Raw genomic sequence first — 104083 nt, 5'->3', positions numbered from 1 at the left:
AGCTGTCTTTTGTATGTATGGTTGTCTTGAGAGAAAGAAATTATTTTGATCCTTGGATCCTGCCTAGACTTGAGAACTTTTTAGTTTCCAAACTCTTTTCCCACTAAGCTAGTTGTGGTTAGCCCTTCTGGTACTCATGCTTTAATGCAAGTATTACCTAGTGTCCTAAAGATTTGACTTGCCACAATGGTGCTGTATCCATTCAACAGCTGCCCCTTAGTGTATTTTTATCTTGTCTGCTTATAATGGGAGAAATGGGTGACACCAAGGCATTCTCTGGCTGCTCTATGCAGCATCTCTTCAGCTGAGAGAGCGTGTTGATGTTACTTGGTCATTTCTCACAGCCAGGCTGTTGGTAACAGCAGCGGGGCCGGTCCCTGGGGCGCTGGGGCTGGTGCCCGGGCAGGAGGGGCGGTCGGACTGTGCCTCTGGTGGCCCCAGATGGACTTGGGTATTAAAATGCATTAATCGAATACACGCCATTTTCCAAATTAAACTGTGTCCCTGCCTCGGGTTCCCGGGCAGAAGCCGGGCCCTTTCTGCGGTCTGCAGCGCCTCGGGGCGATGCCGGGAGGGGGGCCGGGGCGATGCTGGGAGGGAGGCCGGGGCGATGCTGTGTCCCGCCGCAGGGCCCGGGCTCCGCGGAGGCCCCGGCTCGCGCCTGACGCCGCGCGCGCCACCAGCGTCCCCTCGGCGGGGCGCGGCGCGAGGCCCGTCCCGCCAGCGGCCGGCGCGGTGTCCGGTTGCGGGGAGGCGGCGGCGGCGGCGTTCGGCAGCGGAGCGGGCGAGCCGCGGCGGCCAGCAGGTACCGGGGGCTGCGATGGGCGGTTCGGTTCGGTGTCGCTGTGCTGCGGGGGGCGGGCGGCAGCGCGGAGCGGCCGTGAGGCGCTTTGGCGGGCTCGTCCTCTCGCGAGAGGCAGCGCGAGCGGGGCCGCGGGCAGCGCGGGGCGGGCGCCGGGCCCCCCTGCCCCGGGAAGGGGCTGCGGGCTCTGCCCGGCGCGGTAGCAGGGGTGGAGTCAAATACCAATCGGTCGTTGTAGAAACTGCATCCCTGGAGGTGTTGAGAGAGTGTCTGGAGGCGGCTTTGAGCAACCCGAGGGAGTTGGTGACTTCCTCAGGTCCTTTCCGGCCTAACTTCTGTGGGTTTGTGTGTCGTACGGTAAATGATGACCAAGCACTTGTAGATGATGGGAACTTTTTGTAGGATCCTTTAAAGGTCTGCTAGATGGGTGCATTCTAAGGGAGATCTGAGACTTTCCAGATACTAAATGTCATTCCTAAAATGTTTTTGTGGGATAGCCATGTTTGCATTGCTACTGACTTCGGCAGAGAAACAAAAAAGTTGAAAAAACAGTATTTTAACACTGCTATTGAAGGAGAATTGCATTCATTTTATGAACCAACTACGGGTACTATTGTTAAAAACACGGAGTTTAAATGACGGTGGCAGTGTGTTTCTGACAGGACCTTCTGCAAACAAAGAGGCATTATTTCGAATACTAAGTCCAAAATGCCATGTAATGTCTAGCTATAAATACAGTAGCAGAGGAGACATATGAAGGTTACCCCTTCTCTGAACACAGTCATCCCTGATGACAGAGGGGCACAGGACACAGGTGTTTCAATGGAATGATGATGATACTTTCCTACAAAGTGCTGCTTTGTTGGGCATGTGAAAAGGGATTTCCTCAGAGTCCATTTTTTGATAAATTACTTTTATTTTTCAAAATTGTTTCAATTTAAAGTCACTTTTCCTTGTTTTAACTAGTCACAACAATGACATTTTAAAATTAAATAGTTTTCTTAATAATCGTTTCGGAAGGCAAATATTTAATACTCAACTTATAATTTATCTTTTATCTACTTAAACCCCTATTTTTACAGTAAAGTAAGTGAAACTTGGCAATGTAGGGAAAAATGCAAAGGTATGTTATAATGCATATTGTATGAAATCAGTTTGATTGTTGGACATGTAAACACTGACTATTAAAAGATAAGACTTTGCTACAATGCAGAGAAAATAAAATCCTAATAATTCTCTAGAAATACATGTAATAAAGTTACTTATTTGGACAAGATACTGTGCAAGTTCGGCAAAACCTAATATGGTAATTAATGCAAACATGTTACTTATGGTACTCCAAAAATGTATGTATAAACCAGAAATCTCTAATCACATACTGGAAAGATGAACAGTTGTTTTTTTTTTTAACAGTAAAGCATCTTGATCCTTCATTCACATTTTCATTCACATTTGGACTTTGAAACAGTGCTTTTCTTGGCATTAAAATACCAAATATATTCTTTAAATACGTGCAAACAGAAGTTTTACTTCTACAAATACAGTACTGAGACCACACCACACTGCTCATCATATAAAAATAACTCCATAAACAGTCACACAGAGAGGAAAAATGATTGTAAACTGCTGCCAGAGGAAAAATGTGCCTTCCTGGAGGTACTGGGAGAGGCTTTTCCAAAACTTCCCAAGGACAGGATTTCAAATAATAATTTCACATCACAGTCCAATTAAGATAAGACAGGGAAAAAAAGCTGCTTTTGAGAATAAAAAGTTGTTTCTTGTTAAGAAGAGGTGAATCAATCACTTATGAAAAACAAAGAGCAAAGCTTCATTCTGAACCCATGTTAGTCCATATTGGCAAACTCCACTGGTACCAGTTAAGTTGTTCTGCATTCCTACCACTGTGAAGTCAGAATCTTAAATAAGACCTCCTCTTGTCTTTTCAACTACAAAAGCACCATGTGCCATGATCTGGAACACAGCCTAACTCCTCACGTGTCTGGTGCCTTCCAGACTCATTAGGTAGGCATCTGTGTATCTCAATTATCATGGTTCCAGTCAAGATGAAGACAAAACATGATTTACCATTATTTGGGCTGATAATTTAGGATGAGACTTTGTCACGTAGTCAGACTGAGTAGGGTCGTGCTCTCTCCATAGTCTTGCTGCAACCAGTGGTTCCACTTCTTAATTAAAATACTGCTCATTGTGAGCAAAGATAGCAAAAATTGGCCCTTACTGGTAACTGCATCCTAAGCTGAGTTGTATAGAATTTAATTTTACTGATGGGAGCAAAAATAGCACGACCCAAGCTGTATGCTTCTGTAAGCAGGACTGACATGAGCAGAGTTACGTGCCTGTATAAATGCTTGTACAATCAGGACCAGTTATGTTGCCTGGAATTCATTTAAATTGATACGACATTTTAATCTCTGCTCAAATATGAATCTGAAGAATAGTGTGCGAGGTGTATGAATACAAACTAATATTTGTAAAAAAAGAAGGAAACATAGTGGTCATCTGCAAATACATTCACATTCATATGTAGCAGCTGTGGTAAAGGGTCAAAAATACATGGTAGCTAAAAAGCTTGCCTGCTTTGTCGAAACTATTAGCTCTATCAAGTCACATTTTACACATGATGAAGTAGAAGAGGTCAGTATTTAAAATACCCCATTGCAAATTCAGTGAAATATATTAATAGCACAAAAGGGTCATGTTTTTCCCTCCAGGCAAGAGATATTTAGTTTCTTTTTAAATTATACTGACTACTGCTTGTTTGCAACTTGTGATGGTGACAACTTAACAATTAACAGCATGTCTGTCCAATTCTTGATTTTCACTGACCATCAGAGGGGTTTTAGAGTGTTCTGTTTTCCCTTTACTCTCCTCATCTTCCAAATCCTTTGATACTGCAGGATTTTCATCAGAATTGTCATGCACAGTGACCCTAGATGCTGCAGTTGCATTTCCTCTGACTGTAACGTGCTCCCATCCACCCTGTAAAAGATTGATAAAGAACTATACAAGCAGAAATGTCATCCTGCAAGTACAGTATCAGATGTGATGCTTTACGGGCACTACTAGTTTTATAGTATTTATTAATAAGGAAAGTAATTCTGCTCTGGGCTGAATCAGGAAAATGGCTACTTGTAAAACAAAGCACAACACAACATACCTCCCTGACAGTGAGGTATGTAGGTAGTAACCTTGAGAATTATTTTTATTACAGGGAATTGAGATTAGTAGGGTCATGCATTCATAACAGAGCCACTACAGGTTCTCCATCAACTTAAAAGGGGTCAAAACCTTGTAACTGCCTTTCTCAGAACATTGAGGGTAATACAGGGAACAAAAATGATGAACAATCACGTGCAGACTTAGGAGGAATAATTTTTTTTAAATGGTACTTTACTAATTTTTCCATTATAACTTTAAAATTAACTATTTTAAATGAGTACTAATCAAATGAAAATAAATTCTTTTCCAACTTTAATTGCATAACCCATTCTATTAACCTGAAAAAGGAATTTAAAACTGGAGAAAAAATGTCCGTTTCCTGCAGGTATATGCAAGCTTTAGAAAGCTGACCAGCTGGAGCAGGATTTTACTCTCCTTTCTGAGTGTGCCTATGGGTATTTGGATATAGAGCTCTTAGGAAGTATTATGCCCTCAGCACTTACCCCAATACCATAATCCCATGAGAGGCCTTTAGGTTCCATTGGCTGAACACCAGTTCGATGGCAGACTGTTCCACAGCTCAAACTATGACTTCCTTGCACTTTGTCAGCTATCACCCAGACCTCAAGAAAGCAAAGAGGCAATAAAATGTGCTCTTCATTCTGCTCTTCCCAGACATGAAAATTTCAAGGCTGTTTGACCACTCTGAGAAATTTGTCTTGATTTTGAATAGGCCAAAACTGCTCTAGTTTAGTCAGAGAGACACCCAAACCAATAACTAGATACCAGTGTTATAATTAAACCAGTGCCAGATAGTAAGACTTGGCAGGAAAGAGATTAAATATATAAAATAGCCTTGTTTAAAAAAAGAAAAATAATTCATAAGGCTTTTCTATGGCAAAGGGATAGCTGTATTATTGGCATGATTTTTGTTATCAGGATTTCAGCATTTAGGCTGTCCCCTTGTGGAATAAATAAAAGCGAAACAAAAATAATTCTGAAGAACATTGAATTAATTTACGAAATTATATAAAATTTAATTATTAATAAACTGATGAAAAACAAGGAAGCTTAATACACACCTGGTCCAGGGGCCCTACAGACATTTTACGGATATTATTTGAAACATGATCCCAAGTAGATCCTTGAGGGTAGCTTGGTGTGATGCCTTGTCGGTACCAAAGATTGCCTGTAAAATCAACAGTCCTGGTTACAGCTCAGGACGTCTGCTTTCTATAAAGTGCTGCTAAACAACATAACAAATCAGTCCTTCATACTTTCTGTGTTCTGTAGAATTGCATTATGGTTTGGACTAATGTGTTCCATTGAAGGACAATGAAGTTCCTACTTTGGAATTTGTGTTTCTATAGTTATTCTTTATAACTTTTCTGGAAACCAGCAAATACTTTGTTCTGTAAAATTTCTTGGGAAAAAATATTAATATGAAGAACTATGCACTAGAGAAGTAAAGAAAGGAGATTAAGATCTCTGAAGGAGACAGGTGTTAAAGGCTTGTTTCTTTTACAAAAGAATGCCTCATTATTTGACTGGCAATGACATGGAACAAGAAGGTGTTCTCCTTCTGTTTGCATGTTCTAGGGTTTCAGACAAATCATTCCATTCAATTCTCTGAGATTCATCCATCTCTTCCCTCCATCTCAAAGTAACAGCATTGCTGGATTGTTGCTGTCTAGTGTACTATCAGATGTAACAAAAACCAAGCCTTCAAAACCAGTAAATTAGTGGGCTGCCTACTCCATCTCTTTGAATATGAAATATTACTCTTATTGGAGCAACAGTATCTGTCTGCAGAAGCTCTGACTTAGCCTCTCCTTTTTAAATCAATCTGATGTAAACTGATTTATTTTTTGCAACATTGATAAATAATTTTTAAAAATCCTTACCATTTTTATCCAACACAAACACAGATGTTCGTCCTACTGAGACTTGTTTTAGTTTTTGTTTTTGGGGTGAAGGAATATGGTACCAACAGTCACCTAAAAATCAGAAATACTTGAGTAAAACATTGAGAAAACAAAACTGTGTATGAGAAGTCTTGGAAATACTGCAGTTTAAATACTGTGCAAGAAAGCTGTGAATGATATTGCACTCGATAGATTTTTACTTGCTTGTTTTTAGAAACAAAAACTTTAAGTCATGCAAGTGAAGAGCAAATTAACTGCTATAATTATCATGAGTATTATTCATATGCACCGTTTTGCACAGCTATTGGAAAGGACTCTGCTGAAGAGATTTCTTGTTTTCAGACATGGCAGTGTAGTAGAGCTTATACAATGTGTAAGATGAAGACTGTACTAAAAAAGTACAAGTACTCACCTGCAGGTTTCTTTGGAGACACTGAACCCCGGTAGAAGGCAGAACCATCTCTAGCAATAGCCCACACTTGGTAAAATGCTCCAATTGAGATGGAAATGAAGGGTTGATCTGTTCCCACGTGCAGCCAGGATGTTCCCTAAGAAATCATGGAAGATGAGTTGTGAAGCAATGGGTAAAAATTTCACAACAAAATATAGTTGATTATTGCCCAATGGGAAGAAAACTAGATAGTGAAAAAGCCTCTGAAGAATAATTCTTACATAACTTTACTACGGAACTGAAAAAAGATATCTGATCTTCTAAAATATTTGGAGATAAAACTCTTTGAAAATAGCTGTGTTGGACTGTAACAGGGCCTTTACTTTTGAAATCACTGGAATTTAGGCACCTACATGTCTCTGAATAGTTAGGCTAGAGCCTTTTTAAAAATTAATAATCCCTTGGTTTTGATTACACAGAACAATAGTCTCACAAAAATCAACTGACATGGGGCTTCAGATCCCAGAAAACAGTAAGTATTGCAGTCCTTGCTGCTGCAGTGCCTTACAGATCTGTGCTATTATAATTTATTCAATAGGAAGAAAAAAAACCTACAAATTTTCAACTTCTTGCCATTTTTGTCCAAATTCCACTGCAGTATCTGTTAGATTGTTTTCCCTGTTGTAAATATGGCTTAAAATGAGTGCCTATTGACCCTAATGTGGTGTTTCAGCATATGTCTAATAGTAAGAAATAAATATTCCTATTGAAGTTATCGGGACTCTTTGTTCCTTTCTGCACACTCTACTGGACATATGTTTATTATTTCTGTCCTAGTCCATTAAAAAAAGTTAAATCTGTAGGTTAGTCCAGGCCAACCTGTCTTACATAAGCAGAATCACTTCTGGGCCCAGAAAAGCCAGTGGACAAACTCCTGCTGACACCCATGAGCACTAGACTGGGACCATACTTTAGAGAAATTCTGTCCCTCAGCAGTTCATTTAAATGGGATACACACATTATCAACAGTTGAAAAAAAATCAAGAGGAACTAAGCTATTAGTGCAGAAAGTGGAAGTAAAGTGCTTCACAAGAAGACATGCAGGGGGTGAGAAGACATTCAGGGGCTGAGAAAGGCTCCTGCAAGTGACATGGCACAAGCTAAGGTACGTTATGCAAGTTGAATGCTATCGTAAGAAATGTGAGCAGCAAACTGTGTTACACTTCATGGTCAAGGACTTTCAAATCTGGGTACATAAAAGGAAAAAAAGTAACAAGGTGCTTTGAGGGCACTGCATGACTGTGTGTATGTACTTGCATCATTACATGAAATGCATCAACAAGGCAGTAAAAGTGAACAGGGAGCCTTACAGCTGGATTTTGCTGTGTCACTCCAAGCCTGCAGAGCACATCTCCTTTGTCACTGATTGCCCACAGTGCTACTGCTTCTTCATCATCTGTATCTGAACTGGGAATTATGGAGATGTCCCATAGGGTAACAGGAGACACTTCCAGCCATGGCCCATTGGTGACTATTTTACATTTTCTGGAGAAAAAAAAACCCAAACTCATCAGAAGTATGTACTTTGTAGAACTGAATTTGTTTCCTGGTTCATTGTTGACTTCAGTGCAAACAATTCTAAAGTTTTTTTCATTAAGTACAATAAGGGTTACTATTTTAAATTTGAAAGAGCTTTACAACAATCAACCAAGGTTTGTATCAGGTTTTGAATTTTGACTTTTACTGGTTCCTCAAAGGTTCTGTTTTTTAAAAAAATTACTTTATGAAACAAAAGTCACCCAAGAAGTCTGCAGCCTAGTTTTTAAAACTCACTGGGCAACAGCTGGATAAAGAATATTTATTAGCATAGCTGTTAAATACTCTAGAACAGAAAGCATAGAAAAGCTGGAAATACAGTGAATGCACAGACCTTCCCTGCTTAATAGAATAGACTAGAGTATAGTGGCAGTTTGCTGTTTTCCAGGTTCCACCTGTGACTTAAATGGAGTGGGGATTATCTAATATGCAGTATGCAGAATTCATATGTTTAAACTATTAATATAAAAGACATTACCAGTTGTTACAAGTGACCTTGTATGTAGTAATATACCTAGACTCTACTATTCTTCATAATTTACTGTAAGAAAAATCAGATACAGAGAATAACTAGCTGGCTTTTACCTACGTATCCCACTAAATCAAATAGGGTATGTACCTGTAAAGGTTTAAAACTAAAGCCATAATGCTAAAGATGATCAGCTTCTCTACTGGAGATGGGTTATTTATTGCAAGTTTATTTGCTATTGCTTTTGTTGGTTGGGTGATAATACTCTTCCCCTCATAACTAAAGGAGACTTTAAAGGAACAGTTAGCATTCAAGTTAAAAACATTTATTTCTGTCTTAGTTCCTCACCTTGCCCAGCGCCTCCGTCGCACAAAGTCTTTCATTGTCTTGTGACCATGGTAGGACCTACCAAAACAGGTTGAAATAGGTGTTCATGAGGCTGTCACAGCATCTCCAATGTCAGTGCCAGCCTGAAAGCACTGTCTATGTATCTGCCCACCAGACATGCCTGCTGACTTTAAAATGCTTGCAACTATAAGCTCACCTTGCTGCCCGACCTCCCCAGCAAATGTCACTTAGTATGCCCATATAAAGAGGGAAATCAAGGCACACTTGTTTCTGTTAAAGCACAGTTAATGTGCTAAAAAGCAAAGAGGAATAATTGAAGACCTAAGCATGGCATTTGCCTGCTAGGATTTTAGGTAGAAGAAGGTATCTCCTTACGCTGGGAAGTCTGCTGCGTACTGCCAGCCTTCCCGATCCGTTCCGCCGGAAGTATTAAAATCAATATACCAATCAGATACCTGTTGTCAAAAGGAAACAACAACAAGCACAATCATCACCTAATGTTTATAAAAAAATAACCTCTTCTGCTATTTCCTTCCACCTTCTGGAGTGCAATGACCATCTAATACTTGCAATATAAATTCATACAGAGGTTCCCAAGTCTTTCCAATTCAGTTGAAGAGAGAAAGATTGGAACAGAAGTCAAAGTCCCACTAAATAAAAAATCCCACTCAAAGGTTAACATTCTTTTGACTATGAAAGGTTATTGCTGTTGTATAAATGGGGAAACCAAGGTTTAATATCACAACAAATCCACAAAGAGAATCCGATCCCAAGTCTTGCCTTGGACTTGCTAAACCTTGCCTTCTTAGTAAAAAGACTTTTAAGACAAAATTTACCCAAGACCACTGAGGAGAAGGAGGCTTGGTATTGATTTTTGTACATTCCTGCAGGCCAGATGCATCACTCCACATGTATCTGTCCGTGGGCAGACCTCTGTGGTGAAACAGTGTATGAGAGGAATGCAAGGTCATTTACAACAGAAAATTTAAAAGACCAGGGAAGAAAAGCCTATTTGTAGCACTTCCTACTCTCATACTCCAAACAGTCTTCTATCATAAATCCCTCTATTTAGAAATACCACGTGAGCGATGAGGATAGCATGAAATAATGTGCAATTGCTTCCAGATACACCAAACTTGAGGACCATGTGAACTTTTCTTTGTAGAGTGATATTGCTCACTACTATTTAAAACTGCAAGGAGAATCCCGAGTTTCTCTGGCACAGACACCCATATATGTGAAAGCGTTTTCAATATAATATTCGGGGACCCAATGTGTTTAGCACAGTATGTATATGACTATATAGGTCCTGATAAGAACTTTGCTACATGGCCCTAACAATGAAAGATGCTGCAAGTAGACACACTTTGTGCACTCATCAAGCACAGATCTGTAATGTTTTGCTACAAATGCATTTAGAATGGGTAATTACAAATCTAGAAAATTGAGAAACACTGCTCTTTTAATCTCAGGTTAACTAATGGATGTTGGAGGAGAGTGAAAATGGAATAACTACTAACTATGCTGAAAAGCTAGAACAAACTCCTTGTTTCATTTGACAGTAATTAAAAGTTACAGTAAGTAAATACAAAAAATTAAGTAAATAACCTGCTGCTATATCCAGTGACTGGGTTCCACCGTTGGTTCTCATAGATGTAAACACATTTAACATCTGATTGTGTATAAATGTTATCAGCACTACTGGCCAGTCCTGTGAGAAATAAATAATTTGGATTATAGTAAAGCTAAAAGTAAAGACACAACATTTAAAATTATAATAGCTACAATAATATTGCTGATTATCCTACTTCTCACTCTTAAGCTGAAAATATTAATATATAACTGCAATACCAATTCCTTCCAAATGCATGGCCTGTTCACTGGATAACCCTGCATGTTAGTTAAGCTAAAGGAAGAACAGCTGACCCAGTCAGGAAAATAAGTAAGAAACATGCATTAGACCAGTTGTCCCTACCTTGAATGAAGCCACCTCCATATCCACCAGTATAAACCCAGGCTGTGTGATCATATCCTATGCCCCACACTACGCCTCGGTTATTGCACTCTATCAGCCGAAGATGACCTCCAACTTGACGCCAAAACCTGCCAGAAATAGGACAATATTTTATCTACACCACGTCCATCAGGAATGGACACTTTCTGCTCACACAGTGCTGCAATCTGAAGGACACACGACTTGTCTGTTCAACCTTTGTCAAATCTGTAAGGTAAGGCAGTTGCCAGTTGAAAGCATTTCCCTCTGAACAACTACTGAAAAGTTAGCTGGAAGGAACCTGTCTGCATCCACTTGGCTTTGAAATATTTCACTATCCTTTTATTTTATGGCTTGTATTTTATATAGATATATACTTAAATGCTAGTTAGGATTATCTTGCCAGAATCTTTAAGTCTCAGTGGCCATCAGTTGCCCCAGCTTTAACTTCATCCTAATTTTTAAAAAATCTGGGAATTGCCTTTATCTAACAAGAAAACAAATTATCCACATATTTGCTATGGAGCTTGGTAAAACAAGAGCTTCCTATTCTCCTAATCTTTGCAGATTAATCCTCTTCTGGGATTTTGCACAACCAGTTGGCCGTGGTATTCTTCTGGGGAAGAATGAGGAAAATAAAGAGATTGCAGAGTAGTATTTTAGTTATCAGAACAGCAGGAGATCATCTAGGTCACAGATCTCCCAAACTAAGATGGGAGAGTACATCAGCTTTGTGATTTGCCAGATGTTGAAGGTTCTCTACCCTGAAGGAAAGAGACTAAAGGATTTCTCAGTTATTATTCAAAGGCACTTTGTGCAAGTAACTTGAAACTTTTATAAATTGAAGGTATTTTTTAAATTGAAGGTTGGCCTTTAACCCACCAGTTCTGAGGATGGTATTTGTTTTTCGCTTGAAGAGTTTGTAATAGAATCTGTAAAGGAGCTGCTCCTGGACTGGAGTGACTGTGGAGGACTGAGAATTTCAGATTTCCTGACAGATAAAACTAAAACCTCAAATTACATTGCAATTACAGTGATTAGGTTTACTTTCAGTCTAGGCCATCTCTTAATTTAAATAATTATGGCATTCAAGATGCAATCACAAAAAAAAGGGATCTCAGTGAGAAAGGCTTTTGAAATCACATGAATAGCTCAAACATCTGAAGAATTAAAATATGATTTGGTGAAATTCTTCAGATGTACTTATGAATAAGAAGGCAGCCATTAAACTATACACTCCAATGGCCCATCAAAGCCACTGACTTGATGTGAAAGACAATATTTGCTGGATGGCATCCCATGCAGAAAGAACAGCTTCTGAAACCTCTTACATTTGATCACATGGCATCAGCTGTGGTCCAGCTTCCAGTTCAGGACTTGGCTCACTAACAAAAACGTCTCCTTTACAAGTAACTGACCAAATGGCATGGTGAGAAGGAGGGCCTTGAATCCGTCTGCTTTCACAACAGGACATGTTCAGCAATGACAGCTATAAAACAAGAAGCAGAGAACCAAAAGCTTCTGTTTACACTGAGAACAAAAGTTTCCCTAGATGCTTCAGTATTACAAAACCAAGTTTTGACCTTTGCAGGTTCCTGCACATCAGCAAAGTGAATTAGCAGCTTTTTCTCAAAGGCACTGGAATTCAGTGTTTTAGAAATTAACATAAATCACTGGAACCAATGTGATTTGCAGTATGAAGTATCTTTCAGGTTTCCATTGCTTCAGTGTATATATGCCTGCCTATACATGAGACTTGCTCCAACAGTGAACACACAGAACAGTTCTTCTACCAATGGAGAAGAACAGAATAACTGAATTAACTCCTAACTAATTTGCAGCCAAATCTATATCTGGAGAGAGGAAGAGGAGGAAAAAGATACTGGTTTTACTGTGGATAACTGCAGCATCAGAAAGTGCATGAACTCTAGAGGAGATAGGAGGCCTCAGGTGCCTCTAAATATGCTTGAACAGACTTTTCAAATACCTAAATTATAAACTAGATAAGTAGCCTAGATACTGTAAATATAATGCTGAGATTTCAGAGACCAGCTTTTATGTTATATTTCAGACACTGCCAGCTTGAAATGAAAAATTCACAACATTACCCAGTCATGCATTTCTTGCTCTGTTGTGGCTGCCAGGCGGATTGGCCATCGCTGCTTCGTCCTTTCAGGTGTATATAGTGCAAAGGAATGTTTGGCTTCATTCAGAACTTCAACTATAATAGTGACTTCGTTCAGGAACACGTGGATATACTAAGACAAGAGAAAAAAAAAGTGACTAAGGCAAACTCAGATATACTTTCCTCAGTGCCAGCATTTTTGCACTTCAGGACTATGAATGAGGCATTCCTGCCAAGGATAGCAAAGAATCAGTTCTTGGTGCAGAAGGAATGGGGCTCAGTTTCCAGTCCTGCACTGCATCTGATTCCTACTGCTTATATGCATTAATCCTATTTATGAAGAGTCTGGCCCGCTGAGCTTGGCTCTTCCTTCACAATCAAGAACACTGTGAACTTCCAAATGAATTCATAATTGCTAATGGTTTAAGCAATGTGGATGGTTGCTGACTGGGTATTTGTGACATAACATCAACAAAGCTACGGCTTAGAAAAGCTTGCAATGTGTCAGTGCACTGGGTTACATTTGAATTGCTTCCCAACACTTAGAACAATAGCATACCATAATTTGCCTGTTTAAGGAAACCTTTTTCCCTTCAAAGCTCTTCCTTTGCCAAATGCAATGCTCTCAGGAGCCTCAAGCTGCACACACCTTTTTCTCCTCATAGTACATGTAATAGATGAAGAGGATGCTGTCACGCATGCCATCGCTCCCGGTGAACTGCTCTAGAGCAACTCGCACATCCATCCATTTATGAGGCTTCCAATTCCTCCACCACTGCAAGGTCCCAGTTTTAACCCAAACTGACTGCAAAACAAACACAAATTACAGGAGTGGGGAAACTACATGGATACTGTCTGTATCGTATCAGTTAATTCTGACACAGAATATACCAGGGTGTTCGTGAAGCTGAAGACAAAATTAAAAGAGACAAAAGTGGATGGAAAGGCACCAATTCTAATATGTTCCTTGATATAACACAGTTTCTGTTTGGACTTCAAAGGCTTCTGATCTTGTAAAACTTGATTAAACCCCTAGAGTCCAAATGTTTTTAATCAAATTAAATAATTTGGCAATTAGCAATGAAAGGACCAAAAATATGAATGAATCTGAAAAAAGCCAAGGAGTCATAACAAAAGGAACATCAAACAGAAGTGCTGCTATTTAAGTGCTGCTATTGATGTTTGCATCATTGCTTTATTGATACAAGTTGCATTGATGCCTCAAGGGTCACAGAGAGAGTAAGTTCACCTCCTTGAGTCACTGTTTCAATTAAGAAACCTCATCCTCTGGTGGAATAATTCAGATAATGTTCCATTTTTGCAAACATTTCTCTGTGGATTTGAGGTTTCAGTATATTCAAAGAATGCTCACCAACGCTTCATTTGCTCCTACAAAACTACCAGCAAACTTTTAGGTAAAGACTGCTCCGTGTTTGATAAGCTGCTAGTTTTCCACACAGAGCTCAGAAAGTGATAATCCAGGAAAGCTGTCACAGACAGAAGTAAGGACAAGAATACAAAGCTGACAGTAAGTTCAGATCAGTACATCAGAGATGTATTATTGATGTCCAGTATCAAGAGAGATGTTTAGCAGATAAGTGTCCTCATTGCTTACCTGCTCAACAGCCTGTTCATAGTGCCTAAAATTCTCCAGTTCCCGTTTTGTCCTTTCACTGAGCTGCTGAAAAATCTGCTTTCTCCAGGCTGCTGTCTGAGCTGGAGTGATGGACAGAGCCAGAGACTGCACGGAGGATGACAAACCTAGAACAGAACCCAAACCAATAAACTCTGGTGAGCTTTGAATACAGTTCTGTCAAAGGTAAAACACAATGCTGCTTTGAACACTGGACTGAATCAACCCAACCTAACATGATTTTTCTAATTATTATACTTTGGAATAAATGTATTACAGCCAAAGTTCATAAGTGATGCATAAAAATGGGACCACTAGATGATTACATAGAATATTTCAAAGGTGTAACCTTTGTTGGCAGCTTTGTCACTGTACTGCAAGATAATTAGGTAATACAATGCTTTAAGAGTTACACTGTTATTAAATACTGGGATGCCACAGTTCATGGTTTGTTTTGAAAATACTGTTATATTCTGTCTTTCAAGAATTTAAATTCCAACCCCATGCAGTTGTCAGCTGGGCTCCCATTCACAATGCCTCTGAGGAATTCCTCTATCTTACCCTTGTCTCAGTAGGAATGAGACACACTATTTGTGGCAGTGAGGCAGTTATTTGTGGCATCTGCATCTCTCAAGAGAGCCTTTTCACTGCTCTCAGTTACTGTTCACTGATATTATGGGTTTTGTCTGAAACTGCATTTTCAGTGCAATTTAGAAGAGATGCAGATCCAGCACACATGATTTCACAAAATTCTTGCAAAAACTCAGAGAAAATACTGCCTTTACATTTCTGTATCTCAATCCCCAAGTGCCCTGCAGCTAAATACATGCAGCACTGTCCTCAGACATGAAGTGTGTTAACAAACTGCAATGAAAATAAATGGATTATCAGAAGTTTTGTGCCATGGTTTTGTTAAAAAAAAACACATTATTCTTGAAGAGCATATTGAACTGTGACTGGGAATTAGGATCTGTTGAGGTGACTGGTCAGTACCTGATGAAACAGTGAACCACTTCAACGGGCTGTGTAAATCCACAAGACAGCCTCCCCCAGACACCCAGGCCCACACTGGGTGCTCATCAGCTCCGTACTGTTCTTCAGCTCCCACCGAGAACACGCCAAGGGAAGACAGGCTGGATGTTTCTGCAAAGGTGCTGACAGAGAGGACTGGATGCTTTTGGGCCTCCTTCAAGTCAATGTTTGTCCACCGCAGTTCTGCAGAAGGATTTGGGTTTGTGGAAGATTCATGCATTTCAACACTAGCTTTCTTATTGGTAGTTGAAGCAACACTGGCTTCTCCTTGATCAGAGTCCAGTGGATCCACAGTCAGATTTGCACGTATTTCTGCCATCTGGTTGCCTGTGCTGTTACCACTTCTGCTGGCTGCAGCTCCCATCGGGGGAGTGTTGGCAAGGTTCATGGGTACACTTGGAAGCTCTGTATCAGAGGAAGTATCTGCATCACCCTGAATGACCGCATTTGTTTGGTTCTGAATATCATCAGTAAAGAAACAGCCAGCACTGAAGGAACAATAGATAATTATATTAACTAGCATTCAAAGCATTCTAGATTAGCACAGACCATAGACCACAGACATACAGAAATCAACCTAGCATTTCACCTTTAGGAGGGAAAGAGCAGAATTATTTTTTAAAGATCAAACTATAATCAGGGAAAACAGTCTAACACAAATGTGGCAGACCAGTCTATTAAATCTGAAATACAGGAAGATACTTCATTGGTCTTTTCCATCAATTGGTGGTGTTGGCTGCCTGCAACTCTCAGGAAAACACTGAAGCAACATCATATTTTCTCGACATGAAATAACAAATAGGATGTTTTAAAGCCCATTATTAACTTTATGATTGTCTTTGCTAGAGGGCTTCTACTCAGCACACTCTGCCTCAGACACGTAGCTTCTGCAGCACTCCCAGCTTCATTGGCATGTCTTGCACAGCCAAAGGCCAGGAGTCAGTGGGGAATTACCTATTTAATCTCTCTAGGAAAGGCAACATAGAGTGACACTCAGGAGAAGGATAATTCCTCAGCAGAGTTCAGATTCTTTCATGACATTTCCCAGGTAACATTTTCTCTTAGAGGCTGGCTTCAGATAGTGATAGTAAAGCCCAGAGAAACATGCTTTCCTGGAAGCATGCACTGAATTCCAAAGTGGGAGTTTCTGTTTCTACTTTGAGTGCAACAAATGCTGCTCGTTGTTACTTTTAATGGCAAAACATGCAAATACTTTTTGGCATACATAATGGGTAGAGATACCTTCCCAACTTCTCTGACACTGTCCTATTTGAATGTAAAGAAGTATCTCCTAGCATTGAAACTCTTGGTGTACAAAGTCTTGAGCAGATATTTTACTAAGTACCTGAGCAGACTTGTTGAGCTCCCGGTCTGAGATCTGTCACTCTCTCGCCCAGACACAATTGCCTTCCACGTCTTCCCACTGAGCTCACTTGGTGTCACACCCTGACGAAAATAAACTGCTCTGTCATCACTGCCAATTCCCCAGACCTAGGGAAGGAAAAGGCTTGGTGAAGGAAATGGCATGGAATCCAGGTAGATACTAGCTACAAAAAAGGTGCAGTGGATAAAAATTCAGCATAAAAATCTGCTGGACATATAATTTTCCTTTTGTTTTCTGCCTTAATGCTGACACTTTAGATTCAGTTTAAAATTCTGTACCATCCAGAGAGAACTGTTTGCACCTGAATATGCCATACAAGAGACATGCTGACTGTTATCTTCTGGTGAAGAATTCAGCCACACATTCCTTCCTAGCAGTGGAAGCACATGGACCTCTTGTTCAGCTGTCCATACTAGCACTGCTGACAGTGCTCACCATGTGTGAATACTGCCTGTACTAACTGGAAAATCAGTATCCTCACAACTGGTATACAGCTGTCTTACCTGGTTATTTAAGCCTACAGTTACCATCATCATCTCTCCAACCATTTCAATCCAGCTTGTCCCACAAGGATTATGTGAGTTCACTCCTCTTCTAAACCACACCTACAACAACAACAGCAGCAGAAAGTCTAAATTTTGCTCCTTCTGCATCAGCAGACAGACAGCTGGAATTTAGTTTCTTGAATGCATTATTCTTAATCTCTAATGTTTTGCCACACTGCCTTAGAAGTCACTTATCTCCCTGGTTCTTTATCAGGTAAAGATAAAATAATTATTTTAATAGTAGCTAGACTGTGTGTCCTTGTGACCACCTACAGCCAGAACATGCTACAAGGAGACTTCTTGTTATGACTTTCTGTGACATGGTTTGTTTCTTCACCACTGGAAAAGTATTTCTATTACACATCAACTGTAGGCTATTTTTGGTGATTCTGAGTGGCCTTCTAAATAGTGTTCCTGTGTTCAAGCCCTAGGAGCAGGGTTGATGGAAGGAACTGTTTTCAGTGGTACAGCTCTTTAAATTGTCTCCTTTTAGATTAGTTTCTACCAATCAGGATGTGTGGTCTGAACCTGGAAAAATTTCCATCTGTATTTAGCATTTAGTAATGGCAAGCAGCTACTTTGGGAGTTGTTGGCTGAATCATGCAATAGACAGTGTTCTTGACCATCCTGTAGCAGATCTGAAGAAAAACATGCTAGCTTATCTACATTCATGATAGTGGTTTTGTTTGGCAGATGGAGCAGGCAGGACACTGTGTGTTACTTTGAGTAACTGACAAGTTAATCATTAAGCCAATTAAACAATTATTTAAACTGCTACACATACACATAATTCATCAATGTTCTTGAATTCAGGATGAAGGGGTTTGATTGCTACCAGCACAAGAGCACTCTAGTACATTCTTCAACACTTTAAGGGTCCCTGCAACTCGATCCTTGAGTCCCTTCCAACTTTAGATATTCTGTGATTCTAAGTTAAAACCCCAGAAAGGAAGTTATCACACATGCAGATAACAGATATGTCACTTCACAGATATGGAAAAAAACCTATATTAAAAGGCAACCAAGAGAGAACACTTGCAGTAGGAAGATTAAAAAATCAGATCATACAGAGAAGCGTAGATGAAAATAGTCCCTCTGCTGCTTTTGATGTAGCCCTCAGGCCATGAGGCAACAAGCCTGCACAGCTGGAGTCCCTTCCATTTCAATGTTTAACACTCCTTAGAAGTAGGTCTCTTTCTACGTCTCCCACCTCTGCACCACATCTGTCTGACCTGGGTTTAGAAAATTTCTTCCAAGAGAAAAGCAGGAAATCTCTCTTAAATTAAAACTACATATATCACAAACTGCAGAGTATTCCCATAGCAGCAAGGAGCACCTGAATTCCCCAAACCATGGGAATAGGGAGTCCAAATCACCAACGTTTCCTATGAAAGTTACATGCCTGTTTGAGAAAAGCAGATACAAAAGGGAAGGAAAAAAACAGAACCAGAGCATGACACCTCTTACTTTTCTATCTTTTGTAACACACCACACCACATCAACACCCACAGAGACATGCATAATCCCATTTTCAGAGCTTGGAGACTCCACAATACTCCAGGAAATTCCTGCAAGAAACAAAACCCAGAAGGTATCGTAGGTTAGTTTCTTATTCAACACTATATAAATCAAAGGGACTTCCGGCTAAATTTAACAAACTTTACCTTGAGGGTTATTCCTATCAATTCCTTCTCTCACAATAGCTTGCCCTTCCCAAAGAGTTGCCCAAAGGAGGTCATATGGTCCACAGCTGATCTGTACAACTTCACCAGGAGTGGTGATTAAGGACCATGTGGAACCTTCTGGATTGTGATGGCAGACATTTTCTCTGTACCATACCTAGACAAGTTTAAAAATAAACCAAATAAAAGTTAGAAAAATATCTCTACAACAATGAAACCATTGAGACAAACTGGAAAGAACAGTTCTCATTTAACAAGATTTTTTTAATGCAGTGTATACACTTTGACCTTTAAAGGTATTTTTTGATGTTGATTATTGATAGTTGAAGACTATTTCCTTATGTACTAAGGGAGGAGGCTTTTCTACAGACTAGCTTTTATCATGGAAGCAAATCTGGATTGGGTACAATAACCCATTGCTACAAGTTCTGTGTATATTTAAACATTTAAAAAACACTTCAGTGTATTTCAGGTCATGTTATATAAACCAAGGAAGAACAAATATATAACACAAAAATGTTACTGTTAGATGATAGCCTGACCTCACTTTCACTGAACAGAGCTTGCTACAATATGGGTAAAAAATTCCACTCTCTGTGCAGCCTTCAGTGACATCCAGTCTGTATGCTAGTCTTAGTCCTATTGTCTGTGCACTTTATAGATAGACCACAGTCAAAATAGGAAGGTCAAACATAGAAAGCGTCCTGTGGTAGCTGTATGAGTGCTCCAAAACATGACTGCTGAGTGCTGTTTATTTCTCTGGGCATTTTACTTGGGAAATAAAAGCATTTTACATGTCAGGCAAGTATGCCTGTAGAGTGAAAGCCCTCTAGCTTTCACCTCCTCTGCCAGCTGCACAAACAGTGTATTTCCTTACCAACATAAGACAAAAGCAAACTTGCCTCATTTTAAAAGCATTTAACTCCTTTTCAGTAGCAATTTCTATTAGAAAATGTAGGGGACATGCACATACCTTTCCCTGTAAAGAAACTGCCCATACTGACAAGCGGCCAAGAGGCTCATCGGTGATTTCCCATCCTCCAATGGAGATGTCATTGAAAGGGTCTGGCAGCTGATCTGGATCATCATGTGATACAATCTGAAGAAAAGAGAGGGAAGATTGGGAAAAGAAGAGACACTGCACACAGATAAGTGATTTAGCTGGTGGCCTAACTTGTTTCTTGCAGATTGGTTTATGTATGGCTTAATCAAGTGGCTAAGCATGGAGATTCTTCCTCTTGTTCAAGGTTGCTATATGCAGAGAGAGGGGAAATGCTGCTGAGGCAGCACAGAAGTCTGTGTTTCATCCTGTAGATAAAGGCAATTTTCACTCACGGAACAGTGCATACAGACAGTCTTTGAATTAGAAAGCTGGAACATCACAAATTACATTTTTTGTACATTCTTAGAGTGGAAAAACAATTATTGAAGAACAGTTACTCAAACAGATAATGGACACAGCTGGTGACTGATGGAAGACAGGTGCCACCTTCAGAGAGAGTGTTTTGTTAAACAACCAAAGGAAGTTAAAAAGTTGGTTTGAAATTTGAAAGGAGCTTAGCATCTATCACCAACTGCATTACCATGAGATTTGGCACCTTAGTACCACAGGTTGCTATGAAAAATCCCAGCCTTCCATTTATACTTGCAAGAATTACAAGTTGGAAGTCAAGGAATCCAGGTCCAGCCTATACAGCACTGAGAAAAAATAGACTTCCCTGCACTTATGATTTGCTGTTGCAGAAAATCAGTTTATTTAATATTGAAAAGATATCCAGAACCTTTGCCCAAATGTCCCGTGATTTGTATCTCCTGTATCTGATCCACCTCCTGCGTCTGACACAAGAATTCCATTTCTTATCCTTTGTGTAGGTGCTGGGGAAGTCTATGGCATAAGTCCAGCCCTGCAAACAGAGGTTTTCTTTCATGAAAATCAGGACCAAGGGAAATCCTGAAAACATAACTCAGAGCAATTCTGCCCAAGAGTCACTCCTACTAATACAAATTACTGTTCATGTCTCAACAGCCCTGATTAACAGATCATCTAATTCCATGAATGATTTATGAGTTGTGTCCCAATTCCTTTGCATGATATAGACAGAACAAACAAGACATAGCAAAGCATTTTACTTTTTTTATAGTAAAGATCTTAAGAAACAATGAAGAAAAAAGCTTCTGTAGAAGGTTCTATAGACTCAAAGGTCTCCAAGCAAGATCCTTCCTTATGCTATATTACAGTTGAGCTATTTCCCAGAAAGAAGTAAAGGGAAGTTAATTGCCTGTTATTTTTACAGACATTATACACTTTTATAAAAGTGTATTGTATTTTATTTTACAGACTAAGGATTCCCAGAAGAGATCTCTTTTTGGTATTGTTCACCTACCCCTTTCTCTGTTGGTTCCCCTCCAATATTTTCATCCACATACCAGTCAGACTCCCACTCCCAGTGTGGTGAGGGCAGTGTGAAACTATCAAGCTGCTGGTGTTTTAGCCCGCTCACATCACTCCACTGCCAGCGGTCACTGGGCAGTAATTTCTCACAAAAGCCACCAACTGGATTCCAGCGCTGCCAGAGATAATAAACAAAATATTTTATTTGAGAGCACATTATCTTGTTGTACATCTGCAGAGTCCTCAATTATATATTTATTTTTTTCCATGGCAAAACAGGAGTAAAATCCTGGGGTGAATGAGAAAGTGCTCACACTGTAAGCCCCTAGCTAACCTCATCTTTAGAGGAAGCTTTTTTAGGTATCAAAGAAGGGCTGACTTTAGAGGTAGTCCTGACCAAGGCATTTTCAGCTACATAAACAGGAACATTTGATGACACATTTTACTACAAACAGTGCTTTTTTCTTTGGTGATGTGTGGCACCATGATATTGCAGCATTAGGATAAGGCTGCAGAGATGGCCCTGGGATCTCTAATCTAATCCCTGTGAGAACGATGACTTGCATCTTGCCTGCACCAGAAAAATAGCACAGCTTCTGTGCCAGATACTCTGTCAAGATAACTGCATCAGTAAATCTTCCTTGTATCTTATGTTGTACCAAGAGTTGTTGTTTTTTTTCCAAATTTGGCTTTAATCCACTACAGAACAAGTAACTTGCTGGGGTTTTCACCAAAGCAGCTGTGATTTACCCCCCTCCCCCCCGACTCTTACCGACTATAGAAATATTGGCAAAATCTGTCATGTAATTCTGTATTACATTTTAGGGCACATGGAAAACCAGTGCTTAAAAATCCTCCTATAATTTTTATGGAAAATATTATTTACTTCTACTAGGAATCTGGCTAAATTGCTTTGCACGTTATCTGTAACTTATTTGAGTTTAATTTTGTCATTGTTTGCTCTTGCAGAATATTTCCTTTTGTGCTTTCTAGTATTTTGGTTTCCATTTTTTCATAACCTAGAACAAACAAAACAGAAGTTTTAAAATAACAAATAAAATACATTTTAAAGTTTTCCATTTTTAAGGAACATGTTTACCTAACAAAAGTAACATTCTTAAATGGCTGGAAAAGTTGTATAAATGTTAAACAATATATACAATTAGTTTGTTTTATTTTTACCCATGTAGATAAGTTAATGTCTTTTCTCAAAATTTGCTCCATTACCCATTAGAAAGCTCAAGAAAATCCTTTGGTTTTCTCTATCAAATAACTTCAAGTTCACTTAAAAACAAAAGAGATAAATTTCCCTTAAAATACTATTTGAAAGACATTATTTTGAAGTGCATCACATAGAAAAGATCATATTTCCTATGCAAAAAAGCTAGAAAAATTGCACTTTAATGGAGAGTTACGCCTGTATTAGAGAAGTCTTTGAAACACTAAAAAGTAGCATTTTCTTAAGACTAATCTGTTTCTGATATCTTTGTTGCTTGGAAGTTACACTGGACGTTCTCTTGAGGGGATTTTGTATTTGTCACTAAGGAAAGGAAAACATCAGGTGTAAAGGGTGAGCATTTCAGTCTGCAATGGCTTGCATCAAACAGCCCACAGCACACACTGGCACGGCTCTTGCTAAGAGCAGGGAGATAGAACCTTCCTCTGGCAATTAAAATAGTAAAAGAAGAAGCTGCTTTCTGGTGCATACATGCTCTTCAGAAATGTCAGGTTAAAAAAATTGAAACAATAAAACCAAACAATCTTCCTGTGAGAAAAAAACAAACATGCAGAGACAGCTGATGTATGGATTTGCTGTCATTCCTTCCTGATGGGTGTGTGGCAGTGTGACAGAGGTACCCATGACCTGTCATACCTGGTTCTCATAGGTTTCTTCCTGGTACCTGATAGGAACGTCACCCGAGAACACGTAGGTGTACACTTGATGGTCACAGGCTATTCCCCAGCAGCACTGCTTGACAGCAGAGACTCGTTTGAATTCCAGCTGTGTGTCCTTACAGAGCTCCCAGTACTGGCCAACAGTAGACAGAGTGTAAACCCTCCCAAAAATGTCAACAGCCCACAGAAGTGAACTGGGCATGGCCATGTCTGAAAGGCAAAAAAGAGGTATCAATAGAAATGACAGCTTAAAAAATTGATCTTGAACCTACTGTAGATCAGTCCTACTCTGAGCCATTATCAGTCAGATTAAACACAGATGTAAAGAATGATCTCTTTTAAAGAGCCCATACAGAGCTGGCAGCTGAATCTCTTTCAGTTGGAACAGTTACACCTCTTTGATGGCCCTGAAAATACATGTGAAAGACCTTGCTACCAGCATGCTATTGTCCATCCTACAACAGACAGCTCTGGCAGGCGCACAGAAGTTAACACTGAACTGAGATGAAGTAGCAGGCAGCTTTGCTCTGAAGACCTGATGCTAGTGGTGCTACACACACATCTCAGTTCCACAAAGCCAAGACATCTTATGGGATCTCCTCCTCTGCCTCCTCTTGGCGTAGGCCAACATAGCTACATAGGCACAAAGGAAAAGATGTGGAAGGGAGCTTCTCCATAAGCAAGCATTTAGTTTTAATCCATGGACATATCCCCTAGTGGTGCTAGGAAATGCCTTTCCAAGGCATTCTGGTGACCACTTTGGGATCTGATCTTTATTGAATATACACAGGTGTGATATTTATTGAAATATACACAGGGTGTGGTTTGACAATGGAGATCTGGTTGAGTTCCATTCCAGTTCTATCACTAACCTGCCATTTTCTGGGCACTGCAGCCCTACCCTTTATGGAGGGCGCAACATTTCATGTGGGGCAGGTGTGTGCCAGTCCTTTTAGAAGAAAGACCAGTGTATTTCTGTCACTTGGCCTTCTGAATGCCATTAAACTGAACAGATTTTGGTTGCTCTGTATGTCTGACAGTCAGAACTATTGATGAGTATTTTGAACTTTGCCTCCAGTTCTAGTAACTATGCAGTGGGAGACCAGAAAGGGAAAGGTAGGGAAAAGGACTCAGATCCAAAACAATGAAAAAAAAGAGGAATTCTTGCTTGCATGTTAGCATGGAACGTTGCTGCTTGGTTGTCAAATGACAACTGTGCTTTCAACATGAAAGCCTAAGGAGACTTTTGTGCCTGCTTTCTGGCTGATGATAAGCAGTGGTACTGAGGGACTCACTGGAATGTTGTATTTGAATGGCAGAGGTGAAACTGCAGAGAATCTGTGTCAAAGAACAGCCCAGTAGATTCACATGGGATCCCAGGGAGGATGCTTCAGAATTCTTTGATTCCTAGAACTGCTGCTGGCTAAGTATCTAAAAACTGGGTCCACCAGGTGGATAAAAAATAAAAGAAAGAAAATTTAAAGCAGCAGGGAACCAGTGAGGCCAGTGGAAGGTCAAGAGCAAAACTCTCCTATTAGTTGTAGCAGCATAACTACAATGAATCCTTTTTTTTTTTTTTTTTTTTTTTTTTTTTTTTTGGCGTGGCTGTTCTTGGACAAGCTGTTTATCCTCTTCACATCCTGCCTTTCTTTGTTAGCAAAAGCAGGATAGTAGAAAAGGACATAATATGGAAAAAAACTGAATGGAACCAAGGGAAAATGAGGTGAAAATTACAATGTGTGTACCACTGAGAAAATAAAGGCCATGAAAAGAAGCCATTCAGTATCAGCACTTACAATTCTGCAAAACAGTCTTTATAACAGAGGAAAATACAATGCATTGAATCATAAGCAACCAGAATGACAGCAAGTCTGGAGTAAAGGAAGCACTATGGATAATGCAATGAAGAGATCTACCCAGCCAGATAATAAATAAAAGTGATGCCTGGGCGTGTTAAAGGTGGGAAAATATACAAATGAAGGCCTGTACCTGGAATGACAGTGCAGGCGGGCAGCAGAGGACCTGGAACGAACCTCAGAAAGAGCTGGTGAAAGTTCCAAAGATTATGAAGTTAGGAAAAATATAGGTGGGACAGCATGTCAATAATCCTGGCAGGCGCAACTGGATGACCTCAACTGCAAAGGCACACGCTTGGGCAGCCGATCCAATACTCGTATGAAGGCACGTATGAGCGGCTTTACATCGGCGGGGACCTCCCGGTGCTTTACAAACTAAGGAAGCGCGACTGGCCGCGGGAACAGCCCGCGATGCGGACAGCGGAGGGCGCCGGGCAGCGGGCAGGGCGGCGGCAGAGCCTGCCTGCGCGGGGCGGGGGCCACCGGGCGGCCCCGGCCAATCGCGCCGCTCGTTCCCCCCTCTCCGCCCCGCTCCCACACGGAAAAGGAGCCGCTCAGCTGCGGGCAGGAGTCGGCAACGGGTCTCCGGGGGTGGTGGTGGTGCAAACCCGGTGCCTAAAAACGCCCCGCGACCCCCGCATTCCTTCCCCGCGGGGTGTTGCGGGAGGTACCGGCACCTTCCCACAGCCCCGCGCGCTCCTCCCGGCGGCACCGGAGCCGGCGGGCGGGGCGGAGGGGGGCAGGGACACGGCGGGAGCTGCGCCGGGCCCGGCGGCGGCCCGATCTCCAGCCGCGCTGCCCGGCCCACCCCGTTCTCAGCGACCGGACGGCTGACAGCGAGCGGCTCTGCCCGAGCCCGGCCCACCCTCTCCCGTGTCTCGCCCCTCACCTGCCTCCCGCCGGCCTCGCCTCCCCTCGCCGCCGAGCTGGAAGGAGCCTCCCGGCCCGGGGCGGCCCAGCGGCGGCAGCGGCGGCCGGCGGAGAGCGCCGCGCTCCCACGGACTGCGCCCCCGCGCGGCCGCTCCCGGCGCCGCCGCTGGGCGGGGAGACGCGGCGGGCGGGGCAGCGGGTGCGGGGAGAGGCCGAGGGGCTCCCCGGGCGTGCGAGCGGGATCGGCACCGCCGGGGCCTTGGGGAAGAGCCAGAAGCTTGCTGAGGTGAAGCCCAGGGAAAGGGCGTGCTGCAGCAGAGCCCACCCCTTCCCCTCCTGCTGCTGCGCCGGGGGGTCGATGGTTACAGGCAGAGGTTGGAAAGACAGCGTTTGCCTGAAATGCCGTTTGCTCGTGATGCATCAGTCATCAGGGGGTCTACAGGAAAGCCTGTAGCGACAGGACAAGTTGGGATGGCTTTAAAGTGGAACAGAGTAGATTTAGGTTAAGACATCAGGAAGAAATTATTTTCTGTGGGGGTGGTGAGACCCTGGCCCAGGTTGCCCAGGGAAGCTGTGGCTGCCCCATCCCTGGCAGTGTTCAAGGGCAGGTTGGATGGGGCTTGGAGCAACCTGGTCCAGTGGGAGGCATCCCTGCCCATGGCAGGGGTTGGAACTAGAAGAACTTTAAGGTCCCTTCCAACTCAAACCATTTTATGACTCTGTGTTGTGTGAGGTATAAGGAAGGAGGTGGCCTTCATTGTCACAACTTGCAGCAGTACAGTAGTTGCATGGCACTAGTCCTTCCCAGGACACCAAAGGTGCTTCCCTGCTGCAAAATAATAACCTTTCCTTGAAAGGGCTGGTTTATAAATCTCAGCATTTGCCATCACATTTCTGTTCATTCTGAAGTGATTCAGAAAATCTAATGAGATAGACAAGAACTTCCCTGCCTGTCTATTCAAATAACCAAATATGAAAGAGATCTGCAAACAAAAGGTATCTCAGATCTTTGTGTATCTCAAAGGTGCAGTAAATGAGGGTGGAAAAGCAGTCGTCTTTGATTTCAGGCCTTTTTCAAAGGGAACTGGTAGATCCATAGTGAATCCAGCCTAAGGAGTTTCTAGTTGCTGGTTAAAGAGAATACATCTGCCTTGCTCTTGTTCTGTGGCCTGTAGGTTCAGATGGTTTTGTTGTGAAGAGGATTGTGGTTTGGAGGGTTTATGTTCACATTAAATTCTCTAGAATGATGACCGTATGATGCAAAACCATCCTGTCTGGGTTGGTTCCTCCTGAGCTCCAGGAACACTTGACTCATGCTGCTGTGGTTTATTCCCCCAATACAGAATTTTTGGTCCCTATTAGTGTGTTTATGATTTGGTAATTGTAAAACATTTTATAAAGAAGACCAAAAAACTGTTTAGATCCTAGGATCCTAGATTCTTCATCTTGCAAGGTTTGTAGCAATTGTGACTGATTGATTTGACATGTATTCAATCCAGTTGTCATTTAAGCAGGTGGAATCAAGACTTGTTTCCTATGGGAACTGGATTGCAGAAGAACTTAAGGAGCATTCTCTGGGATCTTCTCACAGTTTGGATTTTGAACCACAGTTCTGTAATGTTACAGGATGACAGCATGAATGACTGGTTATGCAAGGACTTCACATGATAAGTCATTTACAACCAGTACAGCTTTCTTATGCTTATTTTAAGAAAGATGTTACATATGAAACCAAATCAGCACTCTCCAGAACGGTGGCAGCATGTAACCTTTTTGTGGTTGGAGGCTCTGCTGTGTCTGTAAGTTGATGTAAAAGTTAGGAATTAACTCATGCCTTATGAAAACTCCTGCTTGCTTTGGGTCTTTGATGTTGAGCCCTACTTTGTTCAGTTGCTGTTGTTGCAATAGACTTCCTATCTGCAAGGAGCTAACCAAGAGAAAGGTTTTTGCAAAACAAACAGCTAAATATAAACTGATTTTCATTTTGCTGTCTGTTTGAACTGTGGATTTGCTGTATAACCCTGGGGCACTGGGTTGTGTGAACCTCACTTCCAGTCTGTGCCCTGTGAAGGATGCACCCTGGGTCTTCCCTGAATGAGGCTCCAAGGCCTTGCAAAAGAGAGAGAAAACATCCAGATGTTCTTTCCTACTCCTGTAGGAAGCCTTGTGGTTACTGTGTGACCCAGGAGAAATGAGTTATCTCCAATGAACCAGGTCTCACTCTGTTAAGGTTGCTAGCTCTTGATGGCTGTAGAGATTTCTCTCAGTTTTGCTCATAACTTTAGCTAATTACAACCTGCAGTGTATCATGGCAAAGCCATGGTATGTATTGAAAATGCAGTTAGGGGAGGTCTGCCCCAAGACTGGGACACATCCCTGACCTGGGCAAGCCTAGATCACTCCAGAATTAACTTTATGAGATTTAAAATCTCTTATTATTTTGAAAGACTGTGCTCTGCAAAGCACAGTCAAGATAATTTAAATCCTGTTTCACTGTTTTGCAGCTGCTGTCCTCATGTGTCTGTTGACTGTTTGTAGGGCTAACTTCCCTACTGTCAGCTCTTCCACACTTTCCCAGTTCTTTAAAAGGGGATCACTTGACACTCATTTTAGGGAAGTCTCTTTCCTCTTATGAGGAAGTACCACATTGCCTTTGTGCCTCAAGATTTTTCTTTCAAAAACCTCATGTAATATCAGCACCATTACAGTTACAGTAAGCAAAGGCTTTCCTCAGAGTAGGAGCAGTCTGTAAATGTCACTGCAGACCGTGAGCAGTGCCCTTCCCTGCAAACTGGAGGCAGGTGGGAAGCAGGCGGGCAGGGATCCTCTCACCATCCTGTGGCACTGGTGCTGGCTTGGATTTCGGGGCGTGTAGTCTCTGTCCTTACCTGTTTCAAGAATTTGATTTTGAGACAAATTTTTAATCTTCCCCTCTCCCCCCCTTTTTTTTTTTCTTCTCACCCTTCCTATTGAATGGGGTTAAGCCTTCCCAGCTGCCACGGGAGTTGCTCAGTGTTTGCCATGGCGACAGGGGCTGTGTTGGTACCTGTAGTGAAGGACAAACCTGTGCAGATTTAAAAAACAAAAGATCTGGTTAATCAGCTCCAGGGTTGAAGGTGTGGAGGGGAAAGGCCAGAGTTTTAACGATGATAAAAGACATTTAAGATTTTTCAGCATCTGGCTTGAGCTGCCCAATCATTGCAAACCTGGATTTCAGAAGGAGCTCTGGAACTCATTCCTTTAGTTTGCTGTACAGGAGAAAGCAGCCTCTTTCTTCAGCGTTTCTTTGAACCATGTGAGAGTTCTTCTGCTTTTTCCTCAGTCTCTTTTCAAAAACGCCCTCTTCTACATCCTTACCATTCTGTGCCACCACCCCCAGAGCTCTTCTTTTTTACCTTTAGCACTCGAGCATGGCTCTCCCCAGCGGGGGTGCAAGAGTTTGCAGAAGTCACTGCAGAACACAGCACTGTTTCTTGCTGGATTTTTGCGTTTCCCTCAGGCCAGGGGTTCTGCGTGAACACACACAGGTGAGATCTACACACACGGACACAGTTCCACTCCCTCAGCTGAAATAATTCAGCTACTATACGGTTGAAAGTGGCTCTTGGTGTTGTTACAGGGGAAGAAGCGATAACCTTCCAGTCACTCTTTCTCTTGACATTCTCGGGGTCTTCCCGCGTTGAGCAGATGTACAACTCCAGCTACAAGCGGTTGAAATGTTATCTGGGACCGAGCCAACCACGAGTCCCGTCCTCGTCCCGTTCAGGCCTCCAGTTTCCAGCTTTTCGGGAGAGGAGCACTTGAAGGAGAGCGATGCTAAAAGGGGCCTCGGCGAGCATGTGAAAAACCCATTATCGGCTTACTCAAGGAACGATCTGCAGGCGCGGCGGCTGCGGCACGAGGAGCAGGGCACGCTCCCAGCCCCGCTGCAGTCATGAGACCGGGCGGGAAGGGGGAAGGGCGGGCGGCTCCCGGGGCGGCGCGGCCCCTTTAAGGCCCAGGCTTTGCTGCGCCTCCCGGCGAGTCACCCCGCGCCGCTGGGGAGCGGCGTCACGTGGGGCGCGGTCTTGTGACCGGCCGCGAGCGCAGCAGCGGTGCGGGGCGCTCGGTGCGGGGCGCTCGGTGCGGGGGCCCCGCGCGCCAGGGGCCGCTCCGCCGCCTCCCCCCCCCCCCCCACACCCCCCCCCAGCCTCGCGCCCGGCCCCGAATGCGCGGGGCGCTGCCTCGCGGGCGCTCGCGCCGCCGCTGAGCTCCGGCGCCCCCGGGCGGGGCGGAGGGGGCGGCGCCCGCCAAGTTGGGCGCTGAGGCGAGGGCGCCGCTTCCTCTTCGCCCTCCCGGCGCTCGCCGCTCCGCGCCGCGGGCAGGCAGCCCCGCCGCCCGCCCCAGCATGGACAACAAGCCCCTGCTGCAGGACCGGCCCCCCGCCTACAGCCCCGCCGCGCAGGGCGCGGGCTACGACTACGGGCAGAGCAACTACGGCGCCATCCCCGCCGCGCAGCCCGCTTTCCAGCCGCCCCCGCCCTACCCCTACCCGGGCGCCGCGGCTGCCGCAGGTGGGTCTGAGGCGGCGGGGGAAGGGCCGCCCGCTCTGAGGGGGGCAAGGGGGCCCCCGGCGTGTGGAGGGGAAGTTGCGCCGCGCTCCCCCCTGCCCTGGGCTGGGGGGCGGCTCTGGAGAGGCTTTTCTTCCCTCCGTGATTGGAGGGGGCGGTGCTGGCGCTGCCCCGGGGGCCGCGGGCTCTGGGGAAGGGCCGTGGCCTCCAGCCTCGGGGGCTGCGAGCGGCAGGAACTCTCCAGCGGCTGGATCGTCTTGGTTTTCCACGCTTAAAACCCGCGCGAGGAGGAGGGTGCAGAGAGATCCAGGTGTTTGCAAGCGTCGCCTCCCTTTCCCCTCCTTCCCCGGGGTGTCTCTGAGGTTGTAACGTCGTGTTTGTGCTTTGCCCTCCCCAAAATACTGACCGAGTTTGCCCGCATCCCTCAGTGCGGGGGTTTCCCACCTGAGCATAATGGCAATGGGACGCAGCTGTGCCAGCAGCAGAACAGACCCCAAACTCGCACTTCTCTTTGCCTGCGCTTCACTGTGCTCTGGTTAATGTTTGGGTTTTTTCTGATACACTTGGGTAGTCTCGGAGAGACTTGAGCAGGTGAGTAGATTTGTTAACTGAATTAACAATAACCTGTTAAAGAAAGAAGTAGCCTCTTGGGAAAGACTGTAGAATTAACAAAGTGCTTCAAAAGCTACAAAAATAATACACTGAGTAGAGCACACACTGACCCCAATCATTAAGCATTGGCTTGAATCTCGGGGACATAGATTGATTTCCTGCTGACAACTTGGAGCTTACTTTCCTCTAATACAAATGTTACTGACTGTTTTCAGTTAATTTTTAAATAAAATTGGTGGACTTTACAGATGCATAACTTGAGTCAAGCAGATCTGAGAACTGTGTGCTGGGAGAGAAGCTTAAAATTCTACCTGGGCAGAGTGTACCTTGGCTGTATGATTAGATCTGGTACATCTAACCATCCCTTTAAAAAGCACTTTCAAAAAAAGAAATTAATGCAGTAGTTAAGAGTTTGTGTGTACTAATTACAGCTGCTGAAATGGCACATTCAGTAGCTAACAACATGGATTTTCGGAAAGGTTTTTTTTCCCCTGCTTCCTTTCCACTCGCCCCTTACCACTCCTTTCTCTCTCCTGTTCTTAACTTAGTTAGGGTGGAAACCAAACGAAGATTCATTGTTTCAACTAGTTTGCCTGCCGGAGTAGGACGTAACCGATACATGATATCCAGAAGTGAAAGCTGTGATCACTGTTTGTTTAAACTGTTTTTCCATAGTGCCCAAACAGCATTGCAACAAAGTCTCAAAGTTAATTATTAGCTCTGTGACCTTTTTAGATGGTTAAATTGTGCTAGATGCGTGGTTATGCAGTGGTTTTGGTATTAGCTGTGCTGAGTAGTGTGTTCCAGCTCTGATTTTGGTAGAGCTTCTTCAAGTGCTCAATCAAGACTACATTTCTGTTTATTTTTCTTTCCCATGTTTTGCTTCCATACTTTTAAATTGTTAGCGTTGTTCTTTGTTCCTTACATGCAGTGATTGAGTTTTTTTCCTTTATTTCAGGGTATGCTGTTCCTCCACCGACATCACAGCCAAACTATTCAAGCACCTACACTATTATTCAACAGCCTGCTACCACTACCTCTGTAGTAGTAGTTGGTGGCTGTCCTGCCTGCAGGTAAAATAGCTCTAGTTTAGAAATAAATTCAGTCTTGGGTTTTATTTTTCTAAATTACAGGTATCCATATAGATCCTTGGTTTTCAATAGTTTCTCTTTTTGTGTGTAGTAGAATGAAATTAATTGAAAAAGCACTAACACTTAGTAGTGGAGTGCTTTAATTTATGTGCTAAAAGCTTGTCCTAATGGACTTGTGACAACCACTCTTATTAATACAGTAGTCTACATAGAAACATGAATCTATTCTTTACGATGGAGGGAGATCTGTAAGTGGTATTTTTAATGAAAAGGCAGTTTGGTCACGGATGTTAAGGGTCAGTTCTTGGGGGTGAGTATGACAGGAAGTCCTTTCTAATATGTTTATGCCTAGTGAGAGAGAGTAGCATGATTTTATTGTGAAACTTTCTGTAATCTTTGACCATAATCACTACTGGTTATCTGGCAGTTCAGTGGAAGGGATTCTGCTGCTGTGTTGTGTGTTACTGTTCCCAGCATCCAGGCTGTGTAAAACCAGGTGGGGTTATTTTCAGTATTGGTTGAAAACATCAGCATCTTAAGGCTTTAAAAGATCTCCTAATTTAAAAGTCCTTTTACTGCAGAAGAACAGGGAGGTTAATAGATTTGATTCCACGTGTTGATCTAATGAACACCAGAAAAAGTGGTCAGCTGTTAGATGGAGTTGCAACAAGAGAACAACTTCCCCCTCGGAGATCACCAGCCACGAGAAAAGGGAAGGAGCCAGTCTGTTTCCAGGTAGTGCTGCAAGTCAGCTGTGGTCCCTTTGCACTTCACTTCTCATCCCAGGATATTAACTAATGGGTGGGGGTGGCCAGATTGCTGCTGGTGCAGTTGGGACCCTGCCGGGCCTGCCCAGCTCTGACTCAAATGCAGAATCCTTCCCCTCCTCTCCAAATGTATGGGAGTCACCCTTGTGGTGTCTTGTGAGCAGGCACTTAATACTCTGCAGGTCTGAGCCCTTGCTTATCCATTTCAGAACGCCTAGGAAACAGACTTGCTGGAATAACTGAAATGGTGCCAGGTTTCAGTGTGACAAAGGTGATAGAGATTGTCATCATGACACAGGCTGTCCCCCAGATGCCTTTTGGGTTTGTTAGAATTTATGTTTGTCTGAGAGTACCTGCCTTCAAAGGTGGATTCAAATAAGAGTGTCTTGTGGTGCTATGTAAAAACAGTTGCCTGCTGAAATGCCACTAGTTAAGGCTGAAAAACCTGTAGTAGTTAGAACTATTGATCTATAAGTTCTATGTTTTAAACGGTAAGGGAAAGCAACCACTGAGCTGTTCAGAGGATGTGGTAGATCCTGTCACCTGCGTAATTACATTCAAATGCTTATGCTTTAGCTCAACCAGAAGACAGGAAAGATGTTATGCATTGCTTGGTAAACAGCAGGCAGTGTGTTTATACAGGCCTTCTGGCTCTAAACTCAGTCAATCTCAAAGCATTTTACTATGGAAGTGGTCTTTGCAATAACTTAGGTTGGTAGGCTCTTGCTGTTATTCTTAGGATCCGTTTTTTTATTTTCCTGGAAGTTATCCTGGGATGCTCTATGAGATACCTTTGAAGCAATAATTTGCAAGTGTAATATCTAACTTTTGCCAAATTTGGGAAAACGAGCAACCTTTTGTAAGGTGTTTTTAAGTGACCTCACTTGAATAGCTTTCTGAAATCATCAGACTTGCTCTGATGGAGGTAACCAGTGCTCTCTGTACATTGTGGACTCTTTCCTAAAGTAAAATACCCTCCACCGGAAGCTTGTTTACTCCTGGACCCTCAGGTTTTGTTCTAGGCTGTGGAAAAAAAAAAAAAGTGGTGAGGAGAACTATGACACATTGATCATGATGAGGTATAACACTGCACTGCTTGAACTGCAGACCTCTTTTCAGGACTTCTGAAATAACCTTCATCAGGGAATCCCAAGGATGAGGAACTTTATCTAGTAATGGTGTGTCACAGTCTTCCTTGCAGCGTCACTCTGATTTTTCCTAATTGTCATTAGAGGAAAAGTCAGTGTCAGGATAGGAGGGAAAAATCTCAGATGGCTTTTTTTTTTGACTAGTTTAAGAATTGATAGTCTGGTACTTCAAGATAAAGGACAGGGAGGCTGGGTGGGAAGCGTATAAGAAATATTCACTGCAACCTGAAGGGTCAGGGTTCAAGTTCTGGAAGGTCACACTGGCTGCTTCTCTTAGAGAAGAGCTCATAATCCTCTTTGACTTCACAAGACCTTAAACATAGTTCTAGTTTACTTCTCAGCCTGGAAACCTGTTTTATGAAGAATGCAACATGCAGATACTCTGTGAATACAACTCTGAATAGACAAGATGTTGAAAGGGCATTGATAAACATAAAAAGCTATCAATGGTACATGAAAAACTTGGTTATTAAACTGCCAAGTCAGTCATCCTGTTACTGTCCCAGTTTGATGTTGTGCATGATTGTTAATAGAAATTCATCTCCTTTAGATGATGAGAAAAAAGCCTTGTTTGTGGCTGTGGAATAATGTAACTGATGAAGTAGGATAAAGCCCACTGAGAGGGTTTCTACCATCTGAAATACCAACCAGTCTTTTACACTAAGGCATTTATAAATATGTTGCTGCTAATTGAAACCAAAACCATTTCAAACTTTAGGTATATGGTGTTGAGGAGAAATACACAGCATTGTTCTGTTATTTGGGCAGGAGTCTATTTTATTGCAGTCATGAATGATCTTGGGATTAAAAAGCTATCTACAGTACAGTTTATCTTTAGGCTTGATTTATGGTATGAAGTCATAAAAAGTACAAAGTATCCCCAAAAGCAGCCCCTGTACAAGTAGGTAGTATGCCTCTGGTCACTATGTAATTGCACTTTTATTTTTTTTTTCTATCTCTGAAGCATTGCTGCTTCTGGGTGATGACTCTCCTGTCTTGCAAGCTGTACCTCTTGCTTAGAGTTATTAATTAGTCCGATCGGCCTCATTCGTCATTTGTCAGTGTTGCTTTCTAATTACAGACTTCAGTGTTAATGTGTGTTCAGTCCTTCCTTGCTTTATTAAAATGTCTGGGGTGGATGTAGTCCTGTGCAGAGAAATAAACCGAGTTGCAGAATCTTGCCAGCTCTATTGCTTGTAGTTGACATTGCCTAACTCCTGCTTTTAAACTGTTTTATGTTCTTAAGTACAGATTGAGTCATTACAGCCACTAACTTTCGAGATCCAGTCATGTAATTATCTTTTTAGCTTGGAGAATGCAGTCTGCCTGCTTCTCTTGTGGTCACTTTCATTTTCTTTTTCTCCATCTTGCATTGTTGGGTAGAACAAACTGCAAAGCAATGGGTGCTTTTCTATTACTTAACAGAAAAAAGGTACCTTTAAAAATGGTGAAAACATCTTTTTCATCTAATATTTGTAAAAGCTTTTTTTTTTTTCAAAATCTGAGACAGACCCTGTGATGGGCCCTCTTGGGTTTTTATTTTCCTGTTTAACAAATACTCAATTGTTTATAAGAAAGGGTGAGGGAAGGGACATAACACTGCTGTGTTCTGGCATCTTTATTTTCTGACAATTACAAAACATCTGCTTGAGAAGTATTGTAGTGGGTCCCAAATTTTAATAACACTGAAGCTTCCTCCAGCACTGGAAGGTGAGACAAATTTGATTAAAAGTGTGTTCTCAGATCTCTTGCAAACCTTGTCCCTGCCATAGTGGTTTGTTTTGAGGGTGGGGTTTTTTTTATGGGTGGTAGGTTGTTTGTTTGTTTGTTTGTTTGTTACTTGACAAAGTAGTAAGTTCTCAGGTTTTGGTTGAAATTTTGTTTTCTGCATGTCTCCTGAGAGAAGAGACTCTGGGGAAAATTGCACTTAGGTGATAAAGTACTTCAAAACTACAGTCTGCTGATTTTACTTCAGTTATTTAAATCACAAAGCCTGAGTGTGGTTTGACAGAAAGCCATTCACGATATAGGTTTTCTACAGTTGTTCACAACAACAGTATCTAAACTTTATGTAAATATTCTTAATATAATTAAAAATAAAAAGACCTACCTATTTAGAGAGTGTGTCTGATACTCTGATGAAAACCTGTGGATTTTTGGCTTCTAACAGCAGGCTGACATGCTGGAATCCTTTTGAATCTTGTGAGTAAAGCCGACTTTGAAATACCTTTTCAAGAGTGCTATAAAGAGCAATAGCTACAATAGTGCAGCAGTTCCTGATGCTGGCCTGTCACACAGAGAGAATCAGCCTGTGCTGGAATCAGTGTAGCTCCCTTACACCACAGTTTGAAGCGTTTTTTAAGCCTATGCTGCTCAGTCAGAGTGGAGTGTTCATCCCTCCTGTGCTGTAACCTGGTGGCTGGAGCAGGCAGGGCATGAAATTCGGCAATGACTTACAGACATGATTGCAAAGAAGAAAGCTTTGATACAGCAGGCTTGAGCAAATGCCGTGAGTCTGCCATTTGGAATGCCTGACTAGGTTAGCTGTAACTTTCCCCCCCTCAGCCTAACAGCAGAGGCAGGCAGCTGCTCAGCAGGAAGTCTGTTACCTAAACCCAGCAGAGAGGAGGTAGTAAGCCTGTTAATAGGGTCCTAAGTGAGAACAGCATAGCTCTTGCTGTTTCTGAGGATTTTTATTCTACACGTCTGAACTGATTTGTGGGCAATAATCAAAACATTTTTCTAAAGAATTATATTTCCTGCAGGAATGTATTCCCTAATGAGGAATATATAAAAAATGATAATCTAGTCTCTAACACCTAGTCTGTCACCAGACCTGATCTGAGAGCTTTTTTTTTTTTTTTTTTCCAATGTCACCATTTGTCTTGGTGTCTGTATTCTGATAATTAGGATTTCTTTGTAGCAGTGAGTTGTTCTGGGTGAGAGGAGAAAGCTGGTCTTGTTTGTTGGTAACCAGAGGTGATACTGTTTTAGCTGTGTATACAGACAAGTGAGTTAAAAACACCAGGTCTCAGTTTAGATCATCATAGATTGTTGGTCTGATATCTACAGAGAATTGTAGCTGGCATGCTTAACCTCACTAGTGAAGCTAGGCTGTTGGTGTGAAGCCATGAAGCTTGTCTCTTAATTAGTGTGTACTCAGAACTGGAATTAATGCAGTGGTGCTACTGCACTAGAGGAGGCTGGTGATTTGTAGGCATTTCAAGAAAGACAACAACTAGATACAGGCTGTTCCTATTTCTCTGGCTCTTCAGCCAGCCCTCTGTATAGGAAATGGGGCATAAAGCATAAGGAAGTTCAGATGAATCTGCACATACTGTGCTGTCCCGTACTTGAAGGTGGCTTTTAAGGATAATGGCATTTACATATATGTACAGGTTGTGTAGAGGAGGGCAAGGCCAATGGCTGGGTATAGATTCAGATTTCTTTCTGGAAATATAGATTAACAATAATTCAATACACCTTCAAGCTGAGGCTTTAGAAGCTGGCACCTCTCTCTTAATGGAAATTAAAACTGTAAGCATCCCATGCTTACTCAGTAGTTGCATATATAATTGTAAATTCCTTTAATTCTGCTTTTTGCAGGTGAAATTTAAACTTGCTTCACCTAGACACTTTAGGGTGAAGTGCAGTTTTTTTCCAGGTCTTGCAGAGCTTGTTGTGCAAGCAAACTGTCTCTGATTACCTGGGATGACCCTTCAACTTTATTTGTATGGGATGAAAAATTCTGATAAGCATATGTTTAAATACTGTGATTTAGTGCTAAGTCTAAAAATGCACGTTAAATTGTACTGATGCTGTGTCTGCATATCTCACTGTTGACCTGCTGATCCTGAGCATTGACTTAAGATAGTAATGTTTTAAGACTTATTTTTCAAGAAGGGAGTTGTCTGAAAAGTAATTTGGTTTTAAATACTTGTCAGTGGGAATAATTGACCTTACTTTATAGAGTTGGCAGCTGCAGTTATAACTTAAATCCAAGACGCTGCTTGCAGTATAAATAAACCTTTCCACTTTATTTTTAGACTAGGAGTGGTGCAGTTATAATCAGCTTTTATGTGGTTTGTGCTGGAGAACAAAATTTGTTTGGTTACATTATTGAATCTACAGTTTGAATATGGAGGCTCTAATTACTTCACAGTTCAGGTAAGATGCAGAAGCAAAAACTAAAATATTCATTCTCCATTATAGAAAGCATTGAGTTTTTTTCTCCTTCTAAATTTAGTAACTGGCTAAGCAGCAACTGGGTAAGTGTTCATCCAAAATTAGGTGGTGACACAAATTAACAGGAGCCAAAAAGTGTTTGTGTAGCCAATGCTGTAGTAGTGGTCACACTGCAACAGATGTGATAGGAACTGGCTCTGAAGGAACAGGTGAGTTGTGGTGGAGGTCACGCAGACACAGTTCTGGTGAGCTTTCCAAATGAGTGGCACTTGTGGCTGACCTGGTCTGCTGCTCAGCTCTGCTGCCCCTGGTCTTCCTTCCTCTGCTGCTGAGCCAGCTGTGCTTCCTGTGGCTGCTTTGGCTGCTCCTTTTCCCTGGGTCTGGTGTTGAACATGCATGTTGATTTTTATTTTTTTTTAATTGGCATTTTGCGTTACCACAAAAAAATAAAACTGTTTAGGGGGAAGGGTTTTAAAAATAAATTCTATTTAAAGTGTCAGGGACATCTGCTGACTCGGGCCTTACAAGCTGATTAAGAGGGTTGATTGTAATGGGTTAGACAGCAGTCGTGCATGCTTGTGTTTGCAGCTACTTGGGGCTGACCAGAAGTACCCTGATTGATCCCTCTCTGATGTTTATTAGTGTGCTTATTCTTTAAGGTCAGATCAAAATTAAGACTGCTTATACTCTTAACTAAGCACACTGACTTACATGTTGCAAAGACGTGAGGGCAGGAACCAAATATGGATTTTTTAAGAGACAAGGAGATGATTTAAAAACACGAACAAAGCCAGATTTGAATGCAGGAAAGGAAGGCTGAATGTATGTGAATGAAAAAGATGACATTAGTGTAATAGCAAAACAAGGCAGGAAAAACAATAGCCTTAGCATGCTGTGTACTGTATTAGTATATGATTTCCAAAGTAATATTTTTGGTGTCATTGAAATGCCTGGAGAAAGGGACTTCGCCTTCTTTGGCTCTGTGGTATTGAGAACTGCTTAAATCTCATTATTCAGAAAGGTCTAGGTTGTGTCAGAGCCTCTCAGTACACATAGTATGTTACTGGGTTGACTTCTGAAGTGGGGAAAAGGAGGAGCCTCACCTCCTGTGCTTCTACTGGTGATTTTTATTTGTTCTGAGGGTGCTCACCATTTTATGCATTTCCACAAGTACCAATTGACATATTGTACTTCTGCACCCAGACTTATCATTTTTTGTTGAACCCCTGTGTCCTTTCTATTGCTGTATCTGTAACCAGTCTGGCTATCTAAACAGTTCTGAATCACTTTGCATTTCAATCCTATTAGCAGATTCTTCCCCAGAGACGGCACTTCCAGTAGCACATCTTTTCCCTGGTGAATGAAGGTGTGAGAGCCTTGTTTGCTGGCTTCATTCTTTAACTGCAGTCTAATTTTGAGGGTCACTTGCAATGTAGTTTTACAGTTTTAGAGTCCAGATACACCCCAGGCAAAGGGGCTGTACAGCTAAGAAGTCATGCTAAAGCTTTCCTGTTAGCCAGAAGCCATGCTAATAGCACCCCCATACACAACAATATGCTCAGGTAGGACAGCTACTTGGAAATATCTGGAAGCAAGTGCTAATGGGAGGCTCTCCACCTCTGTTTTAAAAGTCAGTCTAATAAAAGCATCTGTTCTTGGGTTAGTGTGCTCTGAGCTCAACCTGGGAAATGGATTTTGATGTTTTCTGGCACAGGCTAATGGTATAATGACTGGCTTGGGACTGGGACTTGAAAGTTGGGTGGCAAGGGTTAAGTTGATAGGTGATACAGTTTATTGACTGTTTTTCTTTCCTTTTGACTCTCTCATTAATCCAGGTTTGGGGCTTTTGGGGTTTTTTTTTGTTTGCTTTTTTAAATTAGGACCAAAGTCCAGTATACAGTGGTCTGGATGAAGCATTAATAATCCAGAGTGTATGGCAAAATTTTATTAATTATATGCCCTTGTATATTTGCCGTTTTTCTAGTAGTGAGAGTGACTGCTGTTGTGTTCATAATTTTTCAGTAACTCCTTCCATCTTCCTTTCCCTGGCAGTACTGTTCTCTTTGATTGTCTTCCCCTATGCTATTTCATGTTGCTGGGAAATGCTCCATCGTGAGAGGGGAAGGGAAGCAGGCACTGTTCCCATGGGCTGATGGGAATCCTGGGCTAAAATTCTTTGTAGCAGAGCACTAGTCACAGACCAAAAATAAATATTAACCAAGCTGAGCAAATCTAGTGCCTGTAGTTTCTTTTGTGTGCCCTTTGCTGAGTGATGCAGGGCAAGTGCTGTGAGTCAGTGACTGATGTGCCAAGGCCAGGGTGAGTTTGTGCTTCGCAGCAGAAGTGGCCTGGCTCCTTCTTGTCTGCTGGCATGTGGTGTCAGCACATTCACTGTAGAGGTAGAAATACATTCATGCCAGGTGAGGGGTACATGATGCTTTTCTCACCCTCAAAAACCCACTGGGCATACTTGTCACCAAGCCAGCAGTGGTGTGAAGGCTGGTTGGTGGCACAGAAGGTGTGTTCATCAGTCCCAGAAAGAACCCAGCATCAGCTGGACAGGTGTAGGTGTTCCCAAACCTGACCTGCAGAAGAGAGTGCTGGTGAACAGCATCACAAAGACAATCAGCAGTGCTGTTTCCAAGAAACTTGCTCTTGCTGCTTCTGCATGTGTCTGTAGTCAATGGTCAGTACTAAAACTTGTACTACAAATACCAGAAATCCAAGTGGGATGCTGTTTGCTGAGTCTGTACATGCTGTAAATTGGTGCCGTGTTGTGGCAAGAATCAGTAATTTGAATCAAATACAAAACCCTGCTGGGTAAGCTGAACCAACTGCCCATATGGCAACTCTTTGTTTAGGTCTCATTGGTGGAGGCTGTCATATCCTGTTGGAGAAGATGTAAAGAAATCTATTTATAAAGTTAAAAGTTCCACTGTTACCTTATGCTTAATTCCTTGAACATGGCTTTTGCTTCAGTTATAGAATAAAACACTACTGACACTGCAACTCTTTTACATAGTGCTCAGTAAATGTTAGGTTCTATTACTACAGTATCTGCAGGTTCATTTTCCTTTACAATCTGTACTGGCTGTAGCAGTGTGCTGAATATGGCAATTCCATACTGGAGAAAGGTAGTTTTATGGATTTGGGCAGCATCATGAATATTTTTCAGTTTTATTTTAAGCTGATGTTGGTATCTGGATTTGTGATTTGGTGATAGATGTATGGGGACAGGAAGTGAAAAAGACTGGAGAGGGAGTTGAAATTTTTCCATGTTTGAGGAGGCTTTCCTGAAGTGCTTTGGAGCTATGGGAAAACAAGGTGGTACCTACACCTTTGAAACTAACACTACAAAAGGTTCTAGATCTGGGAAAACTGGTAGGAGCTGAAGTTCAGGAGAGTTTGTTGTACAAGCAGAAGACTTCTGCAGAGCTGATCTCTCCTTGTTCTTATCTCTGCGCACACAGATGTCTGTGTTCCAGAGTAATCTTACATTGTTGTGGCAAAATAAAGTGCTTGCACTGATACATGGAGCTCTGGCAGCACTGGCACCTGCCCAACTAAAGAAACAGGGGTGGTGATGTTATGCTGAGTTTGTAGGAGTAGCCACAAGGAGCAGCACAGGCTACTAAAGTCTGAGCTTTGGGACACTTGTGTGCTGAGACTAGAATTTGTATGGTGATTTGAGCCTTCGTCTACACTTTTAAACTTGTTGCCTTAAAGCAGTATTATTTGAGGCTAAGAAACTATAAAACTACTGCTGGGATCAACTGTACTCTGACAGTACCTTATACCAAATACAAAGTTGACTTCGTTCACAAGAATTCTGTAAACAGAAATAGAGCATCAAAAGGAGGGGACTGATGTTGAAAGTTTAAGCTTAGCATGAAGTTGTGTAAGCAGCAGAATATCAAGAGCACTTTGAAAAAAAGCCTTTGGCTTCTGATGGCTGAGGGGAAGGAGAATGGTTACTTTCCAACAGGTTGGAACATTTTAGTAAGGAAATGGTCTGTGAGTCAGAATCCTCCTTTCTTCCTCTTGTTTACATGTACAACAGGTTGTCTGTGACTGTCCTCTAGGGAAACAACAACTTGTTGGCCTTGGCACCTTCCTTGTAGCATGTATTTCAAGGTCACTTAGCTCTGTTTCTGTTGACTTTCACTGTTCTAGGGAACATAAGGAACAGCTTGTTCAAGTGTTTTGCTAAACTCCAAATTTTGACTGTTTAGTATAACTACTCAAATTTCTTAAGTCTGAACACTCAGGCTTTACTGTCTGTGTTCATTTTGGGGGAGCACTTCAGAAAGAAGTCAGGGACTGAAATTCAGGTGAATTTCTGCTGTCACAGAACTGTGCTGAAACAGAATTTCTTAGGTAGGGTGGACATTCAGTTGGGACTCAGCTGGAGCCAAATGGCATCAATAGTAGGTATTCCTACAGTTCTACAGGGACATCAGTTTTTGGAAGTAGAAGCCAAGAACATGTACTGAAAGTTATTTTGATTGTGATGTGTGTTTGGCCTTGGGACTTTTCTAGCTACCCTTGACTTGTGCTCTTTGAAGAAAGGTACAGCACCTCTGAGAGAATGTACTGGTAATGGCAGCAACCAGACATTACCACGTTGTGTATTAATTTGAAGTAACAGATAAACTTGTTTGCACCTTGCTGTCTGCAGTGGTTTTAACTTTCTTAGAGAAAGCATAAGCTGGATGTTTCAACAGAAGCCCTTAACCAGAGTTACACTACTCTGCCCATTCAAATGTTTCCCTTAGGAAAAAGCTTAGAGACAGAACCAAATTATCAGATCAAAAGATTCAGAAAACAAGGATTATTTTTTTTCTAAAAGAGCTCCTGTGCACATTTACTGTGGGAGACTTGAGGCTGAATGAACTGAGAGGGTTCACACCAGGATAATTGTAGAAACTTGGGGAAGCAAAGTATACCACAGAAGTGTAGCTGCTGCCTGTTGTAAAAGTTCTAAAAAGCTGAGAAATTGAGTTGTTTGATTTGCAATAACCAGTATAACATGACTGGTACAGTTAAATCTTTAGCACTGTATTATTCCAGAAGAGTAAGTAAATTATTTTAAAAGAAGGCTGCTTTTCATTTTTATGAGAGGAAACCTCAGTGACACTAAGGTTTAGTTCTAGAAAACTGTATCCTCACTTGTCCAGAAAAAAACTGACCCCAAGGAGGGCTAACAAGGAGTGAAGCATGGTTCTTGCTTACAGTTTTGCTCCTGAATGGGTGATCTTTTATTCCTGTGTTGAGCTAGGTTGCAAGAATACAGAAGAGGTGTGACTTTCAGCTGCTGTAGGGACCAAAGATGGCTGCAGAGGCACAGGTTTTTTGTGTTACAGCTTCCTGAATTAAGAGTGCATGTGACTTGTTCCCACTGTAGAGCAGGTGCTTCACCTATGTGTGTTCTTCAGTGCACTTGGATTAGCCAATATTTGGAGTAGATACAATAGCTCAGCTGTGGTGGCTTGTGCTGCTCTAAGTACCAGTCCTGGGTTGCAGCAATAGAGAAATGGTTGCTGTCTGGAACAAATTAGCTAGTTTGAATTACACCTTTTAGACTTCTTATGTACAGTCTGATCAGCTGAAAATTTCCTATTTTTTCCTTAAGAAGTATAATTCAAAGCCTTCTACTGCAAGCAATGAAAATAAAAGCCTTTTAAAGCAGAAAACAAAAAACAACCTCAAACTCTTTGTGCTTTATCTTGCTATGTAACATTGTGGGGGTTTTTTAGTGACTGCCAGATCACAAAGTGGCAACTTTGGGGCAAGCCTGGTGGGTGTCTTTGACTGAGTCTGTTTTCCATTTTTACAGGGTTGGCGTGTTGGAGGACACCTTCACCTGTCTTGGTGTTTTGTGTGCCATTGTATTCTTTCCAATTGGGATTCTGTTCTGTCTTGCACTGAGGCAGAGAAGATGCCCTAATTGTGGGGCAGCTTTTGGCTGAGGGAATGAACGTGGACGTGCTTATGGAAGCTACAACTGTTAGCATACTCTTTCTAATGTAAATGTCATGTACAATCATTTTATTTGCTTCAGACCTGTTTTGTAAAGTGTGAAGAAATTTAGTCTCTTGCATGTAATTTAAACTTAATCTTTTATGAGCATGTGCATTGCAAAACATGAAAACCCAACTTGTTTTCCATGTTTAGTGGCACCTGTTGAAAACTAAATAAAACTGCTTTTCCTTTTGCAATCCTCAACTTGTGGCTGGATTATTACGTATGTGACTAACATGTCTGATAGGGTGTAGTCTGAAAGTGGAGTTAGTAATCCTAGCTACAAAGACGGATATATATTTGTCAGAATTTTGATGATAAAAATACAGTTTAAGGCTGTACTTGTCTAAGCATATCAGATGCTTTTGAGGAAAGTGTTGCAGGTGCTGTGTGTGCTACCCCTGTGCTAAGTGACTCTGCCTTCTGAAGGCACTAGTAATAACAAAGAGTAAGAGCCCTATTTTAATTAGTGGAGGTTTTGCTTACAGGGACACATGTGACCTCCAAGGACTGCAGTGGCAGTGTCCTGTCTGCTACAGCAGAAGTTTCCTAACACAGTGGAACTCATGTTAGTTCACAGACAAGAGCAAGTTCTGCCTCTTCTCTAGAAAGGGAGCCTGTGGCACTGGCATGTATGAACCGCCCTGCATGGAGATTATTGCACTTCAGATTATTTAATTCTGATACTGAATTACTGAAAGTTTGTAGAGTCTAGGCTGACTTGCCTCAAATATGCTTTAGAAAATGGGCTCAAGTGAATAGCTGGTGTTTCAAGATGGGATAATGGATACTTACACAAGGTTCCATAGCAAATGGAGTGTCCTCAATGTTGAACTTTAAAGGCAGCCTGAGCAGAGGAGGTGGAATGAGTGGACCTCTGCAGCCGTCACATGCTCATATACTATTTTTTGATATTAAGTAACTGAAAGGCATTTCACATGACTTGAATTCACTGTTTATAGTAGTAGAAGCAGGCACAACAGAATTAAAATCCATGGGCAGCATGTACATATGTAAAGTAGAATGATTTAGAGCAAGGATTAATCACTGACAATAGTTACCATACTGGCTTCTTACAGTGGGTGGGAAATACCACCTGAACTGAGCAGTGATGAAGCACCCAGTGCTGATGCAGAGGGAAGGGTCCATTTCTAATAGTCTTTGCTAATTTCTGAGATAACTGTAGGAAAAGTCTTTCAGACAAGCTAGCTCCATTTGATTTAGAAAATCTGGGCCTCAGGTAAAATGTACAACTCTGCTTGTGACTGAAGTTCAAAGTTCTGTTTCACAACTCAGATGCTGTACTACGCCAGCATTTATGCCACTGTTAGGCTCCTTAACCAGTCTTCTCAATCTCTTTTTCTTTTGTGGAAGGCTGCAGTAATGCAATAAGTAACTTCAAAGGCAGCTCTTTATATTAGCATTTGAGAAAAACATCATGGCACTGTTTTATTATGACTTTTTATAAGGCTAAAGTTTGACAATGTGTTTTAAAGAAAAATTATAATTGAAGAATTTGTTGACAGTACAACATTAGACTTAAAATAGGTTTATATTAACACTTGAAAACTAGTATCTGAACATTAAGCAAAGCATTACAAGTTGTCTAATCTTAAAGGATATTTATTTATAACCTTGGGTATCTTTCTTAAACAAAATAATGTATAATCACTTTATACAGGCAATTGTCTATTCTGGAATAAGGCAGTTGTTAAACTGTTGTGTTTGAAAAAGAAAAATATTTCTCTTATCTACTAAGTGGCATATGCAGGCTTATATTCTAGAACTTACCATTGCAGTTTCCAATTAATGAATGCCAAAGATTCAGATTTGTGAGCTATGAGTTACACTGGTTTACTAGAGTATCCAGACTATCTGCAGTATTTTCACAATTCCTACTACAAAAAAAGCATACTGTAAAATCAAGCCAAAGTGCTCAAACATTAGCCCAAAGCAATTACCTCATTAGGAAGCATAGGTTTTAAAAAAATCAGAATCCATTCCAGTATGATTCTATTATACAATAATTACATTTAAATAAATCTTTAGAACAAGTTTAGATAGTAATTGTCATTACTGAAAATGGTGTTTATAAGGAGGAAGTATATGTGCATGGACCGTATATTCATCGAATAATTGGTGCTGATCTGTCATTTGTCACTGTTGGTCTGAGTTTCACGGTTGCAAAAGGATTTTCTCCACTGAAAAGAAATGCACAAAATTACCAGAAGGTTTGCTGCAGTACAGAACCACATTTAAGCCATCTACTTTCTTCATTGAAGTTGTTTGAAGACTAAGTTATGGTTTTAGACAAAAGATTCTGTGCAACTTTTTAACTTGAATTTTTTCGAACAAGCTTATGCGGGAAAACTTTGCAGTGATCCAAAATTTGGGAAAGTAATGCTGAGTTAGACCTGGGCATATTTTTTTAAAGAGCTCTCAGTCTTGAAAGTTTTGTGGTGTGTATGTGCGTTTGGGGTTTGTTTTGTTTTGTTTTTCCCTTCCTAGCCCTTAATGACATACTTTAAGTCCTGCTCACTGTCAAACTTCTGCAGAAACTTATTTTTCTGAGAAAGGTCTATGCATTGTATATACCACTTGATGCTACTCTTGAGAAAAGTGTAACCAATTCAGGGAAAACTTTCTTATTTCCCCTAATAATCATTACAATAATACAAGCCAATATAAAAATCAACACAAGTTAGTATAAAAGCTTTAAAAAAGATACCTTAGAAAAGGTGGTTTGATAACACCATTCATATCAGGTTTCTGCAAAAGAAAAAGATATGTAGACAGGTTTACAAAACCATGCTGCAGGTGATGGTGCTGTTAGCTATTGCTAATATTTCACTCCACTGAAGCTGTCACAGCTACATGTACAATGGGAAGAGCCTCGTGTGAGGTGCTTCATTCTTGTGAAGTTCAGCTACCCCAGGTGGTGGCAGTGTCCCTGTCACAGGGCTGCTACAGGGTGCAGGGCTTCAGGTGTGATGAAATGGGAAACGCTTGTTACCCTTTGAAGACCTGATACCCTCTATGGGAGTTTCGGCAAACAGTTAATTACTTTTTTCTTTTCTGCCTCTAACTTTTAGTAATAATCATACTTTAAAATTACATATTTCAAGCTGCAAACTAATTGCATTGCTTCCAGTAGGTGTCAAAGTTCAAAGTCAAAATTTTCTTGCACAGAGAAGAAGAAATGTGCAGTCCCTTCTTTTGTAGCAGCTGGACTTGTACTAGTTGTTCAGTCTGTGTGGGCATTTTGTTTGCAATACTCAAAATCCCAGTGCTGCACAAAGGCCCAAGCTTTTCCTTCACAGGTGCACTGTCTGTTTATTGTACCAGTAGTTCCTAGCTACTGTATTCACAATACCATGAGAGAGGTGAAGAAGCTCTTTATTTAGAACCTAATTCAGAAGGGTTCTTAAGCATGTGCTTGTGATTCCAATGAAATTGCTCATGTACATCAGTCATAAATAGAATTAGACCTTAGAATTAGGCTTAATTAGTCCTTAAAAGTAGTTAGAACAAAGGACTGCCTGAATTACATGCTACTTCTTACTGAAAACAACCCTTATCAAAGCTCCATCAACTACTAAGTCTTTTTAAGTTGATATTGCTCTGCACAGTACTGTCCTGCATGATCCAGCATGAACAATTTAACTTGCAAGAACTATTCCTCAAATTTCCCTCTTGAAATCCTGAACTTTTTTTCCTTTATATTCTGAAACAAAAATAAGATGCTTCAATGAATCATTTCCTGCTTCTGCATAAAAGACACTGTAGACATTCTGGTTTACATGTATGTAAATTCTGTACAAGTCTACAAACCAGCCTGGTGCAATGTTGAGCTTATTTTCAAAGCCTTACAGTGGTATGGGGGCTGGTGACTTGCATGGCAGTGGAAAAGACAAGGAAGCTTTGCAACTTTCCAAGAGAACGAAAGTAAATATGTCGGAGCAAAACACTTGGGTACAAATGCAGCAGCTCTCCTATATGGTTCTCTTCCTTATTTTGAATGCTAACAGGTAAGAAGAATCATGGGATCACACTAAAAAGGTGGCTGCTATGAGTTGTAGGGTACCTCCACAAGACTAGTCTTTATGCTCCAGAATTCCTAACTTAATTTTTTTTAATATTGCTTTTCCCTGTGTAAATTTAGAATCTCAAAAACTATGTATTTGTTTTCCACTTTATAAGCCCATTCTGTCCTCCAAACAATATAGTGTTACAATCAGAATCCTCTTCTAGGTCTGTTGACTAAATGATCTGCCATTCCTCTTGGTTCTTCAGCTCAACACAAATGTTAGCACACAAGCCTTGAATTCATTCCTAAAGCCCCTGAACTAATGCATCAGAACAAACAAAACAACCCTTAAGGTGACCTGCTCTTGAAGACCAACTGAGGACAGTTAGCCAGACTGAAAACAGCAGCACTGTACAGTGATACTGAGACAATTTAACAGATTCACTAATTTTAGGTCACCTTTTTCTTGTCACGGCAAAGATCACACTGTACTGCTTGCTTGGCAACTTCCACAGGCTGATACATCTTTTAACCATTGTGCACATAATTACGTTTGAAGGACGTGTTGATCCCATAGGTCTCGACAGCCAGAGGATAAATGAACCAATGGGTAGCTCTGACATTGCTTAATTGTCAAGGCTCATTGCTTCTTTGTCCAAAAGTGAAAACCACAAATGTGTCATCTTCATAATAATTTTAGAAGTTCCTAGATATTTTATTTGAAAGTGACTGAACACTAAAATTTAGATCTTATTTCTCGATATTAATTTTGTGTGCTGGGAAAGTTTTATTCCTCATAGAAAAATGTTGTCCTAGAAACATGACACCACTGCACAAATTACAAACTTCCTTCACAACAATGGTCATTACTGAGGAACAAAACCACTTACTTGAATGTGGGTTCACCTATGCTATATTAATATATAGATGCTAATACTAGACTGTTCTGACAGAAAAAACAACAACAAACACCTACAAAAAACCCCCACAGCTAATCTTTTAATATAAACATTTAGATTAAAAAGATATCCCCAAACTAGTTTAGTCTAACTGGGTTAAGATCTGAGAGGAGAGCTTCACAAGTCTCTTGTCAAGCAACTTTCATCCTTTTTGTTATGAAAGACTCTTCGCTCTACTTCGAGTTCTTTCTGCATTTTAAGGAAACACAGATTTTTCTGTAATGGGAAGCATGAGCCTTTTCTCCCCTCCCTGAGAGAGAAAAAATAATTCTTTTGTTGCAATTTCTGCATCTGCAAGAGATATTTTGGCAGCAGTTAGAAGTGTCTCTGTGTTGTATCTATGGCTGCTCTTCTGAAATAGCTGTACAGAATCCTTACAAAGCCCAGCACAACTGAAGGGGATGTTTCTGAAAGGCTTGTACAGCTGAACCTCCAGCAATTTTTCCCATTCTTTTTATTTGTGAAGTTGAAGTGACCTGTTCTTTTAAGAACTAGATACAAAATCTATGAAGTGATTACAAAAATGATTCCTTTGAAGATACACTATTTACTCAAGAAAGAAAATTAATACAATTTCCTTTCCTCCCATTTGTTAAAATTCTGTCTTCATGCTTCTGAAAAGCAGATAATAGTTTAAAATTCAGATGTTACTGGCAATTGATGTAAACTGTGTCATGCTTGTGTCTTTCCAATGGTAGTTTGTTTTTTCTAGAGTTCTAGAAAAAAACTGTAGATGTATTGGAAGTTGGTCATATTTTTATTATCATTAAGCAAATGTTTCTATTTTTACTTATTTAAACACAGTTCCTTCTCTTCACTTGTCAATATAAAAAAAGACCTGTTCACCCCTGCAAAGCCTAATACCTCTACGTTAAAAATGCTGTAGATAAATGTGACATCCTAATAGGAGCCTTAACAGCTGACTTAGCAGAAATACTAGCTTTATATAGTATTATCTATTCATAAAAATATATTTCCACTCAGCTGTGGCTTTGCTGAATATTGACATTATACAAACATGTCTCAGCAACATTCACACAAAACCACCCTAACCCATGGTACTGCTGAAGACAGCTGCATGGAAGGGCTGCTGAAGTCCAGTACAAGTAGCTCTAGAAGAACACTCTAGGGCCTCGTTTAAGAGCTCAGCTAAGTAGGTCAGGAGAAGTAAGCAGGGCAGAACTTGTGGATTCATGGTGTTGATTACTCACCAGCCCTGCATTGTCTGGTCTGTCACTTGGTGTTTTAACAGTAGTATCTCTGGAAGACTCCGTTCTTTTATCTGTTTGCAAAGACCCCAGGTAGTCAGGTGGTGGGAGGACAACTTCACCTTTTTCCACAAGATTTACAGAACTAACACTTCGGATGGGTGCAGGGCTGCAAGACAGAACCCAACAAGTAACATTTTCAGTTCCTCTAATATGTATCTTTCACTTACCTTTAGGCCCAGGAAGGTACGAAAATGCATAGGCTGGAAGTTAATAAAGGTGTACAATCCCACTGAAGTCATTGGGACCCCAGTTAAAGCTGGGGTGAACCAAGTTCTTGGGTCTTTGTGTAACCAGTAAAACATGTTGATGTAATCAAGGCATCATGCTACAGACAGTTAGAAAGCAGTTACTTTATACATTACTGATTAACAAAGAACATGAGCAGAAAAATAACATTTTTATAAATGTTAGGGAAGATGTGGGCATTTCTGCAAGTCTCACCCAAAATGTTACCTTGGCACTGGGGCAAATGCTTTTTCTTCTGGTTCTTCTAGTGGTCTAGTATATGATGATGGAAACCATCCTTTTCTGTAATGAGAAAGTTTTTCAGTTTCATATAAAATTGGAAAGATCTTTCAAAAGACAACAGTGGGCAAAGCAGTAGCCTTAATGAACTTAGATTTAACTTTTAAAGACCCAGTTTCTGATGACACCTAACTAGTGTACAAAATCTCCCTAAAATGAGTGCAGTGATGCACCTTACAGAAAGACTCCAGGTCCCTAGTCAGTGATTGCCAGCAAACATGGTGGAAAACCATTTACCAGTATCTGCTAACGAAATCTGATGAGACTTTACTTTTCTTTCCTGTTCAAATTGGGTCACATACTGATTATCTTACACTTTAGTTGAGTCGTGCTCTCCGTAAAGCCAACCATCCTTCTCCTCAGCTACCAGAAGTGTGATGATATCCCCCTGTGCAAAGCTGAGCAACGTCTTGTTACTTCCAGCAGTATGTGGGAAGATTGTCTTGACTTTTTGCCTTTTCATTATATTTAGCCCCGTGGCGACAGAAGTGGAACGCAACAAACTGGCATCATCTGAATTTTGTATCAAAAAAAGAAAAACAAAGCAGATAGAAAAGTAAAATTAGCCACAAGCTAACAAAAGTAAATGCAATTAGTAGTCTGGCAGGAAAAAATAAAGTAGATCAAGGAACATTCAGGTGCAAATTAAGTTCTGAGACTTTGTACGGCTTGGTTTGCACTTAGACACCTCTCAATTATCTGCAACGTTTCTTATCACTATGAAGTTCTAGCATGTGCATTTATATACACAGACACATGTTCCATCACAGTAAAGCTGGCAGACTTTAAAAGCTATGTAGGTTTTATCTTGCAATTTCTTTCCTCTTTTGGCATGAAAAATGCTAAACATTCACAGCTGTAAAAGACCTCTGAAAATTTTCCATTCTAAAAAAAGGTAACTGTGTATAAAGTCCAAGATTTCCTTTTCAAATGTGCCCAGCACTCAGCTGCAGCTGGACCCGTGAGTGTTGCAGATACTTGGCACTTTGCAGACACCAGTTGTTTATCAGAAGACAATGTAAAGGAGGTATCAATATTTTATGTTATTTGACCAGTACAAGATATTGTGAACGCATTTTTAAGGAAGCAATGCTGGAATTGTTATTATCAGATTGAAGAGTTTCTGCATTTCTTATGTTGTGATCTAGAGTTAGTTATTTCCCTTCCTTCTCTATAGCAGAGAAAGTAAAAAATTATCTATATTAGAACTTAGAAAACAAATCTGAATAGGATTTTGCAATTCAGGAAAGAAATGCAAGACTGTGCTCATTTTGTCTCATGTGCATTCTTCCCCAAGTGCTACATGCCTTTAAAGCCAGTCAGTAATAGTAGTTTATTTGTGTGCACTGAAACAAATAACTCAGATGTATCTTTTTCAAAATTACAGAGTCCATTCTTCTGATAAGATGGCAAATCACAAGAGCAGTTAAGCTGGGTTAATCAGAAAGTGATTAAAATAGACTGTACCTATATCTTGGCATGAATTTTACTGCAAACAATCCTTCCTTAGAAATGCCTTATAAAAATCTTTTTCTACTCCTCTGTATGTCCTGGAATTTACATCATCATAGTATTCAAGAAGTCCTAAGATCATTTTTAACACTACAGTATGTAATTTACACTTAAATAGCTTGCAAAGTGACACTTACCTGCTGAATGGTTTAGTTTTTCAGAAGAGCTCTTCAGAACCGTGGTGGGATTGTTAAACATATCAACAAGAGGGCTGGTGTATGCCCTGCCCTCAGGAGCAGGAGGCACCTTGGATGCACTTTCATGATGGTGATAAAAATCATTTCCGATCTAGAATCACAAAAGCAACAGTATCACAATACTGAGGAGACAGTGACAACCTATTTTTAACATGAAATTCTAGAAAGCAATGCTTAAACATTCCCAAATAATATGTATTTAGACCCATCAGTAAGTCCTCATGCTCATATGAAATTGCTGATAAAGTAGTTTGTAAGAGGCTTCTTCTATCTCTTGCTATACATTTGTGAGTGGGGAATACTCTCATAGCCCTTTTTTCCTCAAATTGCAGTTACACCTAGGTAATATCCAGAGGTTTTTTTGAAGTTTACAAATCTAATTTAGAAATTCAACAACTAAAGGTGACACACATACACACGAATAGGTAGAATTTAGAATTTAACCTGTATTCTAGTATGCTAATAAGAATCATGGAGGGAAGTAGGAGAGAAAACAGAAAATGACATTTTGTTTAAGTTTATGTTGAAGTACTGAGTATGTAAACTTACAGATAAGAAGGTAGGAGATGGAATGGTTAAAACACAGTCATGAGGCTGGGCTCTGCCGAAAAATTCCTAGGCACCCAAAACCCAAGCCTTGTCTGGATATGAGCTTCTGCCTACTACACTATTTTTCCAGTAGCAGAGGTTCGGCTTAATGATTTTGCTTTCATACCCAACCCCAGTATTTTCCAAGAGGTGTATTATAGGTTGGATCCCAAATGCTTAGGTACAAAAGGAGCTAGTGAACCCTCCCTGCTCACCTTTACAAGAGAGAAACTTAACCATCAATGAACGTACCAGGGTATTTCTCTCTATCATGGGTGAAGGCTGGGGGGTTCCTGACACTGGAGTGGAACCAGGTGTCCTTATTTCATCTATCATCATTCTGACTTTTTCAGGCACTTTGGTGGCATCACTGCATATTTCCTGCCACCCAGGCAGCTTGGATTTTAGGAATTCCGCACACTGCAACCAAGTGTAAAAGGTACTTGTCAAAGAGAATGCTTTTTCATAAAATTGCTCAGAAATACTTGTTAATTTTAATTATACCAAAATAAGAACACAAGCGAAAGAGAAGCATTTTCAGGGATTTTAATAAGAGATAACTCTTTGAAACAAATAATGAGACAGTCCCTTTTCAGGGCCAGATACTGGCCATACATTTTTTTTCTTAATACATGATTAAAAAAAAAAATCACAGTAACTCTTTATTGTTGCTACAAGACATTTAAGAGAATATTGCCTTGTAAACATCTTCTGTGAACTGATCACAAGCCTTGTTTTGCACTATGGCCTTTTTTAGCTATTTATGGCAGCCTTATGTTCATAGAGCAAGAGATACTTAAGATCTCCTATATAATTAGACGTGAGGGATTTCTGTTTACACTCATGCCACTGACCTGCATGTGATAGAAGTGCATGTGCTGGGTAAAGCTGCAGTGCTTGTCAACCAGAAAACAGAACCTTCTTTTTTCTTCAAGGAGAGCTTCTCTGCAGCCTTCTGCAATAAACCTCTGAATATCAGACTGTCGAGAGCTCACAGTTTCCAAATACTAAGGAAAACAAGAAAAAATAATCACCTGCATTCTCTGAATTTTAGTTGGTACTATATCCAATCACTGAAGCAAACTCCAAAAGCTTTGGAAACAGTTTTTGGAAAGGTGGGTGGGGTAGGGTGGCTCTGCTTTCAAGTCTCCCTTTTCATGCACTCACCTACTAACCCTAATCTCATCAGGTAAATGTGCACTCTCATTAAAGGCAATCAACAATCTGTCTGGGAGTGGTGGGGGGAGAATGAGGAAAAAGACAAAACAGTCCTTTAGCCTCTCACTAAAATGCTGCAGTAAATAAGAATATGACAGCAAAGCAACAACTCTGCTGAGCACTAAAAAATTAGACTCATTACCTTCATCTGCTCTGTAGCAGTTACATTCACTCTCACAAAGCTATGATGAATCTCTGCTTCATTGTAGAGAGGGGAAAATGAGTTACTAAAAAGACTAAGGTTTATTTGTCTGAGGTTATGAGGAATGATGGCTAAACTGTGAATAAATGCTAATCCTTGAATTCTCACTCCAATACCTGTTATGAATGCATGTTAAATAGATAGGTAGTAAGAAATAGGAGCTAGTACAATTTATGCTTACTGTACTTTGTTATGAACAAAGCTTTATTTCAAAAGGAAATTCAAACAGGAAAAACTGGAGGAAAAAAATATATGTGCTACCATGAAATAAAAGTATTGTGCCAAATAAAAACGGCAAGTATTTTCTGAGATACAAGCAGAATATGTAGTTAAGTTTGTCTTCATTGCCTTGTCATTTCTTACTTGGCCTCAAGATGGCAATGCTGTTTTAAGATCAGTAAGAAAGGTTATAAAAAGTGATAAGAGATGTTGGCATTTGGCTATTTTGGGAAAATAATTCATAGCAAATTACTACTGAATTTGCATAGCATGGCTGGCTTCCTGTGTAAAGCTCTGCATAAAAGTGTAGTTACAGAGGTACTTAAAAAAAAAAAAATTAAAAAGAATTAACCAAGTAATGGTCAAGGGATGAAGCTAGAAACAGAAGCAGCAGGCTCTGAATATGTACAGGAGAGCATTACAAAGCTTAATTTCAACTGGAATACATACTCTAGGAGTGCCTTTAATATAAAACAACTTTGAGGAACAAAAAAATGCATGTTCTTTGAAACTGTAGAGTTTAACTGTTGCCAAAAAACGCACAGTGGAACTACACGTATTAGCTAATAACATTGTATGTACAAAATAGGTGGTAAACTTCAGAAGTCAAGTTTTAAAACAGACTCAGATGTGACCTGTAATAGCTTAACATTTCATTGACCAGTTCTCATACAAAGAAATGAATAACTTAACAGGCATTACACTCACCTCCATTTCTTTATGCTCATATTTCATTACATTTCGTGCTCCTTGGCTTTTCCTTCTGATTTTTTTCAGCTCAGCCTGTGACTTCTCTAAGGAATCTAATTTGCTTCTGTGTTCGGTTTGGTACCTCTTTAAAGTTGCCTGCAATGAAAGCATTTAAAACCTCTCCTAATGCAGTCAGCAGTGTCACTGGGTAAGTGACTAAAAAGCACTACCATAATTGATGAAATGTCACTGGTACACATCAGATGACTTGCACAATTGCTTCTCTCAACTTTAGTTTAAAAATGCTACTAAGTCATGGGTTCATTTCCTTTTTAACTCAAATAAGCATGAACATTTTTGCCATGTTTATATATCTAAAGTTCATTTTAACATATCAATTAATTGTTAAGGAACAATTTCTGAAAAATTCTTTGACTAGCAAGAGATCAATAAAATGTGACTTTTAGAATTGAATGTACTTACATTCATATACTTTACATCCAGATCTGTTTTCTTCTCCAGTTCAGATATAATTTCTTTATGAAATTTTTTGAACTTTAAAAACAAACAAGTGAAGAGATATTAAAAACTGTCAAAAGTAATAATTGCAAAAGGAAATATTCTTTTAAAATTGTGTAACTTACACTCTCCTCTAGACTGTCATTAAGTTTCTTGTGTGTTCTTGAAATTTCAATGAGAACTTGGCCTGTGGATAAACATACAAACATATTTGTTTCTTTCATAGAGTTCTGAAGTTAGTTAACAAAGTGCAGTAATAAAATATATTTAACCAATATATTTATTAAATAGAAGGTCTTTAAGAGGAATGGGAAATGTCTTGCTCCTGCTCATCACAGCAGTTTAAATAACTAACTAGATCCAGCCACAGACAAGCCAAGAAACTCAGAAGTTATAATAATTAATCATACATTATTATGCAAAAGGGACATGGAGTGCCAGACAAAATAAATACTTCCTTCTCTCAGAATAGCTCGTATTGATTTAGTAACAGCCTCTTCTCTTGCCAAGTCAGAGAATAACACACAAGAACTAGAGATAGTTGTTACTATCCAAATAGCTGCTATCCATTTTTAGTCTGAAAGTTAAACCTTAATGTTTATTAACTAACCACACCTTCAGAATTAAGAAAGTAACCTTTCACAATCATTCACAGCACACCTGCTACAACAGATCTCATGTATCTGCTGGTTTATTTCCCGTGCTGTTTTACCAGGGATTACAGCCTGGCTGTACAGAATTAACTAACAGCCAAGGAGGAGCAGATTTCTCAGCATCCTCCTAACAGTTCCTAAATACTCCTATTACACTCTGCTGTTTTCCAGCACAAAGTTACACAGCTTCCTTTTCACCACCAGCAGTTAAAAGCTGAACTGCTTCATTTTGCTTGAGGAGGATTATGAAGGAAAAACACCTCAATGCTTTTGGGTGTGGATGTGGGTGCAAACCAATGTAAACTGTGCCTGCTGTGGCCCTGCCCTGCCTGCAGCCAGCCACACCACCCTGCTCTGGGTACAGCTGGCCACATCATCCCTGCTCCCTTCTTTGTGCTGGCACTGACACACTGAGTGTGTGCCAGTCTTGTCTAGGAGATTGCAACATACTGTTGAGAAAAGCAGTTGGAAGTGTCCTGAACTGCCCAGTTTGACTTCACCCAAATTAGACCTTGTAGACCATTGCCAGATCCCAACCAGGAGCCGTTACAAAAAAACCTGGAAGTGTTGGGTCCATGATAAGATTCCTGAAGTGTGGGCATCTGAAAATCTCAACTAGAGAGGTGTTTTACTGTCATTCCATTTTCATGGCAAGAACAGCAGGGTCAGTTCCATGGCTGGCTCACTGGCATGCCTCCTCCAGGAACTGATCTATTCTAGTCAACCTTGCAGTTATCCCAGTGTGGAGCATTTGCTGTACAGGTGCTCACAGTATTAAACCTGTGGTAGTGCTGTCCTAATGTACAGGCAGGCCTTACAAAGCTACACACAATTCTGGAATTCTGATTACATATCCCTGGTGAAGTCACTGCAGGGGGCTGCTCTGCATGTCCCCTATTTGTTATCTTATGTGATTCTCTGTTTCCTTTCATCAAAGAGAAAAAAGAGAAAAAGCTGCATTAACTGTTCAACATGCTGCTTTGCAAATCTTGTTTTCTACCATCTATGTTCCTGAGTTAGTCAGCAAAGCCTTATCATCCTGTAATGCTGCACATCCTTCAGGTGCACAATAACAGCTCCCAAGAGGTGTAGGTAATTTAAGAAGAAAAAAAAAAAAAAAAAAAAAAAGCAAGCAAAAAGCTAAATAAAAGGAATGGCATAACTTTTAATGAGAACCTTCTCATCTTCTCTTTTCTCAAAATCTCCTCAGCCATCAAAACCTGTCTCCCCAATGTGCATGCTGGTGCTTTGGTAGCCTTCCCACACAATGGAGATGCATTCCCCTAGTGCCTGGGTATTCATCACCAACCTTCTCCCTCCTTGCATGTCATTCTCAAGTTATGACATCTCAACATTTTAATTTATTTGAAAAGAGAACCTCGTCTCCTGTCCTGTGAAGCAATATTACACAGCAGATGTTTAACGAAATCATGTAAAATGTGGACCTGCATTATTGTTTCTGGGGAAACAGGCAGCTGAGGAAGATAAACATGCATCTCTCCTGACTCTTCAGGAATCCCTCTTCATGCCCCAGTCCCCACCTCTGTCTCTCTTTGCACTGCAGGCAACTTGGAATCAGAATACAATGAGAACAGTCAACCCCTTGATTAGCAAGAAAAAGCAATTCTCACTCCGGATGATAGAAAAGACAGAAGGGTGCTAGTTGTTTGTTGTGTTGGTTTTGGTTTTTTTTGTTTTTTTTTTTAAATAGTTTATGTGAGTCCTGTACAGCCTACAGAGCACCGTGCTTTTTTTGTTTGTATTTAAAGTTGCTGGCGGCTACAAAAAGATAAATACTCTGAGAAGCCGAGGTGCTATAGTAATTAGTTGCTCATATGTAACAGAAAAGTAAATACAATGTAGTTACATAAACACTTGAAGTAACAGACACGAGAAAGCCACTTTGTTATTTTAAGGCTGTTTAAGTGAATGCACTTCAGTCCATAGTGTTTTGTTTCACCAAACTCAACTGAAAAGATACATTTGAGACTGTAATGGCCTTTTAAAATCAGAAGAATGTAAACACTTATCTGCAACTTAAAAAGAAAAATAAGTGTTGCAAGAAATCAAGAAAACATAATCAAGAAATACAGATAAAACTACAAAGTTTGGTTTAAATACACAGACTAGAAAGCTATTTGGGAAGTTATAGACATTCCGGGTGAGCGTTGAAATGGCTCTCGAAATAATTGCCCTTACAGAATTTTGTTCCTTTTAAAATGAAGTTATTCTCCCTCTTGGTGAAAAGCATGTTGTGAGGATGGGCTGCCAGAGCAGTGCACTGAGCTAATCCTTGGCAGCACCGAGGCAGCGACCCGAGGGCTCCAAGTACTGACAGACACCCAACAACGCCGGGCATTGACTCAGCGCTCGCAGGGCTCTCACCCTCCCTTCCTCTGGCCGGCCCTGCCACCACAGTGTAAACGCTCCACAAAACAACCCATTCACCTGGTGCGTCAAGAATGGAAAACCTGACGCTGGGAGGGTGTTATTTCAGTCTCACACAGCACTTGAACTAACTGCAGCCTTCAAGTCTTTAGGCTTTGAATGCTCGGTGAGAAACAGGTTTGTTTTATCTTTGTTACACAGAATACTGCCCAAACAGGGCCTGGAATGGAGAGAACTTTCAGAACTACATTTCCTTCCAAATGCTTTGTGCTGGGTTATTTTTAAAGTTTGTTCTAGAGTGTTCTAGAATACTTCTAAATAGCACTTTTAGGTATCAGGGACTTATCTCCAATTGCATTTTCTTTCTCTCTCAACCAAAGCCTCCCTGGATGCTGCGTATCTGGCAAAACCCATTTTAGGCTGGAACCTCCCAGTGCCACTGGGAACCCACAGGCACTGTATGTACTGGCCCACCCATCTAATTTCCTCTTTCATGTTTTGAATCAACATTTGAAGACGTAGTAAGCACACTCTGACCTAATTAAGATTTAAATTATAGTTTAAATTATAGGTCAGATTCTGCACTTTGAATAAATAGAGAACATTTTAAAAAGTGAACACATACCATGCTCTTTTATTGCCAGTTTAAGATAATGAGTTTGCCACATCTTGATGTCCCTCACAAATCAGATTTATACAAGGAGACAAGCTTTTGTAGAAGACAGGAAGGGCAAAACAACCCCTAGCCTACATGTAACAGTGTCCAAGTGGAATGGAAATTGCACAACTTCAGTATTGTATTTTGAATTAAATTACAATGGGGAATGATAGAAGAGCTCTAACAAAGACAATGGGTTACTCTGGATTAATCACAGCATAACCTAAGGCCATGCTGTAGTGTGCAGTAATTATTCATCTTTAAAAAGGTACAGAAAAGTAAAAAATATTCTGCTATGCATTAAAGCTGCTCATGATCAGGTTTTATATATGAGAGCTCATAATACACAATAACCAAATACTAACCTTGTCATAGAATCATAGAATCATAGAATCACTGGGGTTGGAAGGGACCTCGAAAGATCATCTAGTCCAACCCCCCCTGCTAGAGCAGTCATCAGTTACCGGCAAACCCCAAAACTACCAAATGTAACGACATGAGGAGAGTGCATGATAACAGACCACTTGTCCAATTTGTGGCAGACATACCGTAAACTTAAACTAGTTTTAGGCATCATATTTTGCAGTGAATTAATAAACCAAAACCACCAGTCTTGATGAGAAACATACCTATTAAAATCCTTGCCTTTTAAAGATACTTTTTTTTTGCTTTCCATTCCCCCACACCCTGAAGTGTGACTAAAAGAGTAGAGGTACATTAAATATTCACACATTTATTTTAGAATACAAAAAATATAGTTTTAAATGTTCATGACTACTTGTTCTGTTATTTTGCTATTACCTTATAAGCGCATTACAGGGAAGAGAAGAAACTCTTTCAGGTAGGGGTTTTGGGGGAACATCTCAAATATCGTAAATAGTATTTCTTATGTATGGTTCTTGAAACCATGCTGTGTGGTACAGCTATGTTCTGAAACATGAGCATGAACAGTAATGCCAGGTTCCATGGTAGATTTATTTTAGTTTCAAATAGGTTCAACGCACAGGTAGAATGACCTTTTTAGCTGAAACTTCAGGCATTTGTGGAATATTTTTAGGCTTAACAAAAGCTGTTGGTTAACAGTTATTTCTCCATACACAGCATCCCATGAGCAAGAGGACATCCTTTAAAAACTGTCTTCCCAGTGAATGAAAAAAAAGAAAAGCAATTTCTAACAAATAATCATTGTGAGTTACACCCCAGTCTCACTGGTCATGCTGAGTGACTGTACTGGTTAGTTATCTTTTTAGCTTATGTTGACTGCTCCTATGAGTAGAAGTCTAGAAGAATTAGTTCAAGTTCCAAACACTGAACTCAATCAATAGAATTCTGTCACAGAAACCAATATTAATATCTACAAAATCACTTAACATTTTTAAACACTATATAGCTACATTGGAATCAGGAAAAGTATTAATTGCATCACCTTACTTGAAATGTACTTCAGTTTTGGTTTACTTAGAGGAGGTCACTCTTGAAAAATTTCAAGTCTATTAACAGAGAGACTTTCTTAGATGTCTGAGAATGGACAAAGTGCTTAATTATATTTATCTCCTGTTGTCCTATTTTGTATTCAGTGCAGGTCTAGTAACTTCATGTCTTAGAGTAGTAAAACTACATAATTATTCACATTAAACAAGAGAATGAAAAGCTGAGTCAAAGCAACACACAGAGACAATGTACTCCAAGTATATCATTAGGCATAATTTCTGTCAGGATGCTCTCTTTTTTCCAAGTTACCCTTTGCCCAAAAGAAAGGCATTCATGACAAGGGAAAGTTAGAAACAAAGTCCTTTGAAGCCAGTAGCCCCTAAAAGGTAGCAAAAGAGGAAAGTTTCAAGGGAATACAGTACAACAAATAAATATGATTGAACCAAACACCTGTTAAGGCTCAAATTTGTTACATTTATCATTCCTTCATAGGAAGGATTTACTGCAGAAGGATTTAATTGTGCAAAAGATGCTTTAAAAAAGGCTTAATGTGAAATAACAAAATAAAGAAGGATAAAATAATGTAAAACTTCCCAAGCTCTAACTATACTTAAGTACAGTTAACTGTTGCTTCTAATACAATTTGTCCAGAATGCTTTAAAACATCCCCCCAATCTGTAGAATTAATACTAATATGCACATAAATCAACAGGACTAGGTCAAGTCTGCCTTTCCTTGCTGCATGAATGAACATGAAATAGGAAGCAAGGAGTAAATCTCTCTGCAGTTCATTTTATAAAATGGCATTGACACATGACCACTCAATGCCATTTAATGAAGGTGACTGCAGAAGGTGAATAGAGAAAAGGGGAAAGAGATTTCAGAGTATAATAAAGTATTTTAGGTCCACTATATATGCTAGATGTAGTACCCTGAAGCAGCACCTCCAAATAGGTAGTTAGGTTCATGTTTTACTAGAACACCAAATAAATAAAAGTAACATGTAATAATAAAAAAATAGGTGCAATAGCATCACATTCTAAATGGCTTTATCAGACCAAGTTTTGTTTTAAATATTCAGAGTTCTCACTAAAGCTGTGAGCAACAGATATGTTCCTGCAACATAAGAAGCAATTAAGTTAATTAATTTAAAACAGATTAAACACAGGTTAAAGGAAATTAACACAACCTCCATGACAATGGCTGAAATCTGTGTATTCATGTACTAGTCCAGTAAAATAAAATTCAAGTGATATGGATTAAGAACCATGAGGAACGAAGTTGAACATTGTGATACTACTGGACATAAAAATAAAATGTGAAACTCAAGCCTCATTTTGCAAAAACACGTGTCTGTCTATAACTTCGTAGACAGGAGTTACCTTGAAATCAATGAACCTACTTCACAGTACTAAACAGTTGAAAATACATAAAATATAAAAAGTAGTCCTGTTAACAGTGTGTGCTGTCAAAGTTGTTTACATTAGTCTCCCACACAAAATAAACTGCAGCAATTATTCATCTAATGTACAAACAGTCCCCTGCTTTCAGGCCCCCGTTAACTATGTGAGCGTTTTACATGAAGCTGCTTTCAAAGCATAATTTCTCATCTAAAGTTAGCTCACAATATTTCAAGTAATTATCTGGAACTGATTTAATGCTCAGAGTTAAGAGGTTTCAATTACAAGACAGCTCAGTTTTAGAACTGTTTTTTTTTCAGAAGTTCCATTACTTCTAAATATTTTACATCTTTTTAGATATCTTACAGTCTCATTGACACAGAAGAGAGAAACAGTCTTCAAAAGTATGTAAGATCCTGGAAGGTGCCAAAGTCTTAGTATCTTGCCTTCATGTCCAGACAAAACCAGTAGACAATAAACAGGATTGTACAAGACATTGTTGCTGATTTTGTGAGCATATAGTTGGATAAATTGCACTGGTGGTGACAGCTCAGCTGTGGCCACCACCTTCTCAAGGACCTCTGTCTTCTAGTCACAGGCTTATTACATTGTGGAACTGGCTGGAAAAATACATTCAGGACAAGCTATGATTGCTGGGATTTTACCCCAAATGATTGTGTATGTCTGAAAGGAAAATTTAAAAGCCTAATCACCAATTCTTAGCAGCTTAGCTGTATATTATTTGGAATAAAATCTGCTAGAACACGTACTTGGCAATATTCTCTTTCACACTTCCCTTGTCGCTAGATCACACGTTGCTCTCAGTGTGAGGAACATAATCAAAGAATCCTGCTATTCCAAAATCCTTTTCCCATTTCACAATTAGAAAAAACAGTGATGGGACAGAGCACAGTTCACTCCTGCTGAAGTAGCCTAGCAGCTCTTTTTAAAAACAGCATTTTATTTTGTAGTTCAGGATCAAAATTACATAGTGAACTGTTCCTTGTCCTAAAACTTTGTCGATGATCATGTGGAAGAAAATAGTGTGAGACTGCATAATGAAGTACTTTCCCAAAACAGAATTAAATTTTTTTTTTTCTTTAAAACTTTGGAATATTCGGTATTCAAAGATACAAAGAACTCCTCAGCTCTATATCTCAAAGTCTATCATAGTTTATAAAACAAGCCACACTCAGTTAAGTCCAAGGATCAACTTGCTTTTAAATATACTTTACTTAGACTAAAATTAATGCCAAATTCTTTCAGCTTGACACAAGTGATTTTAAATACTGCAAAATTCACACCATGAAGTGCATGCTATAAGTTGGGCAACGAGCTGTTCATAAATTAGCTATTCCCACATAAGACTTTACAAGAGTGAATACTTAAGATATTATCAGGGCTATTACAATTTCCAGTTACTCAGGGTTTTGTGATGCTCCTATTTTATAATTCTAAACAGAAGAAAGATTATCTTACATTGTATTTAAATAGGAATGTGAATTTGTTGCAGTTTTAGCAAAGTTCAGTCTGCTAGTCTAATTCCCCTTTCTCTCCCAAGCTGTTTTGATCTCTTAGATAAAAAAAATTCAAATTAGAATTCTTTAAACCAACTATATCAATGAACAGATGTTAAGTAGCATGAAATACTCACCTTGTTTCAGATGACTGGCAAGCATAGTAAGTAAATTTAAATGTTAAAAAAAGGGAAGGAAAAGCATATGCCACATAAATGATGCAAACTTGTTTTTCCACCCATTACTCCATTACTAATATAAATGAAGACTGCCACAGGCATTTATTTTTTTACCCAAACATATGAAAACATAATATATTAAGGCATGTCTGTCAGAGAATGATCTTTCATAGGGCCTTGAAAACCTTATTTACAATAGGTTTTCATGCTTGAGCTGCCGTGGTGTAATCCTGACGCAAGTCGGGTGCAAAGAAATTAAGTTACAATACAGCCACAAGCCTGAGCTTGCCTGTATCAAGCCCTGCTGGTTTTAGGCAGATTAGTTAGGGAAGATCATACAACTGAGCTAATCTCTGTTTTTCAGCAGGACTGGAACAAACAAATCATGCCAAACAGCAAAAACTGAAATTCCTTATGGGTTTCAAGCACCAGAGATGATATATATTTGAGTTATCATTATGAATGTTACGTGAAATTCAATATAACGCAAGGAATCACTGCAATTTTTATTACAGTACTTAGGAACCGCCACTGGGTTTCTCAGTCTTAGGTGTGTCCAAAAAATCCCCAACAAAAACCCCCCACACAAATTGAGCCAAAAGTTTTTTAAAAAGTATTTTTCTCTGAAGTCCCAGACACCTGGTTGCTTCCCCCCTACCCCCCTTAGGGAGGATAATGACACCTACCACTGAGATTGGAGTATTTTGTTTAGAAAAAAATCCATCAGGAAGAGCTGACTGTACATGCAAAATACACTTGGGCCTCTGGTTAAAGGATTTACAAGCTAGTTCATATATGATGACACTTTCCTCACAATGTTGTAATTTACTTTCCATTTTCTAGCTATTTCTCTCACTGAGAAGACAGCTAAATGCATTTTCTCTACACAGGCTTATTTCTTTGCCAACAGACATATCTGGGCATAGAAAAACTATGATTTGCTAAGCACCAGCTGAGAGAGAGAGAGCAGCCTCCTGCCTGCTGTCCTGGCCCCAGCACCCTGTGACTGATCCGTCCTTGGGAAAGTTCCAAGAGCTGCCTGGGGACACACCCCCGCTGAGCATGCAGAATGCCTGGCCTCACACTTCCAAATTACTCTTTGCTAGACACAAACAGGAGAAGTTTAGGGCATCCTTTCCAGGGTTTCCACTGCAAGACAAAAGATGTCTTTGTCACCTGTGAGACTCACATGAAATGTAACTGTTCCACTACAATCAGAATGTCCTTAAGGATGCCCTTCATGGTACAATCACTGTTTTCTCAGGCCTCTGAGGCACTGCATGAAGATATCAATTAAGTACACACTCACTAGAGGTGTTCTGAATATCTGATTTTTCCCTCGAGGGTGTGTGGCCACATCTATCATGGATTTTCTGTGCTAACCTCTAGAGTCAGGGTACACAAGTAGGAGGTGCAGAGACACATGCCCTGAACATGCAATGCCTCCCAAGGAACAGCACTGCCAGTGCTACCTGTGACCTGTTAACTACCTTGGGAAATTCAGGGCTGCAGACTGTAAGAGTGTTTTATCTTATCACTGACTAAAACCAGCTTCAGTTTACACGTTGCTGTAAGGAAAAAAAAAAAAGTAAAAAAACCCTGAAATCAACTGAGAAATATGACCAATTATCTAGAATATAATCTGAAAATATAACTGGGAAAATATCACTAAAATCCTATGGATTGTCTTCTTCCCCTGGTGCTAGTATTCTGCAATTGTTCTCAAAGAGCCTTGTGTATTTTCATATTCTATTCCTCCCTTCAGCCATTTATAGAACCAGAAAATTTGCACCTTATCTGGAAGTCTTCAGAAGTTACAACAATGCGATTGTGTATAAAACAAACTCTTTTTTCATAGTCTTGTAAGAATGAACGACAATATCAATTTTTAAGCATTTACGTTCTTTATGTTGAATAACAAATCCATTTCTCGTTCACTTCATTCCTTTTAGGAACCTTTCTGGTTTTTATTTTAGCAGGGAAAGATTATAGAACTTAAAAACAACAACCAAAATATCTTAAGACAACACCTGTCTTTCAGTTTCCTTGTGTGATGCCACCTGGTGCACTCATTGCCCAGGACATGTTTTGTGGCAACCTTCTTCACTGATTATTTATTGCTTTGTGATCTTTGTTTGTTAATGGTAGTTCTGGACAGCAACATAGTAACACGTTTCTCTTGCCTTTCTTTTTGGTTTATTAATAGCACAGTGCCAAGTATTCTCCACTGTCCATAAACATTGCTTGCAGGAGCTTTTGTCAGGTCAGTGGCAGGGCACATGCTTATGAATATCTGAATAGTTAAATTTATTTATAAATCAGTGAATATATACAGCTTTCAATAGCTCTCCAATAGGTGATCAGCCAAATTACTTGATGTGGAGTCAAAATTTACTCTTAGATTCTGAAATATGAGAAGTTTTTCTTTCTTTTAGAAGATTTTTATCAGAAGTTTGCACACAGAGTACTGAACATCAAAAACCATAGTACTGATTCTAGAAAAAAAAAAAACCTGTCCGTAGGATTGGTTTGGCTTGCTTTAACCTTATAAATTACCTTGAAAAGTAAAACAATGAATAATGGGAAGTTTCCACTAATTCAGTTACTGTTTTCATCAGTAGAAATGTATCCAGAGAGGCTGGCTCAGCTCCTTCTAGCTTTTATAGCAGACTGGAGGTCTATGGAGCACAAACCCAGAAGATACAAAACCTCCCTCCTGAAAAAGACACTACTACTTTGTATTTCCTTGTAAAGATAGCTTTCTGTGGACTTTCCTTTTGGAAGAAAGTAATGGTGTGGCTTCGGCCAATGCAATTTCATTATAAATGTAGTAGAAGAGTGTATTATTAATGCTCCATAGGAAAAGCTGACCTGATAGACTAACTACTTCAGCTGCAGCCTCTAAGCTATTTTCCCAGAAGTTTCCACTGATGAGGTGCTAAAGGGGTTCTGTTGTTGCTGGCTCACTTCCTCTGCCTTTGTATCCAACATAACCTCTTTCAAGAACAGAACATTTGTACTGGAAGAGACAACATTGCTGCAGTGAGATGGCACCACGACAGGTACCTTTTCATTAGTTTAAAGGTGTCAGTGAGAGGAAGGCTGCTGGTGTCATCTTTCTAAGAAGTGAAATAGGATTCCAGCTGAAAGGGTCAATTTTGATGCTGAAGGAAACCAACAACTCAGACCCTTCCACCCCCCTTTTGTTTATTTAAACTGAAGTGCAACCAGCTAGAGTCATCCTCAGTGATGGAATTTTCTCTTTTTGCTGCTTGGCATTCTCAGTTCTCAGAGTGACACTCAAGTGCTCTATCACAGAAGTAGCAAGAGAGAGCTATAGCTCTGAAAAGTACCTTCTCAAGTGGAAAATGTGCTTATTAATCAGGAAGGAAATAGGATGGAATGAGAAATACTTGCAAGATAGTGTTTTAAAATAATGGTATTGCCTTACATGACAGTCTATTTTTCAGCAAGGAGATATGTTCTTTTTAGCAAAATCAGAATTTTCCAATTCAGCTCCAAAAACTTTTTCCTGGTACAGAAAAATCTCTCATTTCTGCAAACAGAAGTGAGAGAGAGGAAGGTACACAGGGCTTCCCTTAGTTGCAAATAAAAAATTAAGTGGTTATCACTGAAAAAAAACTAACAAAAACCAGATAAAACTCTCTATAGATTGAACTTCGCACTACTAATCGCATTAGTATTAAATGTACATTATTAGCTAATTGTTAGTTTGCTTAAAAAAAAACCTAGAAAACACTTACCAAAGGATCTCAACATCTCTCTGTGATCCTGTTGGATGTTATTCAAGAGATCCAACTTACTAACTTACTCTGTCAGATTAACAGGAAATGCCAGCTATTGGATACACTGCAGGCCTATTCATTAATCAGTAGCTTATTCTCTTAACTGACCATTGTGTTATTAACCTGGACTCTCAAACTAATATGCAGTGACCCCAACACCCACAGGTGTTTGGCTGACTTCAGAAGAAGTACAAGGGCTCTCAAAAAAAGGAAACATGGACACAGAGAACCCCTGCCCTCAGTTATCCATATCACAGTATTATTGTCATGACTGTGTCACAGTGTGACTGCATCAGTTACTTCACAATTGAGATTATGTATTTGACAAAACATGACAAAGTTATGGAGACCTTTGAAATTACACCACTTAATGAGCAAGCCTGCACTTTGTGAATATGTTCAAATACTGTCTTTTAGACCCTGAGCACACCCTATCTTTTCTGCATGAGAGGGATATCTAGTTCACAGCTCATCCTCTGTCAGACAGGAATTCCACTTACTACACTCAACATGAGAAGTTTTGGGGTTTTTTCCTCCCCACCTCTCCCTGTCTTGTGACAACCACAACACAGCAATCTTTTAGTTCAGTGCTTGCTTCTCAAGATTACCTGTAGTGGTTTTAAACCAGAAGATTTCTTCTGAAAAGAACCCAAATTTTTTTTTCAGATTCTTACATTTCAAACTATAAATGAGCATAAGCTTTCACATACCTGTTTCCAGATAAGTTTTAACAGAATGAGACTATGAAAAAGATAAGCCTATGACACAGAGTAATCTTTAAATACATTACCAGTCTTGGTTATATTAGGGAAGATATTTTCTGATTTTCCTTTTAACATGTTGAACTCATGCAATTTAGTTCCATTGGTCTAGACCATGCCATGTTCTATCTTGCTAACAGTTTGGCTTTTTATAGTTTGACAAGCAACAAATAGTTTACACGTCAGTTCCTGAGCAATAAGCTCTAGGTACAGACCCATAATGTAACTGTGGGTGACTGCCACAGATATTATTGCCACACAACAAACAAATTGGGACTTTGCACCCACAATATCATAAATGAGCTGTAACTACAGTAACTGGCAGGTGCTAAAGAGGATAACTGGGAAGATGTGAGTAGTATTCACTGAATGAGCAGGAAATAACTTCTTCATTCCTTGAACAAATGAAGGCTACAAAGACAAATTCAGGTTATGTTCCTAAATGTTCCAAGTCTGAGGAACTACAAGCATATAAATGTAGGGGAAAAAAAATATAGAAAGAATGTTGACTTGAATCAGCATATCCCTTATTCATAAGGATTTATCATGAATGCAGTATATTCCTCAACTTCCTCAATTTACTCATATTAAGCTTATCTGTATTAAAACAATTCACAGAACTTCAACCAGACTTGAAAGATACAAATACTTAGTACAAATGCTCTGAATCTGCTGGAATATCCAGGTTTCCATTTCATTCTTGTTTCCCTCTTATGTTCCTATTTTTGTCCCACTTTTTCTCTGCTCTCTATGAATTGTATCCTCTACTTCCAAAATTTTCTTTCCCATTTCTTTTCTATTTCTATTTCTACCTTTCCTATGAGGTCAGAAACCATTTCACGCTCTCATTACAGGAAGACCTTGTTCTGCATTTCCTTACGAGAAGGAAAGATTAACTGCTCTTTTGATACAGATCTTTACATCACACTTGGCAGTAAGTATGTTCTAGGTCACTCAGCAGGTTTGTGTTTGAACTGTGAAATGACTTGATGCAATATTCCAGTATTCCATAAATTCTAAGGAATATTGTGTTTTAGCTGTCTAAGCCTTGGAGTCCTTCTATAATTAAGTGCAAGAGTTTAACGCAACACAAGTCTATTTAAAATATTACATTATTTTTTATATGCCACTACTAAAGGTGAAGTTGCCACAGGAAAGACCCGAAACCTTGGTTCCTGGTTCATTATTTGGAAAACTGATTTTATTATGAACCGTATCTGCAAAACTTACAGTTCAGAGAAAGGGGAAAATGATAGAATCTTGTTCTAACACCTTCATTTACAGACAAATGTACCCAGTGACTGATGGGTGAAGCACAAAGCTAATGGAGGAGGCATGTACATTTGAGATAAGACAAAGGTTATTAATTGGTACATATGCTTTCCTTTATTTCTGCTGTAGAATGAGGTAAAAAGTCAGCACTGTGGATTTCTGACTACTATGCAGTCTTGCCATCCAGAATCCAAGTGTCCTCACTGTGGTTAAACTGGTAAGCTGGGGGCGAGGGGGAGGGAAGGGGCTTGTTTATTTTTATACAGATTAGTTTCAATCCTTATTTTAAATATTTACTTTTTTTGTTTCAAATTGTTACTACTCAGATGTAAATATGTACATTTTCTGGTTGTCCAAAGATCTAAACACTGGAAAAGCAGACCACAGTATCTCAATTTGTGCTCAAATATGAAAGCATTCTAAAATGCTTTAGAATTTGGCCACTGTTGGTTTAGCTAATTCTTTGGGAAGAGCCAGAATGATGTCTTACATACTAGAAGTATAACCATCTCCTATTGCCATCTGTGGGAATGTTGCCAATGTTGCCATTGGTTTCTGTCAATACAAGATACAGGAAGAGGTCTTATGATACAATTTTAAACAAGAAAAAGTAAAAAGTTACAGAAATATTCTAAACATCAGGTTTGGATAATGCACACATAAAATTATGGAAATTGCTCCCCTCTGCTTCTTTTCCAGTCACTTTTAGACTGGCTCTTACAAAACAAGCTAGTGTGTCAGTTCACTTGATGCTCCAGAGAATACAGTCAAAAAAAAGCAGTTTACAGACTTATCACAAAACTTAACTGATGGCTACTGACCTCTTTCTTGGCAAAGATAACAGCACTGTTATGCATGATAGAGCTGTTAGTGGTCAATAACATGTTTTTGGCAAGTCTTAATGAACTCACAGAAAAGAGAATTCCACAGTGGGCTGGGCCTACAGTAACTCCACTGGGGTTAATAGGTCCGAGAACGGAGCAATTCAGAGCCAAGTTTGATCTAGTCCTTTACACATCCAATACTACTTAGGATGCATCTTTTAAAATACTAAAAGGTGCAGTAAATTCTTTTTTTTCTTTTAAAACAAAGATACTTTTAGAGACATCTGGGGTGTATCCTGTTTCTTTGCTAAACAGATCAGTATTGTAGTCCAGCTTCAAAACTATGAAGCCTTTTTCAAGAAAATGCAAATAATCTCTCACAGACTCCTAGCAACACTGTCCTCCCTTTTCAGTCTTCACTGGCTTTCCTTATCTCTAAAGTAAGTGTTCTATCAGAGAGTATGCTGGAAGAAATCTAGAGTTGCAGTTTTCCTTAAACAGAAAAGACTTCTCTGCAGTAATGGTTTAAGTAGAAGGTGAACAGCAAGCAGTGTTAGAGGCCTGACCCTGAAGAAGGTCATGTTTTCTTGATACTGTGTATCTAAACAAAGGTTTATAATTGCAGGGAAGAATTCATAGTTAAACAAAAATATATTTTCAATCACAATTCTGTATTGACCCCAGTAACAGGGAAGGACAGTTATTTTCATAATTCAGCTTGAGACTCTCCAATTATAGTATTTTCAAACAAGCAGACAATATCCCACAGGTATACAGAGTTCCAGAAATGTGTTACTTCCATGCATATGACCAACTGTCTGACTGCAAAAATTGTAATTATGCATTTGTTGATATTCTGATTAGATTCTGTATGGCTATTACTTTTAATTTTCTCATACATTTGTTCTATAGTTAAAAAGCAGCAGCTCTCCTTCCTGTAAACAACCTGCAAAGCAAACACAGAAAGCAACTACCCTGGGACTGTTTGCTTTGTGCTGTTTGCTATTCTGCCGCTCCCAGCGGGGCACACAGGGTCTTAACACTCACACAAAAGTGGTTTCAGAACAAATCAGAAAAATGTATGCAGGCACATAGAAACCAGTGGCCACTGTTCAAGGAGTCTTTCCCCTCAATTCTCCTTCAGCAAAATAATTAAAAAAAACATTTACTAAAAGCATGTAAAAATCAGCTGAATAAACGTGATCGTGAGTTACTGGAGCAGATGCATGTTAGGTCATGGGAAGAGTCCCACACTGTCTATATCGAACTTTCAGAGACAGAACACTATCAAGTTATTTTTTTCAAAAGCAAATGAAGGCTTTAAACAAGTATTTCCTCTTCACAGTATATAGTTCCTCTCTGTCTTGTAGTGATGTTAGAATCTTTTGTTAGAAACATTACAAGTGCTTTGATGACAACTTCCCTTTTGTAGTCTGAGCAGTACCATGTCAGTGCCAGCCAGAGGAGTACAGAGCTAAGTGCTGCTGCTGAGCTTTCAAAAATTCAAAAATTATTCTCAGAAAAGCACAGAACTTGGATTAATTTTACACCAATGTAAATGTACTGTACTTGATCAAACCTAGTGCAGTAGAACTTAACCCTTCATGGTTGGAGCTCATCCAGAAAACTGTTCTAGTACAGAACAGCTGTCATACACTAGGACTCTTCATACCAGTGTTCTGTTGCAGAAATATTTCAGCATTCATCTCTGTACTAAAAATCAAGGTACACAGTTTTTCATATTTATTTATTACATGATTATGTGAATTTAAAAATCCCATGCTTTTGAATGCATAGGTGGAAATATATTCACAAAAGTAGGAAAAAAAAGGTGATTTTTTCAAAACATTTTAAGTGTCTTGAGAAATAATATACCCTAAAGGAATCTAATGCCTTCTAGCTATATGTTATTGAAGAGTAAAACACTTTTTCCAATCCTTCCCTACCTCACATTAGTTCTGTGAAATGCCAACAGAAAAACAAAAATAATGTTTATATTTTGAAATAATTTAAAAACAATGAGATTTCACTTACCTAGTTCTTTAGAAACTGGAGAATCAGCTGATATATCCCCAATCTTTGCAAGGCTATCATAATATGCTCTTCCAGCCACTACCATAGCTTGAGGAGGCAGCAAGGGAGAAAAGGGGGAAAAAAGCATTAAATTTTTTTTTTTTAAAAGATAAAATAAATAAATAAAATCACTGTATTTTCCATTTTCTTGAATCTATGATCCTATGAAATTCTGCAAGCCAGGGCACTTCCTAAGAGAGGGAGGGTTGTATAGCAAAAAGGAAATCCCACTATCAGAGAAAGTTACTGAAGTCCCTGTACTGCCTGCTAATTTGTGAAACCAGATGACAAAGACAGACCAGAATATATGAATGACATTTCAGCCTGTTAATTTAGTTCCAACTTTCATGCATATCCAGGAACAACCAGTGTCTAGTGAGTAGGTTTAGCCATAAGCCATTGGTCAGGATATAACTAAATTCCTTGGTCTAGATACAACTGTTGGAAAAAAGCAAGATGGAATCCCGAAGTTACTAGAAGTGCCAGGGTCTCTGCCCTGTATTGGCCAGCCAGACCATGGAGCCAAGGAATGGCTACTGGCCATAAGGCAATGGACCTATAGTTGCAAGAAGGAGACATGGAGCCCTTCAAAAGCAAATAATAATTTAGCATTTAAGTTAGCTGAAATAATAACTTACTTTTAAAAAGCTACGATGAATACAGTTCACCAAGTGTGATATATTTAAATAGGAGTGAAATGTGAAAGATTTTCTACATCTGATACAGTTACTCCTAAACATTACCGTTATGGATAACACTGTACAGCCATCATATACTGCAGCAACAAATATTATTTCTTGTCAAAACAATATATTGAAATCTGAAGACCCTACCCATAAACACCAACTCTTCCACTTTGAGGAAATATTAGGCCTAAATGATAAAACTTCAAAAATTAAGTCTTTGAAATCCGATGTTCAGGTTATGGAAATAACCCACCTGACATTTTTTTCTCAATTTTCAACATATCATCAATGTTCCTGAGATTATTATAGTTATCTTGTTCAACAACTTAGTGAGCTTAAATGTTGGAAGATCTCTGGTTTCTTGGACAGACATGGACAATTAGTATCAATATATATAATTTCTGCACAGTTATTTTGACACTCCAGGATCATGCCCACTTTTATCTTCGTCACTTAACTCAAGATGGCAAAGAAAGCTGTATTCGAAGGATTTTAAACAATAAAAACTTGAGGTAAAAGGAGCATATACAATTTAATTAGAAGCCAGAAGGTTTAGCACTCCCAATGAAAAAGACAAACTCTAGTTAACACTTGGATGCACATCTTTTCCAACCTCAGGCCCCCTGAACAGTTTCCCCCTTTTTATTGTTTATAGTTCAGTTTCAGTTTTACAGGAACCAATAAGCTCTTTATAAATATATATATATATCACTGAGGTTTCAGTTATCCTCAGTTAATCATTTCCTGGTTATAGCTGATTTAAACAGCAAAGCCAGTTTTGCTGGAATGAACACGGAAACATCAAGATTCAAATGGCAGGGAGGCCAGTAGTGAGAAAAATTCTACATATGGAGCAGATCTACACCATGCTATGGTTGCCTTGCACCTCCACAGTATCTAGAACTGATCTGCACACCACAAAGAAACAACAGAAAAAAAACTGTAAAAGGCAGTCTTCATGATTTGTTGAAGTAGTACATTTTTAACCTAAAGTAGAAGCCAAGTGGACTCTCACTGTTGGCCTTAGAATAGGTTATTTTTTTTGAGAGGACTATAACTGGCAATTGCCAATGATAGTATTTTAGGTCTCTGTTTTACCATTTTTACTAGCAAAGGTGACCTCTTTGGTTACCTAACAGTATGTTCACTGAGAAGCCTGAAACTCTTCCAAATGAAACAAAGATTCTTCTTGAGGCTCTGTATTAGACAAGAGTAATTTCTGTCTAAGATGCATCTTGTAGGTGCTCTATTTGAAAACTTTCTGAACAGAAGGATTATACTGGTGGTACTGATGGAGCACCTGCACGTGAAGATTTTATGCCATTCCAACTCTTCCTATCTACTGTTTTCTCAAGATAGCCCTAAGTCAATCTTTTATCCTAATACAGGCCCTAAAGAAGGAAGAAAATGTGTGATTTCTCCTGTGATAATGAAGCTAAGACAAGAATTCCACTTGTACAGTTTCTTCACCAGCAATATGGCTGGTAAACTACTTCTGCAGAAAAGGAGTTTTGACCTTTTATCCTCAAAATGTATAAAAATACATTAGAAATGTATCAGAAGTTCTTGTAAGTTCTCTGTTCTATACCAGCCTACTGACTTGTTTGGAAAGCTGCAAAGTATTTGTTTAGCAACAAAGTATTTATTCCTTGTTACAGATCTATTCATACCTCTCAGAACTTAGGAGAAAATATTAACAATTTATGAGAGCCCAAAGATTACATTAACGTACTCTCTCAACAGTTGTTGCAACACAAACATTTATTAATTCAAAATTAACTATTCATGCTAGATATTCTGTATCAGGCAGTCTTAAAAGGCAAACTTGCTAGAACACAATACCTATCAACCTCTGCAGTGTTGCTGTGCAGTTATGTTGTGAATTACTGATGACAAACTGAATTAAAAGGAGTAAAATGTAACATATCAACAGTAAAGTATATGAAAAGCAGAATCCTCAGGAACTAGTATAAAAAAATCTTTCAGCCAAACATAAAAATCACTTGTTATTACTTCTGGTACTACCTATAATCCCTAAGGTTATGTATTAGGTAGCCATGATGTTAATCCATCAGGTTAGGCATTACTGCAAGTAAGTCAGCATTTCCCTGTTTTCATCTCCAGCAGGCTTTGGTTTGGTCTTGTTCTCAAGCCTGGTCTAAAATTTGCATTAAGAGATACTTCATTGTCTATTTGGCCGTGCACTACTTCTGCAGTATCACATTTCTCAGAGTACTAGATTACATATAAGGGGAAAGATGTGCCACAGACTTGAATGAGGCAAAATTAGAGAGATTTTACATTGCTTTAATATGGTATCAAGCAGCCCAACAGGTCTGCATAAGGAAAATGAAGCAAGCTCTAACAGGTCCTGCAATGTAAGCTCTGGGAGTCTAGAGCCCAGTCTTGGAAACCCATTCTTATATTGTTTCTGTGAAGTCAATAATGGAAGTAAGCAACCACATTATAAAAAGTTTCAGAGACTGGGTCCTCAGGTTCAAATATATTCATTCAGATTTTGTCTCCATTAAAAAGTTCAGTATGGATAAGAAAAAAAATCAATCCACTCCAGCAACTCATGCATTCCAGTTCTGTACACAGGGTTGCTTAGGTAGTGATGTGCACAGGTGAGCTGGAACAGATCTAAGAATGTGAAATATCTTTGGAAGATATTTCCAGGGGGAAAAAAGAGAACATTAATTTACATAACTATTTATTTCCATTTCTATTATTACTCTAAACCAAGTTATTTATACTTGATGTTCAGTGTATTTCACAGCAGCTCTGTGCTGAAATGTTTGGGATGCAACTTCTGCAGGACAGTAAAAAAAAAAAGGGGAAAAGGTACATATGTTTGGATGTTTGTGATTTTCTGCTTGCTTTTTTCTTCCTAATTAAACACATCCAAAGTTCAACTTGGATATTAAGCTAATACACAATCTTCATATCAGATATGTATATTTAAATGCAAATTTAACATTCTTTCTCTAGTTAGCACCTAGAAGACTTACCATTAACAGCTTTTTCATAATTCTTCCCCAGATTTATTAAATTCCTCAGTCCTGGATTGAACTGTTCCATAACATTCTAGAACAGAAAAAATACTTGTGTTTTAACCAAGGCAATTCAACAGTTGATAAAACTATTTATCTCAGTGTCACTTAGGTCTAGTTTTGTTTCATATGTACAGTGTACACCTGGAAAGTCTGGATGGCTGAAAAATAGAAGGCTTAGAAGGAAGAGGACAGCAAAAGATGGAAGAGATCAGAAACCGAGCATTTAAGATCAACAAATGGGGAAAAATAAAAGGTAAACTATTTCAATAGGGGTAAATAGGAATCTGGCTGTTTATAATATAAAAGGATGTCAAGTATGTGATCAAAGTTTGCCCAGATCCTTCTTTGATGGTAGGTGATGGTGAAATAAAAGCAAGAAAAAAACCTTTACCCACTAATCTGCCTAGGGAAGTTGTGGATGTCCCCTCCCTGGAAGTGTTCAAGGGGAGGTTGGATGGGACTTTGAGCAACCTGGTCTAGTGGACTAGTGGAAGGTGTCCCTGCCCATGGAAGGAGGATTGGAACTAATGATCTTAAAGGTCCCTTCCAACCCAAGACATTCTGTAATTCTACGAATTGTTTTAGAGTCAGACAATAACACAAACTTTCTGACAATGGTTCAAGATTTAAGTTCTTCACCCCCACTGCGTGCTGCAAAAAAATAGTGCTAGTCTGTACCATTACACTCTTCCCCCCCCCAACATGATCACTGCAAGCACAGTACCTATTGTCCCCAGGCCCTTGATTTGTGTTAACTCACAAACCACATCCAGAAATCATTTGGGAAAATCTGTTTCAGGTTGGGCCAACAATGCCAAAGGCTATTCTAACAACTTAACAGTATGGATTTTCAAGTTCTAGTGTCTGGGAACATCCCTCCTCCCACTCCAACTCTTTAATACTGCTGCTGTGCCTGTGTTGCCCTCCCTGTAGCTATGACAGTGCAACTGTGAGGCTTTTGTTCCAAGTAATCTTTTCCTATTCCAAATTTTTGCCATTTATTCCCAGCAGTGTAGTAAAGATGATGGCTGTTGGCATAGATGGAGTCAGTGAATTATTTGAAAAAAGGTGCATGTGATATAGACACCACTCGTACACACAGCAGGTAGGAATCCCAATGTCACCTTGAATTACTACCTTATATTGAACAAATTTTCTTGAAAGACATATCCTGTCCCTGCTCACCCTGATCCTTGCAACAAGAACTCATAGAGTAAACCCCTTACCACCACATGCCCAACATTCCAATGGTAACATGATAATCACAGGTCTTGAAATACTTATTTTTTTTAATTACTGTCTTAAGTTTTCAGGGGTTAAGTTCCAGTTAAGTTCCAGGGGTTAAATTCAGGTTCCAGTTCTTCTGATGTCTTCTACTTCAGATTTTGAATAGAAAACAGTGATTGCATGCATGTCATTAGTTGTTTTCATTTAGGAGGAAGTGAACAAAACCCAGAAAAAATGCCCTCAACAGCTCCATCCCTGAAGCCAGACCCCACAGCTCTTTATTTTCTACCGCTGGGATCTTCATATATAGCAGATACAGACCATGCTGTGGAAACACAACAGGTCCACTGAAACAGAAACGCTGAGGAAGAGCTCCAGTACATCACATCTGCTCAACATACATGTAAAACTGCTGGGAAAGATAAAGAAACAATTTACAGCTCAGTGCCTTCAGTAGCTGGAAGGCATACACCTCATGGCTCTTTTCTCCATTAGACCAAGCAGTTTCTGGAAGGTTCTTGTGCTGCCACAGTGGTTGATTGTTAGCAGAAGCTTCTACGCCAGTCTCTAGTCGTGAACTCCCAAGAAGCAGCAAAACCCTTTGCAATGGAAATTTCCCTTTGGAATTTGCTTGGTTTAACACAGGGTATGGTTAGCTGATCCTCACAGCACTGTGCATGGCTCATCTACTTTCCTACTAAGGGTTTGTGTTTGATGGAAAGGCTTAGCTTCCCCTCCTCTCATGCTAGGTCTCCAACATGATCTCATGATTTAATTCTTAGATTATTTTCTTATCTTCAGCATTAGAAATAAACATATACATTTTTTCTTTCTACTGAAGACTAGATTCTCAAAGCAAACAAATCCCTGGCCATGCTTCTAGTGTTCTTTTTATACAGTTAACTACTATTGCTGTCTTTGAAGTACTGTCAGAGAAGAAATATCTTGAACATTTTTTCGAAGAGGGAGACTGTCACTGGCAACTCCCTCTTCAGGATCAGGTATAAATTTGATATTGCCAAGACATTTCAGATCAGTAAAAATTATGGTAATATTTTGTTCAGCTTCAGAAGCTGAAGGGAAAAAAAAGAAACTCAGAAATGAATTTGAAGAGCTATTTATTTTCATATGATGTCTTACAGTTTTATAGCCTCTCTTACTTGCAGTCCATGGAAAAGGTAATGAAAATGAGTGGGACTGAACACCAGTGCAAAATCACAAGCTATACATTAAAGCCAGATCTCAAAACTTCTAAAAAAGCAGAGAAAGAAGAACAAAGAAGAACTTCTGATAAAGAAAACCACTAACTTAAAACTGTAAAAAGTCTTAGAAAACATCACAATCTTGTTATCTGCCATGCTGTACAAAGTCATGGCAATAAAGCTTTTGTCTTAATCCAAACAAGCATCACAAAGTAAGACAAAAGCTCGGGGAGACAAAGTAGTGCACAACACATCATTTGCCCATACAGTAAGGAACACAAACTCAGCCTCCTAATTGTTAATCTAGTGTCCTATATTCTAGTGATACACTACCTCTCATGAACAGAATAATTAACTAGAAGAGAAGAGGAGGCACATGATCAGATCCTACGGCTTTCTATTATTTAGGATGAATGGAAATAAAGGGAAACACCTTCCAAATAGGCAGCTGGAAACATCTTTTTATGCAGAGAATTTTAGAGTTGGAAAAACTGACCTTCCAAGAAGAAGCACAAAAGAAACCTATTCTGGTCATTCAAGCCATTAATTCCTCATATTACCTAGTATGAAAATTGTCATGACCCTTTCACCTCATAAAAACACCGTGAGTTAACCATCCCGGTAGCAAGGAGCTGATTGAAGAGGAACAGCATTTCCACTTGTTGTGTATAGGTATTATATCTTCTCAGTTCCTGATAGTCTCATAAACAACGTTAATCTTCAAAACAAATGACAGCCATTGTAAAAGTGCCTTCCTGTAAACGCTCCACTTTGCTTTTTACTTAAAGACACACCTCGGAGAACAATAGCTCAGCAGGTATGAATACCAGTAAACAATGCATAGGGTCCCTGTAGTTTCAAGTTTACATCCTGCAGACAGTTTTGCAAGAGTGAATAACACTGTATTTGGGTAAAAATCTGAAATTATAAAACTAGCCCAGAAAAGTAGATCTTGATGGCTAACGTTACTCATATAACCATCACTATAGCTACTCATAGCTAACTTTTGTGTCAGGATGCCAGTGTTTTTTCAAAAAGACTAATTCTTATGACTAATTATTAGTCATCTTAATGGAACATTTCTTGTTTAAGACAAACATTAATACATCATCCATCAGTGTGTTTCAAACACAAACTTTTTCAGGTTATGAATACATGCTCCCGGATATACTCTAAGCAGGCAGAACTCTAAGAAACATCAAAATAGGTAATTTGCACTAAAATAGGAACAAATTCCCAGAGGCTCCTCTTCCCTCCATTAGATGTATATTTCAGTAGTGCAAAACAACCACTTTGCTGCAGCATGTGCTGGGATCATAGGTGAATTTTAATTTTGCTAAATAAATCTGGCAGTTTAATTTAATTGCAAGTCCTTTTAAAATACAGAAATGCGGAATTTTGGGCTTTAAGGTGAATTTATCAGATATATTTCCATGATAAAGCAATATAGCCTTCCAAAATAATTCTATATGCCCCTGCAGAGAACACCTGCCCCTCAGGAGAACACAGCACTCCACAGAACAAAACTGGTTGTTTGTTTGTTTTTAATTACATTTCAGTTGATAATAAAACTTCTGCACAAGATTTACTTGAATACTGAGAAACACATCTTTAAAATCCAAGATTACCAACACCAATGAAGTACAGCTATCAGGCTATTATCAAGAGTTCCAGAAACCCCAAACCACAGGAGCAATAGGCAAGCTGCCTGCCCAGCCCTTCCAGACTGAATGACAGGTCTGTAACTCTACTTTCCTGGTTTGTCCCCTTTCCCCTGCATTGTGTTTGTAGTAGCTGGATGCCAAATACTTTTTGCCCATATACAGCAGATAAAATGAAACTGCATGAGCTGGGTCACACACCAACACAGAACAACTTTTCTGGGGTTACCGCCTGACACGACCAGTGTGTGATGGGGTCACAGAATGTCCCCCCTCAGTGTGCCACACAGCTGTGCTGAGCTACAAGGGCAGGGCAATGTCATACCAGGGAACCTCTCAGCAGTTCCTTGGCAAAAGGGAGGCTCTGGCCCTCTTTAGTCATAGGCTCCCACACCCTTAGGCTTAATTTTGCACGTGCCATTCCTATCATGCATTAAAGCGATTCTTCAGGTATTACATAAAGAGTAAATGTCAGCCTTGATTTTTGTGTGTGCACACATGCACGTATTTGTGGATTATGTTGTTTGTTTAGTCAGGTTAGCTAAAAAATGTTGAGGTATTCACTTGCTGTTGTTGTTGCCAAAAAAAAAGGATGAAAAAGATAAAAATACAAGGGCATTACTTTGCCACCTGATGACTTCTGTAAGTATATTTTGAAGCTTTGTATAACACAGGTTACTATGTATTTAATAAATCCAGTGGATTAGCACTGTAAGAAAGAAGAAAAAAAACAAACAAGCAAGCAGACTGGTAAGGCATCCAATTTCATTTTCTATTATTTTTCCAGGTCATTCAAAAATTGATTTATTTTTTTTTGAGAAGTTGAAAGCCAGTGTTTGGTCCTGCAGCCCACAGATGCCATCACTAGGCTACACTGAGATGGTTTCCCCAGACCTAGCCTTTCTTCTTACTGGTAAGAACACTGCTCCTGATTTCATCGATATCAGCATGGTATTTTATGTGCTGTGCTGCTAGGATGCCACACAGCAGGAGTAGAAGTTAGATGAGCACTATTAAACAAAGCAGGGCATGCTCACCGTGTAGACTGCGGCACCGCACAAAGAAGTGTTCATTTGTTTTAGATGAGGGAGCCGTGATTAGTCACAGCAAATGCTCCAAACACAGGGTAGTGCTCTTTGCCCTTAAGAAGTAAAGAACTATTTTCAAGATTTTAACTTTGATATAGAAATAACTGCTCTAAAGTAGACCCATTCTCTATCTGAAGCAGCGTTTGTACTGGATAAAGTTTCAATTTCCAATGAGGGCAGGGCAGGAGGGTTTCCAGGCCCGTGAGTACTAGCTATGTGATGCAACATACCAGACCTCTCAAAATACCCACACTGAAGACATTTCATCACACTGTCAACATTAACTTTGTATTGCTGTGTTTTTGCTGGTTGTTCCAGTCTTAAGTATCCCTTTGATTTAGTTTAAAAAACAAAATGGTAAACTTTCCCAGGAAATCAGTACTGAACAACAGGGAAGGTTTTGTTTATTTAGTGGTCTGTCATTGCTTTAAAGCCTATTTTATATTATATCCATTAAAACACAAGGTATTTTCTTCCCTCTCCTCTGTAAAACTGTTTTAGCTACATTCTGGAAGTCAACAGACAGGGTAGGACATTCCTTTGTCGGCACAGCCCTGAACAGTCAACTTCCCAGGTTTCTCTTCTGCGAGCCTGTACTTACAGGCTGCTGTTCTGAGAAAAAGGAATTAATGTTTGCTTATGGCCTTGCCATGAACGTAAATTATATCAGTAAGCACCAGGCCATTTAAGACGACCTGCACCGATTCTAAAGGACAAAATTCACAGCCAGGTCTTCTCATTTTTTCAGTAGTTTTGCATGAATTTGATATGTAAGTCCAAAGAAAGTAAATGGCAAATACAACATGACACCAATATAACTGGACTACATGAAGGAGTAACACTGACTTAAGTGTGTTGGAGAAAAACAAAACTGACAGCAAAATACTCCAGTAAACATTTTTAGAGTCCTTCAAATGGTAACATCTTCAGAAAGATGAAAACACCAGTTAGATTTAGTAAACAGTGAAATAGACCAGTCCCCCAGAAAGCTCTTCTTTGGTTTGAAGATGCAAATACGCTCCAGCTTTAAGTTCATTTGCATGATGAAATATATTTGCAAATTTAAGTGCTTTCTCTAGTACAACAGACTGTCCAGAATCAGGATTACGGATCCCACAGTGCCATCACTACTCAACCAAATGTACAATTAAGGGAATTTTGCTGAATTGAATTGGTGTGTTTTGGAAAGGCTGAGTTTATAGAGAGAAAAGGTCAAAACAAGTGTCTAGCACTCACATGCCAAATATTATTAATTCTACAAGTAACAAGGCATTTTGGAAAGCTTTAAAAGTCTCCTGACACAAATTGGACTACCCTCAGCCGTCGGTGCTTTAAGGCAGTGCTCGGGCACACCATCATAAACCTGATTAGCAGCTCGGGATGCAGGCAAGTCACTTAATTCAGCGTTAAGCCATTTCTATTTAGGCTCTGGCCCGTGTAAAGAAACGGTTTAAGCAGAGGACCACAAGCACCAACACCTCCAAACCACCTTATCATCAAAACACACCGAGGGAGTGACGGCTCGGTAGAGAACTGAGCCTGCTGGAGAGGGAGAAACCAGCCCTGGAGCCCGCCGTGCCCCGGAGCTGTGCCCGCAGCCGAGGAGCGGCCCGGGCCCCGCGGCGGCGGGAAGGAGCAACCGGAGCAGGTCGCCTCAGGGCGCCGCGGCCCGGGCAGCCAGACCCCGCCGCCTCCACCCGTTCGCGTGCTTTGCCAAGCGAGCACCGAGCCGTCTTTGACGTACTGGGATGGGCGAGATCACTCATCAGGGAGGGAAAGCGGAAAAAAAAAAAAAAAAAAAAAAAAAGTTTGTTCCCTTTTCTGCGTGAGGTGCCAAGGCTGCCCTGAGCCCTCCAGCCCCCTGCCCTCCGGCCAGGCCGCCCCGCCGCCGGGCCCGCCAGCGGGGCAAAGGTGGCCGCCGTCTGAGGCGGCGGCTGCAGCTCCTCCCCGGCCCCTACTCACTTTGTAGGTGCTCTCCGTCAGCTTGTTCACCTCCTCGGGATCCCGAGACATGGTGCCGGCGGGGATGCGGCCGGTGGGCAGAACTTGGTCCACCGGAGCGCGCCTCAGCCCCAGCCCCAGCCCAGCGCCACCGCAGCGGGCTCGGCTGCTCCCTCGGCTGCTCCCTCGGCCGCTAAGAAACTGTCAAAAACTTGTGGAACCAGCCGGGCAGCGCCGCCGGGGCGGGGCCTGCGGGGCCGCGGCTGCCTGACGCGGCAGGACTGGCTGGGCGGGCGGGATCGCCTCACCTCGCCTCGGCGGGAGGGCAGGGCAGGGCGGCCCGCGCCGCCTCCACCTGAGCCGGCACCGCCTCCTCCTCCACCGCCTCCTCCTTCTCCTCCTCCGGGGGCAGCTGCCCTGCCCTGCCCTGCCGCTCCTCCGCGGCCTCAGGGCTCCGGGGGTCGCGGCCCCCCTGCTGAAATGCTGCCCGGGCAGCCTGGAAGCTTTTTCTGCAGGCAGCTCTCCTGTGGCTGCCTGGCCAACTTGGAGGTAAACTTCTTTACTGAGAAGTAATTAGCGGAGATGTTTGAGCTCGGGGTGGTCCCCTTCCTCCCTTCCACAGCAGTCCCACACGAGGGAGAGCCGTGGGGTTTCCCTCCGAGCGTCTTAGGCAAGGACAAAAATGTCTTTCTCCTGGACCCATGTCCAGTGCATCATCTGAGCCTGGTGCTGCATGCTTAGGTTTTCTATTTTTTAAAATACACACCAATAAAACAGTGCTCCCAGTCATCTTTCCTCTGCGAAGTGGCTCATGAGGCCTTCACGGGCAGGGGAAGGCTGGGGTAAGCTATAAATTTCTGTGGACCATAAATTGCCCAGAGATTGTGAGATTAATTTAAAGTATGCTAGTTGGAATATCATTCTGATAATGTAATACAAGCACTATCTTGAAGGACTTCGTGGGAAGTTAATAATCTTGGGTATTTAAAGCTCAGATGCAGTGCTAGGTATAGAGTGCGTGAGGCATAATCAACATCCTCACATGCTGGACATCTTTTTCTTGGCTGCTATTTCCCCCTGTTTTCCCCACCTTATTGCAGCAATAAACTCATAGCAGGCATGCAGCAAAAAGTGGACTTGGAACAGAACCCTAGATGTTGGACTCTGATGTGGCAGGAGGTTTTTATCAGGTTTCGAGAGCTGTAAAAATGTTTTCATTCAAGCATGTGGAAGTGTTTATACCTTTAGAACTACAGTTTACCTTCTGGGAAAAACATGGGCACTCAGAGCATTATCGTGAACACAGCTGGTTTTATGAGACTTCATACTCCCAGGTCAAGTCTTTGCAGACTTCTGGTATTTGTGGTATTAATTGTCTTTCTGTAATAATACAATTTATGTTACCCTATGGATGTAGTGAATTATTTTAGGCCTAAGTCCCACTTAAGCAGTGTTTGCTCATACAAACAGTCCTCTCAAATGTGATGTGGCTGCTTGCCTGAGCATGGGATGACGAACTGCACTTTTTATTCCCAAGCCTTTGTCTGAACAGCTTTTTACAACTCTGGAAACAGACTCTGCCTGGATATTACAGCTTCTGTGTTACCATATGCCAAGGCATGAAAAGGATGTTCCTAACAGGCTGTCATTCAAATTTGAGGGAGCAGGAACTCAAAAGAAGATGCAGAAAAGGACTTTTCCTTCCCTGACTCCTGCTAGGGGAGCTAGGAGTATGTTGTATAGCAAGGGAGTGTGTTATTCCTGTTAGGGGCAAAACATGTCTTAATTCCTCTGAATATGATGGAGCTCTGGGAGCTCACCTGGGATTCAGTGTGTTGTCAGCTGGTATGCTAAGTTCAGTCGTGGTAAGTGGCAATGTAAGTATCAATGAAATATGCACAACTGAAATAAACAATATGAATAATTAATGTAGGCAGAACTGTCTAAAAATGTTATGCTTACCATATCCTGGAGATGTTTTCAAAATAATGATTTCCGAAGGTCTTTTTACTTTGTAAGCAGACGTAAGCATTTTAAAGGTTTTCTGAACTTCATATTCTCTTGTATTCTTCTTGACCTTTGTTAATAGTTTCTGTGGTCTTCATGTATGTGAAGCTTTTAGAGTTTTTAAGTAATTTTTTCTAAGTTTTTAGTACTGTAGACTATTAAGAAAAAGGAAATCAGAGATTAAAGTTAACAATACAACTGTGAAGTAGTAGAGAAAAAAAACAACCAACAAACAAGAAAAACCAGTTTTTACAGAATACCGAAGTGAGAAATGAAGGTGGCAAGGATGAATCCTTAATTTGGAGGTAATGATTGCTTCTATTATTACATCTGTGTATGGATTAAAATACAAATGACCTTAAATAGTTAAGACAATGAGCACAGGAAAAACTGTTAACAGATGGAAAATAGCAGGACTGACCTTTCTTTTGAAGTGCGGAATCAAAAATGCTGTCTTCAAATTGCTGAAATTAGCATTAGAAGTAATAATTTACAGAGCCATTATGAGATTAGGTTAAGCGTTTACTGAAAAAAAACAAACACAACCTGTTTTATTATTGAAATTAGGTGCTAGTAGTGTGGAAACGTTTTCCTTTGTCACCGTAGTGTTGCATTTTTTTTTCCCAAATGTTGAGAATATTACAACTGCATACAGCATTTGGAAGCATTTTATGTGTTTTCTTTCTGTTGTGGTGTTAGAAATTTTTTACATATCAATCATAACAATTAGTAGTATTACTCTGTTCCAGTTTTTACTGTGTGACTGAAAAACTCAAAACTTGATAGACAAATCCAATTCTTAATTTACAAGTATCCAGACCTTTGTTGTAAAGCATAGATTTTCAAATTCACTGAGGAAAAAAAAAAAAAGGCTGCTTGAGCCTGTAATGCAAATACAAGAATTTTGTTCTCATTAGGGGATTTTGGATCTTACACTGTGTAAAGATTAGTGTTACATTACTGGTTTAGCTGGAATTAATCCTAATGTGTGCAAACAACATGAATTTAGAACAGTTGAATGAGATTTCATTTTTGCAAGTTACTTAAGGATGCTCTTACATTTAAAAGTGTGTGTGATAGTCCTCTAGTAACTTACCAAAGTGTTTTGTCTGAACAGGACAGAGTAATGAATAGCTTGTAAAACCGAAACCTTAATGAATACATCTTTGTGCTCTGTTGCCTACGTATTATTGTAAGCATTTACAATAAACATACTAATATGAGATATATTCTTTTTACACAAAAGTTTCTGTTTTAGTGCAATCCTCAGCAGCACTGAGTTTTGGTGCAGCAGTGTTTGTGCAGGGTTGTGCATTCTGGAGTTGTTTCTTAGACACCCTAAAGAGGAGTTGCTAACTTTGCTCTGGGACAGATTTCAGAGCAGGTGGTTGCTAATCATATGCTCTCTGAACTGATTTGAACTGAAATTAATCTGGTTACATTTTTTGACACTTAATTTTAACATACAGTGTTTTGATGGCCAGAAAATATGAAGAAAGGAATATCCTTACTTCAGTGGTGAACCCATCCTGCAGTGTAATTAAGTCTGTTGATTCTGTCTTTGTACTGCATCTCGAGCAATAACTGTATTGTAAGAATAAATCGGGTTAGAGGGAACCTGGCAGATTAGGAGTTTACCTGGTCCAGTCTCCCATCAGAATAGGGCTCATTTCAACATGAGGTTGCTCAGGGCTTTGTCCAGTTGAATTTTGAAAGTTTCCAGGAAGCAAAAGCTGAGGAACAGAATTGAAAGATTTCTATTTTAAACTACCTGTAGCTCAGCAAGTAAAGAAAACAATTTACAGAGCTATAGGAGACAGTATTTTTTAAGTTTTAAGTGAGGCTGTCCCCTGAGGGTTGTTACCTATCCAGCTGAGTGGCCTGTCCTTAACAGATATCCTTTAACAGACCTGTAAAACAGAAATATGTGAAGGCCTGTAATTATGCATAATCTCCAGCAGACCCCCTTGATACAATTGGAAAGAGACAACTTGGACTTCTCCAAGACACAAGGACTGGCCTGAACCTGAACCCATCTCCTGGCATGCCTTTCTGTGCCGTGCATGCTCTGAGCCCAAATCCAGCAGTTGATTCCATGTTGGCCAAAGGCAGAATCACATAGATTTGCTAGGAAAACTGCTGCCTAACTCAATGAAAGTGCTTATATTTATTCCATACAGAAGGCTGAATTCTCCTTTGTAGCATTTAAGCTTTGGAACGTGAGTAGCAACAACAAAAACTTCCCCATGCATTTTCAGCTTTATAGAATTGAAATTATAATAAGAAAATGGTATAATTGAAAAATCAAAGACTCAGAAATATTCCTTTGAGTGAATGTATCTACTTATTTCAAAACAGTAATATTTTTATGTATGATTGTTGTCTGTAAGTGTCCTACTTGCACGTCAGCAGCATATTTAAATATTATTTGGAAGTGATTAAAGCATGCTGTAATGACCCATTAATGTCAGCTCATCATTAGGTTTTTAACATGTTTTACGTAGCTTAATATGGCTGTACCTAATTACATAAATTGTGTAGCAATTGCATATGGATGATAGAGCCAGCTGTGGCCTATTTCATTCCCTGTGGTCATTAGCAGGCATTTAACTCAATTAAGGAAAAAGAAAATATGTACACAGGGTGTTATTTAGTGATATCAAACAGCATTCAGAGTCAGAATAAAATTTCCTGAATGGGAAATAAAAGTGAGGCTACCAGCTTGTTTTTCTGGTTGATACATGTTTTTTGTCCTCTGTTGACACTTACAGGGAATTTTTCAAGTATTTAAATTAACTTCAAGCTGACAATACACAAGCTCACTAAAACTGACACAAAGTGTCATTCAAAATAAGTGTAAAGAACTTTTGAAGGCTTATTGGACCTTTTTGGTCTGATTCAGCTCTGGTTAGTTAAATGGAATTTAGTCCATTTCTAAACTGATGCAAGCAAGCACAAAATCGTTTTGTCCCCTGCTGTTCATGGGCCTGAGCTGGTTTCAGAGCAAATGAGCTGTAACTCAGACCCGCAGGTCAATTCAATAGGATACTGAGCTCTGTGATCAAGGAAGACACTTTGTCAAATGCTTCATTTAAACATGTAATCAATTCACTGACTTCGGGAGGCAGGTGGAGGGCGAGAATCAAGGAGGTGTAAAATGCTTTTATAAACTTTTATTTCTCCAGACTGATAATGGGATGATGGTTTTGTCTTGGAGATGAATGCTTTGGATATTTTTATTTTGTGTCTCAGTTATCCCATGTTGCAAATTATTCTGACAATGTCATAACATGAATTACAATCTGATTTCTTCATTATAGTGTATTGTTTTGAGACTGGGAAGAATGCATGGCATTGTAGAGTGCACTTTTTAAAAGGTTTTCTTGAGATTGCCTAGGATTTAGGCAAAGTTCAGCGTTCAAGGGTACCTAATAGGTATTCCTCTTACTTTAATTCCTATGCTGTGTCCACTAGATGGCAAGCAAGCTGCGCATGATGGAACAAAATAAACCTGCATAATCTTTCTGCTCAAGGCTTTCTCAAAGTGCTTTATAATGTAACAAGATAGATATTAGTGGTAAGCAAATGGAACAGCGTTTATATTGCTCATACGCAGCCTTGGATTTTTTATTTATTTTTTTTTTCAAGAGTGTAAGTGCTGTTAGAATGTTCATCTTACTAAAATCTAAATATGCCTTGGGAACTCTAGCTTTATTTTGGAAGTCAGCACTAGTAGCAAGTTAGCATTCTGGTGAAACTCTTGTTATGAACTTCTAATCCATTTAGATTCCAGTGTCTTAGGAGGTGACTCACGCCAAAAGCACAGTATTTTAAATTGCTACGTATTTGTTATTCTCCCTTTTGTAATTTGTCAACTGGTGATTAGCTAAGAGAAAGTGCACTGTGTTCCAAATGGATAAACTGGTTTTGCCTGAGGCTGAGTGTAGAGTACTGCAGCTAAACATAGCACCTGCACGTTAATCTTAGCTTGTGATCTTATCAATAGTATCAGTAGATTGCATATTGTAACCAGATTCAGAATTATTAATGTTTGTTATGGGGCAGAACATCAAGACCTCAACTGGGATGTGATACTGTTGCTGGGCTGGAAACTAAACAGGCATCAGGTGTAAAGTAGTATTTCTGTGAGTATTTTCAAGGAACTCACACCAATTTTGATGCTGTCTTTACCTCTTCCTTCTTACAGCCAGAAAAAGATAGAACAAGTACATAATACTGGTAATTTGATTGTACTTTAAGAGTGGCAAAAATCCTAGAACTGCGTTTTCACATCGAAAAGAAACTTGTAGCTTATTAACCCCTCTCTTTTATGCAGCCTTACTGTAATGGGGAATTACTAGAAAAATGTTCAGAAAAGGTTGTATTACTAATAAACAGTTAAAATAAAATACCATTACATTCTTCCTGTAACTTACTATTTAGTTGTGAAATTTTTTTAGAATCTGCACTGATACCAAAAAATTAAACCATTTTTATATTTTGGTAAGAAAAATACGATAATTTAAAAACCATACACAGATCTTTTTTGGTTTAACCATACTGAAGTTTCTAGGTACCCCCTGGTTAGTAGCAACAGTAGTGATGCTTTCTACCAGATGTATGGGCAGTGATGTTGGATGCTCAACAATGTAAGTCTTGGAGCAATCCATGCAGCCTGGGATGGGTATTTACAATCAGGCCTATCACAAGTGTGTGTGCAGCCTGATGGTGTCTCCACAGCAGACTCCAAAACAGAAGCTGACAGCTACTGTCTCCACTTGCTGTCTTCATCTGGCTTGCAAACAGCCTGAGAAGGGAGGTGGTTGGATGCAGAGGGCTGTTCTGCAAAGATGGGAAGATGGTGCTTTGACTAGACTGGCAAAGGCAATCTTAGAGATTAATCTGTCTGAAAGGCTGTTGTTCTGGGGTGAAACTGCCTCATTACCAGTCACATTGAGCTTGGAAAATAGCATGGTTAGGGAAGCTAGAGTGATTAGTGATGGCTTTTCAGCTCGTAATTAACAGTCTTCATTGAAGTTCCTATGGATTTGCTGAAAGAGTTTGGCTTAACACTCGTAATTTCTGCTTAGCTTTCTAATTTGAAAATAAAAAAAATGTAGCCTGTGTGAAAGGAGTGATTGCTACCCTCAAGGCAAGGGGCAGTGGGATGGCTCAAATCCACCTGTTTCTTGGGTTTGCTCTGGGCATACTGAGTGCATTCATCCTGACCAACACTTGCTTTGGGTCACCACTGGGCTCTACCCGTAAGGCTGTAAGCTCTCACACATTACTTTGTTTGGTATTTTTCAGTTCAAAGTGTCTGAACTAATCAGAGTGTTGTGTTGTAGCTTGTCTGACTAGTATTTGCATGGAATGATTCTGCAGATACGTGGTGCATGCCCTGGGGTTGGCATGAGGGCTGTGAGAGTCTGAGGGTGGATCGAGCTCCACGGCATTACAGCAGCGTGCTGAGTGGAGGCAGCCAAGCCCTATGTGGTTGTACATGTTTGGCCTTTAAGGTGGGTCCTCCCAGGGTGCAACTCCAATTTTATTTTAAAGGTAAGGGAGCAGCAAAAGAGATTCTGCATGTAAAGTAACGTGTTACATAGCTCAAGGGACTGGGATCTAGGAGTGAACTAAGGAGCTTATTTGTCATCCTCATCTGACGCATGAGGAGAAGAAAGTTCTTGACTTCTGATAACTGTGCGGTGGCCACTGACTTTCAGTTGGGTTCTAAGGCATAATTCTCCAATAATATTAAGGCAGTAAATAATTAGAGTTATAACTTATTAGGTAAGAATTGTTTGTGTTGTGGTACACAATAGACAGTGCAGCTGCTCAGTTGTATGGTGTCTGAGGAAAAAACATTTGACTATTTCTTTTGTTCTATTCATGTAGGGACTATAGTTGCAGTATCAGGGATCCCTGGGGATATATTCCTGGAACCAGAGAACCTTGTGTCTGTGTGCAGGACATACATGGAGCTGCTTCTGTGCTGTATATTACTGCCTCTCCACTCTAGGGGTCTAGGGCAACTGTCTGCTGACAACTGTCCACCACAACAAAGTCAGCACTGGCCAACTCTGTGCCAGACACTCCTCACCACTGACTCCACCAGGACAACTGCAGGTGGATTGTCAGGTGGTGCTTGTTCAGCACGCTGGACTAAATTGAGTGTGAGTTTTAGATTATTTCAGTGAAGCCTAGCTTTCATTTCTATTCTCTTGATTTGTGTTAAACTTTGAGTTATGTGAACTTTTAAGAGACAAACAGTTTCTCAGAAACTCTTTATGCTGACAGGATTTATGAAACATAATTTGATACCATTTCTTCCTTGTTTGACTGTTTCCTCCTTCTTTGACTCTTAAAATATCAGGACATAGCTTTTGCACACACCACATTTTTATTGCCCGCTCTAAATCATTCAATCGGACTGTGTATGGAGATGGAATCTCTTTGTAAAGCTCTTTTTTTTATTGGCATCAAAGAATATACATACTTTGCTGCTAAAACCTTATATAAAGTTCTATCTCTCTGCCCACATTGTTACTATTGTAGTACTGCTTAGCAACTAAAAGTAAATAAAAAGAACAACAATAAGAAATCACTCAAACCCCCTCTTTACAATAGAGAGGAGGGCTTTAGCTGCAAAATTCAGATTTTGGTTTGAATGTAAAATTTGCCAAAGTTCAAGAATCTGACAATGATTTTATACTTTAAAGTGTGAAAAGTTGTCAAAGGGACCAGGTTCTGCTTTTTGGTGTTCTGTATTTAGCATTTACAGACTAAGACATGAGTAGGGAACTGAAGTATTACCATACATAGTAATGAATTAAAAGAAGACAATTACGATTGCCCCCTTTTTTGATATATCCAGAGAAGATGTAATATTTTAATGGGAGCTTGTACCAGAGCAGTGTGCTAAGTCCCCTTCCTCCCCCAGTTGACAGAACAGATGGTTCATCTATCTCCTACAGTTTCTCAATCTTTCAAAATCCACACTGAGTCAAGTCTTTTTTCAAGAAGCCCTATACCTCTAGTCCATTTTAATTCTCAACTTCATGGCTAACACTCCAAGTAACTCAAGTGTTAACCTGTTTTGTTAATTATCCTAGAAATTTCTAAGTGATGAGATGGTGTCTAGAATTAATACTGCTGATGACAATACCAATACAAGTAGTACTGCAGCACTGCAGGGGAGATGTGCAAGGGAGACTTACCTACTTCCTCTTTCCCCCAGACTGTATTTATAGGCTCATAGCTTTTCCCCAGCAGAACTACTTTACGTTGAGAGCTGTGTTCTGGCGGGTGTGACCATTTTAGGTCTGCCTGTGTCCCATGGGTGGCTCTCTAGGCAAAAAATGATATTGCAAGTTATAAAGGAGCTGTAACAGTTGAAGTACAGTATTACAAGGACTGCTAAGAGGATGGCTGAAATCTGGATTTGTTTTGTTTGACTATGTCTTCATAATGCAATAATGTTTATAAAAAGAATAAAAGCATCCTTGACAGTCAAGGACCAAAATCTGTACTCATGGAAAACAAAAAGAGGATGGATAAGGCAGAATTGTAGCAAATGGACAAGGAGATCTTGAAACACCTTCATCAGTAGCAACAATGAAGCTAATGACTGGAGTAACTGCAAGCAAGGAGGGGAAAAAAGGATAGTTAATTTCTTTTTATTTTCTTTTGTTGTCAGGATTTTTCCAAGCCTTCAAGAGAACTATGGCAACTGCCCAGCATCACGTCAGGAATGACGTCAACGTGGCCAAGTCAAATTGGCTCTGTAATTGGGAATTTAAGACCACACATTGCTTACATTAATGGATAACTCTTCAGAGAAATGAACATTTTGTTATGATGATTCACCAGCTAGCAGCTGGATATTTTTCCCAAATTATTCAGAAATAGTCAGCTTGCTAAGCGCAGCCAACAATTTGTGCTGTTAGGGTAGTGGGTTAATGTAGACTAATGGGTTAATGTAAAAATGCTTAATATTTTGTTAGCTCTTGGTTTCTAGACAATATGGGCCAAATTCACATCTCTTTTTGAGCAGCAGCACAAAGTAGTTGAGAAGGCAGAGAAAGTGGTTATGTAGGAATTGCAATTACAGAGGAGGAATCCCTCAATAACAGATGACTGCCATAGCAGCTTAATATAAACTTTTCTCCAGTGACCAATTGTTTTAAATTCCTGAGAAAAAAAGAGTTGGAAATATGTTTCTGATTCTGAGTTAGTCTCAGACATCAGCAGAGTCCACCAAGAAAGTGGCAGCAGCATATGAATTAGGGCAACACTGTAGCTTGAATTCTGTTTGATGTTAAGGCTGGTCTGACTCATGCTGTGATCTAGGTTTTACCAGAGCTGCTGTGGAGCTTGAGGTCTGAAGATAGAGCTTCTTGGCTGCCACCCAGCCTCTAGTATCAGGTGCAGCTGGCATCAGGTACACTTGAATTTCAAGCTCCTTTTTCTCTGCCAATATTGAATCAGTCTTACTCTATTTCTTTAAGTTTCGATTTCTCCTGCCTCACCTACAAGTAGTATTTACCAATATAATAAAGTGAAAATATTGTATAAAATAACCTACATACACACCAACTAATAGAAGTCCTGTACAATTTTTCAGGTTTCTAGCATTGTTCCCTTTCTACTTGCCTTTCCTGCTCATTTTATGGCTGTTCCCTACCTCAATTTCTCTCTGCACTCATTGATTACAGAGGTAATATTCCCTGTTTCAAATTCAAAGCTATAAAAATAGGCTGCAGTGCAGAAAAGGTTTTAGACAGAGGCTGGTTTAGCTGAGTTAATGAGGTTATGTATTGTAGAATAGTGACACCTTGATTTATTTATCTGCAGGGAACTGTTGGTGAAGTTTCTTGTTTATGCCCTTTTACTCTCTCTACTGATTCATTCTCACCTGTTTTTTGAGATTGTAGTGACCTAAATAGCTCAAATTCATTAGAACACGATTATAAGGAAGCAAGAGGGATAGCAGATACATTCTAAATGAGAATGTAAGATAGGTAGCTCTTTATTTTTTTATGAAAGTGTGGAAATTTGAGTTCCATTTTTATTAAGTTAAGGCAACTAGGTCTCCAGCATGATTCATGTACCTGCTGTACATACAGTGATGTGAAATAAGCTGGAAGCAGCATCCTTCCCACTACTCCTCCTGCTCTTATTGATTTAAGTGAGGCACTTGGGTAGCTGATCCTATCCTGATGCCTGAAGATTTATTCGTACAACTCCCCATGCATCAGCATGATATTACACCACTTGTTCTCTAGAGAAAATAAGTAAGTGGATTACTAACACGTAAAGTTCTCAAGTTAAAAATGCTTAAATATTCCATTTGATGCAGTTATATATAGCTTAATGTAGTAAGTGCAATATCCTCTTAGTCAGAATTCTTTGGCTTTCATCTCAATTAAATTGAATACTAATTAACAGTTGATTGAAATTTTGTCAAGGTTGCTGTGTTGTCATACTCTTAGACAAGACCAGAGGGTGAACAATGACTAACCTGTATATAAATGAAAAGTCATCATTAGAGGTCAGTGTGATAGAGTTAGGACTGTATATAAATGCAGACTCTGGAATTGCAGTTGCTGTCACACAGGGTTTCTAAAATGAGACAGGAACTTAATCTGTTGACTGACTTGTATCAGAAATTGCTCCTGGGGAAGGCAAGTTACTTCAGCTTTAGTACAGTTATTGCAGAGAAAATGAGACTAATCATATACAACCTGTGATGAAGCAGGTCATAGAATTCAGTCTTTTGTTCAAGGAGCTAGCATGAAAATGCAATTCTAGAAGACCTGCATGTAACTCAGCAACTAGAGGATGCACATGAAGTTCCTAATACCTTGGCCAAGAAAGCCATCAAATGGCTGTCACTTGTGCATAAGCTGTTGATAGCTGGAACAGTTAATTCTTTTTCTGAATTATTTTTTTCTTTCTTTTTTAGCTAGAAAGCCTAATTAATTGAAAATGAACTTTTACATGAGAGATGGTTTGTTTTTTGAAAAAAAGAAACAATAATTTTTTTAAGTCCTGAAGTTGCTTGGATGGCATTTTTTACAGTGAAACAAAACTATTTTATGTTTGGATTTCTCTAAAATAAGGTGAAATTCTGAAATAAATGTTTTGCAACATTTCATGTTGCATCAGTTTGTTATTGTTGTTGTTTTTTTTTTTTGCTGGGTATAATTCTGTTCAGCTAGGAACAGAACTATCAGTTCCTGATTTTTTTTTTTTTTTTAAATTTGCCTGTTTGTCTTATTTCACTATGGAAACAGGCATTTAAACCCCCAAAATCTGTAGTGAAAATACAGCTGAAGTTCTCCTTCCCCCCCCCCCCAAACATGTATTGTGTGTATTTGTGTATTTTAGTCATATTAAAATTAAATATAGTGCTTAGTGGCATGATTTAAGCACTGAACGGGTAAGTGAGGTTGTGGTAGGGGGATTTTAGGTTATGGTTGGACTTGATAATCTTCAAGCTCCCTTCCAAGCAGGATGATTCTATGAAATAAGTCATCACTGAACACAAAATCCACTTCAAGGACCACATCCTAATATTAATTCGTCTTCATGATTCCTCCTATATCACTTTCTCTCTGTACTTAAATATTTATATAATGACTACATTGTACTGGAAATTGAACAGTGACTACGTGTGAGAGAGGACAAGAGGAGGAGAAGTTTTTCCAGCAAAGTGGTCTACATGTACTTTTCATAGTGCAGGTGCCCACTTCCATTCATTCAACACTAAGAATTTGATTGTAATTTTTTTTTTTTTCCTTTCTATTTTAATGCATCGAAACAATATCTAACTGCAAAACTCATCTTTTAAATTAACTTTGTTTTCTGCTTGCTGGGAAGAAACAAAGGTCATCAAAGCTTGCTGATCTGCTGGCAGCATTGACTTCCTATGATGATCAGAAAGCCCTGTGTACTTTAAAAGTAAAATGTATTGAAGCTAAAGGTGTTGACATTTCCTCCAAATTCATAGATTTTTATACTCTGTCTCAGAGAGGAAAATGAAAAATAGATTAAGCTGGTGTTGATTCACACATTCTCTTTACCTAGTCTCCACGTAACAGAGATTTTGAACAGGTTCTATGCTACAACAGTTTCACAGCTCAAATCAATTTAGCAGATTTACACAAAGTGTGAGAAACTAATAAGTTTGTTCATCTTTTAAGTAGCTTTTGCGTCATTCCATCTGTCCCCCTCCTTAATGCTTTTCTCACCTTGATGACAATGATCGGCTTTAGATCAGAGAAATCTCATGCTAATTAACATTTCTGGTCATAGAGAGATGAACCAATGTAAGGAAAAAAAAAACTATATGCCAAGTTGATCTAAAATATAGAAAGTAGTGATGCATTACCAAGGTATCTTCTCTGTGATTAAAATGAAGGACTTTTGATTTTATCGAGTAATGAAATAGGTAGAGCTTCTGGCACCTGGAATTACAGCTTAAAAGTAGCATGCAACTTGGATATTTGTGTAAAATAGGAATATTATTTGTGCAAGAGAAGAGATATCTAATATTTTTGGCCTATAAATGGAAAAATTTTGCAGTATAACGAAAATACGTTGTGATAACGTGTATGCATTATTTCCTGTTGTTTGCCAAAGCTGTTAATTCCCTGTTCGTAATCCACTTACTGTTTTGCAATGCTTACTTCTGTGGTTGTATATGTAGTGAAGTCCACTTTGCATGGAATCAAGTCTAAAGTCAGAGGCAGATTGTTCTGCTTGGGCAATGGTAGGCATAAGATGGAGCTCCTAGTCCTAGTCACCTGGAGCCTTTTTTCAGAACACTGTTCTGTCTTCCAGTTTTGTCTAGGATATGGGATTTGTCTGCTGTGCTTTCTCAGTCAGTGGCCCTGATGCACATGTTCCCAGTGTTCTGACAGGAAACTACACTCAGTTAGATCACATCCACTGTAACCTGCCTACATCTCTTGTTCTTTTTCAGTCTGTTTATTATAAAGGTCAAGTATAAATATTTGGGTAAGTATAAACACATGTGTAAGTATTGGCATGACACTGATTAAAACATGTAGGTGGCATTTGAGGGTGAGAACATCTTCTGCAGTGTGAGAAAATAACATATTAAGTAATTGCTGAGTGGTTTATTTCTAGAAGATGCTGCACTGAGGTGGTCTGATCTCACCTGAGTCTCAGTGCCATACTCTTGCTCTCTGGTTTGCTCAAGGTGGCTTCCTGCTCAGAGCTTTCCCTGGGCTCTGCATTGATTTTTGGAAAAGACTAGACATGCAACTTAGATGTCACCTAATCTGAGTGAATATGCTTACTATAATAATATATTCTCTTGTTTCTTCAGGAACTGCTGCTGCTTTTTCCTGCACTATTTCTCACCAACATATTTAAACCTCTTCTTCACATGCTTTGTTCAGCTGTTGTATGAGTAACATTTTAGGTGGTGTAAATTCAGGGAAATATGGTTTGAGGAAAAGTTTGTGAAATTAAGCTGTAAGTTTCTGAGAAGCATTTAAATTGAGAATAGTGTTGCAAGTTTCCCATGGAGATTTAAGTCTGATTAACTTATAGAACTGAAATACAATTTTCAATTTATATTCAAATTATGTTCATTGTTATTTTCTTTATTATGGGTTTTTAAGAACTTCAAGGGGAATGTTTTTTTTCACAGGTATCTGTCCTCTTTACAATAAGCCCAAGCATTGCCATTGACCTTGAATATTTCTAGGAGAGGAGAGCAGGGGAGGCAAGAAAGTGTAATTTCAGCCCCTATTTCCCAACCAGTATGCCAAATGTCACAACTTCCACTAACTTTGAAGAACTCCAATCTTCAAATGAAACAAAGTCTAGATATGACCTTCATTTTGAATTTATTATAAAAATGACAGTTAATACATTTCAGTTATTCAGGAATATAATGTCAGAGCCAAAATAGATTCTAAGTTGAGTAAATTTAGCTATAGCGTAGGCTCTCCTGTCTAAAATAGTGATATTAAAACTTGCTGAGGCCTCCACTTTAGGACACCCAAAGTTTCAGTTCTTTTGATCAGAAGTGTGCCACTATCCAAGAAAAATATTTGAGATTCATTATTACTGAAAATAAGGATGAGATAACTAGACAGCAATATTCTAGTGATTCATAAAGTCCCCTGTGAGTGGAGAGCCTTCTAGCCTAGACCTTATTACTAGAGCTGTCTCTATAGTTTGTCTAGTCACTTAATGCGTACCCAGCAACTATTTTACATGAAGTACAGAAACAGTTGATAGTCTAATTGAACATCACTATTTCCTCATGAGAGATGTCAACTAGAGCTTTGAGTTCCTTCACCCTGTGGCTGGACTTGAGCCTAGGTCTGTTGTATGTTGGGTAAGAGCTGTAAAACTGAAAGTGGAATGAATGCAGTGTTTGTTTCCAGCTATTCTTTTGAAGAAGATAGGTAGCCCTTTTTTTTTTCCTTTCTTTTTTTTTTTCTTTCTTTTTTTTTCTTTTTTTTTTTTTTTAAAGAAAACCTGCAGGATTTAGGTGGTGGCAGTTCTTTGAAAGTACAACAGAAGTACCTGAGTATCTACAACCTCTAGACCCATTTTTCATCAATACTGTGTAATGTCATGTTCCAATTACTAATATGGTTGTAGCTGTAATGTTTTACAGCGCCTTATTTAGGTAGGGGTTGCTCCTGTCCTTATGGATCCCAACGTTTTGTTCTAGACAACTGCTTCAAGTACTGACTTTAGGCATCTCTTTGCTTAGCCTGTTGCTGTTCTGCGTGCTGTTCTGAGGGGTCTAACTTTCCCTCTATTTTTTATATGGGACATAGATCACCCCTAAAACTAGCTATGCTTAGGTTTTGTGTTCTCAAGTCCTTAATTGCACTCTTTCTTTATTGTGGCCTGTTTTATAGAATGGCACCATTTTATATTTTCTGTTTACTCAATGTTAGAATAATGAGTATAGCATCTGTCATATTTGTTGTTCTGAGGAGTCATTCATCTAACAGGCTTTGATAGTGTTTAAAGCCAAGTAAATGTATTTTTCAGTACTGACCAGCATGTTTAAGCATCTGCCCCGTGTTATGAAAGACTCTTATAAGTACTGTTTTTTAGGAAGATAGTGTTTTTCCTCGCCATATTTATTTGTGGTTGCATGTAGAAGTTTTAAAACCCCAGCATGATCCATTACAGTACTGTTGGATTTATTTGATTATTGTTTTGTGTTTCAGTTAATACGTCAACAGAGACGTTTTGAGGCAGGTAGTAGAGCAAGTCTTTGGCCAAAACTGGTATAAGTGCTGGTGAGAGCATACTGTAATTCATGAAAAGTCTATATTTTAGGTAAGAAATTGTTGTCCACTCTCACTGGCATCTGTTGGATGGCTTTGTTCCCAATCCATTTATGTGTATTAATTCAGGAACACTCTATTATCACTGATGGAAACAGATAAGTGATTCTTTGCACTCCTGTACTATCTCTTGGATGCAGATGTTTTCAATCAAAACCTTTTTTAGGCCTCTCAAACCTTGTGAAGATAGAAAATTTAAAGCAATTTACACAACTTGTACAAAATTTACTGCAAAGTCAAGAAGAAGAAAAGGAGCTTGTAAATTCTTGATCTTCTATAATTCTGTTTATGTGGGATCATCTCTCGTGTTTAGTAGTAGTTAAAACTTCACAGTTAATTGACATTATTTTGTAATAAAACAATTAGAAGAAGCTGCACATGTTTTGGATTGCTTCCCTTCTGTGCTAACATGATTTTTCTTTTATTCACCTGCAATACCTTTGGATTTCATCAAGCCATCTAATGTCTAGCAGAATAAAATAGCATTTACATATGGTGTTCCATACAGTTTGTCTCTAAATTGCTAGTATTTTTATCCTTCTCAAGCAGGTAATCTTTAAATAAGATCATTTTCCAGATAAAACATTTATTGCCTCAATACTCTGCAAATGAAGGTATTTTTAATCTTTAAAGCTCTCTGACAGCATTATTTTATTTTCATTTAAGTGTTAACCCATAACCATAATAGTAACCATATAAGTGATAAACTTGTTTCAAAAATAGTCCCAATAGGCATATTGAATTTTGTGTCTGTTTCAGGAGTGGTCAGTTGAGGCTGAGCTCAGTCATGATTTGAAGACTGTTTGCTCATTGAATCAGAGGAAATATGAAAGAAGCATGATAAAGAGAATATAAAGGTGTTGTTTGGGATGTTGTAGAAGTGTGAGCTGATGTGTCGTTCATTTGGTTTGACCTAGGAGAATAGTACATTCCCTGCTGGAAGCAAAACTGAGAAAAGAGAAAAAATGAAGAAATTAGGCTTCAAATCTATATTGTGATAAATTTTTAGTGGAAGTTTTGGTAGAAATCTTGCAGGACTTTTCAGAGTAACAATTATGGCCAGACCATGATTTCCTACTACCATTTGTGTCTGTGCCAGTCATTGACGAGTACTCAGGATTCCAGTCACCCTATTAAAAGATAGCAATTTGTGTTAAATGATTGTGAAGAATTGTTTTTCAGAGACAAGAAAGCAGTTGAGAAGATCATAAAAGATAACAAAAATCTGTTATATATGTCTTTGTGTGATATATAAAGAAATTCAAAGGATAAATCCATATAGCTTCTATAAAGTTAAATGATGTCTTTTCAACTGCTACAAATTCCTGAAGGATTTAATGAAACATAGAATAAAAGAGAGGTGAGAGCTATAATATATGCAAACATTTGAAAGGCTTTTGCTAAAGTAACTCATACAAAATTGTTAAGGAAAATCGGAGGAACTAAGGCAGGGATAAAGTTTTGCCAGTGATGCAAAATGCATGCAGAGGTAGGAATCATAAAGAACAAGATCTCTGTCTGGGAAGAAGGACTAGAAAGAAGTCAAACACCAGGGTTATTTGAGGCTTCGTACACCAAATGATATATGACTATGTTATCTGCCTAGAGTAATGGTGAAAAGCAAGATGTCAATACATGGTAATGTCATAAATTTATTTAAATTACGCGATATTAGAAATTATTACTAAGAGCTCCAGGAGAATGTAATAGAACTTGGTAATAAGATGTCAGATTAAATTCAATTTAGATGAGTACCTGAGAATTAAAGTATAAATCACTTCAGCCTGCACAGTTCTAAATTAGTCCTTAAGAAAAGTGCATGATTTTATATTGGATTATTTGAGAAACAATGTTTTGATTATGTAAGTAAAGATTATAGTAAGAAGTGCAATAAAGGCATGGATATTTTAAAATTGTATGGGATATATTGCATTTCTTGATTAGTGATTATGGGGATTCTATAGAGTGTTCCAGGTGCATGAGGCTGTGCCAGATTGTATTTGGCTTCTGCAGAGATGCAAGGCAGAGTGGCAGCATCGCTGAGTATAATTTCCGAATCGTAATTAACTAGGAATAGGCACTGAAATGCTTTTGAACCTGTCTGGGTTTTGGTGTTCAGAATGTTGATTGCATTTGGGTGCTTGTCTTTTTCAAGTATTGCCAGACAACAGATTTCTGAGTTGTGTTGGATTTAACCAAGCTCGGGGAGAGTATTTCCTTGCAGATGTGCAGGTTCCAAAATGTCATGCTGCATGAGCAGGGGACAGCCCTACAAGTACTTGGTAATACTGTAAACATATTTCTTCACTTTCCATAATGAAAAGATGGCTTTTAATTCACGTCTCTGAATGCTTAAAAATAACAGCTCTAACCCAAATTCAAGAGTGGGAATGAAAATCACTATTTTTCAGCCTTGTTTAATTGTGCTGCTTTCCTGAAATGGCTGGAAAGTGCTGCAGGTGGTAGGCACAGGACATCACCTGGAAGATTCAGAGACCTGTGTGTTACAATGAAAATTCTGCTGTGATCTGTGTATTGTGTCTGCAGTGCAAGCACTTACAACTAGGCAGTTTCAGATTTGACCCTAAGTCTTTTCTAAGTTCTCTGCTAGAATATAGTGTAGCTCCTCTGGAGAGGAAGGGCAAATCCCATTAATAATCTTGTCTCTAGATTGATCTTATCCTAAACAAACAAACAAACAAAACCAAAAAACAAACAACAAAAAAGGAGAGATATTTAGATAGTATTTAGCTTTATGCTTACCAATTTATGATGCCTCTGGCTGCTTGCTTCATTAGGTATCTATATAAGGAGGAAAGTGTTTTTGAAGTGAACCAAAACACATATTTGACTGGACTATAATGTCCCTTCTGATTTCAAAAGGAAATGTTGGTATTAAATATGCTTAGGCATTGTATACATGGTTAGTTGCCATTTGACTGTTCCCAGCTTTTAAACACATCCTTAAAAAGGAAAGTTGCAGAACTGGAAAATTACCACAGCCAAACATAAATAATGAAATGTCACAATCTTATTTACTTATTTATTCTTAAAGCAAACAACACCAGACAGTTGCTCATGTATTTCTTTTTTGCAGTTGTAGGGTATAGATCTATTCTAGGTTTTCCCCTGCTTGTTGCTTATTCATATCAACCTAATTAATGGTAAATGTAAAAATGCAAAGTATGGAGAGTTGATATTATCACCCACGTTTTGTTACAGTCTTTCATATTTAATATATTCAATCTACTAATATCAAACACAGGCTATCAAAATAAAGCAGAGCTGATGTCACAGTTACAATAGGGAAACAAGCCATGATAAAGGAAGTTAAAAGATAATTACTTTGGGAGTTAATGTCATTAAACCTACAGTGATTTACACAGTAGTAAAATCAATTATTGGTTTTCTTCAGGTCTTTGGATACTTCTATCCAAAAAAACTCTGTATGTTACACTGCCTATGGAAAACAGAGTAAT

At 39.6% G+C, this 104083-nt stretch overlaps 3 protein-coding genes and 1 long non-coding RNA gene across 8 annotated transcripts; 2 read left to right on the top strand and 2 right to left on the bottom strand.

Annotated features, from left to right (window-relative positions):
* Nucleotides 1-2310: 2310 nt before the first annotated feature.
* TECPR1 (tectonin beta-propeller repeat containing 1) lies at nucleotides 2311-26240 on the bottom strand. 5 transcript variants are annotated; one of them, XM_051632297.1, is made up of 26 exons: nucleotides 26139-26233; nucleotides 25383-25437; nucleotides 23371-23603; nucleotides 21490-21672; nucleotides 20887-21009; nucleotides 20079-20204; nucleotides 19088-19262; nucleotides 18891-18991; nucleotides 17382-17483; nucleotides 16840-16985; nucleotides 15456-15982; nucleotides 14445-14590; nucleotides 13479-13634; nucleotides 12813-12962; nucleotides 12036-12193; nucleotides 10687-10814; nucleotides 10320-10422; nucleotides 9548-9644; nucleotides 9087-9166; nucleotides 8712-8768; nucleotides 7669-7843; nucleotides 6320-6455; nucleotides 5887-5979; nucleotides 5065-5171; nucleotides 4486-4605; nucleotides 2311-3802 (listed from the first exon to the last, which is right to left on the bottom strand). In XM_051632297.1, exons 3-26 carry the CDS (start codon nucleotides 23599-23601, stop codon nucleotides 3605-3607), a joined length of 3618 nt encoding a protein of 1205 aa, XP_051488257.1. In that variant the 5' UTR covers nucleotides 23602-23603; nucleotides 25383-25437; nucleotides 26139-26233; the 3' UTR covers nucleotides 2311-3604. The 5 variants fall into 5 exon arrangements, with proteins under 5 accessions (XP_051488257.1, XP_051488258.1, XP_051488259.1 ...); XM_051632298.1 differs by lacking the exon at nucleotides 25383-25437 and having other exon boundaries at nucleotides 26139-26240; XM_051632299.1 differs by lacking the exon at nucleotides 17382-17483.
* A 3950-nt stretch (nucleotides 26241-30190) lies between these two features.
* Nucleotides 30191-44697, top strand: BRI3 (brain protein I3). Its single transcript, XM_051632349.1, has 3 exons — nucleotides 30191-30672; nucleotides 32240-32354; nucleotides 44309-44697. Exons 1-3 carry the CDS (start codon nucleotides 30507-30509, stop codon nucleotides 44439-44441), a joined length of 414 nt encoding a protein of 137 aa, XP_051488309.1. The 5' UTR covers nucleotides 30191-30506; the 3' UTR covers nucleotides 44442-44697.
* A 1219-nt stretch (nucleotides 44698-45916) lies between these two features.
* Nucleotides 45917-84375, bottom strand: BAIAP2L1 (BAR/IMD domain containing adaptor protein 2 like 1). Its single transcript, XM_051632531.1, has 14 exons — nucleotides 84265-84375; nucleotides 77080-77155; nucleotides 73344-73430; nucleotides 56546-56607; nucleotides 56385-56456; nucleotides 55920-56057; nucleotides 54427-54579; nucleotides 53825-53992; nucleotides 52925-53075; nucleotides 51590-51788; nucleotides 51204-51278; nucleotides 50691-50856; nucleotides 47222-47262; nucleotides 45917-46694 (listed from the first exon to the last, which is right to left on the bottom strand). Exons 1-14 carry the CDS (start codon nucleotides 84313-84315, stop codon nucleotides 46619-46621), a joined length of 1515 nt encoding a protein of 504 aa, XP_051488491.1. The 5' UTR covers nucleotides 84316-84375; the 3' UTR covers nucleotides 45917-46618.
* On the top strand, nucleotides 65564-78873 carry LOC127390681 (uncharacterized). The gene is made up of 5 exons (XR_007890909.1): nucleotides 65564-65671; nucleotides 70072-70147; nucleotides 70615-70702; nucleotides 77259-77377; nucleotides 78560-78873. It is a non-coding gene; the product is annotated as an uncharacterized LOC127390681 (long non-coding RNA).
* Nucleotides 84376-104083: the final 19708 nt, after the last annotated feature.

The sequence above is a fragment of the Apus apus genome, chromosome 14 (assembly GCF_020740795.1).
Source record: "Apus apus isolate bApuApu2 chromosome 14, bApuApu2.pri.cur, whole genome shotgun sequence".
Classification (NCBI taxonomy): domain Eukaryota; kingdom Metazoa; phylum Chordata; class Aves; order Apodiformes; family Apodidae; genus Apus; species Apus apus.
This window is presented reverse-complemented; position numbering and strand designations above follow the sequence as displayed.

Bases quoted from the DNA above. Each gene is read 5' to 3' on its own strand.
- BRI3 (XM_051632349.1), top strand. From the start codon at position 30,507: ATGGACAACAAGCCCCTGCTGCAGGACCGGCCCCCCGCCTACAGCCCC. The intron at 30,673-32,239 runs GTGGGTCTGAGG...CCTTTATTTCAG, and splicing joins GGGCGCCGCGGCTGCCGCAG to GGTATGCTGTTCCTCCACCG. The intron at 32,355-44,308 runs GTAAAATAGCTC...CCATTTTTACAG, and splicing joins GGTGGCTGTCCTGCCTGCAG to GGTTGGCGTGTTGGAGGACA.
- TECPR1 (XM_051632298.1), bottom strand. From the start codon at position 23,601: ATGGCCATGCCCAGTTCACTTCTGTGGGCTGTTGACATTTTTGGGAGG. The intron at 20,205-20,886 runs GTTCTGGATATC...TCTTTTCTTCAG, and splicing joins CACGGGACATTTGGGCAAAG to ATTGTATCACATGATGATCC. The intron at 17,484-18,890 runs GTAAGAGGTGTC...TTGTTGTTGTAG, and splicing joins GTGTTACAAAAGATAGAAAA to GTGTGGTTTAGAAGAGGAGT.
- BAIAP2L1 (XM_051632531.1), bottom strand. From the start codon at position 84,315: ATGTCTCGGGATCCCGAGGAGGTGAACAAGCTGACGGAGAGCACCTAC. The intron at 56,058-56,384 runs GTAAGTACATTC...CTTTCATTGCAG, and splicing joins TGGATGTAAAGTATATGAAT to GCAACTTTAAAGAGGTACCA. The intron at 51,279-51,589 runs GTAAGATAATCA...TTCTCATTACAG, and splicing joins GAGCACGACTCAACTAAAGT to AAAAGGATGGTTTCCATCAT.